The sequence below is a fragment of the Ananas comosus genome, linkage group 1 (genome assembly GCF_001540865.1).
Source record: "Ananas comosus cultivar F153 linkage group 1, ASM154086v1, whole genome shotgun sequence".
Taxonomy (NCBI): Eukaryota; Viridiplantae; Streptophyta; class Magnoliopsida; order Poales; family Bromeliaceae; genus Ananas; species Ananas comosus.
In genome coordinates, this window is record NC_033621.1 from 22422170 (window position 1) to 22539596 (window position 117427).

The 117427-nt window shown below is 36.8% G+C and overlaps 15 protein-coding genes across 38 annotated transcripts; 10 read left to right on the forward strand and 5 right to left on the reverse strand.

Annotated features, from left to right (window-relative positions):
- LOC109714693 (uncharacterized PKHD-type hydroxylase At1g22950) lies at positions 6817-13620 on the forward strand. 9 transcript variants are annotated; one of them, XM_020239423.1, is made up of 10 exons: positions 6820-7325; positions 8092-8139; positions 8936-8952; positions 9031-9112; positions 9593-9743; positions 9825-9911; positions 10377-10501; positions 11048-11166; positions 11718-11829; positions 11976-12172. In XM_020239423.1, the coding sequence occupies exons 1-10, from the start codon at positions 7008-7010 to the stop codon at positions 12060-12062; spliced, it is 1146 nt and encodes a 381-aa protein (XP_020095012.1). In that variant the 5' UTR covers positions 6820-7007; the 3' UTR covers positions 12063-12172. The 9 variants fall into 9 exon arrangements, 8 of the variants coding, with proteins under 8 accessions (XP_020095018.1, XP_020095012.1, XP_020094984.1 ...); XM_020239395.1 differs by having other exon boundaries at positions 6821-7325; positions 8936-9112; positions 11718-11852; XM_020239390.1 differs by having other exon boundaries at positions 6821-7325; positions 8936-9112.
- On the forward strand, positions 14243-20811 carry LOC109714747 (probable protein phosphatase 2C 67). Of its 4 annotated transcripts, none has more exons than XM_020239463.1 (11): positions 14243-14365; positions 15054-15575; positions 15854-15962; positions 16080-16116; positions 16870-16914; positions 17700-17752; positions 18224-18358; positions 18514-18597; positions 19437-19539; positions 19744-19791; positions 20424-20811. In XM_020239463.1, the coding sequence occupies exons 2-10, from the start codon at positions 15181-15183 to the stop codon at positions 19758-19760; spliced, it is 978 nt and encodes a 325-aa protein (XP_020095052.1). In that variant the 5' UTR covers positions 14243-14365; positions 15054-15180; the 3' UTR covers positions 19761-19791; positions 20424-20811. The 4 variants fall into 4 exon arrangements, with proteins under 4 accessions (XP_020095052.1, XP_020095037.1, XP_020095061.1 ...); XM_020239448.1 differs by having other exon boundaries at positions 19450-19539; XM_020239455.1 differs by having other exon boundaries at positions 14259-14365; positions 15094-15575; positions 19450-19539.
- LOC109714765 (oxygen-evolving enhancer protein 1, chloroplastic-like) lies at positions 21179-22925 on the reverse strand. The gene is made up of 3 exons (XM_020239478.1): positions 22589-22925; positions 21988-22281; positions 21179-21817 (listed from the first exon to the last, which is right to left on the reverse strand). Exons 1-3 carry the CDS (start codon positions 22835-22837, stop codon positions 21347-21349), a joined length of 1014 nt encoding a protein of 337 aa, XP_020095067.1. The 5' UTR covers positions 22838-22925; the 3' UTR covers positions 21179-21346.
- LOC109719874 (GDP-mannose transporter GONST4) lies at positions 24710-28012 on the forward strand. Its single transcript, XM_020246708.1, has 2 exons — positions 24710-24945; positions 26752-28012. Exon 2 carries the CDS (start codon positions 26817-26819, stop codon positions 27846-27848), a length of 1032 nt encoding a protein of 343 aa, XP_020102297.1. The 5' UTR covers positions 24710-24945; positions 26752-26816; the 3' UTR covers positions 27849-28012.
- Positions 29548-32587, reverse strand: LOC109718506. Its single transcript, XM_020244762.1, has 2 exons — positions 32304-32587; positions 29548-29922 (listed from the first exon to the last, which is right to left on the reverse strand). Exons 1-2 carry the CDS (start codon positions 32530-32532, stop codon positions 29768-29770), a joined length of 384 nt encoding a protein of 127 aa, XP_020100351.1. The 5' UTR covers positions 32533-32587; the 3' UTR covers positions 29548-29767.
- Positions 33149-34054, reverse strand: LOC109709523 (ethylene-responsive transcription factor CRF2-like). The gene has a single exon (XM_020231797.1). It carries the CDS (start codon positions 34038-34040, stop codon positions 33342-33344), a length of 699 nt encoding a protein of 232 aa, XP_020087386.1. The 5' UTR covers positions 34041-34054; the 3' UTR covers positions 33149-33341.
- On the forward strand, positions 43323-44877 carry LOC109718127 (adenylate isopentenyltransferase 1, chloroplastic-like). Its single transcript, XM_020244153.1, has one exon. It carries the CDS (start codon positions 43373-43375, stop codon positions 44339-44341), a length of 969 nt encoding a protein of 322 aa, XP_020099742.1. The 5' UTR covers positions 43323-43372; the 3' UTR covers positions 44342-44877.
- LOC109714333 (chloroplastic group IIA intron splicing facilitator CRS1, chloroplastic) lies at positions 49666-54195 on the forward strand. 2 transcript variants are annotated; one of them, XR_002217315.1, is made up of 9 exons: positions 49666-49833; positions 49895-50477; positions 50565-50958; positions 51186-51316; positions 51698-52048; positions 52136-52292; positions 52775-53067; positions 53381-53696; positions 53846-54195. XR_002217315.1 is itself a non-coding variant. In XM_020238916.1 (8 exons), exons 1-8 carry the CDS (start codon positions 49938-49940, stop codon positions 53903-53905), a joined length of 1986 nt encoding a protein of 661 aa, XP_020094505.1. In that variant the 5' UTR covers positions 49912-49937; the 3' UTR covers positions 53906-54195. The 2 variants fall into 2 exon arrangements, 1 of the variants encoding a protein (XP_020094505.1); XM_020238916.1 differs by lacking the exon at positions 49666-49833 and having other exon boundaries at positions 49912-50477; positions 53637-53696.
- LOC109707715 (kinesin-like protein KIN-7A) lies at positions 56078-67750 on the forward strand. 3 transcript variants are annotated; one of them, XM_020229218.1, is made up of 15 exons: positions 56078-56187; positions 60064-60431; positions 61299-61388; positions 61486-61586; positions 62081-62194; positions 62279-62360; positions 62483-62550; positions 62962-63021; positions 63116-63240; positions 63737-63935; positions 64046-64177; positions 64276-64368; positions 64703-65611; positions 66083-66408; positions 67168-67750. In XM_020229218.1, the coding sequence occupies exons 1-15, from the start codon at positions 56126-56128 to the stop codon at positions 67493-67495; spliced, it is 3057 nt and encodes a 1018-aa protein (XP_020084807.1). In that variant the 5' UTR covers positions 56078-56125; the 3' UTR covers positions 67496-67750. The 3 variants fall into 3 exon arrangements, with proteins under 3 accessions (XP_020084807.1, XP_020084825.1, XP_020084816.1); XM_020229236.1 differs by lacking the exon at positions 56078-56187 and adding an exon at positions 58920-59141 and having other exon boundaries at positions 60081-60431; XM_020229227.1 differs by lacking the exon at positions 56078-56187 and adding an exon at positions 58920-59141 and having other exon boundaries at positions 60084-60431.
- LOC109722654 (uncharacterized protein OsI_027940-like) lies at positions 68695-72669 on the forward strand. Its single transcript, XM_020250761.1, has 6 exons — positions 68695-68830; positions 69564-69750; positions 70213-70363; positions 70874-70908; positions 70989-71049; positions 72255-72669. Exons 1-6 carry the CDS (start codon positions 68826-68828, stop codon positions 72359-72361), a joined length of 546 nt encoding a protein of 181 aa, XP_020106350.1. The 5' UTR covers positions 68695-68825; the 3' UTR covers positions 72362-72669.
- LOC109704214 (protein PLASTID MOVEMENT IMPAIRED 2-like) lies at positions 73605-76574 on the forward strand. The gene is made up of 3 exons (XM_020225003.1): positions 73605-74142; positions 74244-74392; positions 74530-76574. The coding sequence occupies exons 2-3, from the start codon at positions 74267-74269 to the stop codon at positions 76285-76287; spliced, it is 1884 nt and encodes a 627-aa protein (XP_020080592.1). The 5' UTR covers positions 73605-74142; positions 74244-74266; the 3' UTR covers positions 76288-76574.
- Positions 77088-83184, forward strand: LOC109704304. Of its 2 annotated transcripts, XM_020225135.1 has the most exons (10): positions 77089-77515; positions 77630-77707; positions 78438-78756; positions 78862-79091; positions 79581-79683; positions 80558-80658; positions 81046-81220; positions 81793-81963; positions 82055-82155; positions 82863-83184. In XM_020225135.1, exons 1-10 carry the CDS (start codon positions 77186-77188, stop codon positions 82929-82931), a joined length of 1677 nt encoding a protein of 558 aa, XP_020080724.1. In that variant the 5' UTR covers positions 77089-77185; the 3' UTR covers positions 82932-83184. The 2 variants fall into 2 exon arrangements, with proteins under 2 accessions (XP_020080676.1, XP_020080724.1); XM_020225087.1 differs by having other exon boundaries at positions 77088-77515; positions 78438-79091.
- On the reverse strand, positions 83840-87329 carry LOC109704453 (E3 ubiquitin-protein ligase arkadia-A-like). Its single transcript, XM_020225219.1, has 5 exons — positions 86853-87329; positions 85877-86041; positions 85230-85325; positions 84915-85070; positions 83840-84220 (listed from the first exon to the last, which is right to left on the reverse strand). Exons 1-5 carry the CDS (start codon positions 87225-87227, stop codon positions 84086-84088), a joined length of 927 nt encoding a protein of 308 aa, XP_020080808.1. The 5' UTR covers positions 87228-87329; the 3' UTR covers positions 83840-84085.
- Positions 93526-104048, forward strand: LOC109716956 (lipid phosphate phosphatase 2-like). 4 transcript variants are annotated; one of them, XM_020242599.1, is made up of 16 exons: positions 93526-93628; positions 94330-94554; positions 94638-94725; positions 94829-94938; positions 95055-95148; positions 95374-95562; positions 95681-95740; positions 95931-96080; positions 99543-99592; positions 100664-100885; positions 100981-101068; positions 101153-101262; positions 101651-101744; positions 102708-102896; positions 103005-103064; positions 103538-104048. In XM_020242599.1, the coding sequence occupies exons 2-16, from the start codon at positions 94336-94338 to the stop codon at positions 103732-103734; spliced, it is 1920 nt and encodes a 639-aa protein (XP_020098188.1). In that variant the 5' UTR covers positions 93526-93628; positions 94330-94335; the 3' UTR covers positions 103735-104048. The 4 variants fall into 4 exon arrangements, with proteins under 4 accessions (XP_020098188.1, XP_020098181.1, XP_020098173.1 ...); XM_020242592.1 differs by lacking the exon at positions 93526-93628 and adding an exon at positions 93719-93823 and having other exon boundaries at positions 101183-101262; XM_020242584.1 differs by lacking the exon at positions 93526-93628 and adding an exon at positions 93726-93823.
- LOC109710072 (heat shock factor-binding protein 1-like) lies at positions 107374-114827 on the reverse strand. Of its 6 annotated transcripts, none has more exons than XR_002216285.1 (7): positions 114636-114805; positions 113030-113083; positions 112819-112842; positions 112683-112725; positions 111720-111871; positions 111141-111199; positions 107374-107706 (listed from the first exon to the last, which is right to left on the reverse strand). XR_002216285.1 is itself a non-coding variant. In XM_020232490.1 (7 exons), exons 1-6 carry the CDS (start codon positions 114663-114665, stop codon positions 111146-111148), a joined length of 297 nt encoding a protein of 98 aa, XP_020088079.1. In that variant the 5' UTR covers positions 114666-114815; the 3' UTR covers positions 107374-107706; positions 111141-111145. The 6 variants fall into 6 exon arrangements, 5 of the variants coding, with proteins under 5 accessions (XP_020088079.1, XP_020088086.1, XP_020088112.1 ...); XM_020232490.1 differs by having other exon boundaries at positions 111141-111205; positions 111786-111871; positions 114636-114815; XM_020232497.1 differs by having other exon boundaries at positions 111786-111871; positions 114636-114814.

The window sequence follows — 117427 nt, forward strand, 5'->3', positions numbered from 1 at the left end:
CGAGCATAAGCCAAGCTTTACTCGAGTTCTAGCCGAGCGATCAAATCATTTGCTCGGCTTGTGCTCGACTTAAAAAGTCGAGCAAATTATTTGCTCGGCTTGTGCTCGATCCCAGTCAAGCGAGCACAAGCCGAACTATTGTCGAGCTTATGTATATAAATGACTCGCGAATAGCGAGCTGGATTGCCACCCCTAGTATGTACAAAGTCGGGAATGACGTTGGTATGTTTATACATTGGGCTAGCAACAAGTGGGCCCCACTTTTGTCGACATCTGCATTAAACTACTGTATTGCGATGCGATATGGTATGATGTTAGTTGCTTGTTCGAAACCCTGGAAAAAAAAACCTTTTTAGATTCCCCCAGTAGGTTTCCAAGAGTAGCAAAAGATATTCAGTACATTTTTATCCTGAGAGTAGCCAAACGTATTTTATTTAATACACTATCGTGCAATAAATGAAGACATCGTAGTAAAGCAATTTCCAGACGCCCCGATGAGCACCACGTGGCACGAGCTCCATGAGGGGAGTTTTTTTGGGTGCACATGGTGCACTATTTTTTACTTTAAATTTTCTTTATTTTTTAATTAATAATTTAATATAATAATATTATATATATTAAGATTAAAAAAATTTAAGACTATAGTTTAAAAATTAAGACTATAATTTACATTTTAAATTTTAAAATTAAAGTTTTAAAATTTTAAATTCCTAAATTTTCAAAATTTAAAATTTCAGAATTTTCCTTGAATTTTAATTTAAAAATCTAAAATTTAAATTTTAAAATTTAAAATCTGACTCTCGAAATTTAAAAATAAAAATTTTAAATTTCAAAAAATTTTCAAATTAAGATGTAAATTTTAAATTTTAAACTTAAAAATCGGATTTATTAAAAGTAATTGAAAACTTTAAATGGGATGTGATGGGTGATAGTGTTGTGATGTGACAAGCTTAAAGAGGGAGACTAGCATTGCTTAAAGTTCAAAAGCTTTAAAAATTTAAAATCTGTAGTTTGAAAATTAAGACGAATTACTTTTACATTTTAAAATTTATAATTTTAAGTTTTAAATTTTAATTTTAAAATTTTTAAATTTTAAATTTTAAATTTTTTTCTGAATTTTAAGTGAAAAATATATAATTTTAAATTATAAAAATTTAAAATGTGAAGCTGGAAATTTAAAATAAAAATTTGAAATTTCGAATTTTTCAAATTTTAACCTGTAAAATTAAAATTTTAAATTTTAAAATTTAAAAATAAAATTGGAACGCGATTGGATGTGATGTGGTGACATGACGTGCGCCTGTGCAATCAGACTCCAACAACGGGAGGTTTAATTTTGAATTCTAAAAATTTAAAATTTGTAATTTTAAAATTAAGAAAAAATTTAAAACTTTTAAGTTCTCAATTTTAAATTTTATAATTTCCTAATTTCAATTTTTTCTTGAATATTAAGCTAAAATATAAAATTCTTAATTTTAAATTTTAAAATTTGAGATATGATATTTAAAAATTAAATTATGAAATTAAGACATTAAGATCTAAATTTTAAATTTTTAAAATTTGTTTCAAAATTTAGACAGAACTTAAGATTTAACATTAATATTTGAATTTAGATTTAAAATTTAAACATAAAATTAAAATCAAATTCAAAATACAAAATTTAAAAGTTTAAAATATTTTAAAACCAAAATGCATAAAACAATTCTAAAAAAAATCCCAAAAAGTAAAATGTTTTACAAAATAAACTAAAAAGAAAAGACCCAAAAAAATAAATTAGTTTGCAAAAATAAATGAATAAAAAAAGAAAAAAAAAGGGAATAATTTCATAGATGCCCTTTTAGTAACCATTAATTTTATCAATACCCTTCTAAATTTGATAATATCACAAATACCCTCCAATATGTTAAAAATTATAATAAATGCCCTCCATTAGTTAAAATCCGTTAAGGCCCATGTGAAACGGAGTTAAATTTTTAATATACCAATTTTAGCCCTTATCTCTTATTAATAGTAGAAATACTAATAGGTATTTCAATGCAATTTTTGTAAATCTAAATTTGAGTGTTTAATATATATACATATTAAATTAAATCATTAATATATATTAATTATAGATTTTATTCCTAATTAGTAAATTACATAACTATATAATTATCAATTTATATTCCTAATCAGTATTAGTAATTTTGAAATAAATTATAGATTTTATTTTTTTCCTATTTAAGCAAAAGTAAATTACATAACTATATGCATGCATTGTTGTGTCGATTGAAATAAAAAAAGAGTTTTGTTCGAAAACTAAAATATATTATATTTCAGTTTTTTAATGCATTTAATACAAATAAAATTATCAAGAATAATTTTAATTAAAAAAATTTTAAGCTTTCAAGATTAAAGAAAGATCGAATAATTCCTTAACATTATTTGCATTTAAATTTTTATATATAATTATTTTATTTGATAAAATATAAATAGAGCCATTAGATTTGGTGAAATTATCAAAAACATAAAAATTCACATTTTTTCATACACTGAAATTAGTTAATTTTTTTAAAAACTAAAAGTTAATGGGATATCAACTAAAAAATGAAAGTTGAGTGAGCTGTTTGCAAATAGCATAAAGTTAAGGGGGCTCCATATATTTTTACTTAAGAGAAACTTGAGGGTAAATAAGTCATTTTAAAAGATAACCCATCTTTAACCATTTAATAACTGTGGTAAAACTAACATAACTAACAGTAGGAGTATTGATGATAATTTTCTATATTTACAGGGGTGTAGGAGATATTCTAGCAGGATTTGAAACTAAGGAAAAATTCTAGAATGCAAACGGATATATTGGTAAAGTGGCGTAATAAACTAATCAAATATTTCCTTTTATGAATATATGTTGGATCATGATTGTAAAAAAATATTTTTATTGCACTTTTGTTTGAAATGAAGAATTGTGATTGGCTTGTTATTGATGACGTGGTGCAAGTGTGACAGTATAGAATTTCTCAAAACCAAGACGGTTTGGCATGCTGTCTTTACCAATACACCTTACACCAAGTGGGCACCTCAACACTTTCAGGGACGAAACTCGGATTCAATCTTGAGGGGGACCAAAATATATTTAAATAGAAACTTTAGTAATAAATAATAAAAAAAAATTTCATAATTAAAAATTTTTATTAAAAAATTATTAATTAGATAAATAATGTAAAAGTATGAACTGTATTTTTTTTATTTTTAGATGTTTAACTTCTAATTATTTTATTTATATTATTACATTAAAATAAGTTAGAAATTTTACTAAATCTAACAGTAATTTTTTAGTTTTTTAGTAAATAAAATTAACATAGCTATTAAATTTAGTACAATTCTTGATCTAGTCAAATAAAATAGCTCACCTAAGATAAATAAAAGTTTTAAAAAATTATTAAATAACATTTTTATAGTAGAGAAATATATTACAAAAGACTCTATAAGCAAGAAACTTTTAATATATTTTAACCCATAAAATAGTATACCGATTAGGAGAAAGAGAGAGAGTGTTGGCACCATACTATTAAGTAAATATTCAAAAATTAGAGGGGCTAAAAGCTATCCATGATCTACCAAAAAAAAATTTTGAAGGACCATTAAGCAAATATTGAAAAGTTGAGGAGGGTCAAAGCTATTTATGGTCTACCAGAAAAAAATTTTGAAAGACCATTAAGTAAATATCGAAAAGTTGAGGGGGGCCATGGCCACCTTAGGCCTCTACATAGCTTCGTCCCTAGACAGTTTGATACAACGTGTTAAATCTTTTAACTATGCTATTTGATGCATTCTGCAAGATCCACGTGGCATACCTTCTCGTTCTTCGTTCCACGTGGCGACAGGCCTCTCACCCAACTCTACAAGTGGCTTTCTCTCTCTTCCCTATTCTTCTACAGCTGTCTCTCTCTCTCTTCAGCTACCACATTTTTCTCTCTCTCTCTTCCCTCCCCCATCTGCCTATCTGGCTCTGCTCCTCTCCCTCTCTCCGACCCTCTCTTTCTCTCTCTTCCCCTTTCTCTCTCTTACTCTCTCTCTTTCTCTCTCTTTCCTTCTCTTTTTCTCTCTCTTCCTCTCTCTCTTTCTTTCACTCTTTCTCTCTCTTCCTCTCTCTCTTTCTCTCTTTCTTTCTCTACAAAATTTATTCCATTCTTATCCCCTCCAAAGCTCTATAAATAGCTCGGAGTAGGCGATCGGAGGAGAGGGGAGGGCGGTGCGAGAGGGGAGAGTTCACACCCAGGTTGCACATTGCATTAAAAAAATAAAAAAAAATGAAGAAGAAGAAGATGGGAGCTAAAAATAAATAAGTATATATATATATATATATATATATATATATATATATATATATATATATATATATATATATATAGAGTCCGGCCTACTATACTATTATGAGTACGATTGCCCTCGTACTCATAAGTTGTTTTCGATGATAGAGCTTCTAAATCGACGATCCACACCGTTAAATGTTATCTAGAGCATTTGAAACATCTAGATCAAATTTCAAAATTTTTTGACATCCTTTACCTTACGATCAAAAGCTCACAAAATTGACAATTTTTAACGGCCGGTATGGAATACTTGCTAATTTAACGGTGCAAAAGAATCCGAATAGGTTGAATTTTTGATAGAAAATTCTATTCACTAACTAGATAAAAGATCAATAACTCCGATCTTAAATTGAAGGATCCGATCATCCATTTTTAAGATATCGTTCGATTTTGACCGTTCATTTTATGCCCGTTTGATGGACTTTATTATGATTTCGAAAAATTACGAAATTTATTTTCTAGAAGTTTCAAATACTCTAGATCATATTTAATGGAGTGGATCATCGATTCAGAAACTCCATCATCGAAAACAACTTATGAGTATGAAGGGCCTAATACTCATAATAGTATAGTAGCCCTACTATATATATATATATNATGCATTTATATAATTGCTGCTATTGAAAGCTAAAATATAAGTGGGATGAAACCAGTTTTAAGTGGTGTTGGATTGTTTTCACTAACTACTCATTCGAAAAACTCTTGAGTTCTTAGAAAGTAACAGCTAATTTATTTAAGCGTACAAATACAGTGCTCATAAAATCTCGATTTGTTACTCGACCCAACCAAGTTGTCGCCACGTAGTCCGCTGGCAGCCCAGAGATTCTGATTGTGATTCGGCCAAATAAACCTTCTTCACAAGACAGAATGCTAGCCTCTTCAAACCAACAATCAGGGACGAAGCTAGGATTCAATTTTGAGGAGGGCCAAAATATATTTAAATAGAAACTTTAGTAATAAATAATAAAAAAAAATTTCATAATTAAAAATTTTTATTAAAAAATTATTAATTAGATAAATAATGTAAAAGTATGAACTTTATTTTTTTTTTAGATGTTTAACTTCTAATTATTTTATTTATATTATTATATTAAAATAACTTAGAAATTTTACTAAATCTAACAGTAATTTTTTAATTTTTTAGTAAATAAAATTAACATAGCTATTAAATTTAGTACAATTCTTGATCTAGTCAAATAAAATAGCTCACCTAAGATAAATAAAAGTTTTAAAAATTATTACATAACATTTTTATAGTAGAGAAATATATTACAAAAGACTCTATAAGTAAGAAACTTTTAATATATTTTTACCCATAAAAAAGTATACCGATCAGGAGAAAGAGAGAGAGAGTGTTAGCACCATACTATTAAGTAAATATTCAAAAATTAGGGGGGCTAAAAGCTATCCATGGTCTACCAAAAAAAAATTTTGAAGGACCATTAAGCAAATATTGAAAAGTTGAGGGGGGTCAAAGCTATCCATGGTCCACCAAAAAAAATTTTTGAAGGACCATTAAGCAAATATCGAAAAGTTGAGGGGGGCTATGGCCACCTTGGGCCTCTACATAGTTTCGTCCCTGCCAACAATTATGCCTAGTAGCGCACATAATTTGCAGTATGTGAAAATCGAACTTGCGACATACTCTGATACCACTCATTGGACCATTGGAGCTAACTACTAATTCTAAAAGCTCAAGAAAGAAGAAAGGGGCAACCGATTCACTTAATTAAAAATTCAGACACAAGGCGCACAAATCTCGATTTATGATTCTGTCCAATCCGCTCTCCACACCGTAGTTTGCAGACTTTAATTGTGACTTGCCCAATCCAACCTCCACCACAAGCTAAGATTCAAAGTAATAAAATTATAAGGGAAAACTTCAAATACCCTCCTTGTGGTTTCACTTTTTCTCACTTTAGTATCCTGTGGTTTAAAGTGTATCGAGTTAGTACCCTGTGGTTTCGTACTTTCTCACTTTAGTACCCTGTGGTTTAATATTTCATTAAGAGAAAAATAAAACCACAGTGTACTAACTTGATATAAAAATAAAACCACAAGGTACTAACTTGATATAAAAATAAAAACACAGAGTACTAACTTGATACACTATAAACTACAGAATACTAAAAGAAGAAAGTGCGAAACGACGGGATACTAACTTGATACATTTTAAACCACATGGCACTAAAATGAAAAAGTGCGAAACCACATGGTCAATTTTGAAGTTTTCCCAAATTATAAACATCCAAACGGTCTACGGATGACGTGGTGTACTAGATCCAGGGAAAATTTCCTCTCCCTCCCCCAAAAAAAAGATTAAAAAAAAAAAAAAAAAACAAGATTGAGGGAGAAGCCGAACCCCCGATGGCATCTCCCGTAATTTCCTTCAAAAGCAGTGGCACGCTCTAACCCCGTGCATATTGTAAGTACGTAAACAAAGCCCCACACATGCTCCACGGTCCACCCCTCCCCCACCCCCTACCTCCAAACAAACCCTAATTTCCCTCCCCACCCCACCAAACCCTAGCCCTAGCCCTAGCCCTAGCCCTAACCCTAATCATCCTAACCGTGCTCTCCGAATTCCACCTCCGATGCTCTTCGAGAGGTGATACCCCCTCCTCCCCCCGCCCCCCCCCCCGCCCCGGAGCCATGTCCACCGACGGCGCCGTCGAGAGACGGGAGGAGCCGCCGCATCCTACTCCGCCGCGGAACGGGAACGGGAACGGGGTAGCGGCTCCGGCGGCGGCGGCGCGGCCGATGTACGGGGACCGGAGGCTGAGGCTGAACCCTAACAAGGAGCACAAGCCGGAGCGGTACGACGACCTCCAGAGCGAGTTCGACCCCGTGATCTTCAGCTCGCTGGAGCGCCACCTCCCCCCGAGCATGCTCGAGGTGCCCCGCGAAGCGAAGGCCCAGTTCATGAAGGAGATTCTCGCCCGGTACTTGCCCGAAGGGGAGCGAACCAGGGTGAGTCCCCGATCCCCGTTGCTCCGCGCTCTGTTCTCTTTCGCTTCTTCCGCGAGTTCTAGGGTTTCGGAAATTAGGGTTTCCGTTGCACATGGCTCGTTTGTGTTTTTCCTTCGAGAAATGACGAAAAAGCCCTCGCCTTGTGGGTTTTGTCGGATTTTACTAGTGCGAATATGGTGAGCTCGGTTCAGCTTAATTTCATATTATTTGACCGCCAAGTGAAAAAGCAGAGGATCTGGACCATCCAGCTGTGTTTTTTTGACGATTTGATCAATTTGATGGCCATCGTTAATCCAGTAACCGCAGAGAATTTTTTTAGACTAAAGATATATATAAAATTATTCATTAAACAGTGATTATAAATTGTTTATCAAATTATTCTTGAATCTGGTTTATAAAAAAGTGAAAGGACGGGCCAAAAGAACTATTTGGTGAAGCACTTTGAAAAAAAAAAAAAATAGTAAAAGAATGAATCTGTCTCGGAAGTGATTCCGCACAGTTTCTAAAAACTTATGTCTATCATGCAGGAGAATTCTGTCTCATGGTTTTGCGGAATGTAGTTTTAGTGCGAAGTAAAGCTATCTTTTGAATTCAGATAGTTGGGATATTGGATGAGCATTTTTGTTCAACTTGTTCGTAAGGAGATTAGAATATATGGGTTGTGCTTTAGGCTCTAAATCTCCTTGCATAAAGATTTTTCTTGATTTTGCTTTATGGTTGGTACTAGTGTGCTCAAAGAACGTTCTTTTCTCCATTGTGATGTCAGGTTCAGAGGCATAAGGAGTATAGACAGAAGATATTGTCAACCTATCAGGTTTGTTCTACTAAAATGCGCTCTCTCTCATACTATTGAGTAGTAGTTTTGGTATTTGATTTTTCAGGCTATGTAGAATACTTGTGGGTTTTTCTTAGACCTACTTCTAATCCGCTAAACCTATAATAATCTTTATCTTATCATTTCACATTCTTGAGGCGTTATTTATTTTATGGTTGCTCTCCTAGCAGTTCTTTTCTCGAAGCTTTGATGGGCACCTCTCTTGTAGAATCCTCGGTATAATTTATTTTCTTTTGACATCTGACAAATTGTTATGCATGTTCTAGATTGAATATTTCTGTTATCCAAAGCTGAAAGCTACTATGATCTTTATAGATATATAGATGTTTACTCTTGTAGATGCCCGCGACCCCCTAATTTTTTGACTTCCATGATGCTTGGTGCTTGACAGAAACAACAACAATGTCGTCCAAAAACTATAGAGCACCATCTCACCTTTATCTTGGTTGGTTATACAAATTATTTCTCCAAGTTCTGAGTCATTTTTCAATATCGTTGCATTTTTCAGTCTGTCTTTGACATATACATACAAACCATGAGACTTTGTTGGTTTTGTGACCATCCTATTCTTCCACAAAGTAAACAACTTGGTCAAGGACTGTACCCTTTTTACTGGGACTACTAAGCCAGCCCCTGATTTAGTGTACTTATCATATGATATGATTATAGATTTGCTTTCTACATTATGGTTGCTGTCCATTATCTGTCTTCGTAAGTTATAGTATCTCATAAAATGTCAGCTTTCTGAATGTATTCTGTTTTGGTTCTTGTGCAGCCCCTACATAAAGAGTTGTATAACATCCATCCTTCATCTTTCTTCATACCTTCATTTATCAATGCGATTAGCAATAATACAGTAGAGAGTTTCAGAAATATAATGTCAGAACCCTCTCCTGGAGTTTATACATTTGCTATGCTTCAGCCAAGATTCTGTGAGATGCTATTAGATGAGGTATGTCAACTTTTTTTCGTTTTTTGGGTGGAAGTTGATCAGAATTATATTGCTTATTTTTTATCAGATGGATATTCCTGTACTATCTTGATACTGTTACTGAGTCCCTGGAGTTTTCACTTAAGCACTTAGTCCTGAGCTTTCTCTCATATTTTGATTTCATCTGTAACTGTTAAAAACACGAACTTTCCTGTACAATGACCAATTTCTCCCATCTTTTGTGAATAATTTCCCTGTTTCAATGTACTTGAAGCAGGGTAAAACAGTCAAATTATAGGGAAAAAAGACACATTTTGTCAAATTTTTACATTGATCGGGGGTGAAATTGTAATCTATGAGGAAATTCAGGTACTAAAGTAGTAAGTGAAAAGTTCAGGGACTAAGTCGATGTAACAAAATAGTACCGCATCTATCCATATATTTTACCCTTTTTTTCACATCTGGAGGAACTTTGTTTTAATGCCTTTAATCATCTCTTAGGTAGAAAATTTTGAGAAGTGGGTCAATGCTGTTAAATTCAAGATAATGAGACCGAACACAATGAACAAATATGGTGCTGTTCTCGATGATTTTGGTCTGGAAGCTATGCTTAACAAGCTGATGGAAGAATTCATTTGTCCCATTTCTAAAGGTTACACCGAGCTGTGCTTTACATGTTGCTTTTGGTGATGTTTGTCAATCTTTCAACCGTAATTCATTATTTGAGCTGCAGTGTTTTTCTCTGAGGTCGGTGGGTCAACACTGGATTCACACCATGGTTTTGTTGTAGAGTATGGCAAAGATAAGGATGTTGAATTAGGTAATTTACCCTAATGCTTTACATGTTGCTTTACATGTTGTAGTGTATCGAGTCCATGTGCTTCCAACTTTTTCACTTGTTAGGTTCGTGTTGAGATCCACAAAGACATGCTTAAAGAATTAAGATGCATGCAAACTTTGATGCGCGTTAAATTCCTGCTTAATTGAGCTATAAGATGAATGTGCACTGGTCTTAATGTGGATCTGACTTTGAAAATCTAGAAGCACCAAGTGGCTGGTGTTTTTAGAAGCATTCCAGTGTGGCTTATATACGCACTCAACAATATGTGATGTATCGCAGGCCATGCTTTAGAGAAGTTAAAATTTATGATCTGTGTTGTTGATAGATTATGTACTTTTATGTATGCTTGGATCTGGCTTCTTTTAGCTTGTATTGAGCTAAAATTTAAATATATCCTTTCGGAGAGATTGTTCTTTTAAATTTTTTTTAGTTTCTTATTTGTAGGCTTTCATGTGGATGATTCTGAAGTTACTTTGAATGTTTGCTTGGGAAAGCAATTCTCTGGTGGTGAATTATATTTTAGGGGTGTTCGTTGTGACAAACATGTAAACTCAGAGACTCAACCTGAGGTATATTTTTGGTCTTTTAACATGGTTTTCTGATAGTGAGTTTCTAAAAGAGTATGAGCAATATTTTGGTTTTTTCATATGTATTCAGGTATTTTTTTGTCAGTTTGTATTGGATTATTAGTCTTTTACACGTCTAATCAACTTTGAAGGTCAAGATGATTATTTGCTTGCTTTGGCTTGGTTCAATGTCCACTTTCTAAGTTTATACTAAGTTACGTGCCTTAAACTAGGTTCATACTGTCGAGTTTACTATAGCTTGTTTCCTTAGAAATTTTGAATTGATTTAGTTATACTAAATACAAGCCATCTTCAGGTTTTTGGTAGATCTTTCAAGAAATTTCTCACCACTTGAAATATTGTGCACTATTTCCGCTTTTCACTTTTACATGCTTTTGTCTTTGTGATGTTTTGCACCCGTCAAGGTTACATGCCGAGTTCCGTTTTAGGTACTGTATATCCTTTTGTCTTTGTGATGTTTTGCATCCATCAAAGCTGCCGTAATCTACGTCTACAGAGCCTTGTAATGGTGACTAGTCTTGGTCACAGGAAATCTTAGAATATTCTCATGTCCCGGGTCAAGCTGTGCTTCATCGGGGCCGTCATCGGCACGGTGCTCGTGCCACGACATCTGGACATAGGATCAATCTGCTCTTATGGTGCAGAAGGTATGCTTAATCTTTTCATATAGAGGTAGTTACACACACACACACGCACACACACACACATCCTTGCAAAATTATATAACTTTTAACTGTATTTGAATTGTTGTGTCCGAATCGAGTCGTGTTGTGTCCCATGTCTCATGTCTATGTCTAACATTGAGTGGCTTCTTAGAAGATAGTAGACTTTTCAGAGGACTGATCTTTGGTTGGAAAAATGGGGGTTTTATGATATTGTTATATAAATTAGGAAGGGGGGTTATGTTCAACTTCTGTAAATTTTACCCTTTTATATCCCTGCAAAAACTGAATTTTTGCATGCCCTTTTCATGAACTCTATATCTTACAAATATGCTGCTGTACTCGAAAAAAAATTTCCCTACAAAACCAACTCAACCACCCCCTTAAGAAACTGCAGTTTCACGAGGTACATATGAAAATTCTGATTTTACAAAGCGTGCATGTATTTAAAAGCCAAAATTTTATTTTTTACACTTTAAGATTAATGAGAAGTAGGAGCTTTATGATACACTAATTTAGTGCAGTCCATTTTGCAGCTCAGTCTTTAGAGAGATGAAGAAATATCAGAAGGATTTCTCCACTTGGTGTGGCGAGTGCCAGCGTGAAAAGAAGGAACGACAGCGCCAATCTGTTACTGCTACAAAGCTGGTAGTTATCCTACCTAATTTTCTGTAAGGGAACTTTGCATATATACACCCACAGAAAAATGAGAAATTACAAGTAGTACCTTTCCGAAGCTAGTACTTGTTTACGTGCTCGCGCCTAAAAATTTATCTGCATAATGCCCTTGCCAGGTGTTTATGCAAAAAACAATTTATACAGAGATACCCTATCAGGAGCATGCAGAAATGAGCAGGCTTTTCGGTGGCACTAGGCACTAGCATAGAAACTAACTTTGCGGGGGTACTGTGTAATTTCACACATTTATAGATGGGTATATGTATGTAAAAGAACACTACTACTGCCATTACGTATTTTGAATTTTATGCAACTACAATCGTGCTCAATTTTTGTTTTTTTGTTTTTTTTTGTTTTTTACAATTTTTATATTTATTTGCTTCTGCAACAGGCATTCCTTAGGGGTGCAGGTGGATCGGTTATCTGAACCATTCTTTTTTGTTTGTTCTATTTTGAGCTTCTTGTCTGTATAATAGCTTACCTGCTCTCATTTAGATTTTGGTGCGGATAATTTTTGTAATGTTCTCTGAGTACTTACTCAATTAGTTTCACCCCTCTTTGAGATGTTTATTGTAAGAAGGCTATATACACATGCCGAATGGGTGGATCAATATAAGTAACTATGTGAAAAATGCCAGTTTGAAGTACACTGCAAATTTGATAAGCATGAGCTTCACTTTCTCATTCATATAAGCTGGTAAATGCAAATGTGCTAAAGTGTTATCTCTTTTGGTTGTCACTGCTACTGTACCAAATGAACAGCATCTTCTTGAGGAATTTGATTTTCTCTTTTAATTACGAGGATTGTTTTGTGAAATATGTACTCATTTGTTTGTCATTAATCAGTGTCCATAGACTACTATGAAGTGAATGAATCTCGAATAATTTTCTATTTCCATATATTCATGTGGTAATTTGGGCATTGTCTATCAAAATGAAATCAAAATTTGTTCAGTAGTCTAAATGCCATTTATCTACCGCAAGTGTTACTATTTATGTGACGATTTTTTTTCCTGTGTTTGGGCAAAATGATGTCCTGAGCAGGTGTTCTCGAACGCTGGGTTTTCCAGATCACTGAAACATTTGTGGCACCGAGATCCAAGGGTTTAGATGATCTAGAGCATCCATGCAGGGCGCTGTTTGTGTCTGCATTGTTTTTAAAAGTGTTGCTAGTTCTTGTTACAAATGTGACATAATGTATCATTCATTTTACAGGATATCAAGTTGCGCCTGCGTTGTTCTAAAAGTGTTTTGAGTTCTTGTTAGAAATGTGATATAATGTATCATTCATATTACAGGATATCAAGTTGCGTCTGTGTTGTTCTAGAAGTGTTATGAGTTCTTGTTAGAAATGTGACATAATGTGCCATTCATATTGCAGGATATCAAGTTTGTGTCTCCCTTGTTTTTAAGTGTTATGAATTCTTGTTAGAAATGTGACATAATGTACCGCATTCATACTACAGGATGTCGAGTTGTCGTGCTCAGCGAACCGCCCTTCGCCTTCGTAGATGATCAGGAGGGAGATTTCGGAGAAGTTGCCTCCCAACCTGCTTGTGCTACTCCGGCGAGGCGCGGAGGGGAGGCTATCCTCTTCTCTCTTCTTTTTCGCTTTTTTCTTTCTTTGGGTGTTTCCCACCTCATTTTGCTCGTGTGTACATTAAAATAGGTTGATGAATTTATTGTTTTATTAAACAGTAGACATGTATTTATTCCACATTATTGAACTTTATGTTAATGAGTTATTGAAATAGACTATTATGTGGGAATTGTCATGTTTGATCCATTATGTGTAATAATCTAAATTACTTTTTTGTTTGGTTAAAGTATTTTTTTTAGGATAAACTTTAAATGTCATCCCTGTGTTTCACACTTTCTCACTTTAGTGCCCTGTGGTTTAAAATGTATCAAGCTTTATCGAATAGTCATTTTAGTACCATTTAGTTTTAACTTTGTCATTAATTTAACAAAAAAAATTAGTGAAATCGATAATAAAAAGATATAAATGAAATCACAGGGCGCTACATTGATACATTTTAAATCATAGGGTATTAAAGTGATAACGTATGAAACCACATGGGTGTTATTTGAAGGTTTCCTAATTAGTTATACTGAATTGAATGATTTGGATTGTGAAAAATGACTTGTAAGTACCTTTTGTCATTATAAATGTTTGACACTTTTTCAACTTTTAATTATTTTGGCTTAGTTATCTTTTAAGGACCGAATTGAGAAATTTTTGTTGGAATGAAAATTTAATGAAGTATAAATAAATTTCCATCAGTTGAAAAGGCCTTTCGAAAAGCCAAATTTAAATAGTTTGAATTCATCAAAATCTCTAATTTAATAACCAAATCTCAGCCGAGGGACTCCTTTCCAAAATACCTAAACTTGAGGGCCCTCGTGACAAATTTAACCATAACGTGTAAATTCTTCGACTCCGAATCGCACATTCGGCCGCCGCAATTCCTCTCGCTCGATCGAACGATCGACGAAAAGTGCGGAGGTATTTGAGATCTCTTCCCCTCTTACCCTAAAATCGTGTATAGTAATTGGTAAATTGCTTAAAAAAAAGCAAAATTTTATCTCTAATTATGCAAATTGTTGGTGAATTTGATGTTGAGGACGATTAGGGATTTAGGGTTTCGTTTTAGGCCTCTGCATCTTTGTTTGTTCTATAGTCAGTAAATTTTCACCCTTTCCTTTATAACTGCAATTGATCTCCTTTTTTTGTCAATAGAAATCTATAAAGCTTCATATTTTTCTTCTTTTTTTTTTCTTTTTTTCTTTCTTTTTTTCTCTGAGTGTGGAATTCGTATTTTATAGCTTCAATTGGGTAGTAAAGTGTTTTATTTCACAGCCACATGGTATAAAATGTAACATTTTTACCATCCTGTGGTTTATAAAATATAGTAATTTGTTAATCTTATTCAACAACAGATTCTTATGGCAAAACAAAAAATAATTCAAATGGTAGCAAATCAATTATTATGGCGGTGGCGGCTCTAGAATTCGACCTTTACACGCATTGTGCGGTATAATAGTGCTGATGCATAGAACTAACTTCTATAGTCTTAATTTTTTTTAAAAAACTTTTATTTGCTATTAAGTCCATGAATTTGTCATTATAAAAGTTCCTTTTAGTTGATGATATATATTTTTTTATTGCTCGTAATTTGTTTAACGATTTGCAGCTTACGAGTTTTAATCCCACATGTTCTATGTACTCAACAGTACGGAATTGGTACCTTTTTTGAATGAAAATAAGTAATTCGGAGCATAAGAAACCAACGTATTACATGTCTCATCATAAGCAGCGTCATGTCTTATCATAAGCGCGACGCTGACGTCCTTGATGAGAACTCGGTGACAAAGAGGTCCAAAGGTAGTGACACGGCTGTGCAGGACGTAGAAAAGGAGAGGGAGAATCGAGATATCGGCATTTTCGCAAAAAGTTCCACTCTCTCTGTTGAAGGAAACGGACGAAATGGAAGTGTTTCTCAACCAGAGTGCAAAGATAAAGATAACAGAATTCCGGAATGCAGAGGTTCTTCGGAAGAAACAATTGCATGTGATTCGAAAGTGTCAAATGAGAAAGATGGCAAATCAACCTCTATCGAAGCTGATGCTGCAGAAGACAAGGGATGCAGACACACTATGGAGGATGCTTGGGTGGTCCTTCCAGATGCTAGCTCGGAATATCCTGGAAAATTGAGGTGCTTATTGTTTCTAGTATTTTCTGCCTAATGTTTCTTAGATTATTTTTTTTTTGGCTCTTCTGAAAAGTGGGTGAAGTGTAAGCGCCCTACAAATCTTGGTGGAAGTGGAAATCATGATATATTTTTGCTGGGTTGTTAAAACATTCTGTTTAGCTACATTTCATGGGAGTTACGGATCTATTTTAGTATTAGGTGAACAAGCAGGACAAGTGTGTATTCTGTTTCAGATAAACTGTGCTTGCAATTATTTTAATTATCGTATTCTTTTCCTGCAGATGTGCACATTTTGCAATTTACGATGGGCACGGCGGTCGCTTGGCAGCAGATTTCGCACAGAGACATTTACATGCTAATGTTCTTGCAGCAGGATTACCACGTGAGTTGGTGTGTCTACTTGGTCTAATTTTTATGTTAAGATATGACTAGTGATTTGCTCCGTTGATCACTTTAACTTCTACTTGGTCTCTCTAGTGCCTGATGGTTCAACTTTTGCCATTGCAGATGGATATAAAAGCTGCGAAGAAGGCCATCCTTGAAGGTAGGTAGTTTGTGACACAAGCTTCTATCATTTTCTTCCGCTTAATGTATGTTATATGTTAGATGTCGTTTTTAGGCTTGCTAGTTGTTACCAGCCTTTGTTGTATAATGATATTATTGCGACAAGGCATTTGAAATACTTCCTTGCAGTTTTTATACTTCTTTGCCATTCTATAGTTAGTCGAACCTTTTGGGACTTTGACTTGTTGCAGATTAAATGTTCAATTATATTTATATTGAGCTGATATATGGTTAGTCATCTGACATAGTCCATATGGTAGTTTCGCATGTGCATATACTAGACAACTTTTATTTATTTATTTATTTATTATTATTATTATTATTTTGGGTGAGAACTAGCGTGTAAATGTTATGTTTGGAGGGAATCTAGGCTGATTTTGTATATATTTAGTGTAAGAACATTCTGCCAAAAATTATCTTTTTCCTCCTAATTTTAGGCCAACAAGAATTCTATTTTGACTGGGTGTGCTAAGTGTACTGATCGCTACAATTTGTCTATCTGACATGCATACGACATGGTTTCCCCAGTATGTTATTCTTTGTTCGTAAAGTTAATCAAGATGATTTCTTCATTGTGTAGTACTGTAAATTTTACGATCCATTTTCTGTATTTTGGGTGCTAATTCATGCATATCAAACGCTTTGTCGTCGTATTTTAGTTATCTGGTCTACAATTAGCAAAGTAAATCACGTTGTATCACTCTTCTGATTTGCTTATTTCAATTAATTGCAGGTTTCCGAAGGACTGATGAATCTTTGCTTGAAGAAAGTGCTAAAGGTGGCATGAAAATTCTGTTAAATTAATTCTCGACTATATGTGTTTCTATGGGTTTTAGAAATTAGTTTCCAAATCAGATTATTAGATATAATATATATGAAAGTTGACATCATAATATAAGAGAAAAGGATCACGTTGAAAGTGGAGGAATTTTCACTTAACAGCATTAACGGTTCTTGGAATTAGAAAATATGCCTAATGGACAAATCATCATATAATGGATTATTGGAAGCCCGATTTGGTGGTTGTTGAGCTTCTAATGTAGGCCTTAATCATTTTTTAGGAAAATATTCGACTAGTGAAGGCCAAATGAAAAAAACCCATCTAAATGCATTGTTACTGGGGTGATGAATTCTTCAGTTGAATGAAATCTATGTCTTTTACTATCATACGTTCTAATCACCATCGGACTTGTTCTTTCTTATTGTTCTCTTCCTTTTTTTGGTTTTGCAAAATGTGAATTCATTTGTCATATAGACAAATTGCTTCTGTGAGGGCATTGATTAGTCATTTTTACTGATGCCTTGACCATAACTTTCTCATATTTTACCATGATTAGTAAGTTGTACCCGTGATTTATCACCAAGTTATTAGCACGTAACGCAGTTAAGTGCCACTTCTTATTTCATCTCAAATCTTTATAAATTATGCAATTGAAAATAAGATGGCGATATACGTGGAACTACATTCACACACCATAATTACTTCATATCGAATTTTTATGAAGTTTTCTTCTGAGATTCAATCAAACTAATAATTCAATTTGCTTGTAAACATATCCTCAGGGAACTGGCAAGATGGTGCAACAGCTGTATGTGTCTGGGTCCTGGGCCAGACGGTTAGTCTTCTCTTTCTCAAGTCCTTTTTTCCAAATGTACAATTTGATGAGTTTTGGAACTTTCCAATTAGAACCTCTTCCCTTTTCCCTTATTAATCCTTGCAAATGGCGTTAAAATATTCTTGGTACTTACATTAAATAGGGTATATTATTAATGCAGCATTGTGTACTTTCATTCTATATTTTAGACAGTCCTCTTCATAATTCAAAATGTGGGATAAGTAGAGGGCTTAATTTAAGCCTTTTTTTCATGAAATTGAATATTATGTCATAAATGCAGTTGATCTACGTCGCTAGTATAACTTCTTTTGCTGTTTGGAATCATATTTTCTTATATTTTTAGTGGGGTTCTTTTGCTATATGTTTATTAGTAATGTATCAGGGTATTTCTGTTGCTAATCCTTGATCACATATCTCATGTTGTATGCAATCTGTTTATACTTCATCTGTTGGCTTCATGAATTGATGCAGGTCATGGTTGCTAATATTGGAGATGCGAAAGCAGTGCTAGCGAGGTCGTCCTCCGCTGATCAGCGTTTAAAGGCCATTGTTTTGACAAGAGAGCATAAGGCCATCTATACGCAAGAACGTACCCGTATTCAAAAAGTAAAACCTTTGTCTTTTATCTCAATTGGTAGATCAAGAATTTGCATTCAGACGTAATTAGCACATTGATACCTGTGTATAATGTATATAGATACAACCCATCTCAAACTTTAGATTTTCTACTGTATGATGATTTTCATGTCTTGTTTGTTAAGGCTGGAGGGTCTGTCGGTTCCAACGGAAGATTACAAGGTCGCCTGGAAGTTTCTAGAGCCTTTGGAGATCGCCAATTTAAGAAGGTTCCCTCAGCTTACCTTTCAATTATTTATTCAATTTTTCTTCTTTTTTTTTCTTTTCAAATGGAATGCTGAAGTAGGTCCTGTATATATTTACACTTTTAACTAAAGGGGCAATTGCTTATATACCCCTAAAAAGTTTCCGGCTTTTCGACTTACCCCTTTTAGAAGGCTAATATTGAAAATATCCTTTCTACGTTCCAACCTATTTCTAATATATCCCTAGAGTTAAAATCTGTTAATTAACTCTGTTATCTCTGTAAAATTACTATTTTGCCCTTTCAAATATACCCTTCCACCATCACTGACTTTCTTATTTGCCCTTAAAGTCAGAGGCACAAAAAGTATTTTGACTTTTGGTCTTTTCCAATATACCCCTCTACCGTCACCAACATTTCTTATTTGCCCTTAAGTTAAAGGCAAAATTGGCATTTTAATTTTTTTTAACTGTGGTAGATATTTAACTCACGTTTAACTCAAGTTAACTTAACAGGAGATAACTGCGGGGGTATTTTACAATAACAGTGGAACATATGAGAGGTATTTTAGAAAGAAAAAAAAAGTAGGGGTAAATCGAATATTTTCAATCGTATAAGGGGTATATAGGCAATTATCCCTTAACTAAAAACGCTAGTCAAATAAAAGAAGAAATGGAAAAGTTTCTTTGTTATGTTTTCGTTGTAATGCAAAACGAGATAAAGCTATATATGTAATGACATATGAAAATATGATTTACTAGTTTTTGTGTTAGACTACAGTGTATGTACCTAACATGCACAGCTTCTTACTATAATGCCAGAATCAGGATAATTAGTTTGAAATTTTGATGGCTATTATGGAAGACTACCCATGCAGGTGGGAGTGATTGCAACTCCAGATATTCACTCTTTCGAACTTACAGAAAAGGAGCAGTTCATCATTCTTGGTTGCGACGGCTTGTGGGGGGTATTGGCATCTCTTTCACCCTTCTATCGATTTTCCCTTTTCCCTCCACCACCCACCACCCACGNCACACTATCACTGATTTATGCCGTGGTGATGCAGGCTTGGTTGCAGCACATATTGCGGAGGTGAGGGTATAAGTGGCGACGCAGTTTGAGGCAGCTCACAATAGTGTTGTCATTTTTTTGTTAATTCGAATTTGATCAGGTTTTCGCACCGAGTGATGCTGTGGAGTTCGTTCAAAAACAGTTAGAGGTAATACTGGAGTCTTAATTAAAAAATTTATCAATGCATTACTTTTTAAGAGTCGACAATGCTTCTCTTTCTGGTAGATATTTTTCACGGCAGCGGCTCTGATTTTCAGTTGCAATTGAAGCTGGATAACTCACAAATTCAGTGCCTGAAGTTTGACTATGATTTCATCTTTGTCCTCATCTTTTCAATTTTAGCAATTTGGTCCCTAAAGTTTGTTCCAGAGTTTCGTACTATACCCGGAGTTCTTTTTGTTAAAATCAAATGTCTGGGGACAAGCAATTTGTGGATCAGACTTCTTTGACTACATTATCAAAATTAACACTCTGAGGGCAGCTTTGTGGACTAAATTGTCATAACTAGACCTGGGGACAAAATTGAAATTGGAAACTACTGGAGTAACTGTTAAGTTTGAAACCCTGAGGATGATATGTGGAAATCAAATTGAGGCGAAACTTCAGGGACTAAATATGTATTAACTCCTTTAATTTTTGTGTTTTTGAAACCAAAATTCTCGGAGCATATCACCTTCTTTCAAAAAAGTTAGCGGCTAATAGTCTCTTAATATTCCATAATGTAACCCTAGAGTTCAATTACTACTTTTCTCCTCACAATTTAACAATGAGCTTTTTCAGGACACTGCATCGGCTACTACTGCGGCTCGTCACCTGGTGAAAGAAGCTATCCGTGAACGACGTTGCAAGGATAACTGCACCGCGATAGTCATTGTTTTCAAGCACTAATTCTTCATTTGTCGCGAAGAAGGTTTGCTGCATTTTCGCTTCCAGCTTCATGACTATTCGCCTCTTAACTAGTTTTAAAGAGACCGTTGCTCGAACATTTATAGATATATTAGTCCTAAAATCCTTCTTGATTCTAGAATAGGAGATTCTGAGGTAGCATACAAGTGATCCAATCAATGGTAGGGTTAAATGTGCTCTCCTTGAACTGTATTGATGTACTTCGGAAACGATTTGTGTGACATGAAATAGAATTATACTGCTTTTTTATCATTTGCTCTCATTCAATCGTGCATTTTACTGACTTGTTGATGTTTGGAATTGCCATGTTGGGTTGTATGAATCTAATCCGATCGAGTCTAATGCTGTTCGATCTTGGCTCAGAACTCTTGATCATGGTTATTGGAGCTAAGCTGTTTGAAGAAGCCCCACAAGATTTTGAGCTGCTTTGAGTAAAGCTGTTTGAAAAGGCATTTTAGTTTGAAGCAAAAGCTTCAAACTAGAATTTCGACTTTTGGAGCTAAAAAGTTTTATTAGTTTAGTATTGTGGATATTTAAATTCTGCTTCTCGAGTAGAAAAGCTGTACACTAAGCTAACACATAATGGTCTCTCTCTCTCTCACATACACACACATTTTTTTTTTTTGAAATGAAACCATACTCAAAGTCATTAGATTAATATTTAACAACATATAAGCACATATATGCAGTAGTCCCTTGGAATAAAAACAAGAGAAAAATAGCTGAAGAGAGATCTTGAGGATTGCTCAAAGTACATGCTTATGTTGATCCCAACCCCATCAAAACATTGTGGATCTCTAAGGAGACTGATCAATCTGGGCATACCAGATCCCCTGGATCTTCACTTCCTTCGGCACCTTGGCGCCGAGATCGGTGTCCGACGGCTGCACGCTCTCAAACACCCCGATCGCCTCCCCGGACTCCGGCTTGCTCTTCGTCACGCTCAGCGTGATCTTCCCCGTCGACGATGCCGTGTTCTTGATGTTCTCCTTGGTCAGGTCCTCCTCGTCCCCTCTCCCGCCGGCTGGCAGCGCCACTGCATTGTCATACCCGGTCGACCCGCCCCGGCCCTTGGGGTCCAAGAATGATGAGCCTCTATAGCTCGGCACCAGGAACTGCCCGCCGAAGCTCTCCGGCTTGCCGGTGGCGACGAGCTGCTTGATCGTGAAGAGGAACGGCACCCGCTCTCCTCCGGGGAGCTGGACGGTCACGGCGGCATAGTCTATCCCATCCTTCTCCTCGAACTTGATTGTGCCGTCAGGGGAGACCTGTTGAGTATTAAAAATATCAGAATACCGTTTTTCAACAACTTAAGCTTTTCCATCCGAATGCCTGGAAAATTGTCAATTATTGTAGAATTTGGCGGTAGGGCTAAATTGAGCATCAAATAGTAAGATATGGCTTAAGTTTTCAGAGAAAAATGATTGTTTCACAAGACCTCGAGAGGGCCCTCGATCTCGTCAAGGGTGTAGGTGAGGCGGGTCATGAGCTTCGTCTTCTGAAATTCGGGCGTGGAGTTCTTGTTGACGCCCTCGGCCTTGACGGTGAACGACGTGGGCTCGAGGCAGAACTTCTTCATGTAGTACTTGCCGGGCTTGAAGGCGAAGGAGTCAACGCCGCCCTCGATCGTCGGGCACTGGTTCGCCGTCCCCGTGCCCTTCACCTCCATGTACGTCTTGCTCTGAATCTCGTCGTAGGTTAGCCGCTTCGGCACTCCCTCCGCACTCGCGCCCTGTAGTTGTAATATAGTCACACTTTTGAGTCTACCAGTTTGGTCTAACTTCTAAAACAACTTCTTTTCGTTAAGTAGTAGCCAAGCGTACGAAAAATAAAATTTCTAGAGCTTTTACCAACCTAGGTGCTTCTAAAATTGCATCTTATATTGAGAATCCAAAGCCAATTATTTGCAAAATAAAGCCGTCTCGGCGGTTTGGAAATCTTAAAGATAAATTTCTCAACCAGCAAAATATAAAAAGTTTAAAATTAAAGCTTCTGCCTTCTGAATTCTACGAAGTTCTCGAAAGATAGAGAGTTTATACCGAGACGACGAGGGCCGAGGCGGCGAGGGCGAAGCCGGCGATCTTGGCGGCGTCGGTGCACTTTTGTGCGACATGGCGGAGGTCGGGGTGGGCCGAGCAGGTGACTCGGGCCGAAGCCGCGGGCTCGAGCCCGAATGCCTTCGACACGTGCGACAACGACGACGACGACGACGACAGCCGCAGCGGCGCCACGCCGGGCCTCGCCGCCGGCTGCATCAACGTCGCCGCCGCTTGGAGAGACGCCGCCATTTCCTTCTCTCTCTCTCTCTAACTCTGAAGCTCTTTCACTTTCTCTCTCTCTCTCTCTCTCTCTCTTAGCTATCTCTTCTTATTCTTATTCTTACAGTTTGGTCACACTTTGTTGTGAGTGTTGTTCTGTATTATTTTGGATGGTGGATAAGAGGATTGGATAAGATGTGAGCTCCCATTGGCTGGTTGGTGCTATGGGTGTCGAGTGTGCGAGTCCCACGTGGCACAGTCTTAGCCTCTCCTTGTTGCTGAGTCAGCACCAATAGGATTTTGCCATGTCAGCAGTCGTATGTGGGTTTTAAGAGGAATCAGTGTCTCCATCATCTTAAAATCATAATATAATAATTTGATAAAGATATAATTTACAACATAAAAAAGTCTATATAGAAAATGTTTATGTATTTTTAAATGCTTGTTTTTAGCCGCAGAGAAAAAAATTATTATGTCAAAATTTAATCTTAACCAGCCTAATACTAGCCGAAGCCAACTAACTCTCTCTCTCTCTCTATATATATATATTAAAATTCTAAATTTTTAATTTTCTTTCAATTTTTCATCTGATAGTAGAACTGATAATCTAACTTATTATTTCCCAACTAGCTTGTGTTCGGCTCATAAACAAACAATTAAAATTTTCAGCTTAATATTTTAACGAGCCAATTCGTATTCAGCTTGTTTAATAAACGAACAAATATGAGTCAGGCTTAACCCGCTTGTGCTCAGCTCGTTGACGGTCCTTATTATAAGTTATGAATCAATTTTATATTAAAATTAATTGTACTAATATCATCTACACTACTCACCTGTTTTCTTTAGTTGAATACTTGAATCCCAAATAGTAATAACATAACTTTTTTTAATAATTTATAATATTGAAAAAAAAAAAACGTTTGAATAAACACAATGACCCCAATGGGGGTTTTGGGCCTCAGCCCTATTTGGGCCTAATAGGCCCATATTCAATAAAATAATTTTTCACTTTTAATATTCATTTTCTTCGAACATTTGTTAATATATTTAAATTCTGGTTCCATCCTAATTAACGAACAAAAACCAATTCATTTTGATGATTTGACTTAACTATATTTCTTTGGTTTGATTTTACTAAATTAAAATTCTAAATTTTGTTTGGCATTATTGAATCCTTTATTGTTTTAAATAAATTTTATGTAAGTGATTTTTTTTTCAGTTTTTTTGTGGCGGGTTGGTTATAATATGCAATTAATCATTTTATCTCAGTAATAAATAACATTTTTTTCAAAAAATATTATAAGCTAAAAAAAATATATCTTTAAATATTTTTTGTTTTACTCTGCATTTTTGTTTTAAGAACATTTATATAAATGTTTTTTTACAAAATTAGAATTAGGGCTCTTTTTGCAAATAGCCTCCTGACAAATTTTTTTTTTAAATTAGCCTTGTCAAAAATTTATTTGCAAAAATGGTCCTGATCCTGCCACACAAGCGCCACGTCAGCGTCACACGGGCGGGGCTGGAGCCAGGTGTTTAAGTTGAACACGGTGAACCGTTCACCGTGTTTAAATACCGTGTTTGAGCACTGACTCATTTACCGTGTTTGAACACCGGCTCAATAACCGGCTCATTCACCGTGTTCAACTTAAACACCTGGCTCCAGCCCCGCTCGCGTGGCGTTGACGTGGCGCTTGTGTGACAAAGCTAGAGCCATTTTTACAAATAAATTTTTAAAATTTAAAAAAAAAAATTATAAAGGGGCTATTTGCAAAAACAAGACTTTAGAATTATGTCAAAAAAGGACAAAAGTAAATAAAATGGCAAGTGTCAGAACGATATTAAATGGAGGGGCTTCTCCATAAATTTTTTGCTATATAACCAAAAGAGAGAGAGACCCTTCACACACTCTTCTTCTTCTTCTTCTTCTTCTTCCCCACCACCACCACTCCATCGTCGGCTCCGCCGATCCCCGGCGCCGCCACCGCCTCTCTCGGCCCCTCTCCGCCGCGGACACCTCGGCGGCGCGCGGAGGCGCTCCGCCTCTCGCCTCGATCATCCGCCGCCGCCCCAAACCCACTGGGCGTGCCCGAGATCCGGATCGATGGTCTCCGAGGTGGATCGCTCGCTTTGATCGAGTACGTGGACCTCTTCCTCGCTCTCTGCTCCTTTTTTTAGGGTTTCTGGAGCTCTTCTCGTAGATCTGAGTTGTTTGATGCTTCGTCTGTGCTGTTGTTGTTGAGATTTTGTGTTCCAATTTTTTCTTTGATTTCATGGATTTGGGAGATTGTGTTGCAGTTTTCAGTTCAGATTTTTTTTTTTTATTTCCCCGGGATTAGGCAACAGATCGGGTGAAATGTACAGAGACACCCTCATGTATCGGCCATTTTGCCCATCTCAATTTTTAACTTCTCGTGATTTTTTTTTTTTCTTTTTCTTATCAACTGAAGTGAAGATTTTTGCTAGTTGCAACATTAATTTTGTTAAATTATACTGTTTTGATCACTTTTCGCCCGATAAAAACACAAATTTCTTAGTTTTAACAGATCTTTGATTCGATTTCAAATAATAACTTTAACTAAAAGAATTAAATGTTGAGGAACATTCATGAAGCAAAAAAGAAATCGGAGGGAAAAATGCCAAAATGGCTGATATTTGAAGGATCTCCCTACATCTTTTACCTTTCTCTTTCGAGAAAAATCCCCCCCCCAAAAAAAAAAATCTGGGGTCTCAACACGGGCGGGTCAACTCATTAGGGTTTTACAGGGCCCCAGTGAGTTTAAATATAGAGGAGGTGGCGAGGTAATTTAAGGCAAAGTTTAAATGCTGTGACTTATTGCGAAAACATGCATACCAAAGGTGTTGGTGGGCCAACGACAGTAAGGTCACTCAACGTTAGGTGATGATCGTCCAATGTTAATCGGATGGTCCATGAACCATTAGGAGTGTCGGTGCTAGACTTAGGCAATCGTGGACGATTAAAAGTGAAAAAGTTTGGCATAATTCGATCCTTACTATGTGATTAGGAAAAGCAAATGTAGGGGATCAGAGCCTGTTTGGCCTGTGTGGAATGGAAAAAGTTTGGAGCTTGGATAATTTTATGGGTATTCGAGTCATTTGGCGTTGATGGAATCGAAGATTTCTGAGAGAAAACAGGATAGTTTGGAGCGAGGCGGTCGATTAAAACAATTGCAAAGTATATAAAGATTATCTTACCTCTTTACTGTCCGGATGATGATTCGTTATTTCACAAATGCTTCAGGGAGGGTTTAGAATATTTTTTGCTAATAAAAATGTGTCAGACTCTTAACAGTCTCTTATCTTACCCTGTAGACCACTATGTCACCCCCACTATTTTGTCGATATGGAATGTGGATTTATTATATTTTGACGCGATCACTGTTTGAGAATGATCATATGTTATTTTGTTATTTATCACTAGATCAATATGGGTGCAGTTTGTGCAGCGCAAGCAAGCAACCACATCCGCACGTGCTGAATCATATGGTGATTGCACCAGTTCAGAACACTGCTTACCCTGTCTAATTCAAAATAATTTCTGGACCGAAACTTTGCTTCCAGTTTGATCAATTCAACCTTTATCATCATAAACTACGAATTTCTAAGCTTTAGCTAGTTGCAGTTACACCGATTTCTTAACATTTTGATCGACTTCACTCTTTGTGATCAAACTTCTAACTATGTGGTACCCAAAATATTTTTGCAACGATTAACCGAAAATTTGAACAATTGACTTGATGAGTCTTGAACTTTTGATTACTACATCAGCTGCCACCTGATGTGCCGTGCCTACATAACCGGCCAACCATATTAGATCAAGGGGTTATTACTAAACCACTTTTAGTTCTTTTTAACAATGATTAATGTTGTAAAATCTTTAAGGATTTAGGATGTGAAATCTTACATTTGAAATTTGACTGCAGGATGATTGAGACTCAAGAATTTTAATAACAGCAGTTAATTTTTGGAGCCACGGGGATCAAACATCATGGCTTCCATAGCTTCAAAGCAGTACTATGCGACGAGCAGCCTTGTTATAGGCTATGCTCTCTGCTCGAGCCTACTTGCCATCATCAACAAATATGCCATCACAAAGTTCAGCTACCCTGCCCTCTTAACCGCACTACAATACTTCACTTCTGCTTTTGGCGTTTGGGTTCTCGGGAAGCTGGGCTTCCTCTACCATGACGTTTTCACCTTCGAAACCGCCAAAAGGTTCCTACCTGCTGCCTTCATCTTCTACCTTGCCATCTTCACCAACACTAACCTCCTCCGCCACGCAAACGTCGACACGTTCATCGTCTTCCGGTCCCTCACTCCCCTTTTAGTTGCTATCGCCGACACAGCTTTCAGGAAGCAACCGTGCCCTTCGAAGCTCACCTTCTTATCTTTGATCATTATATTGGGGGGCGCTGTTGGGTATGTTATGACGGATTCGGGTTTTACCCTAACAGCTTATTCTTGGGCTTTCGCTTATCTGGTAACTATAACGACTGAGATGGTGTACATTAAGCACATGGTAACGAACCTCGGGCTCAATACATGGGGATTCGTGCTGTACAACAATCTCCTGTCGCTGATGATGGCCCCTATCTTTTGGTTCTTGACCGGGGAGAGCACTGAAGTGCTTGAAGCCATCCGACTGAGGTCCCAGAATTGGCTCGACTTCGACGCCTTTGTTGCTGTGAGCTTGTCATGCGTCTTCGGATTTGCGATCAGCTTCTTCGGTTTTGCGTGCAGAAAAGCGATTTCCGCCACGGCTTTCACGGTGACGGGTGTTGTGAACAAGTTCCTCACGGTGGCTATCAATGTATTGATCTGGGATAAGCACGCAAGCCTGTTCGGTTTGGTTTGCTTGCTTTTCACTCTTTTTGGCGGGATCCTTTATCAGCAATCCGTTACCGGAGGCGGAAACCCTCCGTCGCAGCGTGAAGCGGCGGGTTCTAGGAAAGCAAACGGTGGAGGAGACGAGTCGGAAGGCGAGGAATTGGTCGCAACCGATAAGGATTCTAGTGTGTAACTATAGTTTCTCTTTTGTGTTTATGGAATGTTCCCTTAATTTTTCACTCTACTATCTTATTATGTTGCTACTTTATGATAATTGATTCTTTACAAGGTTATGTAGATTCAGTATAATTCCTTTTCTTATATGAAACTCCAAACAGTTGACATCTTGTCTCCAAATTGCTTATGCATGTTCTTTATTATTTTGTTTTGATAACATTTTGTCGTAAAATTGATCAAACTACTTGAATCGAGTGCGAAAGTTTTAAAAACTCTGGACTCCGGTGCTTCTACATTTTTGCACGACCAATAAGCCAAATTTGTACTCCGATTTACACGCGTGCATTGTATCTCCTCCGGTGTATTTTTCGGCAAACCAAACTGATTTACTGATTAGACCGTGTTTGTTTGGGTGGAAGTGGAGTGGAAGTGAAGAGAAGGGAAGTCGTTTTCGTCCTAAATGATCACTTTCGTTATTTGATTTATCATAAAAAAATTACGATCGAAACTCGAGTTAACGTCTAATTAACTTCGTCCCATCGTGGGCCGAAGTCAAATACGGTAAAGAGAGATAAAAAAAAATAATAAAATAATATTATAGATAAAGATAGTTATATTTAAATATATTTAATTATATTATTAATTATTTTTTTATTCAGTTAATATATGTAAAATATAATAAAAATTAATTAGTTAAGTTTTAATATTTTCTTTATTTAGTTTGTACATTTAAAATATGATAAAAATTTATTAATTAAGTATTAATATTTTTTTATTTTATAATTTTATTATTGTATTACTATAATTTATGTATACAAAAATAATTTAGTTGTTTTAAATTAAATTTTAATTATATAAAAATATAATTATATTATTTTTTATTTATTAAAATATTTATTATTTATATATAAATTATAATTTTACATCATATACTCCTACCAAACAAACAATAGAACTAATAGAACTTCACTTCCATAATTACGAAACAAACAGCGAAAAAGTAATTTTCACCGAACTACACTTCAATCCCAAGTCTACTTCAACCCAAAGTTCAGTTTCAGTGAAACAAACATACCCTCCTCTGTTTGGTTGGGGGTTAACCCCTATATTATTCCCAAACACCTCCAAAAATGGGTGGGGTTAACTAACCCCACCTAACACCCCGGGGTTAGGTGGGGTTAGTTAACCCCACCAAACCCCAACCAAACACTATTTTCTATTCATAATAACCCACTATCCTTCTTATCCTATCTACTCAAACCAAACATTATTTTTCACTATCCTGAACTAACTCTAATCCCCAACCAAACACAAAAATACTCTAACCCCACCTTAACCCTGAACTTAACCCTATCCTGAAATAACTAGTTTTTCCTTAACCCCGTACCAAACGGTAGATGAGTTTTAGAAGGTGTGCCCCAGAATGAATCTGAATGTATATATATTTTTATTTTATATATTGTGACAAGAAACACCTCTAGAAGGGTAACATGCAACCAAAAAGGATGTATATAAGTTAAAATAAGCAATAAAAAAAAGATTATATAACGTTTCAAAGATGTATAATTAGCCCATACATTTCCCCCTTTGTTTCAACTGTTCTAATGGCTTAATTTGACAAAGGAAATTGAGAATACCTATTGTTTTCCAGATGTATATTTATGCTCTTGGAATTTTTTTAAAAAAAGTAATAAACAATCTGAACTTGAGCATAATTAGCAAATAAACAATGACATTAACAACACATAAAATGCAAATCACAGGTGATTCATGCCCCAAAGCAATATCATAAGGGAGAAGCACTATCATGGAAACTCAATCTATTCCCCACTACAGCAGCTTTACAATTACAGGATGAAATTACAGATAAACAGATCAAGTTTTTTTTAAAAAAAATTACAAGCTAAATTTGCATAAGAATTAATTATGTCCCGATCAATCATCATAGGAACAATGCGGCGCAGCAGTGCAGCCAGGGTCGAATGGGTCTTCGGAGCCGCAACAATGCCAGTATTGGAATACTTGGCCCGAGTCGGGAGTGTTCATCGTGCCGCCCTTGTACACGCTTTCGAACTTTCTCTTCGTTTCACCTAATATCGGTATCAGAAAAGGAAAAAAAAAAAAATGGAAGTATTTGATAGATAAAATAACAGGTTAGACATTTTTATTCTATAAAAAATCTTGTTTAAAAATTAAGTCAATAGTATCAGTCAGGAAACTAATGCCCAATGTACAGAGATATAATTCTCACTGGGAGAGTAAAATGAAGGGTGACTATTGCTTCTGTTTCACTTTGCCCCTAAACATCGATTTTATTGCATTAGGAAGTATAAACCGTCAAATTATTCCAACTTTAGTCCTACTGTTCGGCTTTTGTAGCCCAATCCGTATGCCCTTCCACCAGAACATAAAATGCTATGTCACGTGTTCTTAAACCCATATATAAACAAGTGACCTAGCATTTTAGATCACTGGGAGAGTAAAATGAGGCATAAGTATTGCTTCTGTTTCAATTTGGCCCCTAATATTTCGATTTACTGCATTAGGACGCTCAAACTGTCAAATTATTCCAACCTTAGTCCTACTATCATTGCCTAATCCGCATGCTAAGTAACTGTCTCTAAGCACATTATTTAAGAGAGAAGACCCTCCCATCAGAGCACTAAGCGGGTGTCTGAATCCCCCGAAATGGAAACTATGGAAAGAGTGTTTTTCATGGAAATTTTTTTCTTGGGAAACAGTTTTCCATGATTTCAGAGGACCTAAACACCCCTAAATGCGACGCCACAAGTTCTTACACCCATTGGAAACAAGTGATCTAGCATTCTAGGGTTTCTGTTGCAGGGCTTTTCTCGCTCGACCATAGCTGACTGGCTTAGGAACATTAACTTGTCATGCCACATTAGATGTTATATCTCTACGCGGCAGAAGCTGACGGCAAAACTAAGATTAAAACAACTTGATAGTTTGAGTCTTGGGATGCAACAAATAAGAATCCAGGGATCGAAGCGAAACACATGCAACAACTCAAGGATCAATTATGTCACTTACCATAAAATAAAAGAACAACTTACAAGATAACAGATTGTAAGCTGGTATAGCGCAAAAGTGCTACATGTTTTAAACCATCTTTTGCAGCATGAATATCTTATATTCCTGAACAACAGTTGCCGCAGGTAATATTATGAAGTACCACAAGCAAACAACATATGATGAGTATGATGATTCTGAAAATAAATCAGCAGAAACATAAGGAGAGGTTCTCCTTTCTTGTCTTTGTACAATAGTGAGTTTGCTGATTGTCTAAGTTTCTTTCTGAGGCCTAATTTCAATTGTGTTCTCCAGACGAAACTGCTTTGATTCTTTAGAAACGTTCGAAAACCTAAAAGCGCTTTGAAGTTCGCCGCTCCTCTGATTCTACAAAATGGCGGGGAGAACCTTGACCTGAGATTCGGAGAAGCAACAAGCGGAAGCTTCTTCAGTGGAGGTCCCTACTTCCTAGCTCGCGCCGCCATGTTTTTGCATCAAGGGAGATGAGATTTAAAGCGCATTTAGGCTTTTAGGGGGGCTTAAAATAGTAAAGTGCTACATAACTAGGCCTACAACTACGCATGTTCAAAAGAGGGTCATACGTATATGTCTTACACTGAGACAAAGGATGAGGGAACCATAATGCAACCAAGACCCAAGCAGCATCTTACTATTTATGCTTATTTGATACAATTGCGCATTTTGTCAAAAATTCATCGATGATTCCATCAACTTGGTTGATTTTATTTACTTACTAACAACTAATAACTAGTCGAACTATTAAATTTACTAAGTACGTCTTAAATCTGCGTCCAGAGCCATTCACAAGCCTAAGATCACCACGGGATGGCAAACTAGCTCTCTCATACCAAATGTAACGACCTAACCTGCTAGAACTAATAACTCATCGGGGCCTAAATCACCGATCCAAAATACTTTTCAAGGGCTTGTTTGGTTTATCTATGTTAGACTTTGAAATCGGAATGGAATTCACTGGTTCTGATAATTGTTGTTTGTTCTACAGGAATTGAATTTCGATTAACGGGAAGGGCCCAATCCATTTAAGGTCCAATCCGGGTTTGAATTCTGGATTGGCCCGTTCCGGAGGAAACAACTCAAAACCCTTTCTCGCAAACACTTCTTCGTCCGTCCTCGTCTCCATTCATCTCTCAAAATCCTAGGTGTTCCGATCGTCCCTTCTGATTTCCATTCCAATAATGAACCAAACATTTTCTTTTGGATGATTCGTCGTTCCATTTTTCGTTCCAATGCAATCCACCTCTCTTTAAGTTGAGGGGGTTTCCATTTCCCATTTCCCATTTCCCATTTCAAAACTGGGCTACAGTTGAGGGGGGTTTCTATACATTTTGTCAGTTTCACCTAATAAATTATTCAGTAACGCTAAAAAATGAGAGACAGAGAGAGAGATGAGAGATGGTACCGCCGAAATGGGCGGTGTGGAAGCGGCAGGCGGAGGGGTGGTTGAGGGCGGGGTCGAACTGCGCCTTGCAGTTCTTGCACGTCCGAAGCACGGCGCCGCTGCATCGGACGGCGCAGGATCGACCGCCAATCCACCCCCGCCGTCCGATCTCCCGCCCGGGCCGAACCGCCCCGGCCGGACGCACCGGGGCGGCTTGGATCGGCCATCTGCACACCACCTCCACACCCATCTCTCTCTCTCTCTCGCACTCTCCAGATTGGTGCAGAAGGCTGGATTTTCGGACCGGATCAAATTCATTTGTATTCACTTTGCTCGGCTGGGCCGGCTCTCATAAACTAAGGCCCACTAAGACTTAGCAAATACAACACTTAGGCTTAGTTTGGTATTGAGGCCTACTTAATAATATTAGATAAAATGAAGTTGGGATAAAAGTATATAGGAACTTCTGCGTTCTCCGATAAGATCGTAAAAAATATATCATAACTGATTTATAATAATATGCGGAACGCAGTATTACGTACGGAATCTAACCGCAATCCCAAACGAAACATTAAAAATAAAAAATTTTCTTGCAACAATAGTTTACAAATTAACATGCACGACAGTAATCCATCATCATTGGATTGTTTAATTTGTAAAATGTTGTAAGACATATTATCTGTAAGTGAAGTATTTTTCAGCTTAAAAATAGCAGGCTAAGATCTGATACAGATGGATCAAAATAAGGGCTCCCATATATATATATGACTACAAGATAAAATAGAAAAAAGAAATACATAAAGGTATGCTTTTTTTTTTCCTTTTACATTTTTTTTTTACAGTACCATGTTTATACACAACGAAAATAAAAATATAATTATGACCTCTTTAAGAACAGTATTTTCTTACAAGAATCCATACTTACTAAATCGGAGAATCACACAGTCACACTACACTACATATTGATATTGCGGGATTTTCAAAATCAAATACTAGTGAAAAAAAAAAAAAAGATTTATACAAATATTTCACCAAAGAGAGTGCTATGCATTTCTTTTTTTAAGTAGAGGCATCCAACGTATCAAGAAAGGAGAAATCACAGCCGTCCAACTGCTGATCCAGCAGCGGGAGATCGTCCAATCCGATCAGTAGCTCCCCGCAGAGCTCCCCCCATAAGAACCCCTCCTCCTCCTCCGCACCCATCGCCCCCAACTCCATTTCCGGGATCTCGAAGAGCTCCGCGATGCTCCTCCTCCTCCCCTCCTCCTCCGCCTCCGGTGGCGGATCGCGGCGCTCGGCGGCGGAGGTGTCGAGCACGGAGGAGGGCGACGCCGCGGCGAAGGAGGCGGCGGAGGGGGAGGCGGCGCCGCCGCCGCCGATCTTCTGCTCCGCGCGGAAGCGCTCCGCGGCGGCGCGGTAGGCCTCCGCCGCGGCCTCGGCGGAGCCGTACGTCCCCAACCAGCTGCGGACGCGCCGGATCGGGTCCCGGATCTCCGCCACCCACCTACCCGACGACCTCCGCCGCACTCCCCGGTACGCGCTCGAACGGCTCCCCATCCCCTTCATCTTCTTCTTCTCTACCTCTAGGGTTTTCGATCGCATCGGTATCTCGTACACCACCCTCTTCCTCTTCTTCCTCCTCCTCCTCCTCCTCTCAATCTCATCATCATCTTCTTCTTCTTCTTCTTCTTCCTCCCCACTCGACGAATCCGTCGCATCCGGATCCGAGAACACCACGCGCAGCTTCCGAATCGCCATATCCGCGTCAAGTGAGGAAGAAGCGCCGGCGCCGATCTATGTGGAGAAATCCCAGGTACTTCACGCCGAATCCAGCCCTGGAGACGCGAAGAACGCGTGGTCATCATCAGGTACGGAAACATTTTATCCTTATTTTTCAGCGATTTATTCAGGGTTTTGTTCGATCCTTACCAATTAGGCCTTAATCGCATCGAAACGGTTTCTGCCCACTCGCGAAGAATCCGACGCATACGCACGAAGGATACGAAGCGATCCACCGAAACAAACGACATAAAAATCCCCGCAAATAATATCTCCTCAATCCTCAGCTCTTATTATTATTCTCCTTTACAAACCTACATCAGAATTAGCTCGACTTTTAAAGCAGGGGACGAGAATAAAGTACTAGTACTAGGATAAGTTTTTGACTAATAATAATAGAAATAGCAGGAGAGGAGTAGAAACCTCTTGAGAGCGCTTCGTGCTGTTTCCAAAAAGTGGTCAAATGGAATGGGTAGGGATAGTATTTATACGAGAGAATAATTAAATGCATGGCGCAGTTAATTATTCCGTGGACCTGGATCACCATGGACCAGTACATTATAACTCGATTGTAGTGGCTCTAAAATCAAATTTTAATAACGATTTCAAACTCACAAGTTATGGCATTCCAGATTAAATTAGTGTAGTTTGGAGAGTTTGAAAGAATTTGGGAATAATTGGCTAAATAAAACATTTTAATTTTTATGTAATTTTATTATATCTCTTATCGAAATTACAATAAAATAGAGTAATATATTTAATATAATTCATTTGGCAATCTATCTATATCTATATATTTATACATTATTCCTCATAGCTTTCACCCTTGCCTTCTCTCCTCTTTTCACTTCTTGGTGCTTTGCCTTCCCATCTTCCATCTCTACCTAATGTTTCGTCTCCATCTCTGCCTAATGTTTCGTTTTCTTACACATTCACTTTCTAATTAATTCATATGGTCAATTATTATATGAACAAATTATTTTTACAAAAAAAAAAAGAGTAAAATAAGATCTTTTTATACTCTTTTTTTTATACTATTTAAATTTATTGATGTCTCATTGTAACTCAAAAATTTTAAAATTGTTACTTTATCAATTTTTTATCTTTTTTATAGTATTAATCCGCCGCAATTCGCGGGTAACTTCACTAGTTATACATAAAATACCTAAATTTTAGAGATTAACTCAATATCTAGACTAGATGATAATAATAAGTTAGGAAATTGCACTTTTGGTCATCAAACTATGAGGCGTGTGAACTTTTAATTTCTCAAATTTTAATTTATTGTGATTTTTTATTCGAAAATTTTGAATTATTATAATCAAATTTCACAATTTATTTTTTGATAAAACATTGATGAATTACTAATGTAGATAATGTACACTATCGTAATAGATATATTGTAATAATAATTAAGATTTTATGTCATGTTTATACTCTAAAATTTGATTATAATAATTCAAAAAATGATAAATTAGTTTTTAAAAATGGTTAAGATCATATGCAGGTATTTTTCATATTTTGTGTTAGATAGTTTTTGTTAGGTGAAACGTGGTGAACTAGGTTCACGCCCAAATCTGTCGTTTCCGGCGGTTAGGCATGACGCATGGCATGATAGAGTCCCAGCAGCAAGCGGTGTCGCGTGGGTCGGTTACCGTATGATTGACCGCCACGTGTAAGTCGTGATTGCCACCACGGAATCATCTAGGCCGTTCATGTGATTGCGTTTGTTGGGGTTGTGCTTTTCGTGGGCCGCTTGCTTGGTTTCCAAGTAAACACCCGAGAACTTCGCTATATCGAAGGAGTCTGGTTAGTTTTTGAATTAAAAATATAAAAGATAATTTTCTTCATATAAATAATAATAAAATTAAATTCCTGTATGTGAAAATTTTGCATGCACTCTGTTATATAGAAAAAACTTCAAATATCATCTTTATGGTTTTGTACGCTCTCACTTAGTACCCTATGATTTAAAATGTATCAATTTAGTGCCCTATGGTTTAAAGTGTATCAATTTAGTGCCATATGGTTTCACTTTTCTTTTTTAATTATCAATTCTACTTTTTTTTTTTTTAACTCGATGACAAAATTAAAACTAAAGGGTACTAAAGTGAATATTCGAAAAATCTAGGTGAGTATCTGAAGTTTTTTTTATATATAATTTAACAAAATATTAATGAAGAAGCTGACGAAAAGAGAAAAAGTAAACCACATTGCACTAAATTAATACACTTTAAACCACATGGTATTAAAGTAAGAAACTACGAAATTATAAGGGTGATATTTGAAGTTTACCCTATATAATATAATGACCATCCGTTTTACCGTCCCGCATATATATATATATATATATATATATATATATATATACAAGCCGGCTAACATATTTTAAGTATGTTTATGTTGAGGAAAAGACTAGCATGCGATAGATCGCTTAGCAAAGAATGTATCCATCTAAAGGGTGATCGACAATATATTCTGCACATGTGCCTGCACAAAAATACTCATAGTAAAATTAACCTCCATGTGCCTGCATATAGTAATGCTCGTTTTGTTTGTTATTATTTGAGGCAATATGCAATTATATCATTTTTGAACATCATAATATCAATTTCAACCAACATAAAAAAACGAAAACATCATAATCTCGGTTCGTGGGAGAGCCCAAAATTTCTACTTTGGGCCTGTAAGTAAACAAGCTTTTTCATTAATTAGGCCAGGCCCGGACCTTCACTGTTCAAGAGGCAGCTTTAAATTGCACAGGATTTTTTTCCTTTTTTAGAGAAAGAAAAGTAGCAAGCTAAAACTTGAAATTTTGGGTACCTATTATCAAGCTCTTAGCCAACGGCATTAGTTTCGGTCGGTAAAAAAAATACGTGACCACTCAATATTATTCTTGAGTTTATTGTCACAAAAACATGTCATTCTATATATCGGATGAATTTAAAAATTTTAGAATGCACCAGCTATATTAGTGACGTGGCGTTTCTAACCAATCAATTGACTTCTTTTTTATTTATCCATTCCATCATGATTATAAAAAAAAAAAAAAATTGTATTGTACTTATTTTTCAAAATGAGAGATGTGATTGGATATTTACTATGTGGTGTAAGTGTGACACAGTAGACTTCTTTTATGCTAACACTGTTAATTTTGGGTGCCTACCATCAAGTCCAAAATTTAGGTCTACTTTGGGCCCGTAATAAACAGGCTTTTTCATTAATTAGGTCAGGCCCGGACATTCACTGTTCAAGAGGCAGCTTTAAATTACACAGGATTTTTTTTTCTTTTTTTTTAGAGAAAGAAAGGTAGCAAGTTGAAACTTGAAATTTTGAGTACCCACCATCAAGTTCTTAGCCAACTGTATTAGTTTCGGTCGGTAAAATCCTTAGCCAACTGCATTACCTTTGGTCCGTAAAAGAACAGGGGATATATGACCACGCCATATTGTTATTGAGTTTGCTGTCACAAAAACATGTCATTCTATATATAGGACGAATGTGGTCGGTGGTATTGGATATTCTATCCGTGCATGCATTCAAGTTCACGCTAACACCATTATGACTCGGGTTTAACTCGAGAACTATTTCTCTTGCACGCTCTTTTAATCTGTACGTTCACTCTATTCGTGCAGCATCGATCTCTTAATTTGTGATCGTACTGTTTTGGAAGAGTTCGTATGCATATCCCTTACATAGTTTTCAGATCGATAATTTCAAGAGATCTAGTTCCTGATTTTATTTTATTTTTTTTAATTTTTCATCATTAAAGTTCTTGGCAAGTTGCTACGTACATTTACTATATCGACTTTTGTCTTACTACTAGCTATATGAGACAGTTTTGTCCGCTTAAGATGCAACGTATGTGTACGGTGCGCGTGCATTCTTTTTTAAAAACTCTCAACACTTAATTCTCATTTACTACTGTTGTCTGTTAGGAAAAAAAAAAAAAAAAAGAGTTTGATGGCTGGAAGTTAGGACTTACTCGCAGATAGCCATATAAAATTGATTACTTTTTCCTGGAAAAGAAAATTAAACTTTAATATATATTTGGCATCCCAACTCGCAAGAGCTATCTTTCATCATTTTTGAGTGACGGACATCGATCAAATAGTGGAAGAGCAGTGAAGGGTTCATGCTGGTAATGTAAATGAGTCTTTGGTGTAAAAACTCAGTTTTCCTGTTAAAAAAGAAAAGAAAAAAGAAACACAACTTTTAGTACAATTGATTGTAGGGAATCAAATATGTTAATTCTGGTCAATTTACATCTATATTCACTCTTCCTTGCCTATGTAATTAGCTAGCATCTTTAGACGACACACGTGTAATGAATTTATTTAGGTGATGATGATCAATGCCATGTAAATTTCGGTACAAATTGTAAAGTTTATGTCTATGTACAAATGGGCTAAAGTTTCTAATATTTTCATAGGTCTTAGGCATTGTCATAGCTTCAATCACGTGTGGCGTGATTGACGCTCATGCACCGAACAATAATATAATTTCTTCCGACATAAGTACAGAGTCTTAACCATGTGCATTACATAACACATGTTATTGTGAAAAAATTAATATCTTCAACTTTGAAATGCCGTATTCGTTCATCTCATGTTACATGTAGTCGGCATTGGGCCCTTCTTGCAATTAATCACATCCTTTTCGAGTCTTAATGGTGCTCAGCATCTCGATCTCCTTAGCCTCCTTTTAAACGGCCATTAATATTGCTTTTGACAACATAAGGGAGGAAATATGTACAAGTAGGAACTCTACAATGACCCTCCTCTCATTGTATGCATCTACTCGTGGTCTCTGTGTTTTTGCGTGTTTGTTTATTATACAATTAATCTTTCTTTGACGTACGACACACCCACATAAATGAGAAAATAACTGCAAGGATTATTATAGCTAACAGATCGAAAAAAAGTACACGCATGTGGATGTTATGATTCTGTGCAAGTGTTGAACTAAACTCTATAAGTGCACCAGTGGTAGTAATCTCGAAAGCTAAAAATGCAATGCCTTCTAATAAGGTCAAAAGTGCATGCTTTAAACGTTCCATTTCACACATTTTGAAAAAAGTGAAAACTGCACACATTTTGAAAAAAGTGAAAACTGCAGGCGCAAAACCATTTGCTGCGCTTCACTTTTCTGTTAGTGGTGATGTCTAAGCTTGAGCTACGAGCTCTCAAATTGCCCACCTATTGCTGTCTCTAAATCTCTAGATTAGGTTCTTACATCTTACATCATGCTTATTTAAAGATTGTTACTTTTTTCCCATTTTTATCATTTTTTTTAATTTAAAAATTGATGAAATTTTGTAAATTTTAAAATGTATGGAGTGTAAAGTTTTTATACATGTAAGTAGGTATACATGTAGCATTTTTGTAGGTAAACACACAAATTAACCTATCTCACGTAAAGTTAAAATAAAAGTGAATAACAATTATAATACTTTACTGACCGTCTCTAGCATAAATGTCAAAGAGTTTTATGATTGATACCCTCCTAAGTTCGAAATCTAATTATTATATATTTTTAATTAAATTTATTTTTTAAAAAATAATCAAAGCGATTGGAATGCTATTTTTTTTTAAAAAAAATAATAATAATTTCACTACTTTTCCTTCGTTCATACATGGTGAACAAGTACTGATCAAGTGATCATCAAATCAGAATAACAGTATCTCATAGACAGCGTGGGGCTCGCGCCACTATACTGATAGTTGCGCCGGTCGGGAATAACTATTGCCCGAGACAGCGATGCTATCCGTACATCAATTTCTAAAGTATTAATTTTATATTCTATTCATTCATAAATTTGCATCCGTGTATATATATATATATATAATATATATATAATAGAGGAGAGAGATTAGGCTGGAATATTATTAATAGTAAAACATTCTTTTTGCTATCAAGTTTTTAACCTTGGATGAAAAATTGTAGATAGGATGATATTAGTCAGTTAGAGTTGAGTGGTCCTCACTGGGTGTTATAGTATTTAACCAATGTTAGAATAATAAAAGATGTTGATCCAAGGCTGAAAAACTGGTAACAACCATGAGGATTTTGTTATTAAATAGTAGCTCAGTCAACAACTAATATTTATATATATATATATATATTATATATATATATATATATATACTATATATTATATATATATATAATAGGCTACTATACTATCTATAGTTACGAGCTCCGGTACTATAGTGTTTGTTTTCGATCTTAGGGCGTTCAATCAACGATCCACACCGTTAAAATGATCTAGGGTATATGAATGTCTTAGGAATAAAATTTAGTTTTTTTTCGATATCGTTTACTTAGTAAATAAATTAATATCAAAATGGACGGTGAAATTGAATAATATCTTTAAAAATTTGAGTATAGGACTTTTAAATTCAAGATCAAGAATGGTTAACCTTAATCTATATAGTTTAAAGTATTTTCTATCAAAATTTGAAGAATTTAGATTCTCTACACCGTTAGAAACTCCAAACTTGTCATAATACCATTGAAAATTGACAATTTTGAAATAGTTGATCATAAAGTAAACTCTGTCGAAAAATATAAAATTTTATTTCTAGAACTTTAATACCCTAAATCAGTTTTAACGGTGTGGATCATTGATTTGAACTCCTAAATCGAAAACCAACACTATAGTACCGGAGTCCGGTACTATAGATATATAGTAGCCTAGCTCTCTCTCTCTCTCTCTTCTCTCTCTTATGTAATATATATAATATATAGAGGTGTGGCTACTATGTTATCGGAAGCCACGGAGCCTTCCGTGCTTCTAAGCCGTTTTTGATGTTGCGATTTCGAATCGTCGATCGGGCCCTCGTAAACTTGATCTAGAGTATTTGAAATATCTGTAGAAAATAAATTTTATGATTTTACGATATCATTTGCCTAGTGAACGAAGGGTGCTCAAAATCAACGGCTGAAAAAAAATTTTTACAAAATATGATAATACGACATTAAATTTTTAAATCAAAGATATTGATCTTGTTTTATATAGTATAAAAGAATTTCTATCAAAATTTCACGTGATTTGGATATTTTAACCGTTAAACTTGCAAAAGGCTCACTACGACCATTGAAATTTGTTGATTTTGAGCGCCATTCGATCACTAGCATATATAATCGAAAAATAATAAAATTTATTTCTAGGTACTCCAAATACTCTAGATCAAGTTTAACGGAGCGATCGGACGATTCGAAGTGCAAACATCGAAAACGAGCTGGGGTCCCGTGCTTCCTGGATAGCATAGTAGCCTCACTCTATATATATATATATATATATATATATATATATATATATATATATATATATATATATATATATATATGAGTGCGTTGGTATGCTTATGGAAGCACGGAGCCCTCCGTGCTTCCAAGTTGTTTTCGATGTTCGGACTTTCGAACCAACGATCGGCTCCATTAGAGTTGATCTAGAGTATTTGAAGTACTTAGAAAATAAATTTTGTGATTTTTCGATATCATTTGCCTATTGATCGAATGGGCTCAAAATTAATAATTTTAATGACCGTGGTGAGCCGGTTGCAAGTTTAACGGTGTAGAAATATCCAAATTACATGAAATTTTGATAGAAAATTCTTTATACCATATAAAACAAGATTAATAACTTTGATCTAAAATTTTAATGTCATATCATCATATTTTGTAAGATTTTTATTTTCAGCCGTTGATTTTGAGCCACTTCGATCACTAGGCAAATGATATCAAAAAATCGCAAAATTTATTTTCTAGATACTTCAAATACTCTAGATCAAGTCTAACGGAGCCGATCGTCGATTTGAAAGTCTGAATATCGAAAACAAAGTGGAAGCACGGAGCCCTCCGTGCTTCCATAAGCATCCTAGCCGCACTCATATATGAGTGGGCTGGTATATATAGAGTCCGGCTATGGTGCTTGTACAAGCACCAAGCACTTGATGCTTGTAAATTTTTTACCGTTAGATTTATACTTTTGATTATTTTTATCCGTTAGATTATACTATTCAACCAACCACCCACTCAACCCTAGGGGGCCTACATCATCTTAACCGCACATCCCTTAATCCAAGGGCCAAAAACTTACAAGCACCAATAATTTGGTACTCTTAAAAGTACAAGAGCTCAATTCTCTCTCTCTCTCTCTATATATATATAATATTATTCATTCAAATATATATTGCCGTATAAAATTTGCACTTGTTTGCTTTAGATAAACAGATATATTTGTGTGTCTAGAAGTCAGGTATAAATTTTAGGGTAAACTTCAAATACCCCCATTGTGGTTTCATATTTTCTTATTTTAGTACCATATGGTTTAAAGTGTATCAAGCTAGCCCCTATAGTTTCGCACTTTCTCACTTTAGTATCCCGTGGTTTAAAGTGTATCAAGTTAATACCCTGTGGTTTTATTTTTCTTCTTTTACTATCTATTTTACTAATTTTTTTTGTTAAATAAGTGACAATATTAAAATTTAAGGGTACTAAAGTAAATATTCGTTAAATCTAGGTAGGGTATCTGAAGTTTTTTGTATATAATTTAACGAAATATTAACGAAGGAAAAAAAAATAGTAACAAAGTTAAAACTCAAGGGTACTAAAGTAAATATTCGATAAATTTAGATAAGGTGTTTGAAATTTTTGTATACAATTTAACAAAATATTAATAGAGCAGCCGACGAAAAGAAAAAAATAAAACGACAGACTATTAAATTAATACACTTTAAAGTATAGAATACTAAAGTGAAAAAAAAAACTATAAAATACTAAGTTAACATACTTTAAACTACAGAATAATAAAATAAAAAAAATACAAAATCATGTGATGGTATTTGAAGTTTTTCCCATTTTATATTCTACTCAGCTAAAAGAATACCTTAATTATAGATTCCACTACCGGTACTAACCAGCATTTTACGTGCTGTTTTATTCGTAACAGCACCAGAGTCTAACCACGGGCTTCCGTACCATCACCGACGAAAAGCGGCTGCCGCGTGGAAATCAGCGGGCGGAGTGGATCGAGTTCGTGGCCTCTCTCTCTCTCTCTCTCTCTCTCTCTCTCTCTGTTGCAGCCCCTTATTATAACTCCTCATGAGTCACACGGATCGTTTCTAGAGCAAATAACAAAAAATTTAATTATTAATATTTAAAATTTTAAATTTAAATTATAATTAATTTATATTTTTAACTAAATAAAATAAATAAAATAATGACGTGCTATCTATCTCTAAAAAAANTATATATATATATATATATTCCAACCCTTTCCCTACCACCGCCTCGACCACACCTCCATGAGGCCGATAGGGGTACCCCTACGTCGCCCTGGGAGGGAGAGCGTGGTGGTGATAATGGGGGCGACGGGGGCGGGGAAGACGCGGCTCTCCGTGGACGCAGCGGTGCGGCTCCCCGGCGAGGTCGTCAACTCCGACAAGCTCCAGCTCTACCGCGGCCTCGACCTCACCACCAACAAGCTCCCCCCGCCCCTCCGCCGCGGCGTCCCCCACCACCTCCTCGGCTCCTCCTCCGCCGACCTCCCCCCCGCCGCCTACCGCCCCCTCGCCGCCGCCGCCGTCGCCTCCGCCGCCTCCCGCCTCCGCGTCCCCGTCGTCGCCGGCGGCTCCGCCTCCCTCATCCACGCCCTCCTCGCCGCCCGCTTCGACCCCCGCGCCGACCCCTTCTCCGCCGCCGGCGCCGCGGCTCGGTCTAGGGTTAGGATCCGGTACCGGTGCTGCTTCATCTGGGTCGACGTGGAGCGGGAGCTGCTCGAGGAGCACCTGGACCGGAGGGTGGACGAGATGGTCGGGGCCGGGATGGTCGCGGAGCTCGAAGAGCAGTTTCGGAATGCGCAGAAATCGGGGGAGGAGCACCGCTTCGAGAAGTTCCTAGGCCCGCTGGGAAAGGCGATCGGGGTGAAGGAGTTCGGCAAGTATTTCGCCAAGGAGTGCGCGTACGCCGACGCGGTGGAGGCGGTGAAGGCCGCGAACCGGCGGCTGGCGGCGGCGCAGGCGGAGAAGATTCGGCGGATCGCGACGGAGTGGGGGTGGCCGCTGCGGAGGGTCGACGCCACCCCCGCGGTGAGGGCGCGGCTCGACGGCAATGCCGATGCGGCAGCGTGGGAGACGCACGTCCTGCGGCCCGCGATGGAGGCCGTAGAGGAGTTCTTGATCAGAGGAGAGGAAGAGGAAGAGGACGAGCGAGTAGAGGTGGATGGAGTGGAGGGAGAGTTGTTTCCTACCGTTGGCTTCAGTTGCTGCTGTTAGTTGGGTGTTTTTTTTTTTCTTTTTTTGCACTTTGCTCCCTCACAATTTCTTTTTTTCACAAATAGCCCAATCAAATTTATAATTACAAATTTAGCCATATTCTCGCTACGCACTAGCCACGCAAGCCGGTTGGAGAGGGCGTTAAGTTGAATACGGTGAACTATTTATCGTGCTCAAACATAGTAAATAAATCACTGTATTTCATATTTATATTCTCCGTTTCTAGACACGGTGAATCATTCACACGGTAAATGAATTACCGTGTTCAACTTATTCCAGCACCTCCACCCTTTTTTCTTGCTCGTGTGGCGCTTACGTGGGGCCTGCGTGGTAGGGATAGAGCTAAAATTATAATTACAAATTTTGTAAAGTTATTTATAAAAATAAATTTTTTAAGAGAGCCAAATGCAAAAAAAACACAAAGAAAAACTATAATTCTACAGTACTTCTGTCATCCAAGAGAAATGCTTTGTTGGCACATAAAAAGAAAAGAAAAAAGCTAAATTACAGAAAATCCTCCTATCAATATTCGATTTTTCACTTTTTCTTTCTGTTATTTAAAAACATACGCTTTGCCTCATTCTAAAGTAAAAAATGTTCACAGGGGGTACGGTGTGAACTGTGATGATAAAATGATCATTTTGCCCCTCATCGTTTTGTCTCTCACTATGTTTACAGGAAAGAAGACTGAGAGCATTTTTGCCATAAAAAAAAATATAATAATATTTTATAAACGGAACCTTAACGGATTACTAACGGCAAGTGGCGAAGTGAACATTTTTCATTTTATAAGTGGGCAAAGTGTAAGATTTTAAATGACAGGGGAGAAAGTAAAAAATCGAATTTTGACAGGAAGGTTTTATGTAATTTAGCCAAATAAAAAACACCATAGAAAACTCAAACACTTTATTTATAAGTTATTTCGATATAACCATATATCTAAAATTTCTGAATTAGATCACTACAGATACTGTATTATCGTGTTTTGTTTAATGTAGTAATGTAATGCTGGATTACGATGTACATTAAGTTACTATATTTGGTTTAGTTTATAAAATTCAGTAATTTTGACAGCAAAGTATAATCTATTTCAAATTGCCCTTATGGTCATATTTAATATTTTTTTCTACTAAACGATAGCTTAATATAATTTGTACCTGAAATAATCTTATTAATAAGCAATATAAATTGAAATTAATTTCAATTCATATAAGAATAAATGAAAAAGATCCTATTACATAATAATGCGATTATTTAAAAACAAATAAATTTCAACTTAAAGGGTGTTTCATTTCTCGAAAAACTTTCGAGAAACTAGTTTAATGATCAAAAAAGTCTTTTTTGTCAATTTGATTTCTATAAAAATATTTTGTTTAATTTTTTTTCCATATTTCATATAAAAAGTAATATTTTCGCTTTTCAAAATTTTTATCCAAACAAATTATAAAAAAGAGTATTTTCTATAAATTAATTATTTTTATCAGAAAATAATTTTTATGCTTTTCCCAAAAAACACTCTAAACCAAGGTCCCACTCAAAACCCAAACCAAAACTCAGAAACACAAAAGCTGAACTCATCTTATCGTACAGAGAGACTATTACGGCATATTTGGTTCACTTATTTAAATTATAAAATTAAAATAAAATTTATTGATTACGATAGTTGTTATTTGTTTTATAAAAATTGAATTTCGGTTCTTATTTCACTCTGAAATGAGAATTACCAAATTTATTTATAATCCAATCTAACTTTGAATTTTAGATTGATTAATTTCAAAGTAAACTGTTCAAAATTCTCTTTCACCAATACCTATCTTCTCTCCTCCATTCATCACTTTTTTCTCTCTTAATCAAAACTATCTCTCTAAAATTCTAAATTTTCAATTTGATTTCTATTTCAATAATAAATCAAAATTAAAGTCCAGAAACTTAAAATTCTGGTCAAAGTTAAAGTCTTTCTATGACTGCTCCTGCGAAAGAGAATTTTGATCGCCCACAGACTTCATAAATGCGGTTGACTTGCGAAACAGTTTTGCGTTTTTTGTGCCGCCACCCTGGAAAGCTACGATCACCTAATGACCTCTTGCGTGTTCGTTCGATATGTACTCTTCTGCATGGAAGGTCCGGGAGACCTGACACCGCCTTCGGAGGAGGCGAATGAACTGTGGACAAGACTGCTCTATTTACTAGACGCTAAGAGAAGATTAGAAGTCTTAACTCTATTGACAGCTATTTAATAGGTCGTTTGGACTGAGAGAAATGATATTCTTTTCCGAGCAAAGCTTTCCAACCACACCCGAGCACTTGATCAAGTCAAATTCTTGGCGTCAGACTGGAACACGTGCCTCTAATTGTCTCGCCTCTTTATTTGACTGGTTGACCAATTACTTCGTTTTTTTGTTTGGTTCCTCTGCTGACTTGTTTCCTTATTCCCAATTACTTTTTTTTGCTTTTTCTTTATTAGTTCTTTTTTATTTTATTTTATTTTCTTGGCCGATCCTGGTTGTTTTTATTTAGTAAATATAATTTATTTTCCTAATAAATAAAGCATATAGCTTTTTTTTTTTCTCAATAATAATAATAATAATAATAATATATCAAAATTTTTTAGCCAATTTGCATAAAAAATTCACTTATTTTGGGCTTTTGCAAAATCGGGCCACCTTTTTCGTTTTTGCAGATTCGGTCCGCTTTTTCAGCAAACTGACCAAAATACCCTTATTTCTTTTTCTCTTTCCTCTTTCTCTCTCCTCTTCGTTCTCTCGTTCTTTTTTTTTTCGCCGGAAAAAAAAAAGCAAAGGCCAAGCGGAGCAATTTTTTCTTCTTTTTTTCTTTTTCTTCTTCTTCTTTCTCCTGCTGGAGCACCTTTTTTTTTCCCTCTTCTTTTCTTCTTTTTCTTCTTCTTCTTCTTCTTCCCTCCTCGTGACCGGCTGTTCGAGTCCTGGCTCCACCCGGCCCAGTACCGCACCCGCCACTGCAAGGACGAGACCGGCTGCGCCCGCCTCGTTTGCTTCTTCGCCCACAAGCCCGACGAGCTCCACGCCGTCAACCCCTCCCTCGCCTCCGTCTCCGCCGGCCTCGCCCTCCCCTCCCCTCGCTCCTCCAACGACGCCGCCGCCGCCCTCATCCTCTTCCAGCAGCAGCAGAAGACCCTGCTGCCGCCGTCGTCGTCATCCCCCTCCTCGTGCTGCGCCCGGGGGAGCTCCACCCGCGGCTCCGCTCCGCAGGCCGCGTGCACTGTTAATGGTGTAATTACACCATTACACCATTAATGGTGCAATTGGTTGACCATGTACACGAATTATGAAAAACCCGGCCAGCCAGAATCGGAGTGCCGCGCGGATTCCGCGCGTCGACTGCGCTCTCTGCGGGCGACGTCGCGTACGGAGAGGCGAGGCTTGGGTATAACACGGCCAACTCGAAGCTCGGCTGACCAGACCTCCCCGCGGCCCCGCACGACCCGACGCCCGCAGTCGCCGCCGAGTGCCACCGCCCGTGCGTGCCGCGGCGCCCCCCGAAGCTCCGTCCGCAGAGCTCGGCTCGGCGGCGCCATCGCCGGCAGAGCTCGTCAGCCGCCGACGCCGCGCCTCGGTCCGACCCGCCGCGGCCGCCGCGGCCTCGTTCGCCACGGCCGCCCGCGCCGCCGCCGCCGCCCGCTGGATCGGCCGTGGCAGCGGGAGTCGAAGCACGCGGGGCGTCTCGCCTTTTCTTCCCTTCCCAAACACCAGGCCACTCCTCCCCCCCCGCCCACCGCCGACGGCGGCACTCTCCGGCACCGCACCTCGTCCCCCCCTTCTCGCCGCCGGGGCGGCGTAACGCCGAGGAGAGCGGATGCGCAGACAATCCCGCCGCAATCGCGTGGCCGCTACGCACGCCGGACCGTGGGTGGTGAGGGAGGATGGCGTCTCCTTCGCCCCGCTACTGTTTCTGCTTCTGCATTCGGCCACTTCTGCATTTCTGGGAGAAGTCAGGACATGGTCGGAGGAGAGGATTTTTGGAGAAGTCGAGACATGGTCATCGAGGAGGTATTCAGTGAGAGAGTCGAGACTGGTCAGAGGGGAGGATTCGGGAGAAGTCTCTAGGACATGGTCGGAGGAGGAGAGGGGGCTTCATCCAGGGACGCGATGGGCCATCTTCACTGCGGCGCCCTCCGCCGGGCGCCCACCCGCGCGGCGGTGGCGCTCGGTGCCGGCGAGCATGGCTTCACTGCGGCGGCGCCGCGAACTCACCCGCGCTCGCACTCGGCGTGCCGCAGTGCACCATTAATGGTGTAATTACCACCATGTACCATAATGGATTAATGGTGTGAATTTTCACCATTAATTGTTAATGGTTACATATTAATGGTTAAGTTTCACCTTAATGGTGTAATGGTGCACCATACAACCGTTAAGGTGTAATTACACCATTACCCATTAAATGTGGTAATAGCTGCACCATTACACCATTTATGACGAAGGAAGAACTAGCCGCGACTGCCGCGTACGCCCGCCGTCGCCGCGGTGACCGGCCCGACTCCGTGCACCATTACACATTACGAAGAAGAAGAAGCGTCGGAGATGTGCGACGGCGGCCGACGCCGCCCGAGCGAGCGCGGCGGCGCGCGTGACCGCCGCCCTCGACCGGCGCGACGTCCCCGGCTGCGACACCCCGCTCCACCTCGCCGCCCGCCTCCCGCGCGCCCCTACCCTCGCCGCGGCGCTCGCGGTCGCTGGTGCCGACCCCTCCCTGCAGAACGCCGCCGAGTGGACGCTACTTGGCGAGGCCGGAAGTTGCCGTGGCGCGCCCCGTGCTCTTACAGGAAGAAGAAGAAGAAGAAGAAGAAGAAGAAGAAGAAGGGAAAAAAAAAAAAGTGCTCCAGCAGGAGGAAGAAGAAGAAAAAGAGAAGAAAAAATTGCTCCGCCTGGCTTCGCTTTTTTTTCCGGCGGAAAAAAAAAAAGAACGAGAGAACGAAGAATAGAGAGAAAGAGGAAAGAGAAAAAATAATAAGGGTATTTTGATTAGTTTGCTAAAAAAGCGGACCGAATCTGCAAAAACGAAAAAAGTGGCCCGATTTTACAAAAGTCCAAAATAAGTGGATTTTTTATGCAAATTGGCCAAATTTTTTAAATAATTTATTATTTTATTTTTTATTTCAAAATAATTTAATTTAATTTTTTATTTTTATTTTAATTATGAACCAAATATGCACTCGAAGAGTTACCCAATCCAATCCAATCCATCACACACCTCTCCTCCAAAATGGGTTCACGGATATTATTGTAGTTGCATTGAACACTGGTTCGCTTTGTTGTACAACAAACGCACTGAAAAAAGATCAAACACTCCCACACTCTCTATCCCTCTCTCTCTCTCTCTCTCTCTCTCTCTCTCTCTCTCTCCAAACTCACATGTCTCCTGCTCTCTTCTGCTGCTCACCAGTACTTGCTAACACTTCCTCTCTCAAACTCACCTCCCTTGACACACCCCACAATCCCCCTCCCTCCTCCGACNTAACGGTGCACGCGGCCCGCGGAGCGGAGCCGCGGGTGGAGCTCCGGCGCCGCCGCAGTGAAGCCATGGCTCGCCGGCGGTGGCGCCGCCGCAAGCAGTGAAGATGCCCACCGCTCCCTGGATGACAGGCCCCCTCCTCCTCCCCCCCGACCATGTCCTCGACTTCTCCCAGAAGCAGAAGCCGAAGCAGAAGCAGAAGCGGGGCGAAGGAGACGCCTCCTCCCTCACCGCGACGGTCCACGGCGGCCGTAGCCGCCACGCGATGCGCGGGATCGTCCGCAGCATCCGCTCCCTCGGCGACGCCGCCCCCGCGGCGGCGGAGGCGGGGGACGAGGTGGCGGCGCCGGAGAGGCCGCCGCGGCCGTGGGCGGGGGCGGGGGAGGAGACGCTGGTGTTCGGGAGGGAGAAGAAGGCGAGGGCGCCGCCGACGGCGGCGGAGCGGAGGCTTCCGGCGGCGGAGCTGGCGCGGCTGAGGTCGGCGGCGAGGGGGACGGAGCGGCGGTGGGTGCGGGCGAAGAAGGCCGGGTTGACTCCGGAGGTGGTGGAGGAGATTGCTAGGGTTTGGAGGACGCGCGAGCTCGCCGCGGTCAGGATCGTCGAGCCGCTGCGCCGCAACATGGATCGCGCGAGGGAGATCGTCGAGGTCCCGTAGCTCTCTAATTCTCCAATTTACGCAAGCAATTGAATCGCACTTGATTGATTTCATCTTCTCCAATAACATCTTGTGTAGGCAAAAACAGGAGGATTGGTAGTTTGCACCAAGAGAGATATTCTTGTTGCTTACAAAGGACCTGGTGAAAAACTACTAGATGATATTAGGGACAGCAATTGTATGTCCCCGACGAATTATAATCGAAATGAGAGTAAAAAGGAAAATTTAGAGCCCCGCGGGACGCTTTATGAGAGAGAAACCAACAGATTGCTGGATGGTTTAGGCCCGCGGTTTATCGATTGGTGGTGGAAAAAGCCGTTGCCTGTCGATGCAGATCTACTCCCGGAAGTCGTTCCGGACTTCAGGACTCTGTTCCGACAGTGCCCTCCTGGAGTGAGACCGCAGCTGAGAGATAATGAGTTAACGTATCTACGAATGCTCGCACGCCCTTTGCCAACGCATTTTGCCCTAGGTGATTATTATACTAGTCGGACTTGTTTGAAAAGGCTTCAATGACTTTTTCAGTGATATCCTTCCCAATATCTACCTGTTGTAGCAGAAGCAGTAACCTCGAATTGATACTTCTCGGTCACTTGATAAATTGCTTCTACATACGCAAGCACTTATTTACAAGAAAATGCATCACAATGTTGATAGTAGGAAGTTCTAAGTGTAATGTTGTCTCTTATTTTGTGGAAGGTAAGAACAAAGGACTTGAAGGCTTGGCTGCTGCAATTTTGAAGCTTTGGGAGAAAAGTCTCGTCGCAAAAATTGCTGTAAAAGTCGGAATTCCTGACACCAATAATGAGCTAATGGCATGCGAACTTAAGGCAAGTTGCACTGCTTTTCTGCTGTGCTGCTTCCGTACTATAACTTATTTTTAGCCAATTCATGTTTATGGTTTATTGTGATTACACCTGTAAAGAGACTCCTCTTTTCCTCTTGCATACCTTAATGGCGGTGTTTTGGTTGTATAGTAGTTTAATAATGACACTTATTCGCACTATAGATTAGCTATAGTTTTATACTATGATCGCACACCAAAGCAAAACTCAAAACTATTTTCAAAACTCTTTTGAAAATAAAGAGGTCTATGAAAACTTTTTAACATACTACGATGATCTCTTCTCCTTTTGCAAGGTTGTTCTTCTGATTAAAAAAACTTTCTCAATGAGTAGCCCTTTCTCTGAAGCTGTAGCTCATGAATGCAGCGTCTTACAGGAGGAGTACTGATACTGAGAAATAAATTTTTCATCATCCTATATAGAGGGAAAGATTTCCTGCCTGGTAGAGTTGCCGATTCCATTATTGAAAGAGAAACAGTGCTTTATGACCAACAACTAGCAGAAGAGGAAGCTCGATCAAAGGCAGCTGCAACATTTCAATTGGTCGATGGATTACTATCGAACCCATGTTCTATCGGGACTTTCCGAGAATACCAAGAAATTCAAGTGAATCACATAGATAGAAAAACTGAACTTTGTGAGGCCAAGCTGAAATTGGAGGCTGAAAAAGTGAGGTTGGAGAAGGAAATCAAAGAGCAGGAGCGTCAGCTTTTCAATGTATGGTTCTTGAGCTTCCTAGTCTATTTTGGAATGCATATGTTAGTACAGTGACGGAGCAAATTTAATATGATCTTGTATTTACAGCTTACTAGGAAGATTGAGAAATCAGAGAAGGTGTTGGCGAATCTTAATAGTTCGCGGAGTTCGTCAGACCAAACTTCTGACCAGGAGCTTTTAACAGAGGAGGAGAGACAGACTTTTCGAACCATAGGATTGAAGATGGATGAACATCTGCTGCTTGGTATGGTGCTTCTCGTGAAAAAATTAACAAGCACAACCTTTAGAATTTCTCTTTCTTAGGAACTTACTTTTAAGTTTGACCTCAATTTCTATTGCTTCCGTAGGTTCAATTAAAAAAAATTAATCAGTTCGTGAACTTTGTCCTGCAGAATTGTTCAGTCCTTTTGTTAGTCTACTGTTTAAAAGAAAACGATGCCAAGTTAGCATAATTTTTAGAATTTGCTTGCTCAGTAGATATCTTAGGTTTCAACTTTGATGATGATGCTGATGTATATGTTACACCATAGGCTAATAGGACTGAAAAGTCATGAAGAACAAACTTCAGGGACTTAATTGTAAGATCGAGGGTCCGAGGCTGTAATGGATGTAGGGAGCACATTCAGGGACTAAAATGTATAATTAGCCCTTTTTGTAATTTTTGCGGTAGAGGATTTGTTTTTCACTTTTTTGAGCTTCATTCTTCTGCATTTGTTTGCTCTGCAGGAAGGCGTGGCATTTACGATGGTGTTATTGGAAACATCCACCAACACTGGAAACATAGAGAGGTGGTGAAAGTGATTACCATGCAAAAGGGAATTCAACAAATAAGGTACACAGCGAGTCAGCTTGAAATTGAGAGCGGGGGTACATTAATCGCAGTTGAGAAGTTAAGAAGCAGTAATGCAATAATCATTTACCGTGGAAAGAACTATCGCCGCCCGTTGAAATTGTTGCCTGATAATCTACTGACAAAAAAGGAAGCGCTAGAGAGATCAATCGAGGTTCAACGTCGAGGGGTAGTAATCTGTTTCTCTATGCATTTTCAAAGATTCTATGTTGGCTAAACTGCAGGAAAACCCAATATAGATATTGCGATTTTTGCTCTGCCACCTTCCCTTATGCTAGAAAATTTTATCAATTTGCTCCATCTGCTAGCGGTCCATTATGCTGTATTTGTCACTTTGCTCCGGTGTCAATAGGGTAAAGTATAGATCTTAAAATTTCAGAGTTGATATGAAAAAGCAATATTTACGGGGAAATTCTCTGCAGTTTAGCCCAATATTTTTGTTCTGTAATCATCGATTCTAACCGCATATCTTTGCACGGGAGTTGGGTTGGCTCTGCTGGCCGGTGACAGTATCCTGTTTCTGCAAGGCTGCAGATATCGTCGAACTCGTCTTGAGATTCACACCAAGTGCTTTGAGATTCGAACGAAATCCTGCACACAAGATAATCTGTACCTCGCGGTAGTTTGTGTGAATCTCGAGGCGAGTTGGACGGCATCCGTGCCTGCCGGGATCACTGTTCACTCTGTCCAGAGCGGCCAATCAACATCCCCTATTCCTTTTGTTCTTCTATTTTTCAGTCGCTGAAATTTTTTGCACGACAAAGAGAAGAATCGATCTGGGATCTGAAAAGGAGATTGGTAAGTTCATTCTTGCGAATCGTCTTTATTTCTACCATGCTACAATCATGTATACAACCTACTAACATTATATTGTGATTCTGCAACTGCTAGAAAAATGGAAGATACCATAAAATATTAACTCTTTTGAGAATTCACTGTTTTTACAGAGAGATTTGGAGGAGGAAATAAGGGAAATTACTCCCGGCAAATCCGCGCATCCCCGTTAACTCCCATCGGCCTATCAACGCCCAACTATTCTCTTTTCGACGATACTCGACGTGCGCGGCTGCAGAGATCAGCTTCTCAGCTTCCCGTCGAGATGAAACGAACAACTGAGAAAGTAAAACTGGAAATATTAGATTTTTTTTCTTCTTCTTCTTTTTTTGTTGCTTGGGTCTGCATATTCTTTGTTTTCGTGCCATAAAGTTTAGAAATTATTTAGTAAGCATAACTGTTGTTACTTTCATTGTAGCATCGTTCTTAAAGAATCAATGCTGCGTCTGTGCTTTTGTGATAAGCTTTGTAGTTTTCAGTGCTCGCGCACTTTGAGACGGCTGTAAAGCCTAAAATAAAACCTGATATAATATATAATATTAATTTACATATAAATTTTCAATTTCTCTCTCTTTTTTTTTTTTTTTTCNATGAATTTTTACTAGCAGGGACGTTTAAGAATATTTTTGGTATTTATGAGGATATTTATGATATTTTGAGCTTAATTTGAAGGGCATTCATGAAATTACAAACTTTCAGAAGGGAATTCAAGAAACTATCATGCAAAGGTAAACAAAATTATAATGAGACAAAAGAGATGGGAAATGAAAAATATTGCAAGTTTGAGATTGGAGGGGAAGAAAAACTTTATTATTTTTTCCTTTTAACTTGTATGCTTGTTTAAGAGTGTATCTTAAATTTTCAGTTTATAAGAGAGAATTTCTAATTGTCAATCACTATTGCATCAACTTTATTATTGATGTTGCTCTGACTAACTGATGATCTTTAAAGGTGGCAGTAGTATCAGAATTCTCAGCAATTCCTGTATATTATTGCTATCATTTTCTCCATATTTTGTGCGTGGAAATTAAGTTGTTAGAACCATAATTAGTTTATTGGGATTCAATAAATATTTGGTACGGATACAATAAGAATAAAATTCATAACCCGATTTTTAAATTCGCTGAAAAATACGACTTAAAAAATTAACAAGTTTGCTAATTATTCGGATATGCGATTTATACGAAAAATTATATGTTCGCCAATTAAAAATTGGGAATACAAAAATTCGGCTATTAAAATTAAAAAAATTTTTCTCTATACTTTTGCTACTAGCATAAATAGTTATAATTCTTAAGAATATAAAAATAAAAAGCTACAAAATAAAATAGATTAAGTAAAAAATATAATAGCAAAATTTATTATCGTCCCCATCTTCACCTTTTTCATGATCCACATATTCTGGAAGTACATAAAGTTTGTCAATAAGTTGAGAATGATTTATGAATAATTCGGTAATAATTCATGAATTAACTAACTATGTTGGAGAAAGGAATTTTATCCAAAAATTTTACATGTTTTTTCGGCCAAATAGTTCAGCCGACGTGAATTATTCGCAAATAATAAATCTAACCAAAAATTCGCATTTTATTCCGATTTTTTGGAAAAAAAAGGTCGTGTAAAAACTATTTTATTTAAATTTTTAATAATTCGTAAATAATTCGCGAGTTAACTATGACTAGAACTAGAACTAGCAAGTAGCAAAGGATGAAATAAAATTAGCAGCAAATCAAGTGGGCATGGTACTGGGCCGGGTTAATTTTGCCAGGCCCAACCGTAAAATTTTATTTTTATTATAAACCCAGGCCGGGTCGAAACTAACCGGCCCAGGCGAGGTCTAAAATGGGCCAATCGCAAAATAACAAAATTCGATCGTGTGCGAAATTTCTTATGAATTTTGAAGTTTGAACCTTACCTAGCTCTATGAACCAGGCGAGATTGGGTATGCTTAGTTCAACTAAGCATACGTGTGTCACGACCCAATCTCGCCTGGTTCATAGAAATGAGTCTCTGTGACCGACCGTCCCTAAAGCAAGCGGCAAAGGGCTTGGTGGTTGGTACCCGAGACCCAAGTTCGAATCCTAATTGATTCACATTTCTAGCTAAGTTTATTTTTAAATGAAATAAACGAAGCGGGTAGCGTGCTACCTATCTCTCAAAAAAAAAAAAGAAAGAAAGAAAAAGAAATGAGTCCCTGTGCAACATATAATTGGAAAGCAAGTAGAAATACATATATATATTTTTAAATTAATTTGTTTCTCCGCTAAATGCTAATACCTCCAAATGGATGGTTCCAAAATATATATGGATGTTTTTTTTTTTTTTATTTGTTTGGTTAAAAATAGAAGGATACGAGACGGTTTGGGTGGTTTGCTTAAGAGTTGAGACTTGAGATGGTGAGATTTTTGGCAAGCGAGAAAAGAAGAAGCAAGGAATCCCATCCCTCCCATAAAAGGTGTGTGCTGTACATACCATTCCCTTCTTTTTGTGTTGCAGTATTTTTCACTTATTTTACTGAAAAAATTTATTATTAAATAGAATGCTAAATTACAGAAATTTTTCTGTAAATATTCTCTTTTTTATTTTTTCTTCATTACTTTCAAAAATTTATATTTTGCCTCTTTAAATTTTTAAGTTTTTGTATTTATTCCCCTCCGTCAGGATTTCATCACTATTTCGTTTATTTTTTTGTAATTTATACCGAAAATATCTTTCAAAATGATAGAAATATATTAAAAAAATATGTTTTTTCTTATAGAAAAAGTATGAGTAATTTAGTTATTTTGCCCCTTCTATTAACACCGTACTCCTGAAAATATTTCTGAAATATTAAGAGGGCAAAAATATAAATTTTTGAAAGTGAGAAAATAAAAATAAAAAAATAAATATTTATAAAAAGTTTTCTATAATTTAGCCTAAATAGAATACTATTTTATAAGCGAAACAAAAAATTATCATGATAATAATTTATTAAAACTTAGTAACTAATAGCAATTTAAAAAATATTTCATTATAGTTAAGTACAGTCAGAAACGAAGCTAGAATTTAAATTTGAGAAGAGCCAAACAAAAAATTATCATGATAATAATTTATTAAAACATAGTAACTAATAGCTAAATATATTTTTATGTTTTGCGCAAAACATAATGATGTAAAACAAAGTTGCAGATAGGGAGGGGGGTCAGGATGTTTGTCCTCTTGTCTTCCCTACTAGCCCCCACCCTCTCAATCGCCTAACTGCTCTGCAGCGTTTGGTTAGGGGATAGAGATAGAAATATGTCCTTATCCTTCCTTTATATCCAAACGCTAATTTTTTACGCGAGAATAGTAGTTCTCGGTTATCCTCACCAACATTTTTATTTTCTATATAAAACTATCTAAAATTATTCTTATCCTCGGAAACAACCCAATTTTTATCCAAACATTATTTTTTTTATCCCTATACTTGTACCTATCACTGTAATAGCTAGTTCTTGCTTATACCCGAACCAAACGATACCATAAGAACAAATTTAAGTTAATGAAAAAAGACAAAAAAAAGAAATACTGGTTTCATAAGTAGTTGTTACTTAACTAACTATACTAAGACCTATTTTGATAATATTGTGACTTAAAAATATTATTTTTATATCATAAAAAATATGAATATTTTAAATATTTTTAATTTTTTATACCATAAAATTAGGGTTGGAATTGTCATTGAAAAAGCATATGGCTACACGCTTCTTTGTGAAGTTTACAACCGTAATTTTAAACATTGAGGGAAAAAATATTGTAGGCACTTTTAGCCGACACTTTACCGATCTAAGACTTTATTTAGAATTTTCGAAAGATTGCGTTGTGTAAAAAAATAAAAAATTTATTTTCATATATAATATCATATTTCATATATTATAATAAACCGATTATGATATATTTTTTTTACAATATCACTAAAAAACGAAGGATCATATCTCTTTATACTTTCGTTCTACATTTACCTTTTTATACTATCACGTTGCATTTTACATCATAACTAAGGATGTTGATGAATTGGGTTTGGGACAGGATTTTCAAAAATCCGAATCCGAGTCCAAATCCGACAATCAAATTCGAATATGAATCCGAATCCGATGAATTTTAAAAATTCATATTAAAGCCATAATCCAACTAAAAGACAGAAACCCAAAAATCAAACCTAAAACAGGTTATTCTCTTTCCCATGTTTCAAAGCATATAATATTAAAATCTAAATTTTCAGAATATAAATTTAAATATAATATATATATATATATATATATATATATATTATATAAAATCAATTCAAATTCGAATCCGGTACAATATAAAATCAGTTTGGATTAAGTACAGACAAAATTTATACCCAAATTCAAATTTATTAAATTTTTATTTTTTATATCCGTATTCAAAAATACATCTATTTAGAATTAAAAAAATTCTCCCTAACCAGTTTTGAATTAGGATAAAATTTCGAACATTGGTGCAATAGACATAGGTAATCACAACACAACAGTAATGAATTATTATTACATAAATAATAATTCAAAAATGTGGACCCCCTATACGCGGGCCCCACATATCACTATATAAGCCAACCGTTTTGCTGACTCAGCTCTCGTCACGGAGAAATTCAGAGTCCCTTCCTGTGGGGCCCACCACGCCAACGAATGTGGGGCGTTATTGCGTGGACCATCCTCTATAGACCGGCGTCTCTGTAAAAGCTTAAACATTTTTGTTCTGGTTAAAAATGCACCACAACAAACTCAACTTTTGCTTATTTAATGATAGTAATTTAAATTCTATAACAATTTTTATATTTATTATTTTTAAATTTTTGTAACTAATTATCTAACTTTATATTTTATCAAATTAAAGCGATTGGAATTAGCCAAATGGACAAAAAATAATGAAGAATGCACACTCACCACATTTAAATTTAAAAACTAAAATTTAAAAAATCAGAATCAAATTTAATTAGTTGGAGATACAGATAATGTTGTGCCACCGCCGCAATTTAAAATCTCTAACTCCGAGCTTTGAGTTTTGGCGTACCAGGCCTATAGACCACGGTCCACGCAATAATGAACCACTGGTTGGGCTCCCGTTATCACAGCCCACTTAATTGAGGCTTTTAGAAAATTCAAAAAAAAAAAAAGAAAAGAAAACGCATACACAGTTACACACGCCCACATTACTCAACCTCTCCACATTACTTACCAAAAAAAACTAGCCGTTGCCTCTCCCCATTCAAATTCCTTACTTCACCCTTTTTTTTTTTTTGAAAGAAAAAAAATAGTTTTATTCCTTCTCTCTCTCACCATTTCTTTCCCCAAATTTTCCACCCATTTGTTTCCGCATCGCAAGAATCGCGGATTGGAGCGGAGTCGCCGAACCCTAATTTTGCTCGGAGTGAGTGATCGATCTCTACATTCTCGGATCCGGCGCTAATTAGTAATTTATACCATTTTTGGGGTAATTTTTTGGTTGTTAATCTTGTATAATTGGGGTATGCACCGATTTCGTTGTGTTATTCCTTTTTTTTTTTTGTTCTTGATTAGGATCGATTTGTTTGATCTTTCCTGATATGAGATCTCGTGGCGTTTCTTTACGTATCGGTTCCTTTTGAGCGATTGTCGTGGGTTACGATGCTTGTTTCTTGATATGTGCATTAGATCTCTTCGTATTTGAGGAAAGTGCTCGTTCTAGTGTGGTTAGGGTTTAGTTGAAGTAGTTCTTGGAGCTATTTGGAATGCAAATGGAGCTCAGAGAGGGGATTAAGATTAGCGAGAATCGGCTTATACGAAGAGGAGGAAGAAGAAGTAGTAGTAGCAGTAGAAGAAGAAGTAGATGTAGAGCTGAAATGGTTTATAATGACTAGTGGGTTACAAGTACTGTGGCTGAAATGAGAGATCTCCAAATAGAAAGGGAGAACTGCTTGGATTTGGTCCACAGGACTAAGAGATATGTTCATGATTCACTGATGAATTCAAATAATCATTTGAATGATAAAAATGCAGTGCACTAATAATCTACTGATTTTATTGTTCCAAATGGTTAAGATCTTGTTTGGCTATGTTTCCCATTTTCTTCTGTTTCTTTAAACTCGAATTCTATGTCATTGAATGATCCCGGGGAACGGCATCTTTTTAGGGGAGAAAAAAAACACTTGAATTTTTTTTGTTGCAAAAAAAAAAAAAAAAAAAGAAAGGAAATTCTATAGTTGTATAGTAACCTGCCATCTGCTGGCTTGTAGAGTTAACAATTTTGCAGAAATTTAGGCATTAATTTTTGTTTTTTTTTTTTGTTTTCTAATTTTTCTGATCCTGAGTAGGTCCTTTGTTTCATTAGCAGATCTCAACTTTTGGAAAGTTCATCTGCATCGAATTGCACTTTTGGCATATAAGTCAGAACTGTCGTACCATTTGCAGAATAATCTCAATTCGGTTCGAGTAGAGATGGGTGCGGCTAGGACACCTAGCACTCCAGCTTCTTCGAAGATGGAGAGGACACCCATGTCCACTCCTGGAGGTTCGAGAGTAAAAGAGGAAAAAATCTTCGTTACTGTGAGAGTAAGGCCTTTGAGCAAGAAGGAGCAAGGTCTGAAGGACCCAGTGGCTTGGGAATGTATTGATGATCACACTATCTTGTACACGGCCTCATCACAGGATCGGTCTAGCTCGCCGGCCTCCTATACTTTTGGTATGAGTCCTATATTCCAGATTATTGTACTGAAATGGATAGTCTCTGCAGTTTGAAGATGTTGAACAATCTAGTCTTTGGATATTTCTTTAATTGTAATTGCTTACCCGGCAGCGATAGCTGCTAAAAATAGGAATATCATGTGCCTTGGACATGAAACCCTTTAAGGAATATTTTACCCCCTAAATCATCCTTCCCATATTAGTTCATTACTGACAGAATTATAAATGGTCTTTTTATGGGAAAAGGATCACAATTGAAGCTCATAATCGACGGGCTTCTATGATACACAAATACTTCATTTTATCGTATCGAATATGTATTGGATATCCATACTCGCACGATGCACACCCGACACATGTCAGATACTTCATAAGAGTATTTGACATTTTTGAATATCCAGAAAAATACCGAATACTTGACGGATACGTTAAGAACACGTGCAAGATAGGGAATAGAGCTATTTTGCAGTGGGATGATTCTTGAACTATGAATTCGTTGTTGATAAAACTAATGATTACCGTTTTGTAATTTATTTTGTTTCTTGATGAACAAAAGTTGATTATTTTTATGTTTCTACACAAGTTAGTCAGCTTATTGCTTTGCATTAACTAATCATCTAAAGATTCTAAACTTTTTTTAATGTATATAATCATATATAATGAGTAACAATTTTGAGTATTGCTAAATTAGGTAAGATATATAATGAATAGCAATTTTGAGTTTTACTAAATTAGGTAAGGTAAGGGGTTGAAAAACTCGAGGACCAAGTTGCAAATTGTGAAAAGTTCGGGGATAATCTGTTCGCTAAATTCAGGATTAACTACGCTGCTAATGTGGTTGTTGTTCTTTTCTCATTTTTTTTAGACAGAGTATTTGGTCCTTCTTGTTTAACTGAGACTGTCTATGAAGAAGGAGCCAAGGATGTCGCATTATCCGCACTTACCGGAATTAATGGTAGGTAACAAAACCTTAGATTAGAACCTGATGCTTATATTTCAGTTAGAAACCTTACTCAAGATATATCATAATTTTTACCTATTCTTTTATGCAGCTACCATTTTTGCTTATGGCCAGACTAGCAGCGGTAAAACATATACTATGAGAGGGGTCACAGAAAGTGCTGTAAATGATATATACAAGCACATAGGAAATGTAATACTGATGAATTATTTATCTCTTCTTACATGTTCGTAATATTGATGAATTAGTTATCTCTTCTTACATGTTCTTATCTGCATAACAAGCTAAAGTTGAGAAAAGTAGCTATTAGGCTCAGATAATATTTCACCGGGAGTTCTAAATACATATACATCCTTGCAAAATCATCTATTTTGATATATCCACCTTAATATCTGTGTCCTCATATATGCCTTGAAAGTGCAGTTTCTTACAAAATATCCTTAGGTTTGAGAGTGATCTAATTCATAGGTGAAGCTGCTTTTGTATCAGAAAAAGTTTTCTGGGGGTTATATATATATATATATATAAGTACAAGGGTATGTATGTAAAGAAAACTTTTTGAAGGACATATATGAAAATTTAGATTTTGAAGGGATACACACATATGTAAGCAAATAATTTTGAAGAGTATACATGTAAAATCACTATTTCATAATGACATGTTACCTTCATTATATGGTCTTTAGACTCCAGAGAGGAGCTTCCTTATAAAGATTTCTGCTATGGAAATCTACAATGAGAACGTAAAGGACCTGCTGAAACCAGATTCTGGTTCTCTTCGTCTATTAGATGATCCCGAGGTACTATTAATTTCTCCTTAGCAACCATCTATTAGCATTCTCTTCTTGTTTTATTTTCTTTGAACTTGGTGTCATTATGTGCAGAAAGGAACTATTGTTGAGAAATTGGAAGAAGAAATTGTGAAGGATAGTCAGCATCTGAGGCATCTAATTGGCATTTGTGAAGGTTGATATGAGCTTTTATTATATGCTTGCTGAAAGTAGATATACCAAATGCAGCTAACTAATTATATTCATCCCTTCCTTGGCTCTGCGTAACTCTAGTTTGTTACTTTTCAATGTTTTCAGCTCAAAGGCAGGTTGGTGAAACAGCTTTGAATGATACCAGCTCCAGATCACATCAAATAATAAGACTGGCAAGTATAAGATTGGCTTAAAGTCATAAAAATTGCCTGAACTTTTCCGAATTGTAATTTGACTGCTTAGTTTAACTTGGTATGAAAAACCCACTAAACTTTTTCTGGTTGCAATTTGGTCATGTAGTTTGATTTCAAAGATGGTGAGCTTTTCTGAGATATCTCTAATTTTGTGTGACAAATATTAGATTATTAGTGGAAACCAAATTAAACTCCATGGGCCAAAGAGTGATGGAAAAAAGAGCACTTATTGATGTCAGTGGGCCGTCATGCAGCAAAACAGTTCTTGGTTTTCTGTGACTATTAGCCATATAAGATTTTGATCCTCTTTTGTTCCTTTTTCTTTTTTTCTCAATTATCATATCAAAATAACAGGTAACACTAATTATTCTATATTTTATTTTAATACAGACGGTGGAGAGCAGCCTGCGTGAAAATTCAGGCTGCGTCAAGTCCTTTGTAGCTAGCCTGGTAAATCTCTCTTCTATTTTTTGTTTTTCTTTGTTTATTTAACTTACATATTCAGCATTGTGTAGAGATTAATTTTTATGGTTGGCATCCGCAGAATTTTGTTGACCTAGCAGGCAGTGAGAGAGCTGCACAAACTAATGCAAATGGCACTAGACTCAAAGAAGGGTGCCATATAAACCGTAGTTTGTTGACTTTGACGACTGTTATCAGAAAGCTCAGGTTTGGATTCTCCCATAACTGTTTTAGATGACATGATTGAGATTAGAAGTGAATCACTTCACAAAATTATATCTACAGCTTTGTAGATTCATCGATTTGCTGAAATAGAAGATTTGGAGATACTTCAATAACAATTATTTAGATTTCTTGCTAACTGTCACTTGTTGTTTTGGATTTTTGAAGTCAAGCAATTATAAGGCTTTGTTTGGTTACCCTTACGATTTTCTTTTTAAATTTAAATTTCACATGATTTATGTAGCATGTGGCGCATACATTGCAATCTATACACCTAGCGAGTTTTTTGGCACCACAAAACAAATATTTTCAAATAACTTTTTTGGTTTCTTTATCTTCTCAAAAAAGATATTTAATGCATTCAATTACATATAATTGGACTAAGAAAAAAAAACTGTAAGCGTAAACAAAAAAGGACTAAGGATTAAGTTGAGACTTGAGAAACTACTCGCCTTAATATCTTTTAATGTTCTTTGACCAGTATTGGGAAAAGAAGCGGCCATATACCCTACCGAGACTCAAAGCTAACCCGCATTTTGCAACTATCTCTTGGAGGGAATGCGAGGACCGCCATTATCTGTACCATGAGTCCAGCACTTAGCCATGTAGAGCAATCTCGAAACACACTCTTCTTTGCGACCTGCGCCAAGGAAGTTACCAATACTGCACAAGTTAATATGGTATGTGACACACTTAAAAATATTAGTATAGTATGTAAGACACATAAAGTTATATATAGTTGGGATTACACTTTTCTTGACTCTAATTTAACTGTTTGGGGCTTAATCAGGTTGTATCAGATAAGCAGTTGGTTAAGCACTTGCAGAAGGAAGTTGCTAGATTAGAAGCAGAACTGCGCACCCCAGAGCCCTCTACATGTTCCGAGGCTATTCTGATGGAGAAAGAAATGAAAATAAAGAAGGTGAGATTAATAAGTAATAACCACTGTTATAGTCAACTCTTTGATATATTGAACTGTTCGGTGTCTCAAATAATATTTTAATTAAATGAATTTTGCAGATGGAAATGGAAATGGAAGAATTAAAGAGGGAAAGAGACCTAGCACAGTTGCAACTGGATGAGCTGCGAAAGAAAGTGGGGGATGATCAAACAGTAAGAATTGTTCTTTTCCTTTCTAGGGGCTTTTTGGTTGCAAGAAGTACAGCGCAAAATGAAGTTAAATGCTTTCTGATCTTTAACTCATAGGAAATGAATTTTTTTTTTTTTCAATTTCTTTGTAGGAAAAAGAAATTGACAGTGAGTAAAATTTTCACCATTAATTTTCCGTATTTATTCCCGAATCACCGAAAGAAATTTTTCTTTGCAAAATAGACCCGAGAAACTGATTAAAGTTCATTTTTTGCTGGAGAAATAAGTTGTTCTTAGTTCTAACTTCAGCATTTATTTTCTCTCTGTCATTTATGCCTTTGTCTGGCTATAACTACAGGGGTGGAATCCATTTGATTCTGCGCCACACCGTGTGGCAAAATGCCTTACATTTTCGGGCCCATCACCACAGGCTGGCCGCAAGGGTGGGGCTCGAAACCCGATAAGGCAATCATCGACTGCTCCCTTCGTGCTAAGGCATGAAATCCGTAAGCTCGAGCAGTTACAAAGACAACTGGGAGACGAAGCCAACAGAGCTCTTGAAGTGCTTCAGAAAGAAGTCACTTGCCACAGACTTGGGAATCAAAACGCAGCTGAAACTATTGCCAAACTTCAAGCGGAGATCAGAGAAGTAAGAGCCGTTCAATCGGTGAATAAGGAGTTTGAAGTTAAAGATGTATTGCATAATCAAGAAGCCGCCAACCTCAAAGAGGAAATCAATAGGCTTGACTCACAGGGTGATACCATTGCCAATCTCGAAATCCAGCTAGAGAATGTACAAAAATCAATCGACAAGTTAGTAATGTCTCTACCCAACATCACTACAATTAATGGGACTACCCAAAAATCTTCAAAGCCCAAGAAAAAAATGAAGATGCTTCCTTTGGCCTTGAGCAGCAATATAAATAGGCCACATATTATAAAATCACCATGCTCTCCTCACTCTTCTTCGAAGAGTGTTTTGGAATTGGAGGTTGAGAATAGGGTTCCTGAGAGTGATAACTTGTCTGAGAAGTACTTTTCGGGTTCGGAGAAAGCCACTCCGACTAAGAGCGAAGATGGCGGGGAAATCTCGTCGAGGGAAGGCACACCAGGTTATAGGAGGTCCAGTTCGGTAAACATGAAGAAGATGCAGAAGATGTTTGAAAATGCAGTGGAGGAGAACGTTAGGAGCATAAGGGCTTATGTTACCGAGCTTAAAGAGAGGGTAGCTAAGCTGCAGTACCAAAAGCAGCTTCTTGTGTGCCAGGTTCTTTCTCTATCTACTCGTCTATGGTTATGCTTAAGCTTTCTTAATTAAGGGCAAAATGTATGCACTTCCTGTAGTTTTCATCATATTATCATGTTTCTTTTGGACTTCTCACTTGAACAGTTTACTCCTTGAACTTCTCTATACTTTGCAGTCCCATTCTGGATCCAGTTTTTTTGTCCAAAACCCTTGATATCTGTTAAGTAATGCGCTCTGAACATGACTGATGTAGTGTAAATTTCTCATTTTAACCACTTTCCTGCAAAATATGTTGCGCAGAAGTAACTAGTTGTGGATGGGAATGGGGATCAGGATGCAATTGTAAATTGTGGGAAAGATTTGGGACTAACTGTTTAAGTGAAATTTATGAATGGGAATGGAGAAAGCATGGGACTTGTCCGTGCATTTTGCATCTGATAATGAAATTTGATTTACAGTACATAAATATACATTAACTTGTTCTTTAAATAGGTGTTGGAATTAGAAGCAAATGAGGCTGTGGGAGATGACGCGGAAGAAACAGAAGAGAATGTCTCAGATGCACAAAACTCTCCTGATAATTGGCCTACGACATTTAAAGAGCAAATGCGGCAGATAATCCAACTATGGGACATCTGCCATGTGTCAATCATTCATAGGACCCAGTTCTATTTGCTCTTCAGAGGTGATCCAGCTGATCAGATTTACATTGAAGTGGAGCTAAGAAGACTGACATGGCTGCAGCAGCACTTTTCTGAAGTGGGTGACGCTAGCCCTGCATATAATGGAGATGAGTCTGTGGCTTCTCTATCTACAAGGTAAGCATAAGCTTTAACTTCTGTGATCACAATGCTAAAGCAGTATATATTCTATAGCTCTCTTCACACTTCCAAGTTATCTTCTACAGATTCTAGTGTGCATAAAATATTAAATATTTGAGTTTTAATTCTAAATATTAATAAATACTTCTTTAGCATATAATGGAGATGAGTCTGTGGCTTCTCTATCTTCAAGGTAAGCATAAGCTTTATCTTCTATGATCACAATGCTAAAGAAGTATATATTCTATAGCTCTTTTCACACTTCCAAGCTATCTTCTACAGATTCTAGTGTGCATAAAATATTAAATATTTGAGTTTTAATTCTAAATATTAATAAATACTTGAAGTACTGTTCTCTACCAACTCGACCTTTTAGAGAAGAGAATAGTTATTTCATATATGGTATCATAGCAGGTCCTGGGTTTGAACTCTATCCAGTCTGTCCGCCAAATGGTGAACAAACCTAAAGCTAATAGAGAAAATTCTTTCATAGTGTCTCCTGTTTGGCTGCCTAGAGATTGTGCCAAAGTTCTGTCTGTGTAGAGTTGTCCGAAGAGCACTGCTGACCTTTTGTGCAAAAAAGCTCATCTACAGCGCCCTGCGTCCGAGCCTCTGGTTTTAGAGTTCAAAAGATCATTCCACCTTGCCACAAAAAAAAAAAAAAACTGCAATCAAATTATTATGCCAGACGCATGGTTTCTAGAAGCAAAATCATACATATATGTGATGTAAATGTTATTCTTTTCCAAAATGCAGTATCAAAGCACTGAGGCAAGAGAGAGAGTTCCTGTCTCGAAGGGTGAGCTCACGACTAACCGAAGAAGAGCGCGAGCGGCTCTACATCAAGTGGGGGGTCCCCCTCGAGGGTAAGCAAAGGAAGCTTCAGCTTGTGAATAAGCTCTGGACCGACCCGACAGACCCGGTTCACATCGAGGAGAGCGCTGACATAGTAGCAAGACTCGTGGGCTTCTGCGAAGGAGGAAACATCACTAAGGAGATGTTCGAGCTCAACTTTGCTTTGCCAACCAGTAAGAAGCCGTGGCTTCTCGGGTGGCAGCCGATATCAAACTTACTGAGGCTGTGATCGGCTTCTTCCAGTAATTTGTAGTGGTCTGCTGTACATAGATTTGAATTTGCTATTGCGAGTTAGAGTAGTGGTTACAGAATCTGCATTGAGTACTAGTGTAGTTGACTGTGAGATGTAGAACATTCTTTTGCAGCATAATTCTCATTTTTGTTTAATGGTGTATTTGGTACAAATAACCAATTTGATTGTGGAATTAGGGGAACAAAAATTGGTCACTCTTTTCCACTTCTACATATATGGAATTACTTTCTAGTCCTTGGTGCATCTCTTTTTGAGAATGTTTTATGTTGTTAAGGAAAAAGTTATACGGGTTGTTACATCTTGTTGTGGGTTAAGGAATCTTCTAGTACACTTTTGAACTGTTATTTGATATACAAGTTCCTGCTATTTCAGGACCAAATTTATGGAGTTGTCTTGTATTTTTCATTACAATAACATTCCTGAATCATAAATCCATATATAGACTAAAAAGAGAAAAACATGAAAAGAGAAAAGATGAAGAAAAGGGTGAAAACATGGTAAGGAGATCGGTCAAATCAGGTTAGATCGAAATAACACTTAAACATGCTAAGTCGAGTCAACATCTTTAGATACTCTCCCAGATAAAACTTAAAAAAAATCCATTCTAAGTTAGAAGCTACCAGCCGAACATGAGCGAGATCATTAAAATATCCATCTCGTCTTCGGCTTGTTTATTAATAATCTGAATACGAACTGATTCGCAAACAACAAGTTAAATTGTCAATTCTATTATATATATATATATATATATATATATATATATATATATATATATATTCGACCTAAATCAAGCCGAACGCGAGCGAGCTAATCCTATCCCATGTTTGGCTCGATTATAAAACGATCGATCAATTTTGAACTCATTTTGAGTCGAACATAATCTAACTCACAAACATCGAGCTGGATAGTTAGATCAGTCCCCAAGGCTCGATTATAAAATGATCGATCAATTTCAAACTAATTTCGAGTCGGACACAATCTAACTTGCAAACGGCGAGCTTGGATAGTTAGATCAGTCCCCAATTTTACTCTGGCCAAGATATTACAAAAGATTTTTTTTAACCCTTCCAAAACGCAAGGGCATTTTCGTACTTTCACAAGAAAAATACGGTCGCTCCCTTTCCTCTAGGCTACAACAGCCCAACCCAAAGATACATATAAATAGCTCCCCACAGTGTTCCAAGGGAGGCTTTTTATTGTAAGAAGCTGCGGAGGCTAATAGCGCAGTCACCGTGTCCCCGCCCCGCTAGGGTTTCACTTTTCACTTCGCCACCCCCTTCCCCCTCTTCCCCCCCTCGTCGCAAAGATGAGGTGAGTGAGCTCCCGATCATCCTGTGAATCATGTAGTTTTCGCCATCGATCCGATCTATCCTTTTCCTTTCGTGTTAAATCCATGTTATTTTCAACTTATGTGATGCATCTTAGTGGTAAAAACTTGATCCTTTTTTTTTACTCGTTTTTGTGGCGCTTTTAGTTAGATGTTGCTTAGATAGCATTGTATGTTTTGTTTATGCCAGTTGTTTTGCTTTTTAGTTACAGAAAATGGGATTTTGAAGATAGAGGAGAAAGACACATTTATTAATTTTGATTTGTTAAAAAAGTACGGAGACCCTTCCAACTATAGGCCATTTCGAAATGGCCCCCCTCAATTTTTCTTTTTTTTTTTTTTGATCGACATAGCTTCAACTTTCGATTCCTTTTTTTTTTTTTTTGATTAAGTGATTTTAGTCAATCTTGTTATAACTCAAATAGAAAAAATGAAATGTTGAAATGGTGCAATAGAAAAAAAGAATAGTTGAGGGGCCATTTTAAAATGGCTTATAGATTGGAGGGATCTTCTTCGTTATTGTCTTTTTATTTTGACGATGAAATCTATGTTGCAAGGCTCGGTTAACTCTTGTAGGGATTTTCCTTTATTTGGGAACTCTGTTAGTTGAATTTCTTTTGATATCTTAGTGATGAACACGGTGCTTGAATTAATGCCAGAAAAGAAAAGGGTTTTCTTAAGTCTCTGTTATTGATAAAGTTGCCTCATTTTCTCTAGTCGTCACCCTGAAGTGAAGTGGGCTCAGAGGATTGACAAAGTTTACATCACTGTGCAATTGCCTGATGCAAAAGATGTTAAGGTTAATTTGGAGCCCGACGGTATCTTCACCTTTTCTGGCACCGCTGGATCCGGCAATAACTTGTACGAGTTAAAAATGGATCTCTTTGATAAAGTGAATGTCGAGGTAAGGCTTGTCCCGAAACATCTGTTTGTTACATTTGTAGTCTCTCAAACTTGATTTTGGTTCCAATTATGTCAGTAGAGTTTAAATTTGACAATTTAGTCTGCAACGTTTGTTCTAAGTAGCAATTAGTTCCTTCTGTTGGTATACTGTTGTAAAAAAACGTTGTAAGCATAATCGCCAGACAGTGCCGTCCTCAAAAAACTGTCATTATAGTGTAAGATAACGATATCATTGACATAAGGACGTAATTGCTAATGGTAGACTAGCAAAAGGACTTTTTTGTTCAGTACTAACTTTAGGGACTAAATTGTTAAATAGAAACTGTGAGGATGTAATTGAAATCAAGCTCAAACTTCGAGGACTAAATTTGTTATAAAGCCTGGAGAATTATGTTGACTTTACTCTTAGAAGATTATCCTTTCTCACCCCATTTTTCGCTTTTGCTTCTCTTATTATTTATAGGCGAGCAAAATAAACACAGGTGTCAGGTCTATATTCTGTGTATTAGAAAAGGCTGAGAAAGGATGGTGGAAGAAGCTGTTGCGTGGTGACCAGAAAACTCCTCACTATATAAAAGTAGATTGGGACAAGTGGGTGGACGAAGATGATGATGGTATGCTTCGCATTCTTATGTTTAATGATGACTATGTTAGTTCAAATGTATCTACGATGCCTCTTTGGCCCTACTGTAGGGTGTTGTGCTGTTTAATTAAATGTTGTTCAATTAGCATTATTAGAGAAACACTACTCCATAGACGATGTCTCTCCCAAGCAAAAGTAGAGGCTCTAAACTGGAGCTTATAATTTTGGGGCTATAATCTTGTTTCATCTACCTGCTAGTAGAAGCTCTACAGTTCATTTGCTTGCCAATTGCTCTTCTACTAGAGGTGGCTGCAGTTGAAAGCTCTAGTTATGGCTAATAGTGCTTAAATCAAGAATAGGGAGTTGATAAAAATCGAGAATGGGGCTTTTACATATGTACCTGCATATCTAGTAAAAATTTAAATGTTCATATATACTCGAAAGTGTTGTGTCTTGGAAAGAGAGTTGATTTGGTAATTTGTCTACTCGTGCATCTTGCACGGAAATCTTGGTTTCTTATATCTATTTATTGCTTTCTCAGGTGGCGACGTGGACTTAGGAGGAATGGATTTCTCGGTAACTAATGCCTCGCTTTTGTTTTTGTTTTGTTAGTATATTTACATATATTAATGATTTTGCTAACATGACTTGTACAGAACTTTGGAGGCATGGGGGGTGATGGGATGGATGATGATCTCGAAGATAGCGATGATGAAGGTCAGTTCTCCTAACCACTATTGTGCATACCAAGACTCGTTTTTCTTAGATTAGCTAGGAAAGATATTGGGAGTGTTTTGGGTAGTTTGACAATAATGTAGTCGAGTTGATTCGGTACTAAATCTTTTCCCTGCTATTTCCTCATCTCGACATTACGTGAGAAAGTTGTTCGAATACTTTCATCTGAGTCATTTCATTCTTCCTTTTATTTTTGTAATTCTGTAGCTTCTTTCTCTCTTGATTGCCTTTCATTTTCGTCTATTAAAAAATGTAAATCATAGTCTAATGGCAACATGGAAGGAGGGCCAATGGGTTAGAAAGTACGCAAAATGTATGGTGACCCCCTCAACTATACATCATTTCAAAGTTTTGGCCATTATTATTTTTTATTGACAATTCCTCAACTTTTGGTTGTTTTTATTTAAATTATTCAGTTGTTGAATTGGGCATATTTTTTAATTTACTATCTATTCTGCTAAACTTTGCAGCTTTTCCCACCTTGTTGGTCCAGCTATCCGTATATAGAAATAGATTATTATATCAGCGTGATTTCTCATCTGCATTGGGATTCGGATAGTATTGGCTGGTTTAGAATTGGGTTTTTACATTATTTCGAGCATATCATATAGGTTCTCGTATCGTTTCGATAATAACATAGAACAAATCATCAGTATGCGTATATAATCTGTAGCAATTTTCCTATGGAATTTTGAACCTACATCTTCAGTAGTGTCTTATTCGTATTTATTTTGATACAACCAATGTCCGTCTCGTATCGAAATCGGTATTGCACATAGTAACAAACTCTCACATCCGCTTAATGTCCGTATGCATTTACATTTCCATAGAACAGATTGTCATTTGGTAAAGCTTTAGCCGCATCAGCTGCTTGAAATCAGTTGGATTCTGTGTGTCAGAACTGAATGGTATTCCTAAGGTTTTGGCAGCAAATTCTGTAACTGAATCTCGCATTCTATTACTTGATGGCATATTTAATATATTTGATAGAAGCTGTTTAGTTCTAACAAAGCTTGATAGAATCTTCTAAGACTAAAGTAATGGAAGGTTAGGTATGAAAATTAAAATGTTTAGTAGTTCAGCATTTCAAAAAGTGCTATACAGATCAGGTCTCTTTGTTTCGTCTAATTTTCGTTGTAATGCAAACTTTAACATATTATTTTTCTTGATATTCCTGTATTCCATAGAACAAGAAGTGGAGAAACCTTCGACCGTGGAGAAGACTGAAGACGAGGAGAAGACCGTGGAAACCCCTTCAGATGCCAAAATGGAAACATCATCCGCGAGCACGTAAAGGCGGCTTCTTCCATTAAAGATAACATGATTTGGGTAAACTCGGCTGTTTTCGTGGACAGCGATATCTGATTGTGCTTTTTCTTGTGGGCTGCTGCTTATTTGTTTGTACCTTGCTAAAATTGAGTTATGTGTATCATCTTCTGGTAATTATTTAGGGATTTGGGACTAAAGTCAGGTCTTTGAGGTGATCAAAGGTAAAATTATTTTCGCGCGGACTTTTTTCTGTTGCTGGATGTGCTTCTAATTTGACTATGATTGGTCTGATATTATTGCATTTCTTCTTTGTTCTGTACTGTTTTTATTTTATTTTCTGTTGCATGAACCTAGTGAATTTGAATGAAATGGTTGGTTTAGTTCATACTAGTTCATACTATAGCTGTTTAGGAGAATCCCACCCCTTGAACTTCCATGTTTTTTTTCTTTTTAACTTCATTTTTTTGGTTAACTAGTAGTTTTCACTATTATCTGAGCAAACATGTTTGGTAAAATATATTGAACATGTTCTGGGAATATCAAAACATTATTGTCAAATATGTTTTTGCACTCCCAGTTTCCTAGTTTTTTTTTTTTTTTTTTTTTTTTTTTTTTTTTTTTTTTTTTTTTTTTTTTTTTTTTTTTTGAGCTCATTTGACTACGTGTGCAGTGCACGTGGACTAATCTATTTTTTGGCTATTGTTTAAGAAACGTGGCCCCTCATTGGCCACTTCTCTCTCTCTCTCTCTCTCTCTCTTAGCTTTTTTTTTTATTATTTAATGTTTTTTTTTTTAAGAAAACTCTCGTGTAGCTCTTAGCTCCATAGGTTTATTAAATGTTACAAAACAGGTGCACAAATCAAGTAAAAACTTTGGTGAACAGCTTATACAAATAGTAGTTAGTAACAACAAACTTAATAATAGTAATTAAACTTAAATTCAATAGTTTTTGTTTCAATTGGAAGTGCAATTGAGTGTTTAGTTCTTAAACTCTACATCCAAGATTTATATAAATTTCTCAACCTTCTAATTAAAAGCTCTTTTTTAAAATTTTATCGAGCTTGAGTTACTGGAGAGAGTTGTAGAAAGAGTTTCAATCCAAATAATCAATATTTATTTTCTGCATGACTAGCGCAATATTTTTGTAGAGTCTTCAATCTGGTTAACAAGCCATAATACTTGAGAAACTACTAAAATTTTCTCAAAACACACAAAAAAAAAGAAAAAGAAAAAGAAAAGAAGATAGAGAGGAATTACTTAGTGGAATTTAAGATTTCTCTTCAGATATATGTCAAATTAACCAAAGCACTTCAGGCTAAATGAATATCCAGTTTTGCACTTTGCACTCTCCCCTTGATTGTGAACACTTGTCTCATCTTTACATTGTTTACCTGCTAGATGCCAAAATAAAAATAAAATAAAATAAAAAGAAGATGTTGAGATTGGACTCAAAAAGTCCTCTAAGGCTAAGTGACCATAATCCAAACACATAAGCACAAATCCAAACACATAAAAAATGATGTAACCCCAAAAATGATATTTATTTTGATAGGCACTAGGAGTGGCAGAATAGAATGGAGTCAGAAGAGTGTGTGGCAGTCAGTGCTTCTCCTGGATGTGCACAATGCAGATAGCCTTGTAGTTTCCCCCCTGCTACCAAACAAAGTCTTCTCCTTCATCTCTTAAAAGCCTAATACACAAGAAAGGAAGAAGCTCTATTTCCAAAATAAGCAACAAAATCATAACCCACATGTAGTGTTCTTCTGAAATTCTGCAGCAAAACTCACCTGCACAATCCCTTTCTGAGGTTGGCATTTTTTGTCTTTTTTTTTTTTTTTTTTCAATTTCTTTATCCATCTCTTCAAATTCTTTTCATGAATGGGTGGTTTGTCATTGTGATTTGTTCAGATTATTCTTATTTTCTGAATCAAATGGAAGGATTAGAATCTGAAAACCAAGAAGGAATTGGATCAGTTAGAGCTGCTATTAGCCTGTATGGTGAGAGGATAAATGGGAGAAAGCAAGAGAAGCTCAAAACAAGAGCTCCACTCCAAGAAGTACTTTTCTTCTTCTTCTTTTTTTTACCTGGAAAATTGGTTGTGTTTGATTACATATTTTTCATGTGAATTAGCTCTCTTTTGTATTGAATTACGACTCGGATTATGATTGATGCTGCTGCCCATATGTTTGATAGAATTCGCCGTCGAAAGCCGGAGAACTTCATGTCGCGAAAATAGGTATTGATCGGCTAAATGAAACAAGGGTTTTTGCCGAAAAGGAGAAAGCCTGCGCCGAAGCTGAGCTAAGTACTGCTAAAAGCATGGCTAAGGAACTCGCCCGCAAGATCGAGGAGGCGAACTCAAAAGCTAGAGCTCAAAACTCGGAGCTGAATTCGGTAAGAAAGCAAGGACGAAGCGCGAAGAGCCTCGAATCAGACCGCCAATATGAAGAAGTGATTAGGGAATTGGAGGATGTAAAGAAAGAGGTAAGTAGGCTGAAGCTCGATTTAGCTTCTGCTTTAGAAGCGAATGCCAAAGCCGAAAAGGAAATCGAGGCGTCCAGGTCGAAAGCTATGGTGTATTCGCAATCGGTCGAAGAGCTGAAGGAGGAGATAGAAGAAGCCAACGAAGAGCATGTTCTCGTGGAGATCGCACGCATTGAAGCCGACAGAGAACGCCGAGAGATCGAGGCTAAGAGAGAGGCCGAAGCCGATCAATTCGCAAAGAATTTGGAGGCCGCGAGGAAACGAATCGAGGATCTTAAAAGGGAGATAAACCGCACGAAGGAACTCGAGTCGAAGCTCGCGGTGACTAAATCGGATGTAGAAGTCTTGCAAAATGAGATGGAATTGGTCAGAGCAATGGAAAGAAAAGATAAAGAGAATGGTTCTCAGAAAGGAGACTTGGAGGGCAGGTCAATGTTGCGATCGGCGCAAGCCGAACTGGATGCAGCGAAGAAAGAATTGGGTGCGATTAAGGAAGAAGGGTTTCAATTCATGGCTTCAATGGATCAAATAAGGAAGGAGATGCTGCGAATTAGCAAAGAAACCGAGAGATTGAAGAAGCTCGGAAAGAAAGCTGATTCCCATGTCCAGTATCTCAACTCTAAGCTTCTGAAAGCCAAATCTAAGTTGGAATCTGCGGCAGCGGCTGAAGAGAGGACTAAAGGGATAGTTTCGAATCTATCGTCAGCACTGCAGCAGCTGAAAAACGAAACTGAGGGGGCGAAGCAAGAAAAAGAAACGATCGATAATGAAACACAAAACATTAGAAGCAAAAATGAGAAGGCCGATATGGAAATAAGCTCGATAGAGGAGAGATTGCAAGCTGCAGTGAAAGAGCTCGAAGCGGCAAAAGCATCGGAGCTAGTCGCGTTAAAGAAGCTGAAAATTGCGACAGAGAAAGCCATGAAGGCTAGAGCTTCTGCTGTGCTGAAAAGCTCTACCTTAACAATATCTAAAAGTGAGTATGATTACTTAAGTAAGAGGGCAGCGGCGGCCCAAGCGGTCGCCGATAAGAAGGTGGCGGCTTCTCGGGCGTGGATCGAAGCATTGAAAGCCGGAGAGAAGGAGATGTTAATGAGGGCTGAGCATTTGGAAAAGCAGATGAGAGAAGCCAGGGCCATGGAAAAGCAGAAGCTCCTCGAGGCGGAGAGAACATCGATTGACAAGCGAAAAATGGAGGAGCAAGTACATGAAACCAATTGGACAGAAGAGAATGAGGAAGAGGGGGAGGAGGGCTCCACTCTTCCAGTTGGTGCAGCAGTTGCTCCGAGAAAATCACTCAGAAACGAAAACGGAAACCGAGGGGGGCCGAGGAGGAGCAAGATGAGGAGGGTGTCGGCGTCGTCCGCCGCACGAATTGCTCAATCCCCGTCTTTTACGATTAAGAAAAAGAGGAAGGTGATGCCAAATTTGGTCAAGTTTTTGCGTGATCGGAGGAACGAGAAGTAGCATTTGAAAGCCATAGGAAGTTTGTCAACTTAAAACAGCACCACATCATATTGGATCATGTTCTTTTTTTCTCTTGTAAACTTGTTTCTCATTAGTTGTCCAAATGTGTGTGAAATTTCAAAAACACATAATCAATTATAGTATGGAGTAGACCAAGTAAATTATAGCTTGTTTTTTCTTATCACATATGTATAAAGTTGGATATGCACTTTGTACTTTGCAGCCATACATGTAAGAATTGCTCTTCAAATTTTCAAGTGATCATGAATTGCTCATTGAGGAAACCACCACCAGGACTTTTTGATGGTAAAAGCCATGTATGGTGTTTATTTTGATTAGGCATCTTATTCTTTTCTTCATCCAACAAAAGAGTGCTCAAACCGCCTCGCGGTTCGCTTCGAATGTCGAGATTACTTATGTAGAATCAATTTAACATCCTAAATCAAATTACATTTCCATAATCTAACAAATCAATCAGATTAAGAAATCATCAATTTTCTTATTATTATTATCAGAGTTGGAGGGTTCGCAATCCAAGTAATACCTAGATCCAAATTACATTATATGTACGATCTATGATGGTACTTAAATCTGAAGAAAAGAATTACCAATAAGAATTAGGAAAGCCGGGATTTTTTTTTAAAAAAAAATATAGTCATTTAACATAGGACACAGATTTCATTGCTTGTGAATCAAACAATGAAAGTGTATATTTATTTTATCTCCATTTTCGATGAAATAAACATAACCACTAAATTCATTTGAAGTGTACCAAATCGATAACTTAAATCATTAGAATTAGAAGCAGCAGTTCGTTCACATTAGACAAATAAATAACCGCTGTGGCCTGTGGGGAAAAGAAATTAAAAAAAAAAAAAAAGTCCGCAACGGTCCAACGATGCTCCTCCACCTCCACTCCCGCGACCTGCGCACCGCCGTCGCCGCCGCCGCCGTCGCCGGCGCCTCCAAACCGCCATGGAGCGGCGGCGGCGGCGGCGGAGGTCGGCGTTCGTCCTGCCGCCCGTTCTCGGCCCGCGCCGATCCGCCCTTCCCGAGGCCTCTCACCGCCAGCTCGCCGAAGACATCCGCCGCCGCCGCATCGCCGGAGACCGCGGCCGTGAAGGTGGAGACGAAGCCCCCCGTGTGCACCGCCGACGAGCTCCACTACGCGCCGGTGCCGGGCACGGAGTGGAGGCTCGCGCTGTGGCGCTACACGCCCTCGCCCGAGGTGTTCGATCCGATCCCCGCTCTCGAAGCTTCTGGATCCCTGATTCTTCTTTTTAGATTATTTGGTTCTGATTTGGATTGGATTTTGTTTGATTTGATGGGGTTCTGTGTGTAGGCGCCCAAGAGGAATCATCCTTTGATGCTCTTATCAGGCGTGGGGACGAATGCAATCGGGTTTGATCTTTCCCCTGGGGTAAGTTCTCTTATTAATCGATAACTAAATTGGCATCTTCTTTTCCTTTTTGATGCAAGTTTTAATTTTCATAGAGAATCATCGTAAACTATGGATTAGGGCACAGATTTTTTATCTAGTTGTAAATGATGCACGCGAGGAACATTAATTCAACTTTTTTCTGGACTTTTTAACTTTTCCAGAGTTCTTGATCTATGGAACTTTATTCCAAAAAACAAAACATTTTATCAGTGTTTACTGAAATTGAATCATGTATGAGGGGTGCAAGATGTCTTAATCCTTTCACAGGCCATATGGCGAACACATGGTGGGCAAAGGGGCATAGAACCGAATGAGTTTCTAGTTTCTACTAAGATGTGTCTGTTCTCTCGGCAAATTTTAGATGCTCAACAAACAGAATTTTCGGAAGAGCTCACATTGTTAAAATGACGAGATATACCTTCTTTTTATTTCATGTCAAATGTACCTTCGAATAGGACCATAATCTCAGAAGCAAAATGACACCGTAAATAACTACACATGATTGGAATAAATGGTACATACCTGTAAGGAAATCTTTTGTCAATATTTTGTTAATCCCCTTTGAGTTGTCCCATAAAGAGGATTGGTTGAATGTAGCAGTTTTTCCCCGTACCTTATCAATTCTTCATCTAGCTGCATATCTCCAAAACAGAGCTGCCTTCACATTCCAGCTTATTGGCTTCACTGCTTTTCTCATATCTCTTTTCAGGCTTCATTTGCTCGCCACATGGCTAGCCAAGGATTTGATACGTGGATCGTTGAAGTGAGAGGTGCTGGCTTGAGCATGCGCGCATCTGAGTCCAATAAGCTTGGTAGATCTGATTCAGATGCCACTTGTAAGGACAGCTCAAACGGTGTTGTAGAAAGACAATCAACTCTAGAATCAGTTCAAGCACAAAATTCTGATACTCTCATAGTAAATGGAAATAAGCCAGAAACAGCTACTTGGGATGAGCCACAGTTAGTGACAAAGCTGACAGCTACTTTTATGCGCTTGGCTGAAACCCTTTCAGGCTATTTGAATGAAGGTCAATCAAGGGTTATTTCTGCAAAATTCTTTGATCGTATATCGAAACTTCTTGAAGATGCTCGATTAAATCAAAGGCTTAATGAGATCGCAGAAAAAATTTCAGGTTTATTAGAAGCCAGGGCACAAAATTCTACCGTGGCAAACCAAATAAGAGATTTGAGTCAGCGTCTTGTTAAGACTATTGAAGAAGGTCAGCGAACTGTTTCACCTCAGCTATTTGACTTGCAAGAACGCTTTTCAGCAACTATAGAGGATTTCCAGAAACAACTGGATTTGATTGTCACATATGATTGGGACTTTGATAACTACTTGGAGGAGGACATACCTGCTGCGGTGAGGTGACACATCCTCTTGTCGAAGTAGAAACTTAGCTTTTACATTTATATCCCTGCAAAATCATCTATTTTGCATATATTCCCAAGTAAAAATCTAAATTTGTATATGCCTCTCAAAAGTGCAGTTTCTTACAAAAATACTAGTTTCTTAAGTTGGGGAGCCATCTGATTCCCTGGGTGGAAGTTTTCTTAGAGTGACACTTTTTATTTGGTATAAGTATAATGCTATATATAAGAAATTAAGTTTTGAAGGGCATGTATGGAAATTCAGATTCTGCTAGGATACATATATATTTATTGGTAGAGAAGTTTGCAGGGGTATGTATGTAAATATTTTGGATTAAATTGCAGGAGATGTTTGTGAGACCTTATTTCATAAACCATTGGTTTCTTCTATTTTGTCTTTATTGCAGTTGATTTTCAAATTACTACAGATGTAATAAGTAATAACTTCTATTTGTAATACAACTATATTTTGATACCACAGATGGATTATATAAGTCTGCAGAGCAAGCCCAAAGATGGAAAGTTGCTTGCGATTGGTCACTCAATGGGGGGGATTTTGTTGTATGCCATGCTCTCTAAGTGCTGTGAGATTCCTTAACTCTTCTCCCATTCATGAATTTTCTTTTCATTTTTCTGATGACCTTCTTCACGATTTCTTATGTAGCTTAACAATTTGGCCAACTTTGTGCTTTCTATATTCTTTTTATGCCTTGATAACCATGTTTAAGTTTAAATGTTAAGAAAGATACTAGTTAGTGCAACTCTTCTCCATGGTTGAAGAGTTAAAAAGTGTTACTTCCAGATGTTGGAGAAACATAATAAAACTGAAAAGTATTTTAAAAAGTGACTTTCTGACGCATCCTTTGTGATGTATTTTTCACCTTTACAGAAAAGCTATTACAGCTAAAACTAAATATTCTACTGCGCATTCTCTTGTCTGAAATTAGTCAAGGAAATTTTTCCAACTAACAATTTCGTTAATCTTTAACTTACCAGATTTTCATCTTTGTAGTCCTCTATCATTAATATTCATCGAAGATGACATATGAGTTATTTAGTGAAATTCACTCTATTTCATGGACCATTCCCCTGTTTCTACTAAATTGATGGAATAGCAGGAAAAAGGGAGGTTTTTGTTACGATAAAGCTTTAGCTCAATATTCATCGAAGATGACATAATGAGTTATTTATGGTGAAATTCACTCTATAGCAAGAACCATTTCCCTGTTTCTGCCAAATTGATGGAATTGCAGGAACAAGAGAGGCTTTTATTGCCGATAAGCTTAAGCTTGATTTATCTGAAAATTGATGGAACAGACATGCCCTAGCTTTCTACGTTGTATGCTAATACTGTCTCTTTAAGTTTTCTCAGTATATTTATGTTGGCCTCTTTGACCGAGTCGTAAGTACTTGAGACAAGTAAACTGACCATTTGTTGCTTTTATCACATGTTACAAGGTTTTGAAGGAGTGAATCCTCGTTTAGCGGCAATTGTTACTTTGGCATCTTCTGTAGACTATACAACATCGAATTCTTCGCTCAAATTGTTATTACCTCTTGTAAGTTAATGGGGAAAAAAGCAACATTTTAGTTTTCATTTTGCATAGCTGCTCTTTCTTTTTTTTTTTTAAACGCAAGTTCTTTGTATCATAGTGTGCTTGTGGATGGTGGTTTTCTTGCAATCTATGTGCATACGGGGTTTGTTTGCCAAAAAAAACAAAAAACTTAGTAATAGCTTTATTTTACTGTGTCTTTTGAAGAAGATGCCATTTTGCATCCAGCTGATGTGTCTCTCTAGCCACCAGTGCATTCAATCACATAGAACTTGGATTTTAAGAGAAAAAAGGCAATAATACCACATGAGGCCTAACATCACAAATTTGTGAATTTCTGTTTTTGATACTTTTGGACATGATTTATAGGCTAATGTTGAGTTTCTTTATCAGGCTGATCCAGCACAGGCTCTAAATGTTCCTGTTGTACCATTGGGGGCATTATTGGCTGCAGCTCATCCTTTGTCATCCCGCCCACCTTTTGTTTTGTCATGGCTTAATCCCCAAATTTCAGCACAGGACATGATGCACCCTGAGTTGTTCTCAAAGCTTGTTTTAAATAATTTTTGTAAGGGCCAACTTATGCTTTCTTTCCTTCAATCCTGTATTATAGTGCATTATAACCGATAAGCATCTGTTTTAGGTAATCTTGTATGTTTTATCAACAAGCATTAAGGCCCTGTTTGGCCCCTCTCTGGCCTTTGGCGTGCTGTTTGAGTAAAGCTTTTTGAACTTGCTTAACTGTTTCTTCATTAACATACACCCGACAACTTCCCCTGCAGCAAGGCAGTAAGCTGCTCCTTTTAGGGATCAGAGGTTCTTTTTTAGCTTCCTCCAACACTGAAAGCTCTTGACTTCTTATTTGCTGAAAAGCTTGGCTGTTAATATTTGAGTAGAGGAAGCTAGTCCAGATGACAGTCTAAGCGGACACCCATTTATTTTAATCTATTGATGATGTATTCACATGGACAGCCATGTCAAAGAGGTTGCTTGATGATGAATTCTCTTTTAAAATGTAGGATCTCATGATAGTTATAGCAGGTCTGACAGTTATAGAGATATTTATATTGAAATCTTCATTCCCTGAAGTCTCAGTAGTTCTTTGGAATTTTATAAGACTTGATATTTTCATTTTTGCAGGTACAGTTCCTGCCAAGGTTCTCCTACAGCTGACAACAGCCTTCCGCGAAGGCGGTCTTTGCAACAGAACAGCCACTTTCTATTACAAGAATCACCTGCAGAATTGCAGTGTTCCTGTTCTGGCACTTGCAGGGGATCAGGACCTGATTTGTCCTCCTGAAGCTGTGTACGGTAAGGACGACTTTTCATGGAGATTGCTTGCACACTTTCTTCTTCCACCCCTTTTATCTAAGCATGGAATTTCTGGTCCATTTGTGTTCAGAAACTGTAAAGCTCCTTCCTCAGCAAATGGTCACCTACAAGGTCTTTGGAAAACCTGATGGCCCTCATTATGCTCACTACGACTTGGTCGGGGGACGACTGGTAAGTTACTAGTTCTTATATTGAAAGCATTATAGGTAACTAGAAAAAAAACGTGATATTACTAAAAGAGAGAATGGAAAAGTTCTATGGTGACCTATTGTCTGATCGGTGGGTAGCTAGAAAATATCAGGAAGAGACCATGTAGAAGTAGATATTGATATAATAAACGAGATATTCTGTGGGTCTTTGGCCTGGCTTCTGAACAGCTTCCCTACTCCAATAACTATCAGGAGCGCGTTTGACTAACAAACCTACAGTTATGGGAAGACAACCAAAAGAGCTTCTAGACCCCAAAAGTGGAACCTCCAAGTCAAAGCTTCTATGTCTGCTGCAGCAAGAAGCTGTTAGCAGAATTTTAACCGAAGGCTCTTATAAGAGCTCTAGCCAAGTAAACCGTCTCCGATTGCATGTGAGCTGAAAACCGTCTTCTATTTGATTGAGAGCATGATCTAGCATCTCTAACATCAAGTTTCATCTCGCTGAAACACAGTAACATAGGCCTCTCGTCAGATTCAAACCTAGTTATGTAGCTCATATTTAGTAGTGTTGATCATCAATATGGACTCTCCGTCATCCAAAATGCAGCAAAAATATGAAGGTCATTTTACTTCTAGAAACATTTCGCTCAATTCTACATATAAATTCGATAATAGCGCTTTAATATTTGATATCGAAGCGTGCTCATCATGTTGTTTTCTTCTGTTCAGGCAGTGAATGAAGTATATCCATGTATCATAGGGTTTCTTTCTCAGCATGACAAGAGACAATCACAGTGATTTTTTGGATTGGAAGCAGAAACTGGAGATCATACAGGATGTTAAAACACAGCAAATTTCTGGAATGAGATGTTTAGTTGCAGAACTGTAAAATTAAATACAGCTTTTGTATCTTATGTATACATACGAAACAGGTGTCATGCATTTGTAAACGCACGTTGGATTTTTTTTCTTCCTGGAGGGATCTGTTGAAAAAAAAAAACATAATTTTTTTAATTATAGAAATGGAAATAGTATTGTTGGGTTTTCTTTCTTTTTCTTTTTTTTTTCTTTTTTTTTAATGTGGGCACTCAATAAGTTAGAACTATCCGCAAAGGCTAAGGACTTTTCTGTAGCGATCTCCAATAAAATATATAGTTATGTTGCATTAATTTAAATAAATAAGTTTTTGATAAACTTATAAAAATTTTATTTAAATTTAGGAACGATCGGATCAAATTGCACAATCCAATTTCCGTAAGTTCGAGCTATAAATTATAATAAATTGAAGTTTGAGAATTAAATTGTCACCCACCTCGTAGTTAGAGGACGTAATTTTTGGTTTAAATTTTCAAAATTATTGCAATCAAATTTTATAACCTAATTTTAATTAACTAAATATTGATGTATAGTTAACATAAAGTTACATAAATGATTGATAATACACTAATAATTAAGATGTTGCATCATATTTATATCAACATTCAACAATATGTCAACATTTAGCCAATTAAATTGAATTGTAAGACTTAATTATAAATAAGTAATTTCTAAGATGTATTTTAAGAAAGGTAAGAACGACTAAAACTTATCTCAATTATTACTCATTTTGTCCACTTTGATCTAATTATCTAACCTTTAAAATTTTTAATTTTATTATCTAATTTTTTAAAATTTATTTAATTTGCGCTATTCAAAATTTGAATGCATTAATTCAAGAGTAATTCCTATAGCAGCACGAAAAAGTTATCAATCACCAGTTCAAACTAAATCAGAACCTCAAAAGTTTGGTTCCAATACTCATCAAAATACAACAAAATATATGGACTCGACCCCATCAAACACAACGCAACTTCCATATCTATAAGTAATCAGGGGGGAAAAAAAGAAGAAGAAGAAACTGTGATAATAATCACTGTACAAAGACTAAGAGCAGAGAGGTATTTGCTTGTTAGTTAGGTTTTGTCGTGCACAGCAGTCTTGCAAAGAGGACAAGCATTCTTTTGAGAAAGCCACTGCTTGATGCAGTGTACATGATAGCTATGCCCGCAACCCAACCTTCCCGTTTCATCATTTGCTTGATACTCTTCCTGCAGCGAAAGGAAAGAAAAAAAAAAGGGAAAAGGCGACGAAAGTTCTGGGTTAGTTGAATAAGAATGTGCGAGGTCAGATGACATAGAAAATCTTAATTGCTTAATCAGACATTCGGCGAGCGAACAAAAAATCTGGAGCTTTTATTTGTATGGCAGGAAGCTGAAATGGCCTTCCAAGTAGGGATGCAAAAGGATCCAGACTGGTGCAGCTCCCGCCCCAATACGCCCCAAATGGGGTGGTAAGTAGGAGCCAACTGCCAAGAACAAGAAATCAGCCCCGATCCACTAAGAAAATAGAACAGGAGGCAGAAGACCACTTCCTTTGCTCCGTCTCGATTCGTCAAAAACTTACTCTCGCCCCGACATGCCCGAATGTAAGTGGGAGCAAAAAAATAAAAATAAAAATCAACCTGCCGCGACCCGCCAAGAAAACGGAGCGGCAGGTGGGGGACTCTTCCCGTCCCCAGATCCACCGTTTGCATCCCCACTTCCAGGCCCAAAAAAGAGGAGCACTAATTTAAAGCTTAAGCTTCTATCCTGTAGCTTAAAGCTATTAATCTTGAATCAGAAAACTATTAGTGCTTTATGGAATAGCTGTACTGAAGTAGCATGGTTTTGCAAAAGCTCCAGGTCAATCGAACAGGCCAAAACACACTAAAGAACTTATCAAGGATATGAGAAAAACACGTACTTGGCAAATGCTACATTTATGGTCCTTCTCGGTAGGAATATGTAATGGAGAAGCCTCAAATACAGAGTGTTCGACTTTGCTGAGGCTGCGTACTATCTCCTCTTCTCTCAATCCGGTGCTCACACATCCAATCTTATCTCCTAGCTCAAGTAATTCCTATAGAGGGGGTGAAACATGAATTATAAGGTTATTAGGATGAGATGCTACATGAAACCGTCTATTATTTAGGTTTGATTTAAATGAATCTTGATTTATTTGTTATTTGTTGTTCTGAGTTGATAGCTTTCAAGTCTACAGGGAAAGAGAAGTATGCACCTCATATGACATATTGTCAACATCAAGGCGCCAATCGTGGTACCGATCGTAAACTTCGATGCCTCCCAACAACACTCTTGTGTGAAACATCATCATCTGCAAATTAAAGCAATATGAATTCTTGAGAAATGATATGATTCTTAGCTTGTAGTCCTCACCCTCACAAAGCTATCCTTTACAAATACTGCAATGCAAGTAAACAGCATCTTGATGATCCTTCACTTAGCTATCTTTATTAGGTTTTAACTGATCCAATCAGCAAAATTTGTGACATAGATGTATACACGACATCAAAGAGCAACAATTTGAAAAAAAAAAGGGGACGAATTGATGAATATTGAAGTATGCTGAATTGCTGATTCAATCAGTAAGATAAAGAGCTATGGCATCTTTACAAAAGAATATAAGTAGAACAAAGTCATAGTGACTAAAACAAAGTTAAAATGTACGAAAAGTCGTCGTACTATTTGATATTTGGACAGAGTCCCCCGCTCCGGTAACTTTATTACAATTCATCTGTATGCAAATTTTTCCTATACAAGGACCTTTTAACCCTGTTTCAAACACGCTGAAACACGACACCATTTTACCCTTAAAACAGCTATAATTCATCAAGTAGAGTGGATGACAATGATTAGACTCAATACCTCTTCGAGCTCATCGGGGGATCGGTGATACGCTCTCATGTGATGCAAATGCCGAGGTGGCCGAAGAAGATCGAATCCAAAGATAGGGGAATCAACATGAGGTGGCGAGTCAATGAAGGATGATATGTGATCTTGCATTATGTTCCTTCTAGAATTGTAAAGTCCCTGCCAAACAAAGCATTTTAGATTGGAGATTAAAAAAAAAAAAATTGGTAAACCCCTCAACCCTCATCATATGGTGGGTCATTTTGAAACAAGGGTCCTCAACTACAATTTCTTTCAATTTCATACCCTCCCGACTTGCGAATTTTCTTTTACATTAACTTCATCAATTGTATTAGGGCTACATTAAATTCAATGGTAATTATGCTAAATTTAACCACTCTGAAGAATATTTGAACTGCGCATTTGATTACTATTAACAACCGATAGCTAATTAACGATCACATAATTAAATTTAGGAAATAAACTCAAATTCTCATCATACGGTGGATCATTTTGAAACAAGAGCCCTCGACTAAAATTTCTTTCAATTTCACATCCTTCCAACTTTCGAATTTTCTTTTACATTAATTTTACCAATTGAATTAGGGCTATGTTAAATTCCATGGTAATTATGCTAAATTTTAACTACTCCGAACAAAATTTGGACTGCGTATTTGTTTACTATTAACAATTAACAATTGATAGCTAATTAACGAACACATGATTAAATTTAGGAAATTAACTCAAATCACAATAACTTAAAAGTGAGAGGGTGTGAATCAGAAGAAAATTCGTTGCGGTATCCATTTACAAATAGCCTATAGTCGAGGGCTTCGCCGTGTTTTTTTAACTTCAAATTGGTAGGAGGAAAAAAGTATTGAAAAATAAAACAAATAAATAAATTCGAGCATAAAATCGAAATAGATATCTAAACCAATTCATTAAATTAATAAAATTCTCCCCCAAATAAAAAAGGAAAGGAGCCGAGAACCTCTCTATGAACCCTCTCGGCCTCTGCTCTCCTCTCCTTCTCCTTCTCCTTCTCCTTCTCCATCTCCGTCGCCCTACGCCACCGCGCCCTCTTCCCCTGCCACTCGGCGGAGGATCGTACGGCGGCGGCAGCGTCGGCGTCGGCGGAGGAGGTGGCGGCGGCGGAGGAGGCCGAGGCGCAGCCGAGGCCACGGAGGGCGGCGGCGAAGCCCTTCTTCGCGCCCTTGCGCTCCGGAGGAGAGGGGGAGGAGAGGAGAGGGCTCCGCTCGGGGGAGCGGCGGAGGAGGAGGAGGCGGCGGAGGGCGCCGCGGCGCCGGATCGGCGGCGGCGGCGGCGGGGCGTTATCAGCGGCGGCGGCGGCGGAGGAGGATGCCATGGCTAGGGTTTCGATGTGGTGCGGTTTCTTCGGAGACGACGATGGAGAGAGAGAGAGAAAAAGAGAGAGAGAGAGAGAGAGGAATTTGAACGAACGCGGAGGTATCAGGTTATGTGGTTCGATGCACCGGGGTAGTTATTTGGTACGCTTTTCGTTGTTCACTATAATGCGGTGGACTAGTGTCTTAGTGCGTTGTTGGATCCTTCTGGTAAAAAAAAAAAAAAAATTAAATTAAATTAATAATTTAAAAAAATTAAGAGCCCCTCAACTTTAAATCATTTTGAAATTGTTGCCTCCCCACTTTATTTCTCAAACAAAATACACATTTTATAAATTTTTTATTATTTTTTTAAATTTATCAGATTCAGTTTGAGTTTTGAAATTTTTGGACCATTTATTTATAATAATTTTAGAAAGAAACAAAAACTCATCTTACCGGATTCGGATTGGAATCTTAAAAGAAATCCAATCCGACAATAACCAAACCAAACCAAACCAAACCAAACCAAATCAAACAGGAGAGAAACTTATCGTGGGGTGGGAATCAGCTTCCTTAAAAAGAGTGGTGGAGAGTGTAAGCATCAATTAAGGGATTTAATCATAAATTATTAAGGAAAGGGTAAAGTGTGTTGCCCTCTCCGCTTGGCCACGTACGTTCCATGCCATCCGCCACTTTCATGCGAACTTAAAAACAATTAATATTAACCCGCCAGATGTCAAGCTAGAAACTAAGCTCACAATTTGAGGAAAGAGTTCTCTGCATAAAGCGATCGCATTATCGAAATTCGAGATAAAAATAATTTACGCCATTCGGCAGAAACAAAATTTCAATCATTCCCACGTGTCAAGAGTTTAAAATTTGGGCATAGATATAGTATAATTTTTTAGTAGGTTAAATATCAATAAGTCTATCCTTACTTGTGTTTAGACTAGATACATGATTTCTTAGCAAGAATTTGAATGTCGTGGTATAGGATCGTGTTGAAAATTTATCAGCACGATAATATGATACGTGCCGATCTTTGTCAATTTGTAAAACCACCAAAAACACATATATTTGCTTATTACATATCTTTATCAAAATTTTTAAATTTTATTAAAAATTTATTTATTAATTTAAATAAAAAAAATGCTTGAGTTGTGTTATCGACACAATGGTTATATCATATCGATATTTTGTTGGCACGATAGAACACGATGAATATGACCAGTATCAATGGATACCTGAATCTTTACTTTCGAGCATATTTATGATGTTATGATCCAACTTCACCTAATAATAATAACAGCGGAATGACCGGCCGAAGGCTTGAATATGGTTGCTACCTTTCTTTCAAAATTATTAATAACAGCTGACTGCCTAACTAAGAGCTTCGACGGTGGTTTGATTTTTTTGTTAGCAGATTCCGGGGATTCTGAATGAAAAAAAACCAAAAAAACAAAAAAACCAAAAAAAAAACAAACAAAGAGAAGAAGAAATTTTAACTATATTTGGGAGGAAACGAGGCAAGCTCGAAGAACATCAAACATTCTAATAATTGATAATTGAAAACTTTAATGGATAATTTTGGACTCTCTCGATAATAGCGCAGAGATGGCACAGCTTGGACAAAGCTTTCCCAGTTTCTTTCGGCAGGCGGACAAAATTGGATAGAAACGAGACAGCAGTGCTTCAGATTGAAGATTGAAGATGGCCACTTTCCGCGCGACATTTGATGTGAGACTGGACGTCCCCCCACAGGCCGCACAATTCCGACCCCATATCTCCATTTGGGAGACTCTCTTTTCTACCATTTCTTTTATAATTTGTTTGTTTGTTTTTGAGTAAAAACATACATAGTGTTGGATTATGGCCGCTACCAATTAATTTTACCCTATAGAACAGGAGTGTAAACGAGCCAAACACGAGCGAGCTGAGGTCGGCTCGTTTATTAAACTAGCCGAACATGAGTCGAAAAATTCAGCTTGTGTTCGGCTCGTTTATTAACGAGCCGAACACGAGCTGGCTCACGAGCTGGCCAACGAACAATAAATTAAAAAAAATTTAGATTAAATATATATATAAAATAAATTTATAAAATTTTATCTATTAGACTTTGATCTAATAGTTAAAACTTTACATATAAATAAATTTTTTTATAATTAAGCTCGCATTTATATTTTTAATTTGTTAAAAATTAAATAATAAAAATATATATTATATATAATTATTTATTTATATATAAAAATATAAATTAAATAAATTATATAAATATAAAATATATGTATTTGAGCTGTTATCGAGCCGAACACGAGTGAGCTGACCCAGCTCGTGTTCGGCTCGTTTATTAAACGAGCTGAAAAATCCAGCTCGTGTTCNCTGGTAAAAAAAAAAAAAAAATTAAATTAAATTAATAATTTAAAAAAATTAAGAGCCCCTCAACTTTAAATCATTTTGAAATTGTTGCCTCCCCACTTTATTTCTCAAACAAAAAATACACATTTTATAAATTTTTTATTATTTTTTTAATTTATCAGATTCAGTTTGAATTTTGAAATTTTTGGACCATTTATTTATAATAATTTTAGAAAGAAAAAAGAACTCATCTTAACGGATTCGGATTGGAATCTTAAAAGGGATCCAACCCGATAACAACCAAACCAAACCGAACCGGAGAGAAACCTCGCGTGGGGTGGGAATCAGCTTCCTTAAAAAGAGCGGTGGAGAGTGTAAGCATCAATTAAGGGATTTAATCATAAATTATTAATTATTATAATTAGTAGGGTGGAAAGGGTAAAGTGTGTTGCCCTCTCCGCTTGGCCACGTACGTTCCCATGCCATCCGCCACTTTCATGCGAACTTAAAACAAATTAATATTAACCCGCCAGATGTCAAGCTAGAAACTAAGCTCACAATTTGAGGAAAGAGTTCTCTGCATAAAGCGATCGCATTATCAAAATTCGAGATAAAAATAATTTACGCCACTCAGCAGAAACAAAATTTCAATCATTCTCACGTGTCAAGAGTTTGAAATTTGGGTATAGATATAGTATAATTTTGAATATGTTAAATATCAATAAATCTATCCTTATTTGTGTTTAGACTAGATACATGATTTCTTAGCAAGGATTTAAATGTCGTGGTATAGAATCGTGTTGAAAATTTATCAGCACGATAATACGATACGTACCGATCTTTGTCGATTTGTACAACCACCAAAAACACATATATTTGCTTATTATATATCTTTATCAAAATTTTTAAATTTTATTAAAAATTTATTTATTAATTAAAAAAAAATGCTTGAGTTGTGTTATCGACACAATGGTTATATCATATCGATATTTTGTTGGCACGATAGGACACGATAAATATGACCAGTATCGATGGATACTTGAATCTTTACTTTCGAGCATATTTATAATGTTTTGATCCAACTTCACCTAATAATAATAACAGCGGAATGACTGGCCGAAGGCTCGAATATGGTTGCTACCTTTCTTTCAAAATTGTTAATAACAGCTGACTGCCTAACTAAGAGCTTCGACGGTGGTTTGATTTTTTTGTTAGCAGATTCCGGGGATTCTGAATGAAAAAAAACCAAAAAAACAAAAAAACCAAAAAAAAAACAAACAAAGAGAAGAAGAAATTTTAACTATATTTGGGAGGAAACGAGGCAAGCTCGAAGAACATCAAACATTCTAATAATTGATAATTGAAAACTTTAATGGATAATTTTGGACTCTCTCGATAATAGCGCAGAGATGGCACAGCTTGGACAAAGCTTTCCCAGTTTCTTTCGGCAGGCGGACAAAATTGGATAGAAACGAGACAGCAGTGCTTCAGATTGAAGATTGAAGATGGCCACTTTCCGCGCGACATTTGATGTGAGACTGGACGTCCCCCCACAGGCCGCACAATTCCGACCCCATATCTCCATTTGGGAGACTCTCTTTTCTACCATTTCTTTTAATTTGTTTGTTTGTTTTTGAGTAAAAACATGCATAGTGTTGGATTATGGCCGCTACCAATTAATTTTACCCTAATAGCTAGCAACTAGGAGTTAAACGAGCAAACACGATGCGAGCGTTGAGGTCGGCTCGTTTATTAAACTAGCTCCGAACATGAGTTCGAAAAATTCAGTTGTGTTCGGCTCGTTTATTTGACGAGCGAACACGAGCTGGCTCACGAGCTGGCCAACGAACAATAATATTAAAAAAAATTGATTAAATATATATATAAAATAAATTTATAAATTTTATCTATTAGACTTTGATCTAATAGTTAAAACTTTACATATAAATAAATTTTTTATAATAAGCTCGCATTTATATTTTTAATTGTTAAAAATTAAATAATAAAAATATATATTATATATAATTATTTATTTATAATAAAATATAAATTAAATAAATTATATAATATAAAATATATGTATTTGAGCTTTATCGAGCCCGAACCAGATGTGAGCTGACCAGCTCGCGTGTTCGGCTCGTTTATTAAACGAGCTGAAAAATCCAGCTCGTGTTCGGCTCGTTTACTAAACCGGCGAGCCGACTCGAGTTATTTCGAACCGAACACGAGCTGCTCGCCAAACAGCGAGCTGGATTGCCACCCCTCTATAGAGTAGCAAATTGGCTGGCGTTGGGCTAATTTAAAACTTTGATTGGGTTAAACAAATCAGTCTATGTTTGTAATGAGCCCAAATTAAATCCGAACTAATTTTCATTGTGAAGTTATTTTTCCGGTTCGGTTTACACATTCCTCGAAGATAAAGACATCATATATTGCCTGTTTAGGCATTCTGGTTTGGCTTTTGCTTTTAGTTACAGTCATGTCCATTAAATTTCTAATGGAAAGTATAAATGATATTTTAATACTAAAGTCAATTTAAATGTCTTACTTTCACAACTTTTTTATCATCCCATCATGCTTTAATTTGTCTTTTTATTTTGAGAAGATATTAATTTTTCCACTAGCTTATTAGTGGGAAAGATTTTCAATAGAGGACTGTTATGACAAAAGCGAAAAAGATCTAATTTAAAAGTACCAAAAAAGAATAAAGTAAAAAAGAGAATTAAAAACAGTAGAATATGCAAATATTTGCATGATTTGGTTATTGGTCTATATCCTTCGACGAAAATGAATCAGATGTATCTCTCATAAAACCTAATCCCAAAATATATGTCATAATTTCTCTCATCAGCAACACAAAAATTACAGTATAAAAAATATATTTATAATAGTGGTTAAATCGTAATGCAATTATTATAAATATAAATCTACTGAGACTAAGAATAAGGTCAATAAAACTGAGCATGATTTAAGCTTTATTAATAGATAATTAAAATAAAATAGAATAAAAAAAATTATAGTTCTAAAATTCAAAACATATCTAATAATTAGTATAGAGCTAATATACTATCGGAAGCATAGAGGATTTAATGCTTTTATGGATTAAGAATTGTACCGTTGGAATAATTGCAGTCCTCCTTAGGGTTGAATAGTACCCTTAGAGCTGAGTGATCCTCACAGGATAAATGTATTAATCCAAAGATTAGAAATGATTAAAGAGGCTGATCTAAGGGCCAAAAAGTCGAAAACATCATAATTTTCTATATTTCCGATAGCGTAATAGCTCTACTCCTAATAATTATAAAGAAAATTGATAGTAGTAACAATAGGCCTGTAATTTTTCGGATCAAATTAATGTTCGCACACTCTGTAATGCCTCCAATAGTCCCACATCGGATGGGATACTAATTTCGATTAATTTATTTGAGGCCTACGCGCTACTAATAATAACTGGACTTAAGTTTTTTGGGCCGGTGGTTTGGGCCCAACGAGTTATTGTTGCTAGCGGGTCGGATCGTTGTAATCGGTAAGAGAGTCAGTTCACCAACCGAAAATGTGAGAACTAAATGCTATGCGTGATAAGGTGCTACACCAACGGGTTTGGTGGGAGCCACCCTGAACCCGTAGGAGCCACCTCTAGAATCTCACATCGCCTGGTAATTTCGATCCTGATTTCTGTGATCTGATTTGGATCCGACGAGGACGTCAGGGTCTAAACAGCCAATAGTCCCACATCGGATGGGATACCGATTTCGATCAGTTTATATGAGACCTAAGCGCTAGTAATAATAATTAGGCTTAAGCATTTTGGGCCGATGGTTTGGATCCAATAAGTTATTATTGCTAATGGGTCGGGTCTTTGCACACTCCTAAATCCGACCCGATTACATTTCACCGTCCACTTATGTTGGCAGTTGCAACAATAGCGGTTGCAAGTTCCAACCCACCTGAAATTAAAAAAAAAAAAAAAAATTCCTTGCAAAATTTAGGGTTTCTGAGCCCACGACACTTTGGGAAAGTTGCCAAAGAGAGTGTTTCCTTTATTTCTTTCCTTCTTTCTGTGTTGGTATGCTTCTTCTACACTTCTTCTCCCCCCGCCTTTTTTTTTTTTTTTTTCTTTTTTTGCTGGGGGAATTTAATCTGATAGTTGCTATATCTGTGTTGCTCAATCTTAATTTCTTTTAATTTGTTGCGTGTGATTTTTTTTAATACATTAATTATGATCAAGATTTGGAATTTAGTAGGAGGAGGCAAAAGGAAAGTTAAGTTCCACTTTTGCTTCTCTTTTCGTTTATTTTCCTGCATTTAGGTGAATAATGTGATTGCACCTTTGTTTAGTTTCAGAGTTTTGTTATCTATGAAATAATAATCATAATAATAAAGGAAAGTTTCAGGAGATTTGTAGTGCAATAGAAGTGAAATCCTTTTGATTTCACGGTCTCGCGCGAAAAGTAAACAATTGGCATTGTATTTGAAATCAAATAATGTTAGGTATTGAACACATCTGTTGATGGTTTCCATAATTCTCGGGGAAAGCTTATGCAAATTCATTTGCTTTATGAAGCACCCGATGTGTTTCGTGCGCCTTGGAACATTTATAGACTCGCTTTGTTGTGACTATCAATTTTACTGAGTTGAAAAGGTTAAGAAAAAGATTCAAAATAGAAAACATAATAATAATAAAGATGCGACGGTCCCTATAATTGTTACCTCGCAAAAGTTCTTCAACATCTTGTTCATTAGTATCTTTGATACGTAATGTTACAGGAAAGCATGAGAGAGGCTCAGCTTGTTGTTCTTCACACGGTGAGGTCTCATGGCGCGAAATTGGCGAGGACGCATGTGCACGACTGGGTTATTATCGCTTTCCTTGCGGGCGTCGTGATCGGTTTGAATGTCACCCATCCGTTCTATCGTTTTGTCGGAAAGGATATGATGGCCGATTTCAAGTACCCGCATAAAAGTAACACTATACCATTTTGGGCTGTTCTTGTAAGTGACAAAAAAAAAAAAAATTCAAGTATTTTTAGGGATTAAGAAATTTCATTTCATTTTTTTATAAAATACATTGACAGATAGTTGCATACTTGGTACCGTTGGCGATATTTGTCGCATTCTATTCATACAGGAAAGATGTTTATGACCTTCATCATGCCACACTAGGTATTGCCACTGCAATGCTCAAATCGACGCTGACGAATAGAATGCAAAGAAAGGAAGTTAATGTAATCTCTTTTTTTTGTTGTTTTGTTTTGTAAAAATTTAGGCATTTTATTCTCTGGGCTGATAACTGGCGTTACAACCAACGCGATCAAGATTGCAGTCGGCCGTCCTAGGCCCGATTTCTTCTGGCGATGTTTCCCCGACGGAAAAGAGGTTTGTCGCTTAGTAATTTCGCGTTGTGAATTTGTTGGTCTTTTTCGGGCGTTGATGCCCCCGATTTTAGAACATGAAACGGTGGCGTTTTAGTTCTTTTCTTGCAATGTGTCTAGTTGTATGATCAAGTCACAGGAAGAGTTATCTGCCACGGCGATAAGTTGCTCATGAAGGACGGTCACAAGAGCTTTCCAAGTGGCCATACTTCATGTGAGTTGCATTACTCTCCACTTTATTGTTCATCTAGAGTTCTAATACACCGCGTAATTTAATATTCTTTTCATTAGTAGGTTGGTTCAAATTACTATGATTCTTAAATGAGCTCAATTTGGTTATGTTGTGTTGTAAAATGTTGCCAATTTGGTCTTCATCTTGTTTCTACTTTGTGGAATAAGGAAAATAACATTTTATATTTTGGCTTTCCAATCGATACAGGGGCCTTTGCTGGTCTTTGCTTTTTAGCATTATACTTATCAGGAAAAATCAAAGTGTTTGATCGGAGGGGCCATGTCGCGAAACTCTGTATTTCGTTTCTTCCTTTACTCGTCGCGTCACTTGTTGCGGTATCACGGGTGGACGATTACCGCCATCACTGGGAAGACGTCTTTGCTGGCGGTCTTATAGGTTTGCTGCTCTCTTCTTCGGCCTTCCCTGCGAATCTACAATTCATTACCTAACTTCAATTGTCGTGATCTTCTCGATTGTTTTGCGTAATAAGTGGATTCTGCCGTGTTCTCTGCAGGAATGGTAGTGGCTACGCTTTGTTACCTGCAATTTTTCCCTGCTCCCTCTGATCCTAATGGTACTAGATATATTGAATCGTAATCAATCAAAGTTTAACATGCGATTAATGCGGTTATTGAATCGTAAACAGCCAAAGTTTCTCTGAATTGCATATCTATTTCCTTTATTCATCTGATGCATTAGCATGTTACCAGTTCATGATGTTGCTTTTTTTTTTTTCGTTTCTGTTAAATTCTTTTTACACATAGGGTGGGGTCCTTATGCATATTTCCAAATGTTGGCCGAGGCGCAGAGCGGCGACGGATCGGCTACTAACACGAACCAGCGAGAGGAAGCAGGCGACGTCAGTGAATCATCGTCTCGAGCACTCCGTACCAGCGAATGCGATCTCGAAACAGGTAAGAAGTGAACTGCACTTGACTAATGCTAACAAGCAAAATGTTCGCGTTAGGATATCGTTTCGACTTCCGACAATCACCGAAGAAATTTTGTTAGTCATAAAAACTGTTTTGAATGATGTATAGATCCTTTCTTTTCTCTTGTGAAATTTTGTATCTAGAGCTTAATAAAGTAGTCAGGGTAGATTCAGCAAAGAATGGGACAGTTTATTAGTTAAACCACAATTGCTGCAAGTACTTTTAACAGTAGAAGCTGTGGAATCAGAGCTAATTTACAGTAGCAAGTAATGTACTTACAGATGTTAGCGGGTCGCATTCAGGGCGGATTCTGGATGACCCGAACTTGAAACCGACAAATAAATTCGAAACACGAGCCCGGGGGATTTTGAAAATCCATGTCAAAAACCGAATCCGACCGAAAACCCAAAATATGAACCAGAAATAATTATTTCTTTTTACCATATTTTAAAATATTTTATATTAAAATTAATTTTTTTTAAATATAAATTCAAATGTAACATCGAATATTCATATACATTACTTAATATAAATTCTTGGGAAAACTTCAAACCCCCCTTCCCCCCCCCTGTTGTTTCGTAGTTTCTCATTTTGCCCCCCTGTGGTTTAAAGTGTATCAATTTGCCCCCTTGTGGTTTCGTTTTTATCTTTTCGGTAGCTTTTTCGTTAATATTTCGTTAAATTATATACAAAAAATTTTAGATATACATCTAGATTTATCAAATATTCACTTTAGTACCCTTTAATTTTAACTTTATTGCTGATTTAAGGAAAAAAAATAATGAAATTGATAAGAAAAAGATAAAAACAAAACCACAGGGAGACAAATTGATATATTTTAAACCACAGGGGGGCAAAGTGAGAAACTACGAAACCACACGGAGGGAGGGGTTTTGAAGTTTTTCCTAAATTTTTTTTGGATTCGGGTCGAGTACAAACAAAATTCATACATGAGTTCAGTATTTTTATTTCGGTAAACTAAATTACAGATATTCGTATCGATTGACATCCCTAATTGTACTATTATATGTCACATGAGTTTTCTAATTGTGAAAGATATAAATGCTGTGTGCAATAATTGTACAGGAGTTACCTAAAAACAATAATATTCTGAATAAAATAATTTGAATTTTAGGTGTTTGGATAAGTATGAAAAGTTTGTGATTTTATAAATATTTTTAGTATAAAATTATACAATATCGTGGTTATTTTGTCGTATCTTGCATTTAGCTCTCTTCTTGAAAAAAAATAAAAATTTGTATTAAACAAATACCTTATTTTTGTAGGTGCATATAAATTATAGTAAAGTGGGCCTAAAAAATGAGTTTGTAATTTCTAACAAAATATTTCAATTCTAAAATTCTTTTTTGATGAAAAAAAACAATGTATTTTAATTTTAAAATTATATTTTTTTATTAAAAATTTATTCTTTAAACATTTCTATTTTATCAGGAAAAATTATTTTATTTTATTTATTTGTCGCAGAAAATCTTTATAATTTAATGCCACGTGCTCGAACGTGGAAAGAATAGGTTGGACTCCAAAAACAGTACATGTGGGTTAAATTACACGCATAGTCCTTGGACTATTCGAAATTCGCGATTTACTACCTAAACTTTTTATTAAAAACAGTTTCTAACAGTGTATTTCTGTAGTTTTGGTTTTATTATCTAATTTTAATTTTAAAAATCTTATGTTTAGAATAGAGTTTTGATAGATAATCTAAACACTCTATTATAATATTATAAAGACTATTAGAGTAAAACTTACTAAATTTTTAAAATTTGAATAAACTATTTCCGAAGCGCCATAAGTTTAGGTAGCAAAATTAGATTTTTTTTTTTAAAAAAAATTTAAATATCTATCACAAGATTCGATACAGGACCAAATTGCAATAATGGGCTAGTAGAGGGGACTTTTTTCGAAAATAATCCTGTAAAATTTTGTATTTGCCAAACTAATCCTGTGAAATTTTTATTTGTGAAACTAATCATCCTCTCGCCACGTGGGCGCCACGTCAGGGATTTCTCAAAAAGACGGTGAATCGTTCACCGTCTTTGATATTTGTTGTGAAGGCGGTGAATGGTTCACCATCTTCATAAGACGGTGAACCATTCACCGTCTTTAGTAGGAAATTTTACACTAAAGGTGGTAAATGGTTCACCTTCTTCTAAAGACGGTGAACCATTCACCGCTTTTACAACAAAAATTACAAAGACGGTGAACGATTTACCGTCTTTTTGAGGAATTTCTGACGTGGCGCCCACGTGGCGAAAGTAGGGTTAGTTTTACAAATAAAAATTTCAGAGTGTTAGTTTGGTAAATACGAAATTTTACAGGATTATTTTCGAAAAAAGTCATAGTAGAGGACTGGTCGTACATATTACTCATTTTCTCTTTTTTTTTTTTTTTTCCTAAATTTGGTTTTCAAATTTTGTCTTCATCACATCTCCGTTTGCCCGCTGTTACCTCGCTTTATTTCCGAAAGAGATATTTGGTTAACAAGCGTTGCTACGGGCACCCATAACGTACCCAAACAAGTACAGTTTTTTAAAAACAGCTTTGGCCTGCACCAGGTGCACAGTACACCCCATGCACCGAACCTATATCTAAAATTACTGATTTTTTTTATATATATAAGCTTTTTTAAATATTGTATAAGACATCTAATAAGCCAGATATTAAATTTAATATCTTTATTATAAAGCTTAATTGATGCAGCAAAAAGCATTCAGTGAAGAAAATAATTTTACGATACCTACATATATTAAAAAAATTATATATAAAAAATAATGAATACATTAAGATAATAAATTTTATCTTCTATTTAAATCTTGAATATTGATTTTTCACAAAATAAATAACAATTGTTATTTTATCAGCAATATTTTAAACCGAACAATGCCTAAATAATGTCATTCAAATCTTATATATATATATATATATATACATAGAATTTTTGGATGATGTAGATCACCTTGGATTGAATTTTGATTTTAAGATATTATTATTATTAACATAAAAAAGTAAGGCATGGTGCATTATGGTACGGATGAACCGGGTGCAGGGAATAATATCTCTTGAGATGACACATTGGGGTACGTTTTCGAGTGAGTGAAGCAACACGCCTCCAAAAAAACCAAATCCATACGCCGAGAAGCAGCTACAGTTGTTGCTGTTCTCCACTTTCACAACCCCTTCCTTTTTGAGTTTTTCTTTTTTCCCCCCCAAATTCGCCATTAATCGAACCCTACAATCTCATCCCAACCCCATCTCTCTCTCTCTCTCTCTCTCTCTCTCTCTTCTCCAAGATTTCAGGTTTGTTTTTTTTTTTATTTTTTGTGGTGTCGATTTCTTTGTTTTCCAACCCTAATTGATCGTGTTCTCCTACTTTTTTTTTTTTTGCGTAAATTATCTTTAATGGTGTTTGTTGTTGTATTGTAGGAATCAAAGAGGAGGAGGAGCCGTTGATTTTGCTAAGGCATCGGATTTCAGTGAGTGCTAAGCCCCTTCTAACGATTAATTTGATTTGTTGCTCTGAATACGATTATTCTCTTGGATTTTTTGGATTTTCTGGTTAATTTTAGGGTTTCTAGCTATATATGTGTTGGGGATTATTTGAGGGTACTAGCATACAGGATGTTTGATGAAATGACCTTGGGGTTTTTCTTTTATATTTTTTATGCTTAGATGTTAATTTTCTTGAGGTTTAATGTGGGAAAGTGACAAATCGAAGGAGCAAAGGTTTTGTTTCGAGGCGAAGCGCGAGGAAGTGGAGTCGCGGATTGAACTCGTGGGAGTGGCTATGTGATGCAGGGGAGACAAATGGGTTGTACAGGATGGGGCGTATTTGAAAAAGCCATGATTAATGACTTCAATAAATATGAATCTGTTTCAAGAATAATGCCCAAATAGCACTTAACACATTTAAGTTCTTATGTAAAAATGTCTGTGAAATTCTAATTATTTGTTGGATTCCTAAACCCTTATGTTTTTTTGCATGGAGAGAGATCAAGTACTGGTGGTTGGAGAAAAATATGTGGGCTGAGTTGTTTTATAGTAGAATGCGCTTTGGTAACGGTTCTAGGTCTTAGAATGATGTTTTTGACATTTCTTTTATCTGAATTCAAACTCTCAGGTTTGTTACTCTAGAATTGTATGAGTTCGGTGTATTCAATGTAGTAAATGGAAAGGATTGGAAACGGAGATGGAGAAGTTGGTGATTCGTAGAATTGCCAGCAGAGTTGCTACATCTTTTTTCTTCTTTTTTTTTTTGTATTACAGCATAAACTGTCTGAATACATCATCAAATTCAGCAAACGTATTGATTATTCTGTTGGTGTTTTATAAATATAGACACATTTTGCCAACCTTTTACTTGTGTGAGTGACTATTCTGTGCACGGGTTGAAAATTTTCAATTTTCATCGGATGACATAATCGTCAAATCAATAAAGATTGTGCTTTTTGTTTGTTTGCATCAACTATTATTTCTTTCTGGACACAACAACAATCTTTTATGGTACTTGCTATCTATGTTGCTTAATTTAATCTCTATTGCACTAGGATACAATGCCGGATATTCAGTTAGGAGCTCACACTGTAAGATCGCATGGCTCTATAGTGGCAAGATTCCACATGTATGACTGGATCATACTTATATGTCTTGCGGTACTTGATGGAGTATTAAATATAATAGAACCTTTTCATCGTTTTGTCGGGCAAGACATGATGACTGATCTGAGGTATCCATTGAAAGGCAACACAGTGCCTTTTTGGGCTGTTCCGGTATTTTCTTGCCTTTTTTAATTTTTTTTCTTCTAGAGTAGCTTATGATAAAGTAATTTCTCTTTTTTACAAGGATTTGTGTTTATTTGTTGCAGGTCATTGCGATTGTACTACCCTTCGTCATCATCATTGGAATTTACTTCGTGAAGAAAAATGTATATGATTTGCATAATGCCATCCTAGGTATCTTTCCACATGCTTCGTCGGCTAAGCATACTTTGACATTTTTGTGAGTAAAATTGGTGTTGAAATCTGCATTTGCAACAGGACTTCTGTTTTCCGTGCTTATAACTGCAGTGATAACGGATGCAATTAAGGATGGTGTTGGTCGACCTCGACCAGATTTCTTTTGGCGCTGTTTCCCTGATGGAAAAGCTGTGGGATCCAAGCTTTGAACCTATTTCATTTGGGACTTTTTATGTATATAGCCCTGCAAAAGTGTTTCTAACACACTTCTACCCCTATAAAATCTGATTTTTTTAATATACCCCTCCAAAGTGCATCTTCTTACAAAAATATACTTAGTTTCATTTAGGGAGTCACCAATTCATGGGGGTAATTTGATTTTGTACTGGAAAAGTTTTTCAGAAAGGATATCTTTGTAATTACAAGGGAATATATGCATGAAGCCCAAGGTTTTTAAGGGCAAATATGAAAGTTCAGATTTCACAGGGATATATATATATACATTTCATAGTTTATTACAGTTTTTTCTGTTTGATACTATGTTGCATCATTGGAACTTATTTAGTCGCATAATTTCAGGCTTATGATAATGTGACCACTAGTGTCATATGTCATGGAGAAAAGAGTGTCATCAGGGAAGGTCACAAGAGCTTTCCGAGCGGGCATACATCTTGTAAGTTGCGAGATAACTATTTGCTTACTGTACTTTATTCATTTTGCGTTTCATATTGTTCTGTTACTTGATTTATTGTGTTAACTATTAAGGGATTATAGTATATGCGACCTAATACTTGCTGTTTATCATTGTGCATTTTGTTTCTGTTTTGGCCTTATATCAAGTCATGAGGCGAGAATAATACAAGATAAAATAAAATGATGTGCGTTAGCTTTTCCTAAGTAACACCGTAGATGTGTGTCTTGGAATTTGATTCTTATTTTATAAACCAAGAATTGACCACTGAACCCAGCAGTCATATATACCATATATTCTTCACATGCAAAGTTGACCATAATCATTGGTGCATGCTAAGATATTGCTAAAAAGTAAATTTTTTGAACATATTTTTGCAGGCTTGAAACATTTTGAACCTGTTCATGATTCTACTGTTTTGTGACCAGATTATCATAACAATGATAATGCTCGTGATCCAACAGCTATGTAGCTTATTTTTCACATTCTTTGGGTATTTTGATGCTTATTTTACCTGTGCAAAGTATGTTATGTCCATATCCATTGCATGCGATATCATCACAATATTCTACTTGTTTCCTTTGGGCTCACTTTGGTTGGAGAATGAACTTGGCATAGCTTGGTCTTTCCTTGTTTACTATATGCTACCATACCACTATCCTTGTCCAACTCATTGCACTTGTTTGAGCTACTTCGAGGATGAAAAAGTTAATTACAGCCATTTTTCTTTCCAAAGTTAGCAAAATAGAATATAAGACTATGATATTTGGGTTCTGATCTGTTCTGGTGAACCCAATCATGATATCGAGAATGGGAACTTTCCTCGTAGTGACATAGTTAGATTCAAGGGTATCACTAATGTGGTAATTCCTGCTGGATTGTAGCAGTGATATCTAGAGGTGTTATATGGTTTTCTTTCTTTGTTTTTTTCTTTGTCTATCGCAGGGTCCTTTGCTGGTCTAGGGTTTCTTGCATGGTATTTAGCTGGGAAAATCGCAGTCTTTGATCGTAGAGGCCATGTTGCAAAGCTTTGCATTGTTTTTCTGCCTCTACTAGTTGCATCTCTTGTGGCGGTTTCTCGAGTTGATGACTATTGGCATCATTGGCAAGATGTTTTTGCTGGAGGTCTTCTAGGTTTGTTCCTATGATCAATCTTTATACGCATTGCAGTTGTTTTCATTTGGCGATCCCTCAAATAGTTAAATTGCATTTCCACAATTATTTTTTCGGTTAATTTTGCAGGATTGGTGGTTGCTTCATTTTGTTATCTCCAATTCTTCCCACCCCCTTATGATATTGATGGTATGCTTCCCTGTCTTTTTATGAAGTATCAGTGTATCTGAAAAGGCCATATCAGTGTATTTGAAAAAACCATGTCACGCCCGCATGCATATGCTTGTATTGGAAGTTTTCTTGACTGTGTATTGAATGCCTGCTTAGCTTCTAGAATAACTTTTGTGAAGCTTTTCTATGATGGGAACCTAAAATGAGCCTTTGGACTTAAAGCAGCGAAAGTTTTAATTCGAAACTTCTACTTTTGCTGCAACAAGAACTTACTAGGGAGATTTTGTCAAATAGTTGTTATTGCTTTTTCGAACATGCCCTATGAAAGCAGGACTTTCCTCTGTAAGCTCCAACTAGAATAAATAGATCTAGAATTATCGTTTGTACATAACATTTAAGACTTTTCTGAATCACAGTTCTTTACTTTTGTCAGCTTCTTACATCTGTAATTTTTTTTTTTCTTTTTTCTCTTCTTTTTTTATTTTTGGCAGCATTTTGGCCTCATGCGTATTTTCGGGAGCTAGCGGAGACAGGTAACAATGGCCCGGTGTCCTCCACCACAAATCCTTTTAACTTGAGGCCACCTGAGATCGAAACCACTTACGTTTCGTCGGACAGTCATCTTGGGATGAACCTACGAGACACTAGTCCAATTCTAGACTCGATGGAATCTGGGAGAAGGCAATGATTTCAATCTGCAGCTGTACCATACAGACATCATGACAATCTTAGAGAACTGCGGTTATGATAATCCCCTATCTTTGAAACTTTGGGTTACAATGTAGTTAATATAGTTTCCGCCTTTTGTTTTGGTTTTGCCTTTTCTTTTCTGTATTCTAGTCAATGTAGTGTATGGTTTTCTACCCAATTTTTTGTAATCTCGACTACGATTAACTCATTCGAGATACACTGATCATAATGTACTGCTTCATGCTAGTCGGTTGATATCGAAGCCTCCGGAGACTTTTCGCTGTCGTTGTATTTACAACAGTTTATTATTTCTTTTTTGCCTTTTCTTTTTATGTTTATTTAATGATATTTCAATGTTCAGAGTGTTTATGAGTCCGAATTTAAGCTTCAAAAGGTGTCTAAGTTTCTAAACTTGCGAAATCTGTAAATGTATGTTCTCTGCAATTTGTGGAAACACATTTCCTCTCTTGTTTTTTGTCTATAAATTTCGCGAATTGAAGGTTTATTTATTTATTTATTTATTTATGATAGTGTCTAGTAACCATTCTCGGGAAGGAAAAGGAAATGGACAACTTTACTCTTGATGTACTGTTTTTTTTTTTTTTTTTTGTTGCTAAAAAGTCTTCTGATTAATCATGATCCTAAAATTGAGGCAAACTTTGACAGGGAAATGGTTTTGCAAACCAATCGAATGCAGAGGAATGGTAATTCGAGAGCGAGATTTAGGAGATTAATACACAAATGAGTTTGTTTTCATGGACTAATATATGAATTAAAGTGTCTAGTAAAAATCTTTGAGACGGAGCTTTAAGAACATTTTGTCAAAAGCTTGATTTTTTTGTAAATTCCAAACATTTTCAGTAGTTTTAACAATCTCATTGCGCCTTTTCTCAATTACTCACCCAATAGAAAAAAAAAAATCTTGTAAGGAATGAATTTGAGAGAGAATGATTCAGAAATAATTTGAAATGAATAATCTTAACATCCAGTATAAACATAAAATCACAAACCACTGCTAGTAAAGAAGAAAATAAGGGGCGAATATACGGAGTAAAATATTCATTTATACTTTCAAATTATTATTACTCAATTCTACAGTCAAAATACAAACAAAAGAAAAACTTCTAAAGATGGAACTGAAATATGTAGCCATAAGAAAAGTTAGGAGTTTTCTTTTTTTTTTTTTTTCTTTCTTTTTGAAATTGTTAAAGGATAGAGGCTAAATTACATAAAACCCTCACGTCAAAACCCAATTTTTCACTTTCTCTGTCATTTAAAAACCTACACTTTGTCCCCTTATAAAATGAAAAATATTCACTTCGCCCTTTGCCATTAATAATCCGTTAGGATTCTGTTCATAAAATATTATTATATATTTTTTTATGCCGAAAATGCTCTAAACCTTCTCTTGTGAACATGATGAGGGGCAAAATGATCATTTTATCATCACTGTTCACACCGTACCCTCTGTGAACATTTTTCATTTTACAAGAAGGCAAAATGTAGATTTTTAAATGACACGGAGAAAAAATGAAAAATCGGGTTTTGACGAGGGATTTTATGTAATTTAGCCAAGGATAGAAGAGTTTACATATGAAAGACCTTTTACCAAAAATGATTGTGTTCATACAAAAGCGAACTTGTGCAAAACAATATTACTAGAAATCATACTTATGAGGAACTTAGGATAACAATAATGAATGCAGTGAATTCGAAAGCAATGTGTTCAGTATATATACTAAGCATGGTTTCAAAATTCGCTGCAATTATATAAAAGCAAGTAACTCCCTTTAGCATCGAATACATCGACAACCTTACGTGTTTAAACCTCCATAAAGTGACATGCATGATCATTACAGATGAACTGAAGGAGAATGACTGCAAGCAACCAACCATAATAGAGGGAGATGCTTAGAAATGCCATGAAGTGAAAGTGTGGACAATGACAAGCAACCATCAACAGGGAGACTTTGTTACATAAAAGAGCATCTGGAACACCATAATGGAAAAATAGGAAGGAATAAGAACCTCAAATACCAGATCAGAAAAAAGCTTATTCTCTCAGCAGTATAGAGATATGGTGAAGATTGTCCGCATGCAACTCGTGTCGCGATGACCTCACAGGCTTACAAGAAAGTGACGAAGATTCTGACTTGCAAGCATCTTAAACTATCATGGGGTGGAGGGTTTTGTCGCTGTCATATCCGAGCAGAATCAAATTCTCGTGGAAAGATAGCATTTGCTGGTACCAATAATCTGCAAGTATCCTTGAGCCCTTCCACTCCGAGTTACATGTTGACAATCATACAGTTGTAAACCAAAAATAGAGAGCATTCCTGGAATACTTTACAGTTGTAAAACAAGCGGTATATATATATGGATGAGCTCTTCCATTTCGGGTAGCAGGAAAGAGAATTCTAACCTAGCAGTAGAGAGATGGTGAAACATGATAATCCAAAGATGGGCAAGAAGCAGGAAAGAAGCAGCTGCAGTTGGATCATTGCATGCTTCACATGTGAAACTGAGCAGGAGAAACCACCTCCTAAAGAAAAACCATCAAAGCTGAAGATGATGAAGCCCCCGCCATTTCAGAAGCTTAAGGAGGACATTATGCCCACCAAAAGGAACAACGTCGAGGGCACGACGACGGTCACGAAGCCCCCAAGCACCACAAAGGATGATCCACCTATGAAGGAAACTGCAACAACTTCGGAGGCAGCAGGTGATGCAAAGAAAGGAACTACAGCTGCAGTTCATCTTAATTTGAAGATTCCTACAAAAGAATAAGAAAATCTCTCCCCCAATTAAGCATATAATGTCTATATATATCTTAAATAAAGAGAGAGAGAGAGGTCTAAAACTGACGAATTGGAGAAAAAGCAAATTAAAAATGACATGAGAAATATCATCTCCATTTGTATTCATGTTTACTATATTGTACTATATTGATCCTATTGTGTCATGTTGTATAAGTCATCAGTGTAGCAGACATACTGATGCTTGTCCCTAGGTTTCTTTTCTTTGGGGTTGCTCTCCATGAAATAAAAGGTTGTGCTTTTCTAGTAAAATTAAGTTGCTCGCACTTCTAATATTGAATAGATCTCTCATAGACTCATTAAAAAGGAAACTGTCGTATTTGAGCCAAATACAAGTAAGCAATTGTATATAATGTTTGAAGGATTTCCCCATCGAAATCGAAACTTCTTCGGCTTGTAACAACCTCTCAATTTTGTGGATCTTCCTCTCCATCATCTTTAATCTCAATAAATGGTGAATCATTGTCTATTGGTTCGTAACTAGTTGAAAAATAATGCAAACATTTAGTATTAGAAGTGTGCTAAAGCCTACAGTACTAGAATTGTGCTGTGGAACAACATGATCATACAATATTACTAAAGAGAGAAGGTACAGTTTCTTGTGATTTCCTATCAATTTATGACATAAACTGTAGCTCTACCAATGCCTTAGTTACGGTTAATTGGTCGATTCACATATAATATTTGTATTATCTGTATTGCTCAGAAAAAGAAGAATGCTAACAAAAACTAAAAAAAAGAAGGAAAAAACATTGTTGATAAGAGAAACATGATCGACACCATAGGAAACAAGCTATTATACTCAACTCAAACATATTGAATGATGAGAAAAAGAAAATATATATGGCCAACAAATTTGGTAACAGAGTATCATATACAGCACAAACCACAAAGAGAGAAAAGTGCACTCAAAACCATGTAGAAGGAAAAGTACATCTTTTTCATTCTCACCAGTCAACAATTCTCCATCAACCATGTTAGTGTATTGAATCACTAAATAAAGCTTTACATTCAAATTCCGACACGTCTCGGATGAAAATTTTGACACTATTTACTCAGCTGAGATACAATAAGATGGATGTCTAAATTTAGTAGTCTCCAACTAGTCCCTTTGAAATTTCACCTTAATTTTGGAACATATAACAGCTGCGAACCTGAGATGCATAAGATATGGTTGAACACAGATGTTACAATACCAAAGTTAAATAACTAAGAAAAAAATGAGATTAGACTTAGAGAAATATTAATATTTAAACACAAGCTCATACAAGATGTAAAATTGCAAATATTATGGATTTAACTGTATGCACAGATAAAGCGGAAACCTAGTCTCAGTCTTCTAGTTTGAGAAAGGAGTTTTTGTTTGAGATGTTTGCAGAATATCTATTCAATCAGTATGGCTTTGAGGCTCCCATTAAAATTACCTGGTTTTATGGATAGAAAATTAGATATTCCGATGAGCCCAATACTCTGGATTGTACATGATCTACTTATGTGCAACTAAACTTATAAGCTACATATCCACTTCTTTGTTTGAGATGCACAACACTATTTGAAGAAGTGATAAATTGCTTGTTTAACAGTATAGAAAGGCAGTTCTGTTACTAGGACACCCTCTGTGTGTCGAATTATGTCATGTTTCAATCAGGTAATATTATGTTGTACCTTTTCTGGTAGTATAGGCTCCTAGAGGCAAATGACAAGACTATTAGTTTAATGTGAAAGTATTCTAATTTGTTGTGCAAGAAACAACCTAGAAACATCAATAATTGTAAAAGAAACTTAATCTAAAAAGCTTAATTCATGGGCAAAATGACACGACTGATGAAAAAGAATCAGCCCTACCCTTATATAATCTAACTGTGAGGCTGATCAANTATTATTTTGGAAATTTATAATTCTTCCGTTTTACTGGATGGAATTTCAATGAGTTAGGTTTATAAGAACTATGAAGTCCTAGTCTTTCAATCAAAGAAAAAATTACTTTAGACTTGGATTTCTAGACCATTCTATTCTGGTAGTTCGACCGTGGAATTTATTTGTTTCGGTATTTGCGGAATATGAGTGTGTGACTTGTTATAATTGATCCTATTGATAATACATAGAATGGACCTGTTATCTCTATCAAGATGATTCTACCTCGTCGGATATTTATTCTAGTATCTGGAGCACGGAATATATAGAATAGATCAAGAAAAGAAATATTTGAACTATGATTCATACCTACTATTTATTCAGACCTCGCAACCGGACTCAAAAAAAATTCAAATAGGTATTTCCTAAATCAAACGAATTTTATTCCTTCAGATTTATTTTGACCGAAGGAGGTTGATGAGGATTACAAAAAGATAATAGCAACCGCCTTGTGCACATAGTCTCTAAGTTATTTTTCTAGGAATATGATAAATCTGGTAGGTTGACTGAATTGCCCTAAAAAAAAAAAGAGAAAAAAATCATGATTATTGGAGCCTTGCATAGAAGTGAATCAAGCTATCTCTGTAGCACACAAGTTATTATTGGATAATTTGCTCTAAAACGCCCAACAGGCCCCACAAGATTTTGAGCTTGCTCAAGCCTGATCTCAAACTACATAAAGTTGAAGCCTCAGTCAAAAAGTTGGATAACGTTAACCCAGTAAAATATGAGCATAAGTACTTTAAAAGCACAGGTCCAGCACATCTTAAGCATTATTTGTTCCCTAATGGGGGTCAAGTTCTCTAGTCCAACGTGACTGACCTTTGCGAGTATGTTTGACAACTTACATCAAATGTAGCTTGAAATATTCTTTTCGTACTGGGAAATAAGGAAAATTAATTCATTTTTCTTCTAATTATTTGACAACCCTTCGCATCAAGTCACTTTCTACCGAGGGACATAAGAAAGATAAAGTAAACCAAAGTCTGAAATGTAAAAAATGCAAAAATAGATGTCTACATGGAGGTAGCTACTAGCCATTTTTCCAGTCACAGGACAACCAATAAAAGCAGCCATGTGCATTTCGATACTAAAGGCAAAAAGATGAAAAGAAGAAGGCAGTATTTATCCAAAAATCTCTCCTATTTGAGCAAGTCAAGTCATAAAAAGAATAAGAATCCAATATACAAGCAGCTTATAGCATAAAAAAAAGTAATGCTTATAGCATAAAAAAGAATGAGAGCACTTAGAGGAATAGTAATCTGAAGCTTTTGGTTCCACAAGTGACAATACAAGGAAAAGAATCACCATCACCAGGAAAAAGAGTGGAATCAGAGAATCAACTGTTACCTTTGTGACCTATATATGAACTCTTCTTTCTAAGAATGTCCATAGTCGTACTACCGCTTAGCAATCTTTTGTAGGAAAAGAAAAAAAGAAGGGGTTGATCATTGTTAGTTTTAGAGTGAACTTGATTAGACAGATGATGACCAAGTGCAAGCTGAAAATGGTATCTAAGTTGTTGCTGCTGCTGCATAGAGACTGAGCAACATGAGGATAAACAACATTCCCCTAACATGCAATTAATGCCATCAAAGAAGAAGCCCCCACAGCCACCAGAGGTGAACAAAGACAACAACAAGTTCCGATAGCCATTGAAAGAGGACAATGAGGAGGCAAAAAAACAATCAACGGACATAAAGCACCCCATGGAACGGCAAACTATGAAGACTAAAGATGTTGCACACATAAGCACTTTTGAGGTGTCTCATTGTCACGATATTAAGCCTACAATGGAAGCAAATCATTAGAGTACCACAAAGAATGATTCACCTACAGCTAGTGATCTCAAAGAGGCTGTTCCAAAACTGCAAGCATCTGGTGGCGGAATAAAAAAGCATCACAATTTGCTATTAGCTTAAATTTCAAATACGGTGTTGTTTTGGTGTGTGGTATTGCTGCCTTAAGTAAATATCTTGTTGTCTCACTTAGAAACTAAGTTTGAAGTTGTACCAGTAATTTCAGAATAAATTATATGTTTCCAGCAAAATATATCCTTGTTGCACCAAAAACTAGTTGATTGGAGTTACAGATGGATTCAAGGGAGGAAAAATAAAAAATAAAAATAAAAATAAAAAATTGAGTTGCACCAAATACTAATAGATTGGCTGTAAAGAAATAGTGATCACATTGAACATAGTGTGAGCAATTCAGTGTGATATTGTGTTCTTAAATTTGAGCTGCACCAGTAGATCTCTGTAATATACCTGATGCTAAGGAGAAAACATCAAATTTAAATGATTTCTTATTGATTGAGATTATATGTTTGATACTTTGATGTCTTTGATCATCCGTACCCAAACAGTCTGCAATTCAGTTTTTATTGACTTTAAAATCGTTAAATCACAGTAAAGAATACAACAAGCAAAACTATTATTCAAAAAAATGAAATTTTCTAGCCTGTGCGTTGCTTAATGGGGAAATTTTGCATAGTTAATAGCCTAAGTCACTTAATATCACTTACCCAGATCACGAAAACCACAGCACGAGAACAAAATTCCCATAATCAGCAATCAGACATAGTAGATATCAAGAAATTGAATGCACGTTCAAGCCTCATATCTTAATTTTATATTCCAATGATAAAGTAAAAGGGTAAAATATACGCTCGCACATGTACTATGCCAGTATTCCACTAGGTCCATGTACTATCCCAGTATTGCAATGTAATTCCTGAAACTTGACATAAATATTATTTTAGTTCATAACCATGAAAAAGGATGTGAGTGTTATTGTAGATGAACTTTTGACTCTGTTTGAAGTATATTGAAGTAATCATTTTACAGGTCATTTTATAAAAAGAAATAGATATTTCTTTATTGTCAAGCAATTTGTGAAAATTCAGGGACTCAATAATGCAGATTGCAAAACACTGTAGCAAGTATTGACGCCGTGAGTACTATATCGCAAGGGAAGACTACAGAAAGAGTAGCGCAGGGACAACAGCAAGTATTGATTTCTTGGCCGCATCACTTAAATGGATAAGTGAACATTACAGCGATCAAGCAGCAATATCGAGATAGTGCAGGGGCTACCAATACATTTTTCCCTGAAAAAGGCTATTAAAATTGCCACAATATAATATAGCTCCCGCTGTTCTAATTTCAGTATGATCTCGTAACAACGATGTAGAAAAATATACAAAAGGACTCAACTACACAAGCCAAACGAAACTATTTAATATTCATCTCACCTCCACTCAGTGCTCGTGACAATCTTATGCAGATCCATCAGCAGGCTTAGTTTCTTGGGGACTCACCTTTGGCCCACTCTCTGTTTCCATCTCAGCTTTTAGGTCATTGATGCTTTTCTCCAGCTCATCAATGCGGCTTCCCATTTCGTCAAGTGCTTAAAAGTTAAGGAATAATTGAACACTTATATATTCATAGATGAATTAGAGTAGATGATGTTTCTATCCATCTGCAAGAAATTCCAAAAGAAAAGAAAAAAAAAAATCTGAAAAAGGAGGAAAAAATTGACATTAGGTGTTTAAACAGATAATTCTCCACCATACAGAGCTAATTTTGATATCCTCTGCTACTGGGGTATCAAGACGCTAAAATTGAAAAGAACAGCCTTGATAATTTATATCAAACCCGATCAAGCATAATGTGGATAAGTCATGTGATCTATAATTCTCAGAAATTAACATACGACAACAAAATTATTTATTTACATATCCCTACATAATATAATGCCTTACCCTTGTACATATAACAATGCCCCTCTTAGTATAAAAAATTTAAAAAAATTAAAAATAGTGCAAAATCAACTTTGCCCTGTGAATTTGATGACTCTCCAACTTAATATAAAGGTAGTTTTAATTTTCTAAGAAACTGCACTTCGAGAAGTATATGCAAAAACTCTAGATTTTACAGGGACATCAAACATAAACTTACAAATAGATAGTTTTCCAGGAAATGTACATAACAGCTCCTAAAACTGAATAACCAACGACACTGAATAACCCAAGACATTACAAATCATGCTTACTCAATTACATTTCAGAAGTTGAAAGGATTTAACAATAAACCAAAAGAAAAAAAAAAAATCTAATTAGCAATAATAACGGGTACAAAGAAATAAACAATAAAAAGTGACAGAGAGGAGCATCCAAATGAGTGATGCATATCATTAAAACTGTTCAAAAGGATATTCTTCGAAATTATGCTCTCAGACATAGCCTGGAACCTAGTTTGCTGCAAATGGAGTAGAAAGTGTCACACACACACACGCACACACACATATATCCCCAAAAGAAATGCTTGCCAAAGTAGAGAGAAAATTCATACCATCTGCATGAGGAGGTTTTGCACCTGGAACGGGGGAAAAAGGGTCAGATTTTATGCCGGAGAGTGCTCGTCAAATAAATATACAATTACTGTATTAATCTTTAAAAGAAACTCTGGTGCTGTTTTTTCTCTTCATACAGAGATGTTAAAGAAAAAAAAAATCCAATTAAACTGATTCGAATTTGAGAAATCTCAGTGTTGTATCACTCACAAAAGTTGTCATGTCTGCAGTGCTTTGTTTCGACTCTTCTGATTCTTGTTCACCCTGCCATCAATAACATCAGGCATACCATAATCACAGTAATAATAAATAAAGCCCTTGAATTGGACTATTGTCCAGCGAAAGAATCCTTAAGCTGAACAAGATAATAGAAGGAGAGCAAATTATTAGATCACCAGTATAGCGAAAAAAATCTAACTAACTGACTTTCAAAGGAAAAGAAAGGAAAGACAAAAACAACGTAACCACCTAGTTTACATAAAGGACTAGTGAGTTCCAGTGAAATCATCTATGACATAACAACAATAAGCATACATTTTAAAGCCCCCTAAAAAAATAGAGTTATTGTTTATATTATCACGTATGAATTACTCAGCAATTCACTGGTGACAAAATTCACAAATACATTTTCTCTTTCTAAATACAATTTTAATGAGAAGATAGAACTTTTAAGGAGGGTGATGGCATCATTGACATCCACTAAGCACCCAGTTTCATTTGAATGAAACAGTGGACAATCTCACCACCCAAGTACATGAAGTACAACAATAGCAACCATCATCTAGTGGCAACTTTGCAAGATCAAAAGATTCAAGAAACCAAGATGGTTTGGATGCAATTCAAACTTTATTATCTCACCTTCTCAAGGACAAAATAACGAAGTTTAAAATTCATACTTGCAAGACTAATCAATGCCGGTATGAGTTTCTCGTATATGTTCTGATTTCACATATTCTCAACCCCCATGATTGCCATGCAATTGCACGGCACTATGCCGCGCCATTAGTTGGCAATTGCACGGCACTATGCTAAGCCACTAGTTGACTATGTAGGTGTTCGAACATGCTGGTATCGTGCCAACATGTGCAACACAGCCCCATCCACTTGCGCAAGTTTTTAGGGCTCTTTTGGCTCCAACGGCTATAATTGCTTAGTTGGACCCAAATGTGATTTAAGTGTTCCAATTTTCAATTTAACAAGAAAAACAATGGAACCTCGCAATGCACATAAAAAATTTAAAATAAAAACAATCTCTTGAATTCTCTGAATCAAGAACCAACTCAATTCTGCCCTAATTTGATGCCAAGCAAGCGGCCCAAGCTACATATATCACACATCTAAGTGAATAATAGTAATCATTAAAGTCTAAACTCATCGCAAAGACACAAAATAAAGACCAATTTCAGCTTTCGTGTTAAAGCCAGAATCACCTTCTAAGTCATTTGGTTGCCAAACACCCACCTTCTACTTCTTACGCAGCAAAACTATTCTTAACACCTAAGTCAAACAAGAAATACGATGAAACCACGCACTGCACACAAAAGAAATTCGAAACAACCTCCGAAATTCTCCAAATTGAGAACCAGTTCAACTCCACATCATCTATATAAATCGCTCGAGTAGATTATAATAACGATTGAACTAGATTGCACATAACACTGCTATTTTAGATGCATAACAAGAAAAAGAACAGGGGAAAAGGGGAGAATAGCCACGGACGCAAGAGATTAAACCCTAGATTCTTCGACAGCTCCATGAGATCGGGGAAAGAGATGATATAGGATCCGTTGGGGATTAGGGTTTGTGGTGGCCGTACCTTGGGAGCCGATGGGTCGGTCGACGCCATGGATGCGAGAGCGCGCGCGCGAGAGAGAGAGAGAGAGAGAGAGAGAGAGGAGAGATGATTGCGAGGGGAGTCGAACTGGGCACACGAAGTGTGGTAAAAATGTATGGACAGTCCCTGGCCTATCTCAATATAGAGATTGGTCCCTCTACTTCTCAACGCAAACATTTTTTAGTACCTCTTGCCATTTTAACGTGATGTGTTTACTCATACCCCTTAGGACCTGTTCGGGGATTAACGTTCGGATTCGGGTTTCGGGTTTGGCATCCGGGTTCGGATTCGGATTTTATAACCTCGCTCCGAGTCCAACCCAATGACATCCCTTGTAGGATGGCCTTGTTTTGCCACAAACTTTGTTCCAAACTTAGGCCCAACACATTGGGCCTTATTTTGGGCCAAGCCATTTTCGCTTTTGCACTTTTTTTTAATGCATTGTATGTCTCATGACAAAGCTTTTAAATCACACCCAATTACGGAGTTCCAAAGCACAAATTATGGCACCTTTTATTTCTCACAGTGGGCCTGAACTTTGTCTGAAAATGAGGCCCAACACAATGGGCCTTATTTTGGCCCGGATCCCTTTTTTTTAACTTAACTAAAAAACTTAATTAAGAGAGAAATCAAGAGTAGAGAAGATGCCAATTATCTTTTTTTTAAAAAATGTAGCAATCTACCCGCTTCATTCAATAAAAGAGGTGAATTAAACTTACAATATGGAAGTAGACAATGCCTCCTAGAAAAAGTACAAGCAAAGCAAAGAGAAAAAAGAGTAATAAAAAAGAGCAACAAAACCAAAAAGAAAATGAGTAGGTGACACGAAAAAAGGCCGTACATCGACAATTGTAGATCAGCTATCAATCGTAAGCAGTGTTCAATCCAGTTAGACATCAGTGATTTGATCCATTCGATCATCTGGTAAAATGTGGTGTATTTTGCTCTGAAAAATATATTGTTCCTTTCGGTCCAGACGACCCACCAGATTGCTAAGAAAAGGGTTAATCCCTTGGTTCTCTTTCTGGCGTCTTCAAAGCATAATGCCCTAGCCCAGAGTCCAAGGGCCTCCTCCGTAGGCTCTGTTAGTATTTCTATTTCTTCTGCAACTAGGAATAAGTATCTAACCAAAGATGCCATTTATCAAGAGAACAAAAGTTGAGGGTACTATTTATTAATATCCTATAATTAATTGAGGGGGTCTCCTTTTATTCTTTACCTATAAAATATAGTAGTTATCTGTAAGAGTAGTTGTAGTTAATAATCTTTAACAGGAAAAGCCCTAAGACATGTTACTTAAGCTATATTAAACTGGATACTTGTAGAAGCTTTTTCACACTCCTGAGATTCAGGAAAGAATTTTGAAAAAGATGATCTTATATTAGTCAAGGACTAAAAAATAAGTATTGTTCATACGCAGCAGTGAATTAATTAATTAATGAGATTCTCTCAAAAGAAGACCAGGGGGCTTAGATATTTTGTGATTGTTTCTAACTTTCAAAACAACTACTGGAATATGGGCAATAAAAGCATGAATATGACAAGAAACTTGTCAAAGTGCTTTGATGAACCGAAAAGTTGGAGCTCTAATCTGAGCATTTATTTCCATTTGCCAGTTAGGAAAATTCCCTATAAAATTTGTTACTTAAAAAAAAAATTTAATTAGTGCTTGTTCGGCTTAGCTAGAGTTTTGTAAATTTACTATTTAAGTGAAGTTGTTAAAAGAAAAAAAAAGAAAAAAAAAACATATCTTTTTATTAAGATCTTTTGACAACTTTGTGATTAAGTAGAGTTTTGAAGCTTCCAAATTAATAGGATTTCTTTTTTGAGCCTAAAAGCTTATTTTAGCTTTATTTACTTTAACTGAAGCTTCTTAAATTTTTTAAAAAAATATATATATATATATAACAATCCAAACCAAACAGGCATTTAATAATTAAACAATATGTTTAAGCAAGATCTCAACCTCTTAATTTGTACTACCAATTAATACAAACTCATTCATTATGTCAACTAGAGTATTTTTCTCTTCCTTTCTCTTTTCAATGAACTTTTTTTCTTGGATTCCATGCATGTGAGATTCCACAGATTTAATTTCAACCTCACACCAAATTTATACTTTTCCTGTTTGACAAGTATAAGCTGTGCAACAGTGTGAATGGTCTATAACAAAATTAATATTTATACATCAAGTACTGAAATAATGCTTCCACCTGTATCTGCCACATTTGTCAAACCATGGAGCCCAAAGAAGGAGGCAAAGTCCATGGACAAAAGGAGCACATGGTTTGAAGTATATGGCATCTAAGGGTTTATTACACTGACGATAATAACAACAGGGTGAGGAGAATTTAATGTAACTCCTTATCTGAGGAGGAGACTTGAGTTTGGGTCAACCATGTTAGCAAATAAAATAGAGATGGTTATCACCATCTTGATAGGCCTATCTTGAAACCTACAACATATCTCTCTCTCTCTCTCTCTCTCTCTCTATATATATATATATATAAATATAAATATAATTGAGCTCCTATGTTTTTAAAAGTACTAAGTTATTGGTGCTTGTAGATTTTTGGTCATTAGATTAAGAGATGTGTAGTTAAGATAATGTCAAACCCCTAGGGTTAAGTGAATAGTTGGTTAAATAGTATGATCTAACGGTGGAAATGTTCAAAGAAATAGATCCAACGGTAAAAAATTTATAAGCACTAAGTGCTTGGTGCTTTTACAAGCATCATAACCGGACTCTCTCTCTCTCTCTCTCTCTCTCTCTC

Excerpts from the sequence above, each read along its gene's own strand:
- LOC109714693 (XM_020239390.1), top strand. The coding sequence starts at position 7,008 with ATGTCCACCGACGGCGCCGTCGAGAGACGGGAGGAGCCGCCGCATCCT. Across the intron at positions 10,502-11,047 it reads ACTCAGAGACTCAACCTGAG|GAAATCTTAGAATATTCTCA; the intron begins GTATATTTTTGG and ends TCTTGGTCACAG. Across the intron at positions 11,830-11,975 it reads CTGTTACTGCTACAAAGCTG|GTGTTTATGCAAAAAACAAT; the intron begins GTAGTTATCCTA and ends TGCCCTTGCCAG.
- LOC109714747 (XM_020239448.1), top strand. The coding sequence starts at position 15,181 with ATGTCTTATCATAAGCGCGACGCTGACGTCCTTGATGAGAACTCGGTG. Across the intron at positions 15,963-16,079 it reads CAGGATTACCACGTGAGTTG|ATGGATATAAAAGCTGCGAA; the intron begins GTGTGTCTACTT and ends TTGCCATTGCAG. Across the intron at positions 16,117-16,869 it reads GAAGAAGGCCATCCTTGAAG|GTTTCCGAAGGACTGATGAA; the intron begins GTAGGTAGTTTG and ends AATTAATTGCAG.
- LOC109714765 (XM_020239478.1), bottom strand. The coding sequence starts at position 22,837 with ATGGCGGCGTCTCTCCAAGCGGCGGCGACGTTGATGCAGCCGGCGGCG. Across the intron at positions 22,282-22,588 it reads CCTCGGCCCTCGTCGTCTCG|GGCGCGAGTGCGGAGGGAGT; the intron begins GTATAAACTCTC and ends TTACAACTACAG. Across the intron at positions 21,818-21,987 it reads AGATCGAGGGCCCTCTCGAG|GTCTCCCCTGACGGCACAAT; the intron begins GTCTTGTGAAAC and ends AATACTCAACAG.
- LOC109719874 (XM_020246708.1), top strand. The coding sequence starts at position 26,817 with ATGGCTTCCATAGCTTCAAAGCAGTACTATGCGACGAGCAGCCTTGTT.
- LOC109718506 (XM_020244762.1), bottom strand. The coding sequence starts at position 32,532 with ATGGGTGTGGAGGTGGTGTGCAGATGGCCGATCCAAGCCGCCCCGGTG. Across the intron at positions 29,923-32,303 it reads CCACACCGCCCATTTCGGCG|GTGAAACGAAGAGAAAGTTC; the intron begins GTACCATCTCTC and ends TACCGATATTAG.
- LOC109709523 (XM_020231797.1), bottom strand. The coding sequence starts at position 34,040 with ATGGCGATTCGGAAGCTGCGCGTGGTGTTCTCGGATCCGGATGCGACG.
- LOC109718127 (XM_020244153.1), top strand. The coding sequence starts at position 43,373 with ATGAGGCCGATAGGGGTACCCCTACGTCGCCCTGGGAGGGAGAGCGTG.
- LOC109714333 (XM_020238916.1), top strand. The coding sequence starts at position 49,938 with ATGCCCACCGCTCCCTGGATGACAGGCCCCCTCCTCCTCCCCCCCGAC. Across the intron at positions 50,959-51,185 it reads GCCAACGCATTTTGCCCTAG|GTAAGAACAAAGGACTTGAA; the intron begins GTGATTATTATA and ends ATTTTGTGGAAG. Across the intron at positions 52,049-52,135 it reads AGGAGCGTCAGCTTTTCAAT|CTTACTAGGAAGATTGAGAA; the intron begins GTATGGTTCTTG and ends TTGTATTTACAG.
- LOC109707715 (XM_020229218.1), top strand. The coding sequence starts at position 56,126 with ATGGTGAGATTTTTGGCAAGCGAGAAAAGAAGAAGCAAGGAATCCCAT. Across the intron at positions 62,195-62,278 it reads GTCTATTAGATGATCCCGAG|AAAGGAACTATTGTTGAGAA; the intron begins GTACTATTAATT and ends CATTATGTGCAG. Across the intron at positions 63,022-63,115 it reads AGTCCTTTGTAGCTAGCCTG|AATTTTGTTGACCTAGCAGG; the intron begins GTAAATCTCTCT and ends TGGCATCCGCAG.
- LOC109722654 (XM_020250761.1), top strand. Across the intron at positions 69,751-70,212 it reads TTGATAAAGTGAATGTCGAG|GCGAGCAAAATAAACACAGG; the intron begins GTAAGGCTTGTC and ends TATTATTTATAG. Across the intron at positions 70,364-70,873 it reads GGTGGACGAAGATGATGATG|GTGGCGACGTGGACTTAGGA; the intron begins GTATGCTTCGCA and ends TTGCTTTCTCAG.
- LOC109704214 (XM_020225003.1), top strand. The coding sequence starts at position 74,267 with ATGGAAGGATTAGAATCTGAAAACCAAGAAGGAATTGGATCAGTTAGA. Across the intron at positions 74,393-74,529 it reads CAAGAGCTCCACTCCAAGAA|AATTCGCCGTCGAAAGCCGG; the intron begins GTACTTTTCTTC and ends TATGTTTGATAG.
- LOC109704304 (XM_020225087.1), top strand. The coding sequence starts at position 77,186 with ATGCTCCTCCACCTCCACTCCCGCGACCTGCGCACCGCCGTCGCCGCC. Across the intron at positions 80,659-81,045 it reads TCAAATTGTTATTACCTCTT|GCTGATCCAGCACAGGCTCT; the intron begins GTAAGTTAATGG and ends TTTCTTTATCAG. Across the intron at positions 81,964-82,054 it reads TCCTCCTGAAGCTGTGTACG|AAACTGTAAAGCTCCTTCCT; the intron begins GTAAGGACGACT and ends ATTTGTGTTCAG.
- LOC109704453 (XM_020225219.1), bottom strand. The coding sequence starts at position 87,227 with ATGGCATCCTCCTCCGCCGCCGCCGCCGCTGATAACGCCCCGCCGCCG. Across the intron at positions 85,326-85,876 it reads CCCCCGATGAGCTCGAAGAG|ATGATGATGTTTCACACAAG; the intron begins GTATTGAGTCTA and ends TTTAATTTGCAG. Across the intron at positions 85,071-85,229 it reads TTGACAATATGTCATATGAG|GAATTACTTGAGCTAGGAGA; the intron begins GTGCATACTTCT and ends CCCCCTCTATAG.
- LOC109716956 (XM_020242584.1), top strand. The coding sequence starts at position 93,782 with ATGATCAAGATTTGGAATTTAGTAGGAGGAGGCAAAAGGAAA. Across the intron at positions 94,939-95,054 it reads GTTTCCCCGACGGAAAAGAG|TTGTATGATCAAGTCACAGG; the intron begins GTTTGTCGCTTA and ends CAATGTGTCTAG. Across the intron at positions 100,886-100,980 it reads TGCCTTTTTGGGCTGTTCCG|GTCATTGCGATTGTACTACC; the intron begins GTATTTTCTTGC and ends TATTTGTTGCAG.
- LOC109710072 (XM_020232490.1), bottom strand. The coding sequence starts at position 114,665 with ATGGCGTCGACCGACCCATCGGCTCCCAAG. Across the intron at positions 112,726-112,818 it reads AAAACCTCCTCATGCAGATG|CAAACTAGGTTCCAGGCTAT; the intron begins GTATGAATTTTC and ends CTCCATTTGCAG. Across the intron at positions 111,206-111,785 it reads AAACAGAGAGTGGGCCAAAG|TTTCAGGAATTACATTGCAA; the intron begins GTGAGTCCCCAA and ends ATTTATGTCAAG.